Raw genomic sequence first — 144,179 nt, 5'->3', positions numbered from 1 at the left:
AATGACATGTTTTACAAGCCCTGTTTCCAGTTATGAATAGCTTTGCAAAACTCTGAAAGTTTCATGCCAGGTGCCTTTCTTGGACTAAATTTTTGCATTTTCTTTTGGTAGTTTCTGAAAGATATATTAATGCACTTTTAAGGAGTATACATTGTTTCATACACATTTTAACAAATTCTCGCTTATCACCTCAAGGCACAGATGGTTTCCCAACAAAATAGTCCCCTATACTTCAGCAGAGGGATTTTGCTGGTGTTAGAGATTTTGCTGTGCCTTTTGCTAATTTAAAAGAAAAAAGAATGGGGGGGGGGGTATGGGGAGGGAATAATCACATTTGGCCAGGTTGTAAATCTTCAGGGAAGAGAGACTCAGCATAGTTCTCTTAAAACACCATATGCACAGAGCAGTCTCCAGCCTGGCTCAACAGGGGCCGAGCTGGATTTTCTCCCCGCCCGCTCCCCACAGCACCAAGCAAGAAGAGCAGAGGCTCAGGATGTCACCACTCCCAGGATCCCGCTGCTTCTGGTACTAGCACAACGTGAACAGGCTGCAGAAAATATGGGCAGAGAGAATCACATCTGGGAGAGAACGAAGCAGGGAGAAACACTGAGTGGGAGAAGCTGGAAGCTGATAAACTGTAGATAAGGGACCGGTGCTGGGGTTGGGACATGGGAGCAATGCCTGAGGACTCAGGCATGGTGCTCATGACAGAGAAGCAGAGAGGCAGTGGCTGAAAGAGCCACCATGCTATGGTGAAGTCACTGAAGGTGACTGAAGACAGGGACAGAAGCACCAAGTGCAGGGCTTGGTGCTGATGTAAAGAGCACAGGAGAAATAATGGGATGGGACTGGCACAGGGAAGCACTGGGAGAAACCCAAGAAGGTCCCACACTCAGAGACAGGGAGTACAATGAGAACACTTTTCTGCAGGGACTGAAATGGAACCAGAGGTGCTGCCCTCAACAAAACATATTGTATTGCTAAAAGTTTCCAATCTTTATCAAACAGTTCACACACATAGGCATTTGTATGTTTTTCTGTTTTTTCTATTACAATAACAGGAAACACATAAAAACTGTCAGGACACTTAAGTATTGATTACTAAAAAGTTACAATACTTTGACACAAACATACCAAAAAGTGGACACCTAGGAAAAAAAGCCCAATCACCTAAGAACTACTGCAATGCCGTGTGCAGAGGTCACATCACTGTTACACAGACAGCACCAACATTGACATTTCTTCACTTCCAAACAAATAACAACGGACTCTTTTTTTTTTTTAATTAATCTAGGTGTTTTGTTCAATACCAAGACTTCAGTAGGCTTCACTTCCACCCATCTCTGGTGGCCACTTCTACACAGTAGCCTATGCTGCATCCACTGCTGGGCAGAACAACCGGTCAGACAAGGGGACAGGGCACTGAGGATCAGTCTTCACACAACTTCTTTATCCACAGTTTTACGGGCTTAACACAACATGCAATCTTAAATCAGCTCAGCCAACAAAAGCGGAAGGCTAAACAAGCAACGGTTTGGCTTGAAGTCTTATTTGGGCCTATCTTAAACAGATTAGGAACAGGTTAAATTTAAGATCTCTGCTAGACCACTCTACACTGTCTTTTTGTTTAAAAGTGAAAATACACATGTAGGCAATCCACAAGCAAGACTTTGCTTTGCCAGCATACTTCAGTAAAGGCGGCCAGATGCTGTAGTACTTTCAACCACAAAAATGGAAGTCAGCTCCTAAACTTTAGCTGCAAACAAGATGTGGACAACATAAGGAGGTGCAAAAACAGTTATTAGTGTCCTGACCAAAATAAATAAATAAATAAATATAGTTCCCAGGAGATTACTGCCAAAAGAGAAGCCTTGTTAAGACTCTGAACTCTGCAAAATGAACTAAAGTATTCATTATAATAATTCCATATATAGTGTGGTCAACAAAAAGGAGAGCTTCCTTTTTTTAAAGAACTGCATTACCTTTGTTTTTTATTGGGTTTGCCTGAAAATTAATTTGTTTTGAAAGTCATGGCTCTACAAATTTTTGTAAATCTGAAAGTCAGAATTCACAGCATGAACATATGAAGAAGTCTTTAAAGGACTGGAGTCTTCCTGTGTTTCCCTGATATAGTCTACACACCAGAGAGACAGCAAAAATCTCACCAAAACCAGGAATGTTTAATAAGAAATAAAAGCTTTCCTGTCATTGCAAAATGTTTTCACCACAAAAAGCAATAAATTTTTAATTATAATGTTGAACATCTCTTCAACATGGGGATGTTTGCCTCGGAGTGAACCATTTTCACAGGTGCACTGCTGATATGGTGACCCCATCCACTCAAGCACCAGGAAAACATCACCAAAAGGAGGTTCATCTTACAGCAGTTCAGCACATTTGCACCAGGGGCTGTCATGACTATGATTTTATCAGCCTAAGTAGAGCAGTTAGTAGAGTTCAAAATGCAGAGATGGTCTTTGCACACACATACAAATGGTTTCATTTGATTCATTTGGATACAGAAGCAACTGCTTTACCCTACCTTCCACTAACATGACACTTATGAATATGTTCTACATAACAAGACTGGATGAAACACATCTGGTTTCTGCAACCTTTCCAAAGGACTTTTTAAGCCCAGAGCCAAAAGAAAGCAATATACTGAAATAGGAAGGACAGTTTCATACAAGGTCCACAGGCACTGAGGGCAGGCACGGCAATGATGGGGACACACACATGAGAGCACAAACCACATTTTACCCACTGCCAGGCCACCAAGCCCCCTGGAAATCCACCCCACAGAGGAATGGGAAAGGATGCGATGAGAATGATGAGTCCAGATGGTATTAGACCTTGGTTGTCCCTCTTGGACAACCACCAGCCTTAGCACTGATAAGGCCATTGGCAAATTGTGTGTGGGAATTACTCCAAGTGGGAGCATGATCCCCATGTGGATACCCAGGGAAGAAAGATGGTTTAGTGGTGTCTATAAATGATGCAGACCCCACTATTATTGGTTAAAGCTGAGCTGAGTTCTCTGAATTACACACCAACTTTTTCACATACCTTCTTCCAGGTGGACACTTGTTTTTTGGCCTGGTTACCTTTTAAAGCTTATTACTGATTTTTCCACTCTGTTGCATAAAAAAGCCCTGAAAACACTGTTACAAACCATAGCTGAGCATCTGCAAGTTATAAAACATTTAAAAGCTTTACATTTAACCTATCTATTGGCAATAAAACATACTCTAACACAAATGCACTATTTGAGACAGACGTTTGAAATATGAATGAATGTTTGAATATTCAGTTTTAAATACTCATGATAAAAGAAGCTGCAGAGACATGCCATTGATCTAATACTTGTTTGCACATTCCTTAGGGCTATGCATGAAGCATAATGGGATTTCTATGTTCCTAAACAACAAAAGGTGTAAAAATGCCTTTTCAATTGCAAACTTTGTTCATTTATTCCTGTGGCAAAAGAATGCAAATCTTAAGTCATTTTTTTGTGCACTGACATCAAGTCTTTCTCACACAAAAAGTTCCTTAAAGAAACAAGAAGAAAGTTCAGAATAAAGTCAAGCTTCCTCCCCAACACGTCCCTTCAAACAGAAAAAAGAGATAGAGAGAAGGAAATTTAACTGTACCTGCCAGCTAAATGCAAAAGCTATTTGAATGAGTGAGATTATTAGGCATGTGTGTCATTAAAAGAATGGGTTTGCAAAGTCAAAACAAAGTATTTCAGTATGGTTCAGCCTTCAGTGTATCTACTGCCTGCATTTCTGCCCCAGCTCTGCAGTTAAGAGACAGAACCTGCTCACAGACAGAAATGGCACAACAATTCTACATTCAGGCATATGGTAGCTGGTGGCTTATAAACACGAACAAGAAGTTATTCTATACAAAGTAACTTTCCGTGTTAATCTCTCTAATTTTGCTTTTTTCAATCTTTTATTTGTAGAATGGAAGGGGAGCTTTGCTTTTTTTACTATGAAATTGCAGATATTTAAAATAAATACTAAAGCAGGAACTGAAAGAATGGGGTGGTGGGATGCATTTTCAAGGAGAGTAGGGAAACAGTGTTAATGTCAGAATCAATCCTTGAGCTATGAATAACTTAACTTCAAAGCTGATGCTACTGTCTGACTGAGCACCCTATGTCTTCAAGGAAGATAAAGCCACATATGTAGTCAAACCAATGTTTAATTCAGATTACACAGAACAATACAGAAACTTGACTGGAGCCAATTAAGCTAAGCTTTCACTGACTGATAAAAATGCCATTTCGCATCCTTTCTGTGCACAGCAAGGAGCAGTTTGAGAGTGTTACAATTCTGAGCCCACATTTGTTGACCTAAGACATTTCGTTACTTAATATATCAATTCCAAGATTTCAATTATGACATTTGATATTCTCTTTTCAAAATTGGAAGAATCTTTACTTCTATCAGTGACAAGCCCCCATAACCCTGTAGTGACTACACAGAAGCACAGAGAATATTTTCAAATGAAAAATGCAATTTCTGTAGGAGATCACTAAAAGAACGATGTTTGGGAAATGCAAGGTATTTTTCTCAGGTGCTGTCCATACATTGAAATGCATTTTTCCCATCATTCTCACTACCGTAATTCAAGAAATATGGGCCAATCCAGATCCTGGTTCTTGCCCATGGCCAGACTGCAATCACACCCACCAGCTGATCTGTGGTGCCCCATGGGAGACACCATCTGGCCCAGGGCCCCACCACACATGAAGAGCAAGGACAGTTGTCTCCCAACTCACAACCCTGTGGAGTAATGCACAAGAAGCGGCACTTAATAGCTGAGCTGCCCAGAAACGAAACATTTTAGGTTGACTTAGAAACACGTAATGAAACATTTCCAAGGCTTCAAAATGAAGTACTGTGACTTGGCTGAGTCATGGCTTTCAGAATAACAGTTGCTGGCACTGTTGGCAGTGAACGCATAAGTATGGAAAACCAAGAACTGACAGTTAACGTAACTTAAACCTTTTTGGAACTGATTCCATGATAGCCAAAAAGTTTATAGGTAATGCATGGGTGTCTATAAACAACTACAAGTTTTCCCAGCTGTGCATCAAGATAGGCTGGTCACAAAGCAGTCAGATGGAAATGACAGCCTCTGAAACTCAGAAACAAGCACCATCATCCCTGCAGAAAGAAGCCAGAAGATGACACTGTGGATTATGTTCAGCTGCAAGTCTTCCACAAAGCCCTATATTTCTAAAGGACTGGGCCCTGAGTTTCTTCTCATTTCCTTAAAGATCTTGCTTCCCTGTGCCTCAAACCCCTACCTGTAAAACAAAAGCAACTTTATCCCTCTTCTGTACATTATCCAGCTGCCTACACAACTGCAAGCTCTTTGGGATAAAAGAACTGCAGATAAGGCCTCGCACTCAGCTTGTGATCTTTAGGAGTAACAAATAAAATAAAAATTGGTTATGTAGGAAGCAGTGAAAGACTGTGAGCAGCTCTTGGAAGGGAGCAGAAGCATGAAAACAGCTACATTACCTTAAGTCTAAACTTCGCTGTTGGTATCAGACAAATGGCATGCGAGCAATGTTAACTGCCAGCAGTAAGCTTCACCAGTATGCAGCCAGAAGTGGAAGAAGAGAACAATTGAGCTACTTTCCAAGAAATTCTGTGATTTTTCCAGCTAACCATGCAGCTGTAAAACTGAAGAGTTCAGGCTGGTTTATGTAATAAAAGAAAGCCAATATCGTAGGCAGTCAACACATTTCAAAACACAGTGGTGTACTTCCTTTGTTATTTCTTCTCCTTCCTTCACCCTCATCTCCATTTTATTAAAATTTAAAACCCACACGCTTGACATCATTTCCAGGGACAAGGTCTGTCCTGGCCACTGCTCACTCCTCTGCCAAACACAGTGCCCGGCCATGCAGATAGATGCCACAGTCCCCACTCTTTGGCACACAAGCCAGGAGAGAGAGATTAACAAAGAACAGAGTTTCTTAAAAGCTCTTCCTAATGGACAGTGTCTGACTCTATATAGAGGGATAAAAGGAGACTGATAAACTCTGTTGTTGTCAAGAAAGGGAAGAGCGCTTAAGAAGCCTTTCAAATCAGCAATTTCCCCTCTCATCAGTATCCTCTTGACTGCTAAGCTCTCCCTTTTGTCTCTTACCTTGAATGGTGATCAGCAATGCATGATCGGCCAAGGGGCATCAGCTGTAAGTCTAACAACACGAGCCAGGTGAAACCACTGCGGAAAGGAAAGATCTCCTGAAGACCTATTTGCTTCCTGGGGGAGAAAAAAGAAAAGCCAAAGCATGACAGCTTCATTCGCCCGGCCTCTTTTGGTAAAGGGTATAACATAGGATTTGCTGTCCCCCATATTAGGTTTACAGACCATCCCACCTCTGAAACTAATCAGGATTGAATGTGCAGGTGCCAGGAACCCAACTACCAAACAAGCTTCCACCCTACCATCCTTAATGAGCGTTTTGCTTTTGTCCTCAAGGATGAGGGTCAGTAGTCCTTCCATTCTCCACATGCTTCCTGTTCTGTCCTCAAACAGCTCCACTGCAACCAAGAAGTTTCTTCCTTGCAAAGTGTGTTGTGTCTTCTGGTCGCATAAATTTTGTGCTTCAGCTGACAGGCACGTGCCCAACAGCACCCTGAGCACAGAGCACACACTGAGTTAAAGATCATCTTCATAGCCAAAAGGGGGCCAGTTTTATTATTTTAAAAACCTTGGTTTCTCATAGGAATATTTCACCTGTGCTACTTTAACATTGCTGTTTAACCTGGCTGTGTGATGAAGGGCTTTCCAAAGTTGTTGCTAGCCACGCAGACACTCAAAAATCACTTCTTCACTAATGCGACTCTGTCCAAATACAGAGCAAGTAAGAGTCATGGCTGAGAGTTTTTGAGAAATTTGCAGTATTCTGGTGCATAAGCACCCATCTTACAACAATCAGAAGCCAACACAGAGCACCACTCTTCACAATACCCAACCAATGTATTTTTCGACTATATAACAATGTTCATGCAAGACCGTTTAGACATACAGCTATCTCCAGTCTAGTCTTACACCGCTGAGCAAACCCTCTCTTCAGCCAAAAGAGCCACTTCACCCACAGAGATGGCCTTTAACATGAGGTTTTGTTAATAAAAATAAAATCTCCCTGTGCTGCAGCAGTTATAGCCAAGGCAGTTTCCTTTCCTCCAGCAGGGTTTTGTCTTATTTTGAGGAAGCTGAAGCAACAGAGAAAGGTGGAAGTGAGAAGTGTCAATGTGCTTTTCTGGGCCTTGGTAGGTCTATAACACTAATGGCCTAAAAATGTTAGCAGAATGACAGTACAGACTGTAAAATGTCAGTAGAATAGAGTTCTGACCACAGAACTTTGGGGAGAAAAATAAATGATTTGGAGGCTACTAGAATGTGTACCCAGAGACATGTGAAGTGATCTGCAGAAGCGCTGGGTACTTTGGGAGGCAAATGAGATCAGCAAGGGCTCTGCTCTGATCGAACTGAGGGTATAAACTGGTACAACTCTGCAGGCATACACATTGTCTAAATTGGACATCCCTATGAGTTAGTACCATCTCCACTCCCGAATTTCTCCATGGAGTCTGTGTCACCCTCTCAGCTCAGTGTTGTCAGGAAGATTTATATTTGCAAAGTGTTTACAAGCCAGAAGCATTTAAAAAGAAAAAAATAAGTAACTCTGCAGCCCAGGGTTTGCGTGACACTGCATAGCAAGGCACAAGATCACATGTGGAGCAAGAACTGAGAAGCACTGTATGCATACACAGTCTGTGTGTACCAATCCTTCATATCAGATAAAGAAATCTGGCACACAAGCCTTGTTCAGACACACAACAGGACTTACCAACAGTTGCACAGGCAACATTCAGTAGTTCACCTGCTGTAACCCTAACACTTGATTAATGCTGGGGACTCTCTGATACTACCCCAAGAAGGTAGACAAGTGCTCTGAGAGCTGCCAAGCCATGGAGCTTCCTCAGTTCAAAAAGCTGAAGGCCTTCCCTGAATGTTCAACTATGTAGAAGAGCCCTATTTTCCTCAGAGTTTTATACCAGGAGCTAATTCTGATCACTAGTGCATTACCATGTTATTAATATTTCTTCAAGGGCCAGACTTCCTTCTCTCACATGTCCTGGAAGTAACTAACCTAGCTACTGTCTATACCAAACTTCAGAGAGAGGCCCCATCTCAAGAGCATCTTCCAGAAGATGCAGATCGTGCCCTTTGGTCCAAAGCTCAGCAAAGCAAATATGCACAGTAATTTCAGTTCCTACTTTCACTTCAGACATTTAAGATTTTATGTACTCAAAAGCCAAATTGCTCCTCCATGGAAGGTTCTACATATCTCTATTGGTACAAGATATTTTCACAAAGGTTGTTTTTCTGATTTACACAGATGTTAACCACAATCACTTATCATCTATACCTTCTCAAAGCCCATAGTGCCATAGGCTACATGTGGAGCACCACTGTGCTGAGCAACACACAATCAGAGACGAAAGATCCGTCCCTCTTGCTCTGGCTCCTCTACCCAGTAGCATGGTGGGTTACAACAAAGGTGCTCATTTCTTTAGGTGTTGAGTCAAAGAGGTATAATAATCCTGCATCTCCCCAGCTCCCACTGTCTTCAGTGGTTGTTTGCAGTTCTCAGATCAGAAAAAGTATGATCTTGTTCTTTAAAGTCTGTGGTCAGGTACACCACACCTGAAGGCCAGCAGTTCAAGACTTAGACCCTTCACTCTCCTCTAGAAAACACTGAATTTTCAAAGATACTTGGCTGGAGGACAGGAACTACAGGAACACTTTCTTGTTTAGAAAACTGGAGAGGAGCACACAGAGTTTAAGTAAAACAAAGCAGAAATTAATACAGTCTGTTACTTTTTGTGTGTGGTCATTTTTCTAAAGAAAAATGTTATTGGGACAATTCTCTGAACAAAGACCTAACAAAGACATCACATATTATGCCATTTGCACAAATAATTACAGATCATATAGATATTAGTCCTTACTTCTCAAGGCATCACAAGGGAGTCTTCACTTTTTGAGCACATGCAATTCTCATTAACATTAATGAGAGCTACTCACATGCACAGGATGGACAGTAGATCTCTTGAGAATATCTGCATTCATTTTACCTTGTCTGGGGAAACAATGGAAATGTAACAAAGGCAGATTCTAAATCAAAGAGGATTCAACCACCAAAGTGCCATGCCTGACTCCCAGCATTTTTTATTTCTTACTGTTCCTCCAGTCCCTCACGAAACATCGCTGTGGTGCCACTCATCCTGCTCCCGAACAGCACACCTCCATCTTCCCATACCCTCAGGCTGGTTCTGCTCCAGGTTACCCTGGGAAAATTCACATTTCCTCCACATTTGGATTGAATCACTTACTGGGGGGTCCTGTTCCTTAAATTCAAATTAACAGAGCAGATCCAGTTTTTCAGGTTGTAGTTTTTACTCTGGACCTTTCAAAATTTTGTACCCACTACCAAATTCAGCACAGCAGCTAGCTATTTTTGTCAGTAGTTTCTGTTAGGGTTATGTCAATCAACATAATCCTTCCTCTGCAGTGTTAGTGCCTTCAGAACTGACATATGCAAAGGAGAGCAGAAGTGCTAATGCTTTTCCACACAAGTGTGGCAGCTGTATCACACTGAGACAATAGTAGCTGTTATCTTAACCCCTCCTTTTCCATCTTTGCAGCCCTGTCACAACTGTAGAGCACTGATCAAGCTGCTGTTCTCGGCTACACCTTTCAAGGAAAAGGCATTTCCATGTGCTACACAAGCCTCATTCGTGTTTATAATTAATCAGAAGCTCCAAGAAGATGGTGTCACCAGAGCAGAGGAGTGGCCATCAGGGCTTTGAGCTCTATACACAGTTCCCCTCTTGAAAAGAAAAACCTTTTTCATTGGTCTCTCAACTTCCAAAGCCACAACTGCACTACTTCCCAACTTACTAGGAGAGCACTGAGAAGGTCTCTGTGAAGGGCATTTAAAAAGCAAAGTGCTTGTTATCCTTGTGTGCCTACACTGTGCCTTTTTTCTCATCCCTTATAATGCCTCTCCAGTCCCTTGCTTTTATTTCACACCCAAATCACTGTGGTTCCAGCTCACATCAGTGAGGGCAATGGAAAGCACTCTTCCCTCCCAGCAAGCATGTCCAGCAGCAAGCTTTAGACAGCTTAACCAAAACAACAGAATTAATAATGTGAAGTGAGACTCTTCAGAGTTACTGAGGATGGCTTTAAATAGTAGCATAAGTTGTAGCCTGAATCTCACAAGCTGTTATAAAATTATCACACTTAATTTTTCACTTTTCTTAGTAGGCTCTGAGCTCAGGAAATAGGAACAGCACTGACTTCTGTGCCCGCATCTTCCTACCCAAGCTGGATCCCTCTCTACAAATGCCTCCTGTGATGTGCAGCACTGTTTTTTGCCCTAAAAAGTCCTTCACTTACATAAACTGCTAATCCAAATATATCGCTTTCCATGGCCAGCAACGGTTGATAAATTGTGTTTCCTTTATTTGTACCATTCCATAGTCATTATGAGACTTGGTAAAGAACTTTCTCCAGAGCAAATTTAAGTTAGATCTAAGTTGCTTCAAAGTGCTGATTCAGCTTGCTGGCAGTTTATCTCCCAGAGGAAAAAAGCGATTGTGCAACCTGAGAAAATATTACAGGAGGACACAAGAGAAGAAGAGAAGCAATGTTTACAAAATCTACTCAGTTTCTCTTTTACTGTTTATCACAACAGCAGAGCTTACCCTTTTAAAAACAAACAAACAAACCCCTCACAATACCACAAATTAAAATATATTATTCCAGGAAAAAAAAAAAAAGCAGCTTCCAAGATCACAATGCCATATTAAATTCTTTCCCAAGCTCAATAAACTATGACTTATAAAACTTGTAAAATCTTTAGTAGACTCTTGACAGCTCCACATGTGTCTGTGGCAAGAAGAATGGAACCTTTTGCTAAACATCTGCTAAATCTTGCATCTTGGCTTTAATGACTCTACCCGATAGCAACACACTGTCTAATGCTTGCTGACTGCGGTCTGGGATTGTGATGGAATCTATCTTTCTGCATGAAAACACCATGCTGCCTTGCCATGGTGCTTTATCATCCACTATATTTGCAGCAGCCATCTCCAGTAATATTGTACAGTGGCACATCTCATAGGGCAGTTGCACCTCGGTGGCACATTTTTCATCACAGGCTGAAATAATACAGCTGCCAGCTACATTTTCAAAGAGGATGCATGCACGGCATCTCCATTTATACACTCTGCTTGGTAAGTTTGGAGTGTAGCGGCTTTGTTTGTGAGCAGTCAGGGTACAAATCTAGAGGACAGCTTAAGAACAGCTAATAAGTGCAGTCAAAGAAATTTCTGAGAACAGAGAAGTTAGATAAAGTAAATTTGCTCATTTGTGCAATATATCTGAGATTACTCTATGGACTATATTTAACAATATTCTCTATTCTACAGAATGGTGGCTTCTGTTTTTCCAGGACAGATCAATATGTTAAGTAGTCCTACCTATATATACAACCAAGTATTCTGAAAAAACAATGGCTTCACTTTTCTAAGTTCACACTGTCCTGTCATAACTTAACACACAGAAGATACTCAAATAGGGACGGTATTCTTCCATCTTTCAGGAGGCTCTCACATTTGCTTAGGAAGCATTTTGCAATGGACAGTGCTAGAAACAAGGCACTTGGATAGTGGCAGCTTGGCAACCTGGTCTAGCACAGCAATCAAACATTTCCTATTTGATCCTTTTTGAGAGATCTTTAAAATAAATCTCTTTGACACAATTGGCATTTTCCTTATTTGCAGTCATCCCATGACTCTTGATAAACTTCTGATTCAAAAGAACTTGTGTCTTATATTAATACTAGTTGGAATAAGTTGGTAAACCAGCTCAAAACATGGAGTTTACAAACAGTTCACTTGCTTATGCTGAGAGCAGCTTTTCAGCTTCAAGGAGAAGCTAATGATCTTACATTATTCTGGAGAGATGCAAGGGAAAACAAAGCAACAACAACACTGATGTTTTCATAGTCTACTGAGTTTAGTTTCAAAGCACAAGTCCTAATAGTGCAAGGAATAGATTTGCTGAAAGAGAGTTTTGCCCATCTACACCCTTCAGACATGCTGGTCTGTGATTTGTGTGGATTTCCCAGGCTTTAATCCTCTAGCTCAGTGCTGCTTCCTACTTTGAGATACTAACTAACCCAAATTTTCTTTTTTTTTTTTTTTTTGTTTTACTTTTAGACATTAATAAAACCAAATATTTGTTTAAGTCAGTTAAGTCCCAAGAAGGTTTCCACTTCTTGTGAGCACAACAGAGCCAGAACATCTTAAAACCTTTCGAAAAATATTTTTCCTCCTGACAGCCCTTCTGACACCATTTATTATAAATGGGCATTCACCCCCATTGCACCCCTGCACAGCCATATCATTCTGTAGATACTGAGCTCATGGATTTGACTGATTTTTGACAATCATTTATCTCCCCATATTGTAAAGCCCTTTATTTTCCAAGGCAGTTTCTAACACTGAAAAAAAAAAGTAGTTTACTTCAGAGTACGGCAATGCTCAAGATATTCTTTCTGCCTTATTCTTCAGCATGTGGTGCACTATAAGACATGAAACTCAGGAGCATTTCTCTCTACGTATCACAAATACTTTCCCTTAACAGGATGGATTTTCTGAAACTGGTAAGTCATGTTTACACCCTTCTCAAGGAGACCCTTCAGAAAAACGTGCACTATACTACCATGTTTATTCCACACACCTCCCTCCTCTCAGATGGCAACAGAATAGAAAGACAAAAAGCAGGTCTGCATTCTTATAAGACAGAACAAAAATCTCTTACATCTAAAAAAGAAAATGCTATAGCAATCTGGAAACTCCAGTGCACCAGAAGATGAAAGATAAATGGCATTATGCGAATGTTACACATGTTGTTGTTATTATCTCCAAGAGGAGGACCCCATTGTGCTAAATACTACACATGCTCGAAGTAACAGGCAGTTCCTGCCCCAGAGGCCTCATAATCTAAGATAAAAGCAGTATTGTTGTCCCCTTTTTACAAAGGGGAAGTGGGACACCAGAAGAGTCACTGATTTGAACAAGTTACTCAATGAAATGGCAGATCTGGGAACTGAACCCATGTTCAAGCCTTACTCCCATGATTTAATTCACACAACATTGCTCAGAATCACTTTCAGGTAAGCAGCAACATTTTAACTACAAATTGGTACCCATGGTTATTTCTACTTATTTAATGAAAAAGCAAAATGCTTGATCTACTGTTAATTTCCCCATTAATTTTAGATTCCTGTAAGGGAGTCATTTTTTAATTATATGTCCAAAAGACTCCACACAGCCACAAATAAATCTTTGTATTTACTTCATAGTGAATTCCTTTGACGTACAGAATCCGTTTAGAAGTAGAACACTTGAGCTTTACCTTTGTATTTAATTTTGTAGGCCAGTACAATGGATTAATTTGAAAAAAAAAAAATAGGTTGTTTCTAAACATTGGACATGATTGTAAGACACTGCAAGAGATTCTAACTGAAGAGGCACAGAAAGAGAAGGCTCAGAAATATCATACACTAAAAAACTATGCAAAACAGCAATCTGAAGATGTTTGATAGGCAGAGGAAGGGAAGTTGCTGCAGGAGGTACAGAGGCCAAGGATAAAGAAGTTGGAAAGAAGACCCAAAGGGCAGTCAACAGCAACTTCAGGAGGAAGAGTAGAGCAGGACAGGGCTGGTCTGAGCTGTGCAGGGCATGGGAAACAAGAACACAAGTATTTGGAGAGTTTTGTTGGTAATTTACATTCCATAAGCCCCAGTTTAATCGTGTATTACTATGTAATTCTTGCCAAGTGAGGAAAGAATCCCTCTCCAAAAGAGCCCAAATGAAAGTCTAACTTGTGAAGAATAATGAACTACGATGGGTCTCAGGACAGCCCCAGTGAAGGAACACAAAGGCTTCTGTTCCTGTGTTTCTATTTGAAAAGTTACATAAGGCAGAAGAGTTCTGAAGCATTTGAGTACTGAGTACAAGCACAAATGCTGGTGATGCACATAGAACTGCACTGGGACTACAAACCACTTGATGCACCAAGAAATGAGAGTGCCCAAAAAAGGAGGCTTTGCTAGAGAGAAAGATGAGCCAAAAGTACTGGCCTACTAAAAGCAAATTGTTTACACATTCAAATTCAGAAAGCACTGACATCTCTCTTTAAATAAGCACTTAAAAAAAATCACATGCGAACACAAGCAGCAGCAGTATTATGCTTCACAGGTGGTCACAACTTCTAAATTATTACAGCCATTCGGAACAGAATAGCAGCAACTATTATGTTATCCAGGAGCACAACATTAAGAAATGAGTTGTTCAAAACTTCCTGAAAAATCAAGGCAGTGTAAGTTTGGTACCTAAAAAAACCAAACAAAACCCTATACCTAAACAAACCTAGGATATCCCAGCCAGTAGCTTCAAACGCCTGCTTCATTTCACAGTATAAAACAAGTTGTGAAATCACACACTTGAGCTACCTAAAGATTCGTCCTTTTAATATCTGAACCCAAATCAATATTTCGTGAGTCTTGAACACATTTTGTTCTCTTGACGAAACAGAGAAAAAAAGCATTCCAAGACTTCAGAGTGAGGAGAGATACAAATTCTTCAGAGGTACACAGAATGATATTAGAATTCCTAAACTTAAAAATTATGTGAGAGCAAATTCACTAATGTAGAGCAGCTGAGGAGATGCACACTGTGAAACTGCAGCCTTGAGAAGAGTTAACCCTGGGCCTAATAGAAAAACTGAGGTGGAAGAAGATATTTGCACAGCAAGAAGTCGAGACAGGCAGCTGCACCCTGGGGAATCGTGAAGTTTGTGCAGGACAAAGAAAATGAGAACTCATAATGAAGTTCAGACACTTTGGGACGGGGGAGAGTGATACAGTCTCGCCAAACTGGATGGCTCTACTAGGCTGGAAAACGGCCTTTCTCGCAATCCAAGTGTTGCCTGAATTGCAGCTAGTTCTTCCAATAATTTTAAAGAAAATACTTGCAGATTGAATTCTACTCTTGTCCAATGGGCTTTACATAGCTTCATAAGACAGCAATCAAATTTGATTTGTTCTCAATATGTGATCAGAGATTTGGTGTTGGCCATGTTTTGAGAGAACTAGTCATAAAGAGTCAGAAGTATAGGAGGAGGGTTCTCCCAGCAGACAGGACTGTTACTGAATTAACCTGGAGGTCACCAGAGTGACCAGAGCAAAAAGCTAACCATGTTTGAGAAAACGCTGGATTCAACTCTTTAGAGATCTGATTCTTGTTCATCCCTTGGGAGCAGAGACTGGGAAGTGCCTCCCACTGCAGCTCTTGGGATTGAGTGGAGTAAGAGCCAAATAAAACACCAGAAACTGAGGTTACACTGAGCATTTTGAAAGCACATGCAAGCCGACTGCTCTTTTCACCAGTGCCATTAAGCCATTCTCCTGGCCCAGTTGTGATCACTGAGTTTTGTGATCACCGAGCTCTGTTTACTTCTGTAGACTTCCCTGTCTTGAAACAGCACATATATTTCCTCATTTTTAGGAAGAAAAAAATAGATAGGAATACATAATGGTGTTAGACACTGTATTTGGCAAATTGAGAAGAGTAAAACTATGTTGGTTTACTGAAGTTGTACAGGAAAATATTCCTGTTTGACATTTCAACTTAGTCAGTTCTGAGCTTTCTGGCTTTCCAGCAAGAAAACTTGAAATAAATCTTTTCAAACACTACCTCAAGAAAGATGTAGAGTTGCTGGGGACAGGCCTCTTTTAAAATTAAAAAAATAAAAAAAACTAATATAGGTTTCTTTTCTCCTCAAGAATAGAACATTTTCTTGTTAATTGCTTCAAAGACTAGTAAATATTTTTCTGAGAAATTGCAAGTAATTCTACAGAGCATACCTGGAAACGTCACTCTTCCTATGCAAACTTCTATCCAGTATCAGTATCCCCATATAGTGATGTTAATCCTCCACTGAATGAAAGTACACATGAAAATTAACAAATTTCTGCCAGTACATTCCCTTCCTCCAGGGAATGCTACACCAACTCAAAGTCTCCCTTCATTGCTATGTTATTTCAGTAATCTGGATAGCAGCATGTAATTCTTTCAACATTACTAAGTTTGAGAGGAAGATCACTCATCTCTCTCAATCTTCTCCTTGGCAGTTTATCATCTAATGTTTGGAAGAAAAAAATAAAAGAAGAGAGAAACATTGTATTCTCTCAGGAAGTCAGATCTGGGACACTACACAAGAAAAAAATAATTGGTCCCATTATTATAATTGTCTCTAGCTTTACACTTAAGGGAGAAATATGTCTGAATAGCTGGTTACATCAGCAATGCAGATAGAGAAGAAATTCCCACAGTGTGAGTAAGTCTTCACACACTTAGAGAACGTGACCACACACAATACACATTACAGTGGAGAAGAACAAAGCAACCTCAGGAAGTGTCCCTGATTGTTTTCGGCTGATTAAGGACATATGCCAACAAGCCTCTGGTTGTTCAGGGAAGCTTTGCAACTTGGGGAGATCAAATTTACATAATGCAATTACAGATATCGAAAGGTTTAAGTCTATATAGAACTTGCCTTTGGAACAATGTAAGGTGCAAGTTTAAGACAATTTCGTTGTTTTGGACCAGTTCAACCAAGGGACAGCTTTATCTTTCAAGTTAAAAGAGCAGGGGAGAGATTAAAAGTCAGCTTAGCTAACGTAAATATTCAATTTACATTAACGTCAGCCATTTGTTTCAAAATCAAACACACAGACTTCAAGCAGTAACAGCAGTTTTAGAAAAGAGCATTTAACTGGCACAAATATCAGGCCTTTGAAAAAAGATACTGTGTGTTACTTTTTTCAAAAGTCACTGCACAAAGATGCAAAGCTTTTGGGGTAAAATAAACCTCCAAAAGCTGCCCTGAAGTCAGCAGGGATTTGCCAGGTAGTTGGTCTTCTCAGCAGAGCAGCCAGAAGTGCCCGTACCAGGTGTTGAGCAGGACCTGCCATTGCCAGCCCCAAAGGGTCACACAGCGAGGTGAAGCCTGCACCTCTCTGGGCTTCACTGGTGCTGGTATCACCCCAGAATTCATCAACAGGAGAAGCTGGAACTCTGAGTTAATCAGCTGCCAGCATCACCTCGGTGTTGGGCCAGGAGTGCCAAGGGAGGCTTTGAGAACAGCTCACCTACACAAGGATTGCTCACTTCTCCCTCCCCAAGTCAGCCAGCCTAATAAAAAGGTATTACGTTTCCCTGCAAATCATTCAGACTTTTGTAGAGAAGCATTAAAAAAAGCCAAAGTGGTTTGTTTGTTTGTTTTTAAAAGGTAAACATAATACTTGGTGAAAAAATGTAAGGCTTCCTGTAAATTAAATTGAACCTTTTTACATAATAGATCGCTCACAGCTATTTGTAAGGAAGTGACAAGGCTGCTGCAGATCTTAAGATATTGTTGCGAGGTTCACAGATGCACTTATGTAAATATTTTCTGACAACTCCGCTGCTACCGAAAACATTTCTGAAGTCATCAAAAAGAATTTAAAATATTTTCCACTCTAGTCATTAACTCTTTATTTGCAAAAAGGTGTCACCAGAATTGTTAAGCAAAATTATGTCTTCTACAAAAGGCACAAGCCCAGACAGCAATGCTTTTAAACATGCCACCAAAATCTGAGCTCCAGCACTGCTGTCAGAGGGCAGGCCACTATCAGCTTGTTGTCCCAAGCCAGCAAGAAGCAGGTTTTCACTCCACAGCCCATATACACAAGAAGCACTCCAGCACCGTAAACTGGTCAGAACAGCTAAGCCAGGACAGGCTTCCCAGTCACTGGGCTGCCAGATACAACACTACATCAATTTAGCCCGTGCCATTCGCACTGTGTGGTGAGACAGCAAGAGTCAGCCCCTGGTCATGCTCAGCTTTAACAACCTGAACAAAAAAAAAAGCAACAAGAAGACAGAACACTTTACTCCAAGCCATTATCTATTTCTTGGCATTACAAGGCAGAAATACTGCATGGCCTGGCAGGGGTCTATTAGTCTATGTATTTTATGTACCATCACATATGCATTACCATTTAGCTGCAGTTTCTTTTGGAGCTTAATTTACTTGCCAGGTATTTCAATCGCATAGTTGGGTTTTTTTTGTTGTTGTTTTTGTTTTGTTTGTTTGTTTGTTTGTTTTTTACTGTTACGCCAATACAAAAAGATACCTATTAAGTGAGGACTATACAAATTGGAGACAATTAAAAAACAGCCCATTAATGGTTTGTTGCCTCTCTAGCAATCCTCCAGGAATCATTACAAGGCACACCCAATCCCATTCGATTATTTATTTGAGTCTCAGATTTGAGACAAAAACTTTTGTGAAGACATGTCTACAGACAGCTTTCCCCACTGGGTACTTATCCAAGACACTTCAAGCACCCAAGACATAAGATATTACTGCTAAGGTCAGCAAAAATTCACACTACTAAAAGGGAGCTCTGCTGTAGCTCTGTTTCAGATGATGCAATAACTTTTCACTTGATATCAGTTGCCCACGTTTTGCCAAAATAGCACACATTTTGGGGAGTAAGGGCAAAGGACAGGACAAACCTTCATGGCTAAGGAATATCAGGTAATAGCAGATTACCAGGAGACCACATCTGAGGTACAAAACTGCTTGACAGCTCCTCAACCATGTAATTCATTTGTCTTCTCAGAGCTACACAGGGCAGATCTCACAGCAGAGCAGATCTCTAGGGCAATCCACTTTCAGAGTTCAATATTACATAGCACTAGGGATGTTTAAAGAAGTCTAAAAGACTGGGCATATTTACAGCACCATCTCCTGACCAAAGTACCCAAATAAAAATCGTACATTACAGAATAAAAAAGACAATTAAATCAGTATACCTTTTTTTGGTCTGTGCTCACCTATCAACCCCTCACAGAGACTTCTGCAAGTGCTTGTTGTTCTAATGGAATTAAATAATGCCTTTTTAGTTTATTCCTTTTAATGATTTGATTTCCCTGTATGGGTGACAAGTATTTATACCATTCGCTGCACCAGCAGATCAGACAGGTCACACAGCCCTGGGGAGATGAGACAGAGTCTTCCTTCCAGAGGAAGAACCACATTTAAAGTCAGAGAATGGTCCATGTTGGAGCACTCTCACTTCTTTGTGTATAAAAAGGACCACAGGCAGTTTAACCCCACAAACATCCCCACAGGCTTTTCCTCTGTGGCCTGAACATGCACATATAAGTTTTAGTGCTCTGGCAATTGTTTTCTGTAAAGGTCTTCGTGCCATAGAGCTTCAGTAGCAAACACTGTGGTGGACATAACTCCAGTTCTTTCCCCGCACAGCTGGAATAAAATATTGATGCTACTGAAGTCCAGAACAAAACTGCCACTGACTTGAGTGATGCCTGAATTTCACCCTGGTTTTAAAGGGATCTCATTTTTGGCTGGCAAGATTTCAACCTTTTGTAATTCCCAGAAGCTCAACCACAAATCCCTCTTCTCCACCCACACAGCTGCTCTGAAACTCCCAGAGCCCCTCTAAGACAGCAGCCGAGCAGGGCTCCTTGGGAAGACACGGAGCTTTGCCTGCAGATCCCTGCCTCCCCAGACCATCTCCCAGCTCCAGGAAGCCAAACTGTAAAAATCTTCAGATTAAGAACAGGCACCCCACATGAGCTTACCCCTTCCCCCCAAGCTCTGCGTATCACTGCCCACAGCATCTCGCTCCTTCCCGCTTTTCCCACACCACATTCGAGGGAACACAAACCTAGCACAGGCAGGACTACCAAGCTAAGTAAGAATAATTTAGAGTGTGGGGCACAGCAAAAGACTCCAGGAGGTAAAGGACCCAACGCTGGGCTCAGGAATCTGCAACAGTCAATGTCACAGCATTGGGATCTAACTCAGAACCAGACCTCCCCCCAACATTTGTTTTTGAAGAAAGCAGACAAGAAGAAAAATAAAACAAAATAGCAGTGACAGAAAGAAGATAAATCAAGTATTATCCAGTCAAAAATTAAGAACCCTGCTCTTTGGTGTCTCCAAGTGTCTTCCAGAGACAAAACTTCTCCCAGCCATCTGGCCATGAAACACAGAGACAAGACAGAAACAGCCTAACAGAGGGGTAGATGTCAGAGTGTGACAAAGCAGCATTTAACAGGACAGGACAAATAAAAGGATGAATGCAGCCTCCTGAGAAGAAAGCATCACCGCAATTGGAAAGGAGAAAGGAATGGAAAAAGTCAAGGAAGATTTTCAGACTAGGAGCTTACAAATACCAATAGCCACCAACCATCCACAGACATAGGCATGTTGATTTTAGGTTCCTTTGGCAAAATCTGGTAGCCCCAGCAGAATGAGCAGCTGGCATATCAGGGGCACGTGGGCAAAGCATCATCAGTAGGATCAACTGACCCTGAGAAAGTGGTATCACGTTCAGTTTAGCATGGTTGAAGCATCGCACTGGTTACAGCAGCAGTCAGTTTCTTCAAGTGCCAAGCACAGGGTTAGCTGCCAGGTCATGGAGGAGTTAAACCCTCATTCTGCAAAGACTCACCATGCAGTTGCTGCTCAGCCACCCCACTGGCTATGGAAATACGCCCACCCACGCCAGTCTTCAAGGAATGGGGGCTCTATGCAGCTCAGTCTGGTAGAAAAATCAAAATTCCTGGGGCTTTTTTATTTCTGACCAAGCTCATTACTTTTTACTCATGGTACAGTAAAGCCTAGAGAGGTTTCAATCAGAAACTGGAGCCATTATGCATTAAATACTGATGCACTCATCCAGGAAAAGACAGCTCTTGACCTGAGCATTTACCTACCTTATGTAAGACACAGTCACAAAGTGAGTCATCAAAAAAAAACCCACACAAAACAAAACAACAACAACCACACAAACCAAACCACTTTCTCAAAGTCCAGATGTCCCTTATGAAGAACAAGAGGAGATGGGGTTAAAATACACAGGCAGCACTAGCTGAAATACACAAGAGCCAACTCTTCACTATTTCGTCCTGATCAGAGGAGCCCTCCCAGGTCAACCCAGCATTAAGCAATATATTCCAGTTGGGCACTGGTAGGATTTCTTCACCCTGTAAGTGTCCAGGACAACACTGTGCCAGCCCTGGGCTTTAACCCCTCATTCCACCTGTATTAACATCAAGGGCTGTTTGTAGGCAAGTCCTTGCTGTCTCCTATGTATGGGTCAGAATGAAAAGTGACTTTTCTGCCCTTGATTAATATTCTGTCCCTTGTTGGATTCCACGAGGAATCCCACCTGAAAGTATTGATGTCCGGTCAGGATCAGTCAGCTTGGATCTGACCGCACACTATTACTAATCAAGTGAAAGATCCCCCACAAAAGTTCTTTTAATAGCTTCTACTTCACATGTGTTACGCATCCTAAGGCCTCCATCACAGCACAGCATTCAGCAGGGAGCTGCCACCACACTCAACCCACAACAGGACAGCAAAAGTCATTCTGTTTGAGGCAGAAAAAAAAAAATATGAATTACAAAGCACTTCCAAAGACAGACCATGCAGCAGCTCCCAAGGGTGAGACGGGGCATCAGAGTCCTTTATGGGTCACAACTACCTGTCTGCAGGAGCAAGAGTGACAGCCCCCAGACCCCTTCCTCAGCACCATCATAACCAGCTCCCCATGGCACTATACCCCAATGTTGCTGCAGCAGCAGAGAATGCTGTCGTCTCAGGAAAAACCTGCCACAAAGCATAAACCAACATGCAGCCCCACAAACCCTGGGCTCTGGCTTCTGAACCTGGCCCTGTCACCTCCCTTTATACAGAGGATGGCCCCATGGTCCCCACCACAGAGCAGCCCCCTCTTGGTTCACCGAAGTGTCTCCTACCTTCCCTGTTTGGCAGGATCTCAAGGCAGCTGTGCCACCACTGAGGAGGCAATTAGGCCCTTCCTGAACCCTTTGCAGGTTGCTGCCATTGATGTGCCCCACAAATGCATTCTGCTTCACTTGCCAAAAACATACAGGAGCTATGAAAGAGGAAGATGTCCTTCAATAGTTCCTAAAATGACTGAAACCTAAAGCTGAAGCATAAATTAGGGCAGAGATGGGCTGCTAAGCAAAGGTCCTTTGTCCCTGTTACATTAGAAGAGAAAAAAATAATTGTTGGCTTTCCATCGGCCAGCAGGAACAACTGCTGCAGTGCCTTGCCAAAAGGATTAGCACCTCTCTGTACTTCTTTATGGACAGCTCTGATCAACTGTTCTCCAAGTCAGTGTGTGTTTATTATGGCATGTATCAAAAGAGCACCATTGTTTAGAGTGTGCTCCTTATTTCACATCAGAAATGGAAAATGATAGGAACACAAAGGCTCAAAGTTTGGAAGATGAAAAGGAAAACACAATAAAGACAGTCATCTTTGAGCTTACGAGACTCTGACACGTCACAACTGTAAGCACTGGATCATCTCCCTGGTATACCTTGTGAACCACACTTGACAAAATCCGCAGTGCATGGCATTGAGCTCTGTCACGTTACTTCCCTTACAGGTGACCTGGGAGGGGTTTTAAAAAAATTGATTTCTGTTTACTTTACAACAGAAAAAGTCTAAATAATCCTTCCCTCCCTCAAAATCTAGTTCTGTTCTCACTCTGCCTTCAATCTACTTTATTCCTCAGTAGTAGCAGGAACATCAAATACAGCCCCATCCCTTTATATTGGCTGGTCTCACACACATTGTGATGTTTCACAGCTGAAGAAAGTGCTAGGAACATCAAGCCAAAATTGTATCCAAGCATTTAAGAGAGCCCAGTATTGACACCTGACTGACACGCTAAGAGCCCAGCTCTGATGCCTCCTGCCCAGCCACCTCCAGTAACAACTTGCACAGGTTCTTGCAGCTGCTCACCCTCCGCACACTGCAATGTCTCACCACACTGACCTGCAGGCAAAGCAGCTGCTGTTGCACAGAGCTTTGCAGAAACCCATACATTCAGCTTTTCAACAGCATGAACTACCTCAGGTAGAGTTCTGGACACTAAACAGACAAACCTGCCATTTCTCATTGGGAGGGGCAGAGGTCCCTGCATATGACAACCCCACAGTTCGCAGCATGTGTCTGAGGATGTTGCTTGATTCAAAGGTGTCTCTCAGTGCTTTACCTGCCCTCATGGCTGCTCTGAGCCCACAGCAGTGCCCTTCTTAGACAGTGGACACCAGCACCAGGCAGCACTGCAGCAGAAACCAGTGCAGTAATCCCCTATTCTGAACAAATAACCACTGGCTGGTAGTCCTTTCCAAGCATTAAAAACATGCAAAGACCTCAGCCATTTACAGACAGACCTTTGCATCCATACACAAGAGCAGAGAGGCCAGTGGAGTTTACTGGGTTGGTAGGAATGCACAAATCCTGGGTCTGTTTTCCCCATGACTAGCATCTCTACTCCTCTCATTTCTTCTGGAGATGAAGAAGTTGTGGTTGCCCCTGTTAATGGCACGCCTTCGGGCCACGTGCGACCTGGATCCAAGCTGCCCACATTCAGGTCCATGCCCTGCTCCCCATCCTGCCACCATGCCCAGATGTTCCCTCCTGCAGCTGCCAGTCCCTGACCAACTCCCAGAGGTGCTTTAGTAATCAGGCACAGCCAGCTCTCCCCAGCTGTGTTCACAGGGGCAGCTGCTGTCTCTCATTATGGGTTTACCCTTGGTCTTATCAGCAATAAATGGGGAATGCAGAGGTACAGATGCACTGGTCCCTCATGCACCACGAAGCAGAGGGTAGGGAGCTGCAATGGAGAAGGGCCCCGTTGCTGCTGGGTCACCAGCCCACAGCTGCCCAGGAAGCACAGCAGGACTCCCCCGGGTGACTGGCTGAAGGAGTTCTGAGGGCCAGAACAAAGCCCAGAGCACTAACTATCTAACTGGTAATTACTTTCTGGTGAAGACTCAAAAATGGGTCATTAAAACCATATTAAACTGTTTTCATTAATACAAAAACCTGATTTACATTTTTTTTCCCACAGAGCCATTATGTTCCAAACACACTGCACGGATGATTTGTTTAATCACAACCACATGGAACAGCAATTTTAAGGGCCTGTGACAATCACTTTTTTAAACCAGGAAACCTGGTTTGCAATAATTGTCATGTTTTCTGTTAGCCACCCTTCTCACTGCTGTCATAAACCGGCTCCTTTCTAAACACACTGCCTTCCTAGTTGCACATAAAAGCAGCGCAATCCACTGATACAATTAATAACACTGAGTATTTAGGTCAACGTCAGTTCTATTAATTTTATCTCTTAAAGACTCACATTTTCTAAACAAGTCTAGCCCTTTGGGGTGTTAAACTGTAATTTGCAGTCTGGTTGTGAGTCCCTATCACATAATAGATCAATTAGGTTGAACACTCTAGTATATTAATCTTATTCACACATAGTAAAGGCAAATATGGCTAATTACTGTATTACAATATCGCCTACTTTTCCCAAATATGTATTAAGGAAAAGAGGAGTTTATTACATTGAAATATCAAATAAAATTATCTTGATATTACACTGACAGTGAAGATGAATGCCTGTATTAATCCATCTTATTTTTCATAAATCAATAACCATTGGAAGATCTGTTTATCATTACTAATGTGTTGGATCTGCAGAAGAGGCTTTCTCTTTCATATCAGGAGCTCAGCATTTCCACTTCAAGCACAGCCCCTCTATCACAACATTCTATGAAACATAATAGAGTGATTTCTTTTGCCATATCTACCAGCTTTATATTAACACTTTCAGGTTATGAATTAATGGGTATGATTCCAACAACTCAAGAGAAAAGCAGGTGGTGATCCAAACCTATTTTCTGCGCCTCTCCCTGTAAGCTCGCATGGCCAGAGGGCTTGTGTAGATGGTGAAATTAATTGAATTCAGTTTTTAAATCTACTAAGTTAGTCAAAGATTGGCACAGCATCTAACTGGTCAGTGGAAAAAAGGAAAAGTCATGGTCAGCATTAAGTTTACCCCAGGCAAACTGAGGTGAGCCTGAGCAGGGTTTATCCTTGTCTGCATTAACTAATTAGCAGGTACCACCTAATTCATCCATGGGCTTGTAATAAAATGAGCCAAAACAGTACTGTAAGAAATCACCCAGTCTGCCTCAAGGCAGTGTGAAAAATTAGTTTAGATGTGACTAAATATCCAGGCAGAGACCTAATTCTACTGCCTGTTCTGTCACCAATGTGATTTGTGACCAGGTCACTTCCCTTTCCCCGCTGTGATTATTTCCCCCACCCCTGTCTCATCGTTCCCACTCAGGATCCCAGAATGCAGGAATCTCCTCCTCCCACCCATGTGGCACCCACTACAACAGGGCTCAACAGAGGCTGGTGCTCTAGGCATTACTGTAGTCCGATGTTACATGCTATTTGTAGCAGACAGAGCACAGAGGATGACTGTGCTTAGTGCATCCTTAATGTTTTGCAAGTTTGAATCTTCCAGCAAGAGCTTGCAAGCTGTGAATTTGTTAAAATGGAAACCAGGCCAATAAAAATAAAGACAAAAATCTAAATGCTCAGCTGCTGCTGCAACAGAAGCCTTGTATGAAACACCTGACAAGAGATTAATTTTCCCATATAACAGACAGTAAACTCAGCAAAATATGTTACTTTAAAAAGGTGTTATTTCCTCTACACTGCTGCAGCATATGGAACAGCTTGGATTGCAGTATCATTCCACAGAACACCACCGAAAACAGGTTCTTCAGCTTTTCTAAGAACATGTAAGCATTTATGCCAAGCACCTACACATCCCAGAAGGTGGTCACCCTGAGGCAGCCTTTACACCACACAAAACATGTTGGCATGTGGTTATTTATATGGTTCCACATACATGCACACTCCCCTATACTGGAAAGAGCCAGAGCCACGGACAGTGCAGGAGCCAAAATGTTGATTTCCTGTCTTTGGCTGACATAATTGGTTTACTATTTGCTATTGGAAACCGCCTTGCTTGGACGTGTTTCCCAGACTTCTTGCATCTCTCCTCTGCAGGCTTCAGGAAGATAGGCTATTCTCAGTTGATCCACAAAATCAAATGTTCCATAATTGACTCTGCTGAGAGCTTATGCAGCTGCATGCATTATAAATTATTATTATTTCTGCCTTGAAAAGCATTATTACAAATTCTGAGGCTACACTTTGTCTTTTCCATGGCTCGATCCATTCCCAGCCAGAGCTCCTTCAAACACATAGCAGTTCCATAAGCAAATATCGTTTCTTGATTGGGTCATCAAAGGTCAGGAATACTTTAGGGTTCTCCTCCTCAACCCATGGGCCTCTAACTTCAAATTCTCTCTAGATTTTTTGTTTTTGAACTGCCACGTCTAAGGAATCCATAGCCAGAGAAATCCAGATGTTTGTTACAAAAGATCCAGAATGCAAATAATGTAGAAAACAAATTTCCTATTTGCTTACAGCAGAATCATATGATCTCTGCACTCAATTTACAAGAAGTCAATTCAGTTAAATCTGTTCCTGTTGTCTAGAAGAGTGATTTCAGAAAGATAAATCAGTCTCTGTGTTCTATAAAACCTGTGCAAAGGACCACTTTTCTCGCCTTGATTCGACCAAACTGTACAAATCAATAGTTTAATTGTATCATACGGAGCCAACACTTGGATTATCACACTGACGGAAGCATGACCAGCAAGATGATTATTGTCTTCATCATGCCAGATGTTCCCAAGGACACAGACTCACCCCATTCAAAACACCAAGACTGGATGCCTGGAGACAGAAAATGTTCTCCAGGAGAACCTCCCAGACATGAAAGTGATGTATTTCCTGCTTCCCAGAGACACTTCGACCTGGCAATAACACCCAAGAGTGTACAGTCAGTGCTCAACAAGGACAAAGAGCTGGAAGAAATGCCTGAAGGAGGGGGAGATGACTTATTTCCACAACTGTTCAGGGTGAAAGGAGTAATCAGCTCTGCCAGAATCATCATTTCAGGCAAGAATGCATGCTCTCTTCAAAGGACAATGACATTTGGGGAGCACCAAAGGCACTCTAGACCTACAGCCACTGGAATATGCTTTGTTCATGCCACAATCGAAGCACTTTGAGGCTTGCAAGCTTTTACATAGGTTATATTCATCTGTATATACTTCATCTGTTTTCCTCTGAAATTTGGCACCTTTTGCCTGACACAAGCAGCCCATTTTACAGTAATGAGTTAAGTGAGCCTTGAACTCTGTGACCAGCCAGGTCTGAGCACATCCAAACAGCCCCTGGTCCAGAACAACTCCAAGCAGAGGTTTACAAGCTTGGTACATCTGTTGGAAATTAACTGGGTTTTGGAACTGCAAAATACAAGGTCTTTAAAAATTATTTTTGTGTGCTTTAACAATTAAATCACTTTGATGAAAAATGTTACTAAGTTGCATGTGGCCTGCAAATGTATTTCCCGGTCTTTCCTACTACAATGTAATTTTTTCAGGGAATACAAGGATTAAATAGGAAAGACACAGGCATATGAATTGTTGCTACTGGACATTCAAATGAGCAGTTTTCAAGATCTGCCTTTGTTCTGCACAAGTTCTGCACTGCATATTACTTTTAAGTATGCAACTAACCATCAACACAGCAGGACATAAATTTTAAAGACTCCAAAGGGGCAAAGCATGTCAATAATCTGGGAATCAGAAGAAGACTCATGCAAAATACACAGGAGATCATGCTGGGGGCAGGGTGGTCAAGTATTCTATAGAAGAAAAATTAATACTCAAAAAGAAGAGATAAACTAACATCATGGTTTGCAACACACTGTAAGGGTTAATGCTCTCTCCCTCCATTAAGCACAACAAGAGTGTTCTTTTCCTAATGAGTTAACCTCTTATTATTCAAGTTTAATGGAGACATATATTTGTTTAACCCTATAGCCTCAGGAGTTAGAATTTCCTGATGTTAATTATGTGGTGCATATGCAGAGTCTTTGCAAGCAATGTGAGGTGGCAATTCCTGCCAAACCTTGAGACCAGGAATCACCAGCAAGCCTTGGTCTGCTTGACAGAAGAAATACACCTGAAGGTTGTAATTCGCCACGGTTCCTGAAGTCCAAATCCTTCCCTCACTGCAGGGCAGTGGATAACAACCTCAGCACACATCTTACTTCCTAGAGCTAAGTCAGACTTGTGCAAATTGAACAGGTGTGATGATACCAGGAGAGCACTTCACAAAGAGCAGGGCAACACTGCCTTTCTTTTGTCAGGAAAGGGAGATGATACAGACAGATCACACACCAGCACAGAAATTCCACCTGGGACTGCCTATTTTAACTCAAGAGCATAAGGAAGTGACTGTGCATGCACAGCACTCTCTGCTCTGCTAAAGCAACCCTACCTGGGTGGTGGTGGTGTTTGGTGGTGGGTTTTGTTGTTGTTTTGTTTTTCCTTTCAAGAGAGATTTGTTTTGTACCAAGCCTCTCAGGAAGAGCAGGACCCACACCGTAACAAGATCTCCAGCACCACTACAGAGTGTTGCTTTGAGCAAGAAGTCAATCCAGGGCATTGGGAACTATTAACTATGTGACAGAAAAATCAGAGGGTACTTGTGGCCTGTATCAGCTCTGGCTCTGGAGAGATCCTCTCTACACAGTCCAGTTACTTCGTCTAATGGTACTGAACAGGAACAAGAGATGCAACGGCTTAGGGATGAAGACCATTACCCACCTCTCCTCCAATAACCTGCTGGATAAAACGGGACATATGCCTTCACCTCTCCCATTCTTCATGTCATCTGCTTCTGGTTAGTACAGGCACCCAACCCTACACACAGAGCTGGTTTTGCAAAGCAGACAGGCAAAGTGCAGAGTTTCACATCCACCCATTTCTACCCTTGCAGGTAAACCCTGCCTGACCCTCTGTGGGCCTAAAGACACAGATCTTGTTCTTCTAAGGACCTGCAAAACAGGAGAAGGCTCAGCAGAGCAAGGTGCTGCAGGTCTGTTTCCAAGGAACCTGTCCTACAGCATGGCTACTGCCATCATACAGCCCACTCACCACTTCATAATAAGACATCCTGAAATGACAGTAAATGTGTTACTATTAAAATGGGAAATCAAGTATAATTGCCTCCAGTACACAAGAACACATGAACTCTGACCTCCTCTGGATCAGGGAAGAAGCTGTACTTAACTCTCCGGAAACCAAACTACACCCTGAGGTTGTGTCCGCCTTTGCCTGCCATTTTAGGTTGCAGACAGGATCACACAGGAAAGCCAGCCAGAATACACTTAGCACTCAAACTTATTTCCCTTCCAATAGATAGAAGGTATACGCACAAGCCCCATCTAATCAAATTATGGAGATGTTACTGGGCCTGGAAAGGTGGGACCCCTCCAGAGTCCCACAAGCAGAGCAGAGCTGCAGGTCCAGTGGCCACCTTCCTGGGATGACCACAAGAAGACACTGTACTTCCACTTACAGATCAGCCAAGCCTACCGCCACCCTACTATTTCCATCTTGCTTTTGGCAACAAATAAATATATCAACAAGTAACAGCAAGAAGACTATTTACACTTCTGTAAGGCCCTTCCTCCAAGCAATTTGTTAATGGCACAATAGTCTTCTTGAGAGTCCGTTTTGTAGACAGGACACACCACCACGTCCAGCAGCAGAACGTCTCCTCCAAAGGCCTGGAACAACCCACCAGCAAGGGGAGGTCAATGCTGAACACCCATGGCCCACCCAGTAGGCTGCACTTCAGGGAAAAAATGCCAACAGCACAGGCTGTGTCCCCAGTCACCTTCAGGGCAGTAGTTTTCTTCAAAGCCCTCTTCTTGCAAAAGAAGCAGGTTCCTTTTTGTTGTGCAACACTGTGAAAAGACAAGATTTTTGGGCTGGTGGGCAGAGTTGAACACCAGGGGAAAGTGGTTATTTCTAAATAACCATACAGCCATGCATGTCTTGTGAACCATGGTTAATTTAATACCCACACATGCTCATTAGAGCTATTTGCGCACCCACTGCAATCAGCTTGTTTACACACTTATCAATGACAACTTTCAGATTATTACTTTAATTAGGAAAACCCCTTCATTCATTGGGATTGTATTACCAAAACACTTCCACTTCCATTGAGGGAAAACTATCACTTATGGAAGACGACAAGCTAGTCAGTACAGCTGCCAGTTGTGATGTGGAGCTCACGCTTTGAGGAGAAAGATGAAAAACCAGCATCAGATGACTCTACCACAAACAGCAGAAGACAAGACTACAATGAACCTGGTATTTCCCAGGTCCCCTACAGCAGCGTGTTGCAGAAATGTTAGAACTCAGCTCCTGTCACCGTGTGTGGATCTGGGGTCTCCTCAGGCAGGGCCAGGCAGGGGACAGGTGCTGAGCAGGAGCTGCCCATCTGGTGACCTGCTGGTAAATGGAAGTTGAATGTAAATCGACATGATTTTACCACAGTAGTCAAATAATTCCTTACAGATCTTATTAGACATCAAGTTCACAACAAAACTGCCTGCAAGTGAAAATTATCATCTGATTATCTTCATTTTCAGCTGGAGCAGGACTCAGCTGCAAATGAACAGCTGATTAACTCCACCAGCATTTCATAAGATCCTCAGGTAGTATCTCTTAGTGGCATGATATGTGACATTATTTCCCAGGAGGGGATTTTAACATTGTTACCATTTTATAGAGCTAAAAAGGCTGTGTTAATAAAATGCATAATTGAAATTCACCCACCTTTTCATAGTAAGAAGCTGTAAAAACTTTTGCACTGTCTGTCCTAAATTTGTTTTGTATCCTACAGCCATAGCTGTTTCCCTAAACAAGTTTTAAACTGACACAAATCAGTATTTCTTTAGCAGCTATTTCTGTAAAGGCAGTCAAGTTAATCGAGGTTATGGCATCTGACTACATAGTATCCTACAGATCACTTTTATACATTTGCCAAATACTTTCCAAAATGAAGCATGGAATAAGTAACAGATAAAGAACATAAACCTCTGAAAAACACTAAAAAAAAATTGTCTATTTTTCCAGCTCACCAATTCTTCTGTGTTTTTTTTTTTTTTTCCATGTATGGTTCCAATTTTCCAGTATTAATCTCAAAATCCACTTTTCCCCCCCTTCTTTTTGAAAATTAAAACCTCGGTCAGTGACTCAGAGGAGATTCTCTCACACTCTCAGCAGACTGCAATAACAAGTTGTTGAAAGAAGGAATCTCGTACAAACTGGCGTGAACGAAGGCGCCCAGCTCTCCGAGCAGGCGCTGCACAGTCTGCGTACGAGCAGGAACGCTCCAGCCACCAGTGTCTCTTCAGCCTGGTTTTCCTCTGCATTTTCCAAGGTTTGTTCTACATTCTCAAGGACAAAAGCCAAAAATCACTCCATTTCCCCCCTACCTCCCCTTTCATCTCAAGTCTCTATTCACCTTTAATGCTGACACACAAGTCAAAAAGTCAAACTACCAGGGCAAATTGGACATGTTACTGCCCCGAACAACTACAAAACCTCCCCTGATTTTAGCAAGCCCCTGTTTTTCTCCACACAGAGTCACTGCACCAAAGAATTCACATCCTGAGGGAACGAGCCAGAGCCCTTAGAGCATCAACTTCTGGAGCAAATGACTGTGTATTAATAAGAATCACATCTTCTCTGTACAACCAACCCCTTTCAAAATCTATTTCCAGGTTACTAATAGGCCACCATGGAGTAATTTGTAAATAGATGTCTACAGTAATAATTCAGGAGAAGAGGAAGTACTGAAGAAGCCCACCAGAGATAACGGGTCTGTAACAAGGCCCAGAAGAGATGCAGTGCTGCCTTTCAGAGCCACGTCTGTCTTCAGGAACTGTCTTAGACCTACAAGCTCTAGCCCATGATCCACACATATTCAAATAAAGTTATTTTCATTTCAAGGCATTTTGTCTCCAGTCACCCATTCCTGGGATCAGGGCTTTGCCCTGTACATACAATTACACAGATATCCCCAGGTTGAAGAGCTTTGAGCAGGGGCAGGAAACCTGTGAAGCCTTCTGCCCTCGGCAAGGCAAGGACTTTGCATCCAGCTCTCCCACTGCCAAGCTGCTGTTCCTATAGGAAAAGGCAAGAACTTTGTGAAATGATGGCATGCACTTGCTGATGTTTTATGCCTACAGAGTTCTCAGAAGATGCAGAACTTAAGCACCTTCTGAAAACTGCCCAATTCTTTGTCTGCCAAGTAGGAGATGAGAGTTGCCATGACCAAGTTACTGGAGTCTTCTGACAGAACTTCTTCGCAAAGTTCACTAATGTAGAGAAAACAGACCAGGAGCTGTTTTCTGTAGCTTGGAAAGGGTGAGGAAATACCAATCTGAAGACCCTGATGAGGGGGAAGGAAAAAAAAACCACACAAATACACAAAAACAAACACACCATACAACAACACCCCACACAAAAAGACCCACACCACCTTCCATAACAGCAGCACCTGAAACAACCTCCACTTGTCCAGCCTGCTTCTCCCAGTGCCAACAAGAGCTCTGCTCTAGACAGTTACCTCAAGTGGAAACCACAGCACATGCACTGCAACTGAAGCCACTGGAACTCCCAGACAGAAATAGAAAGCTATGGGCCAAATTGTGTCACCTTATTCAATGTTCCTCCCTCCACCTCAAGTAAGCACGATCCTGGCCACTATAACAGCCCATTTGCTGCCGAGCAGATTCTTGGTCCTTGACACCAGATACCAGGGATTCACAAGCCATGTTTAGACAGAGAGATCAGTCTCTAGGCAGGATCACACAAGGGCAGACCAAGCGAAGCAGCCCAGCACTGATGACATCGGTAACGAAGGTACACCGGGAGGAGTGACCCAGCAGGAGACTAAACCAGCGCTGTCACAGCCCTGGCACCAACACCAAGTGCAGCAGGAAGACTGAGACCCAGTGAGCTGCCCCAGCATGAAGAAGACTCTGGACACTTGCAGTGCCCCAGATGTCAGAGCGGAGCAGTGCCGGGGGTAGCAGGGGTGCTGCGATCCCGGGCCAGGGCCCGATAACAATGCAGGGCACAGACAGAGCCAGGGCTGGTCATTAAAGCTTGAATAGGCAGAAAGGAAAAGGAATCTCCTAATCATTTCCTTTAGCCATCTCAGCCCCCCTCCCATCCTTTCCCCCCTCCTGGCCTTTTGAAGATGCTTGCTAATAAGTGTTAACGAGTTTCCTGACAAAGGAGAAGGGGGAGGGGGAAGACACTGGTGAGGAAGAAAAGGGACCAGACAGAGGTCTGTGAATGCCATGGCAGATTCTGGATGCAAGGGATCTTTAAGACAGAACTCTCACCCTTGGCAGGCCCATTTCAAGAGCTAACCTCTCTGAGCTTTATGTTTTTTGTACTGTTATTGACTGATTTATTTTTTTTTTTTTGCACACTACATACATCTCCTTTCCTTTCTTCCAGTCCACCTGAGACATGCCTGCAGCTCACACGCACCAGCTCACCACTCTGCTGGGGCTGCCACCTTCTTCAATTCCACCATTTGTTTTCTCTCCCTCTATTTCGGACCTCTCTGATGTGAGCCAGGACACAGCTGTGCACACTGAGCCAACCTGGGCTGCTCTGTTTACCCTGTCCTTTCTGCCAGCCACACCAGGAGCACAGCTCTCCCACAGTCCAGGCAAAAGACTCACAGAATACTCTGCATTAGCCAACCACCTCTACAGCAGCTCCTTCTTCCACCTTGGAGAATCTACCACCTTCACCAAGTTCTCCCCTTGCAATATTCAATGCCTGTATTCCCATTTCTTACAGTATTAATCCTTTGTCTGGAGGAGATACACCTCCCTCTAGACACAGGGTGCTGCTATTCCTCTGCCCCTCTGAGAATCATTCAGTTGATCAGTATTTCATATCACCTTTGCACTGGACCAGAAGCTACAACAGGTTGCAAGAAAGCACAGAGCCAAGCCCAGCATCTTGCCCCACGAAAGAATTTATCTCAGCCAGGTTCTGACTTGGCTCTATCACCCAAGCTGTCTAACCTGCCTTCTCAGCAGGGAACTGCAGCACCAAAACAGATGCCACAGACGCCGAGGATCACAACCATTTCACTCTCACCTTAAAGAGTGGAGCCTTTCATTGCAAAGCAGCATCTCAGCCCCTTTTAAAAGCACCACCAGGATTCCAAATAAAAGTGCAAGGCATAGTTTGCCTCACCCAAGCCTGTAAGAACAGCCTGAGGCACAAGTTCTTGTAACCACAGCCCCCAGGCAGCAAAGCCACCTCTCTAGTGGGCTATTCTGTCTTTTATACAGCCCCATCAAGAAAGCAACCAGCTCATTTCTCCCAGCTGGCCCACCTACTCTCCTACAAATCACTACCTGCTGCACGGTCCTGCTTGTGACACACGGCTGATTAACTCCTTCCCTGCCAGACACTAGAGGTTTGGACCAGCTTGTGACTGTCCCTATCTGCATTTTCCTCTTCCCAGTGCCTCTAAGATTATAAAGGTGTCTCCCTGAAACTAGCATATATGGGGCCCTGTCTACAGAAGGAGGTCATCTGGATGTTCACTTCATTTGGCAGATCATTGCCCTTGTTTATATTCCTAAATGCAAATCTGAGCTACTAAATGTGAGAAAGGGTTCAGCTTGAAATCTCAGCCCTGAGGAATCTCCCCCACCTGCAACTGTGCACATTGACTACAGACCTCTCCCCATCTCTTGTGCCAGCAGAGAGAAGGTGAAGCCAGATTCACCCCCTGCTGTAACACCATTTGGAGATATTCACGCCAGTTGAATCCAACCTCAATGGAGTTAGAGAGTAAATGACTTTGACCCACAATTTTGTTTCCCACAAAATACAACCAAGACCATCAACGTATGGATATTTCTTAAGGAAGTGATTTTCTGAGAACAATAGTGAACTTGAAGAGATTGACAATGCCTCTCCAGCAGTTTGGCTAGTAGAATGAGGTTATCAAGTTGTCCCGGGTGGGGAAGAAGTTAACTCTAATCAATTTTTGAATTGCCAGAAAACTATTAATTTAGTATCTAATCAGATCATTGTGTTTTTACTCATTCATGCTCAGTTCATCAAGAAAAGAAGTTCATTAATCTGAAGAACTAGGCATAAAATGTATATATTGACTACTCTGCTTTATTGCCAAAGCCTACTGTATTGTACTTCAGTTTTATGTGTATTATAATAAAAAGCATCTGTGAATTCTCATATATTAAAACAGTTGTGCATCCGTGTGGTTTGAGTTAATGCTTTATAAAACATAGTCTCCACATGATGCCATCTGAAAATAGAATCTGCCTATGATAAAATTTTAACTCTTGAGATGTGGTATAACAGCATTTTTTGATAAAAAGGAATTAATTATTGGAAAAGGGACTTTAGCCATGTGCTCAGGAAATATTAAAAACAAACAAACAAGAAACACCTTCTTGGGAGGCAAAGATCAATTCATTGCCATACAAAACAATCTCACCTCTACCCAGGAGAAGAAAGACTTTAGACGCTAGAGCACGCGGAAAAAATTGTGAGTCCCAGACAGGTTGAAAGGCTAGAGTGAATTCATCAATAATTACTCCTTGCATCTTACCCAAGTAGGGAAAAAATATTTCAGTCCAGGTACAGGTTAACATTATTGTACAGTTGCATGGGAATACTACACACTGGGAAACTGGAAACTTGCTATTGGCAAACGGCAGAATTAATCTCTGTATTCTTCGTATATAATGAAGTCTGCAGTTACGGGAGGATTGTGAAACAAACATTTGTTCCCATTTAACTGAATTTATTTGTCAACAGTAAATATCAGCAGCAGAGATAAGTATAATATCCAGTGTGTATTTTTCGGGACACCATCAGAGAGCAAGACCTCCTATAAACAATGAAAACAAGATGAAGGTAAATGAAGCTCTAAATATTTGTGCAATGTAACATCCACACTACTTAGGTGCTGAAGAATAGTGCTCATGTCAAATGGTGGGTATGATTTTAACCATTTGTATTTCATACTTTTTAGACTAGCTCTGTGTACATCGAGGATGTGCTAATGCAAGAAGCGGTATGTGTACAATGTCATATAAATAGAAGTGATACACCATCTTCATTTGCCTCACTGGTAACAGGTGCCACCATCTCTAGCCTGCACCAAAGGTCAGATGCAGCTTTCTTAGAAATACTGAGCTGTATTATGCTAACAAATGCAAATGTGTTTTCTGCTAAGGGAAAATCAAAGTCACAATATGGCCTATTGTTAGAACAAATTACCCAGTCCATTAATTACAGAAAAAAATACCCCCCACTATATACACATACTAAGTAACCTGTTGTTTCAATATGGCCAAAATGAATGATGATGTAAAAACAGCGGTGTAACTTTCCTGGATCTCCAGAAGTGTAACCAGGATGCTTTTGGCCCATTTGTCTAAGGAGAGCAGCACTCTTAGGTGACTGATTTTTAGTGACAATTCCTAAGTAGTTGTCATATTCTGAAGTTACTCACCCTGCCCTCCAGGGACAAGAGGCCAGCTTGAATTAATATATGTATTCAAGCAGTGGGAGCCCGACTCTGTTGTCCTCCTGCCCTGGGGTACAGAACCAGTCCAGTGTCAAATCACCTTCTTGATGAGTTTGTTTGGTTGTAGCACCTAGACATTGTAGTCATGGATGTCCTTGAGTCAGGTCTCTGTTTCTCGACTCTCTTTGTGTGTAAAACAAAAAAATCCTGCAACAAAGGACCAGAACCTGGAGCTTCCCTTTCCCATGAGTGACACTTGGGCTTCTGAGTCCACATTGGATCACACTCTGAGGCTCCAGAAGTATTTAGAAGTACCACATTAATGAACTTCTTAGCAATCCAGCCATCACACAGTTATAGAAACTGCAGTTCCTGGTGACGTTGTGTCAAAGCTTCACTTTGTTTCAAGTGAGTCAAAATGACACTTAGCCATACAAAACACAGTCACCTTCAGAACATTTCTGAGTAGTCCCAAAATAAATAGCTCAGGCCATGCATCCTTTGTTTCCAATAGGTAGAATTCATTATTCCACCCAAAAAGCTGCTAAAAGGAACCCGAAGTTTTGTATGGAAAGAGCAGTACAGAAAGTGGATTACAACCATTAGAAGAATGAGGACCTAATGAAAAATAAGTGTGTGGTTCCCCCTGTGACAAGATTTGAGATCTCCAGCAAAACCTGGAAATGCTTCTGCTTACCTCTGCTGCATAATATGTCCCCCGAAACATGTTCCTCTTTTGACCAAATGGGAAGTTTTTACTCCTAAACAAATTTAGGGCTGTATCTAATGACACAGCCAAGCAAGCTCAGTACTCCACCTTCCACAGGGCACTTAGAGCAGCAGACAAACATATTAGCAATATGTCTGCAGGAAGAGGCACAGACAGAAGCTGCCCCTCAGACAAGATTACTAGCTGAGACTCAGCACCGTGCTACATTAACTCTTCCTGACCAAGGCTGTCCTAGTTTAACCAGCTCAGAGTAAACCACAGGACATGGGCCTTTCTCCACATTCTCCTGAGCCAGTACCTAATGGAGACTGCAGTCCATATGAGATCTGCATTCACAGGACCTGAGCTTCCTATGCGGCTACAGGGAAGCGATTACCTCCACCTGATGATTCCCAGCTAGGCTCACACTAGAAAGTCACATGATGAAAACAAGCCACAGAATATATCCGATGGTTCTGATGGTGTTGCCCTTTGCAGCCTTTCTGGTTGAATCCTGCTCTTATGGTTTGCTGCTCAGAATCAGGATACAAATGACTTCTGGGTGTGTATTTCAACCATCCAATTGCTATCACTATGTGGGGGGATTCACTGTTCACAGAGCATTGTGATGCAGTGAGTTTGGAGACCTGCATCACAGCACACTGCATCATACCTGAGCAGTGCAGATAAGCTCCATCAAATACCTGGTTTTGTCTTGGTTAATACCTCTATTCAGCAAAGCAGGGGGCATCAGGAGGATTTAAGCATATACATAAAACTAAGAATACATCTAAGAGCTTTACTGAATACGTCTCTTGCAGCCTTGTGATAATAATGTATGTATCTTTGCAGAAACAAAATGTTAATGAGTATTCGTCAGAATCCTTTTTGCTTCACATTAAAAATACTCTTTGTGCAAGTGTTCCCAGGAGAACAAGGAAGAGAAGATGGAGATTTCACAGCTCTCTGAAGGCTTTTATACCGCATTCATCGTATTTTGTCCAACTCAATAGCAGCTTCTGCTGCAACCACAAGTATACGTCACCATCACCACCACCCCCTAAAAAGGCAGATATGGATTCACACTAAAAATTACTGTGATGAAGACAAACTTGGCTTAATATCATCATGTAAAAGAAGGACAGAAAAGACTGAGTGGAGGCTGTAAAAGAAAAGCAGTGTATGATCGGAAGTATAGGCACAGAAAAGGAGCAGAAAGCCAAACTGGTTTAAATAAGCTCAATGACAATGTCAGACAGAGATTGCTTTTGGAAGAGGGCTGCCTGAAAGAGTCTAGAAGTGGGAACAATAACTGATCCTTGATGTTTTGATCACTGCAGTGTCCAGGGGCTGGTGCACCTTCTTGGTGAAGACATAGAATTGCATCAAAGTCACTGCTCTTGCAAGCAGACAATCTGCATGTCCCAAATTTTGACTAACCACCTGATTCGAAAGCAGTGAGACTCCAGATCTGTGACATGATGACTGAAGTTGAAAACACTGAAGCCAAAGAAAGCCTACATCTGGACTTCAGGCTCGTGCTCACATTTTAACAAGTTTCAATGCAAATCTGAGGCCATTTGGTGTCCTTGACTCCACTGAGTCAAGTTTTACTAGATAGTCAGTAGTGTGACACCATCCCTCGGCACGCAGCCACATCCTGGGGCTTTTCAGCTCTTCTCAGACATTTGGGTCCCATAAAAAGTGACGTTTGTTAGCTCTGGCTGTCGAGGCTCCCTGGGGAATGCCCTCCACCACCCTTCCCACATTGGGCACCCTGCCCTTTCCAGCTCCCACAGCCACCTTTCACCACACAGAAAGTCAACAGGCCTTGAATTTCAGGCTTTGGGCTTGAATTAATGGCCACAACTTCCTACTAATTCTTCTACGTCACTTGGGGAAATGCACCACCAGAACAATCACTTCCCCAAATATTCCAAGGGCTTTGCAGCATCTCCTGACGGGCACTAAAAACGGGAATGTTTGAAAGGCAAACTGTGCCCTCGGAAAGAGTGGCCGCTTTGCTGTGATAATGCCGTGCAGGCAGCATTTCTCCACACAGCCTTTCATGTAGTCCCCGTGGTGAAGCAGGACACAGATTCCCATTATTAGCATCTGTCCAAAGTACAAAATACAAATTATTGCCTGATAATAATTATTAACTAGGAGAATACTTTGTACTCTAAGATTTTTGTTTACAATCTTGCATTGCAAAAAGATTTTGAATAATCTCCCAGCCAAAGGAGCAGAGACACAGGTACTAATGTGGCACCAAAAAATTCTCGTTTGAACCAGGCACAGTTCAGATCCTAAGGGCTGTCACCGTGTCACAGTGCAAGCAAAGCCACCAGCCCACGTTGTACATATCTGCTTTTCAAACACAAGGAGTCCTGGCAGTTTGAGTGCAGCCACCACAGAAAGGATTTAGCAGCACTCGTGTTTGCTGTTCCCATCACTCCCCGAAGTGGGGGCTCAGACTTCCAAGGCCTGTCTCCTAACAGCGGGATCACTGTGCCCTCTCAAGCCCTCCCCACCCCTCCCTCGATGCCCTAAACTGACTGATGGAATTAGATTTGTGGAGTGAACTCAGCTGCTTTTGATCTCTATTCAAGGTACCATCAAGGGATCTTAATAGGTAGTATCTTAGCAAACGCTTTAAGGCCTGAAACCGTCATTAAAGAAACTCCTGATTCTCACACTTGTCTGAAAGAATAGAGGAGCAAGCTGGCTTCAAATACCAGTTGACAGATGGGAAGACATATGGACTATAGGATTGCTGATCTAAAGAGTCAGAGCCATGGTCAGGCTGAGGAAACATACATCTTTATTTTGATGTTGACCTCAAAGGGAAGAGGTCTGAGTCAACAAAAAGGGGAAAGGGCAGAAAATATCACAAGTCTGAGGCCAGGATTGCTTTGAACTTGAGGACACATACACTAAACGGTACCAAGTTGACAAAAAGGCTTCCTGACACTCCGTGTCTACAAATTTAACAGTCTGACCCATATAGCCGCTTGATGCATTTTCAGTAACGAGCCGAGTGAGGATCAGTAACGCTGATGCAATCTCCTGTGGCACCAAAGAAGTTTGTCATTTCTTCCAGCGCCAGCTATTCACAGAGCCCCAGCACAAAGCGAGGGAGGCACATGGGAGCACTTTGGGTTAAAGCCCCTGTGATCCTTCTGCCAGTCTTTGGAGGGGCTACAAAGTACAGGTTCACCCCGTGACACACACCGGTGGATACTTGCAGGCTGTTTCTTCTTGAGTCCTGTATTTGTTTCTGTACTGGCTCTGTATGGAAAAACGTAGGAACCCATCCCAACTCATTAACATTGCACATAGCATTTTCTATAAAACTACCCCTGGGACACGTAACTGTATTCCTTTCCAGCACTGAAAAAGTGCTCAGGATAAAGTTTAGACATTTGGAGCCTTCTGCTGAATTTAAATGGCTGTGCAAGGAATCCATGAAACAAATGAAGGCATAGATATCCTATTGTTTCCACAGAAAAAAGCAGGGCCTTTTAGTTCACTGTCTTTCTTCATGTCGTCTTTTTATCACAAGTGTGCACTGATGAAACTACTTTAATGCAGTCTGTTCCAAGAGATTAAATTGAATGTCTGTGTAGAGTTTCAGGGCTCAGCAGCATAGCATGGCAGCTTCGTTTCACATCTCCGGGACACTGGGCAGGCATAAAAATAATTGCAGACTCAGAAACGATCAAGGAATGTATCCCGTCTGCAACAGATGCTGTATTAAAAGGAAAGACAAAAGCCAAAGTGCATAATGAATTTAAAAAGATTTCTTTATCAAACATGTCATTTGTTTGAAGGACTGAATTGCTGGCATCAGATGTGGCAGATCAGCTTGTTACCAAAGTGAAACATGAGGACAGCTACGCAACGGCAATTGATGAGTCAATTGAAATCACTGATGTTGCTCAAATGCGCATCTTCATTTAATATGTCGATGGTCAGAAGTTAACCAAAGACCTGCTGTTTTTGTCACCACAGAAGCAAACCAAAGGCTACAAAATATGGTGCGCTAGCACTGAACCACACAAGCCCTAATGCACTTAATGGGAGCTGACGCTCCAACTACAGTTGTCTGTGAAAAATAATTTCTGACATACCCCCAACAACTAAACTCAGGCTCAGGAGCATCAGTGCCTTGTCCATCAAACTATTCTCTGAGCTGCTTAAAAAGCACAGTATTAAAATGGCATTAGATTACCCAGAAACACAGTCGTCTGTCTAAGGCTGACACCTATTCCTTGTGCTGATTATTTCAGCTTTCTCTTTAAGGGGATGTTGTCGAAGGGAACAGTTTGCTAAGTACTCAGGTAGAAATACAAATAATGCTTGGTAAAAATATTTTCAGAACACTTCATCCCTCCGAAACTAAAACAAATCAAAGGGGAAAAAAACAAACAACTTTCTTCCATCCTTCCTAACAATTTCTAGGTTACCTGTGCAGAAATTCTTCGTCTTGGTACAATAAGCCTAAATAAGCTGGTTGAAAAGTCTTTACAAGGTTGAATTTTCATACTTTAGAAACCCAGAGTGAGAAACCATCAAGGGTGACTTTATACAAGCCAATTTTCAACAGAAGCACCCAGCTGGATTTTTCACTCGAGGAAACAGCAAACTGACCAAGAGAGTGTAAAATCTCTCAGGGTCTTTGGGACATATTTTGAAGGTTTTACTGCAGAGAGGCAATTCTCCTCTGAGCTTGGTAAATAAGCCCCTGGCTAAACTTGCTGGGAATGCACAGGCAGATTTAACTAGGCAGGAGAGGCTTTCCAAGCGGTTTGCTCTACAGGCTGCGCTGCTACAGCTTTTCTCTGCCCTGAGATTTCCACCTCCCCTGCTGACAGAGGCAGAGTGGGGTGGGAGATGAGCAGCCTGGGGGTCCCATTGGCAGGGGAAGTCTCTCAGTGTCTAATGAGACAGAGAGAAGGCCCCATGCCCCAGCCCACGACCAGCGTGCAGCCTCCATCCAGCTGCAGCACGCAGCCTAGTAAACGCTCTGGGATTTGTTAAAAACGAGGCTTTTCTAATACGCTGAAGATGACAGACCAAGTTGTCATATGTTAAAATGGTGCGTACATTCCTTCCTCCAAGTAACCAATAATGGGACAAAAATCCCTGCCAACTCCAGTCTCTCCCTCCTGCCAAGGATTGTTTGAGCTCGGCTCATCCCGAGTGCCCCCATTGGGATCCAGATATAGATTAACACAGTTTTGAAATGCACAAGGGCCACAATCATGCAAGGCTTGATCCAACCCAGACTGGAGTCCGGGGAAAGGTCTGCATTGACGTAAGCGGATAGAGAGCAGCACCATCTCGCCTGCTGCTGAGAAACTAACCCAAGCTGTGGCCTCTGAGAATGGAGGGGAGTGTGGGGGAGCAGGAGGGCAACAACAGCTCCCTGAGGGTCCCTCTGGTCCCGAGCCCGGTGAGCACAAAGCTGACTACAAGAAGGCAGCCTGCTCCTTCCCACTCGTAGCTTAGGTCTGTGGCCACATCCCACAGACCCGGCAGGGGACCAGTGCCCAAACCAGCGATGCCCAAACACCACACCCAGCTGATAACCATGCACAGCTTTATCGTGGGAGCCAAAACTTGTGTAGCATGGAGAGTACCTCACCCTGAGCACCACACGCTGCTTCCCACAGGGTAAATCCCATGCACGCCTCCAGAGACTCACACACTTTTGTGGGGCTCTGCCTGAACAGCGTGCAAATGCAAAAGGCTCAGCTGGGTGTATTGACACACAGCGACAAGGAGCAGCTCCTCGCTGCTGCACCAGCCTGGCCTCTTTTCACTCCCCTACTCCTCCTTCGCCAACCCACATCTCTTTTGTTCCTCCTTTCCTCATTCCCATGTTTTTGTGCTGCCTTCCCAGGCATCCCCTGCTTTACTCAACAGCCTGTCCTTCCACACTCATCTCAAAGTTTACTTCTCTGCCACCATTTCTTTGGGATTTGCTGCAGTCACAGGAGCAAGAATCAAAATGAGGAAATACCAGCCTTGGGGCCCTTTCCCTTTTACAGTCTCTGGTACTGGTACAGCGCTAGTAGGAGACTGTACCAAGCCGAGGGGGACAGCATTCATGCATGCGCTAGCCCCCAGCTTGGGGCCTTCTACTCTATCACAGCAATAAAAAAACTGCCCATTCAAGTCCTTTGTCTTAAAAGATTTCCATCCTGGCTACAGCAGGCGCAGATTTATTGGTGGGAGCAACTGCAGGAGGAATAGTAAACAGCAGGCGCGTGCGTGCCTATGTGCCAGCACACGGTGCCTCTACCAAGCGCGGCAGAAACTCGTGACAGTCGAGATTAAATATGTGACTAATATAAAATGGGTTTCCTGGTGCATTAAAAAAATAATAATAAAAATAAAATAATTTGGCATCTTCTTTCGTGACACACGCGGTGCAGACAGAGCATTGTGGGGATGCACTGATGGGGGAGAACCGAGGGCGAGAGAGACAGCTGACTACACTGGATCTGCAGAATCAGACACCTGCCTTATTATGAACAGGGATGCACAGCGTGGCCTCTGCTCACGCAAGATAATTGCACAACCCACATCCACTGCTGCCCACTACCACCGTATTCTAAAGGCGCTGCCTCACACCCACCACGAGAGCCCGGCCAAGGGGCAGACCCCAGGCTTCCCACCCCAAACTTCCTCCTGCAGCCTCCCAGCCCTTCCATGGCGGCACACAGAACGCTTCAACACTTGTTGACACTTCAAAATAATACGTTAATAATGATAAAATCAGCAGCCACATCTTTCGTTGACTTCTGTAGGAATTTTGCTGGAGAAAGGGTGGTAGGACATGACTTCCAGCACGCTGAGTGACATCTTATACTTTCCAAACCATCCTTATATTTTTCATAACAACTAGCAAGCAAGTTGCTGACAGAAGCAGGATGGTTCCCTGTTTGTTAGGCAAGAATACTTTGCAATTCAGTAGAATACCAAATTTGGTAGAATGCCTTCCACTTTGGTAGAAGATATTACAAACAACTGTGCATTTTAACACGTTTTCGCATTACACATCATTCATTCTGGGGAAGGGGTGGTGATCATTTTCTGCAGACAGCTGGTAATACTTCCAAGAATGAAAATGTTCATCCAAAGATAATGAAAACCAGATATTTAGTAACATTTTCATTTTGCATGTTTAAATATTTATAACTATGTTCATAAAACCACACATTTGCTCTTCTAATGCTATAGTGATTGTGTTTATGAAACGCAGTATTTCTCCAATGCCCCTTCCTTGCGTCAGCTTCTCTGCCGGGCGCGATTTACTCGTGCTGCGGCACTGCCGGCTTGATTTTATATAAAAGACTGTCCGAGATTAAGAACAGAAAATTAGTGAGAAGAAGAAAACATATTTTCAGGACATTAATGTTTCACTGATGCATATGTGATTTTGAACTTTGTAGGGGGCATTTATGCTGGTTTAATTCTTTCATGGCAATTTATTGTCAATCTGGAAGGAAACTATTTCTTAATCTACAGTAAAACAATGAAATCTAGAAATATAAGTGTGATAAAACTCAGGTGCTGATCTAAATTATCGTTCTCTCTAGAACATTTTTTTCCCCCAGCTTGGATGAAAATTAAATTACAACAAATAATTTTGCTTTAATACTGCTCAAGTTTGTGTTATAAATTTCTAAAAAGCTGATTAAGTGGCCACAGCCTGCAATTGGGAGTATTAGATTTAGCAGGCCCAGATGTCCTCTGATTACAGACATCACCATACAGCTTATGCGGTCTGTTCTGGCATATTAAAGCCTGCCCGCAAGGCCAGGCTTGCAGAGCTCAGCCCTACAGCTCGGGACCCAGCGCAGGTCTCGCTGAAATCACTCACAGGATTCCATGGGCCCAGGGCGTCCTTCATCAAATCATAATTTTTAAAATTCCCTGTGCAAACTTGTAATTTCAAAAAAAAAAAAAGAACTAATGGCTACACAGGTTTTGCTTGTTTTAATTTTCTTTTTATGTTTTTAAACACCTCCAACCTGAGATTTTTGAAAAGGAACTCTTCTGAAATCAAGTCCTCAGCAACATTAAATGGGCACCAACAGAATGGTTTTATTTTAATCTGGGCCCAGTGTCCTCCCAAAGGTACAGGGAGTATCTTCAAGGCGCAGTTTCAACTCCTTTGGTCCCCTGCCTGCCTTCGCCATCTGCAGCAGCAAAGAACGAAAAGGAAACAGAAAGGAGCAGATTGCAATGCCACGCTGGTATCTCATTTTAAAAACTAAAATAGTATATGCAAAGTCATTAAAGTGAATCACTCTACTTACTGCATTATTTTAAAATACTTCTGCAGGCCAAGATTAAAAATTAAATATATATTTTACTGCTGCGGTGTTGCCAGTTCTTACAATATTATCAATAGCTTCATTTTAAAAAACATAAGTCAAGCTCCAGAATCAGGCAATTGCATGAAAACACGAGCTCCACTTTAATACACAGGGATACGCTCCTTTGGCCTTAAAAAAAAAAAAAAAAAGAGAGAAAAAATAAAATTACAAAATCTGGCCAGTGAGGTCCATAGGAGAAAAATGAAAAAAAGAATACAAATATTTCCACTTTGTTTTTCTTTCTGAATCTTGTCAAATTAAGCAAGTCCATTTCAGGGGTGCCCAGCACATGATTTTTAAATATTTGTGATTTATAGTTTCAGGAAGTTCCTGCGGCATCTTCTTTCTAGTGAAAATAAATCTTACAGGAAAATGAGTTTTCTGGGGAACATCTGACTCTCTCAGCACCAGGAGCCCTTCGACCAGCGAGCGATCAGAGTGCGGGCCTTGCAAACCCTGCATGCATCACAGGAACTTCAATCACATCATCTACTGCACAAAGATTTTTCTCTTAAATACAGTATTTGAATCCAAATTCGAATTTTTCCTATAGTTAAGACTGAGTTCCTCTCACCAATCTCAACACAAGTTTTGCTTTTTACTTAAGGTTATGAATAATTACTGAGAAGCTTAAGTCCATGGATTTATCAGGGTGCTAACGGCAAACAAAAGAAATGTTTATTTTCAGTAAGAACACGGTGAAGTGATGGAAACCCTAAATTCAACTGCATTCTACTAACACGGGAAAAAAAGGAAAAAAGCTAACAGAAAGAACAGCATCATCATCTTGCAGTAAAAGAATTATGCTATGCAAACTACAGAAAGTGGCAAAAACACTTAAAAAAACCCATTGCACTGGAATAATATCTTAGTGAAAGTGAGGAGAAATTTAAAGAAGAAATAAATAAGTAGGTAATTGTATTTAAAGCAAACACTGTATTCACTGCCTCTCCAGCCTTTCTGGCTGTAGCCTTGTTTTCCAAAGTGCTTATTCTCTGTGGCACACAAATGTAGCAAGCCCACGGCTAGGAGCAACCAAAATCCTGACGTTTTCTACCCTGCTGTGACCCTGCCAGCTAAAGGCCACGTCCCAGCCTGGGAATGAAACACAACAACTCATTTCTGCTCCAAACCCCCTCTCCACCCCGCACTTGCCTGGGCACAGCCCCCTGCACAGCCTGCAGAGCAAAATACCGGGTTCTTTACCCCCCCATCCATATCAAACCTTACCAACATTCCACTTCTTCCTGCCCACAGACCAGTTTCTGCCCAAACATCCGAGATGCTGGAAGCCAGATAGGGTACAGCCCCTCCGAAAGCTTCGGGATCTCTACCCGGCCCCTTGTTCCGCCGTGACAAGTCCCCAAAAAAACTCAGTCTAAGAGCCATTTTGTATCTCTGGGACTATCAAAGCCCCAAACCGGGATTATGCGACACTCTGAAAAAGGACGAAACCATGGGAATAGCCCTATTCTGCACATATCCTTTACACTGCTCGGCCATTAAGCCTCTCCCAGCTTCCCCGGGCGCTTCCCAGCCGGCAGCACCGCCGGTGACTTTTCCCCTCTCTGAGTTTCCCGGCTGTCCCAGGACAGGGGACCATGCCCAGCACAGGAATGAATCCACAGCCCGAAGGCTGGGTCTCCCTCGGAAGGAACTTCACATATCACACATTCAACCATTTCAAAGTCAAGCTCTGGCAATTTCAAAGCTGCCACTATTGAACGAGTTGCCAAAACAAAAACCTTTTTTTTTTTTTTCCCCAGCCCTTTTTATTGAAGTTTCTTTTCACAAAAACAGATTAAATGGAGAAACATTACCAATGTGTTAGCTAAAAGAAAACCTACACAGCACACAGCCTGCTTTACTGAGAATAAAAATTAGCATCTTAATATTAAAATATATCTGTGACTCCTCAGACAACTGCCTCCTCTGGTTTCTGCAGAGAGTTTTTCCAAGGCTACTACAGAACAGATGTCTATAAAGCCATCCTAAACCGTTTCCTATCTACTCTGCAGGGCAGGTCCTTGCTTTGCCATTCTCACTCACCAGTGGAAGCTCTTACACAAGCATTTTTACTGCCTTGCAAGACATAGATCGTATTTTAATCCATATAAATGGCATAGCAAGGTTAACCAAATGGATGTGCAGGTTAATCAGTACAATACAAATAATTTCCTTCTGCATACTCTACAATAAAATCCGATTTCTGCAAAGAAGGTAAAGCTTTCTCTAGTTTTGCCTCTCCAAAACAAGAGTGCACCTCTGCAGAGGTATTTTCCATGTAGTTTGGTCGTATTAACAGTATAAATAACAGGAACGGTTTATCAAACAGTCATGAAAGTTAGGCTCAGCTCAGCTAAAAGAGATGGTGTTAGTGTGTGGTGCTTTTAATGTGGGAACATTATATTAAAAAAAAAAAATAAGGTAAACACCATACTACACCCTATCCACTGCTTTGGAGCTTTACAGAGTTACTATAGGAACTTAATTCCTGGAGCTGTAACACCAAGACACTTGAACAGAACCTGATCCAATGCCTTCAGGTCTCTGCCTTCACACTGTGTGCAACCCCTCGCTGCTAATGGCATGCACAAAGCTTGGAAAAAAATATATTATTTTGATAGGATTACACCAGACACAGAGACAGATATGCAAAAACAATGACACCAAAGGCATCGAGATATTCATGGCTCATAAAGCATGGTAGAGAAGGAATGGCTTTAGCTCATCACCTGTCTCTGCTTAGCACAATGAATCAACATTACCCCTTTCAGAAAACCATCCCAAGTTCTGTTTATTTGGGGACAAATCCACCTAATCCTGCTCATACAAGCAAGCACAGCAACTTCAAGGGAGCTACTAGTCTGGGAGAGGATGTCAGAATACGGCCCCTTTTTGTGAACAGTCCTGGGACTCTTCTGGGGTGCGACACAAGATCCATTATTAATGACATACTAAAAGCTGAGCTAACATGGCACCTGCTCTGCCAGCACTGTCCCGCCCTGGACGGCTCTGTCGCGCTTTCATCCGAGCTGTGAGCACAGGGAATGCCCACGAGTCCCTGCTGCCAGGCCCTGGCATTGAAAATCATGACTTGTCTCACCCCAACTCACAAAACCAGCCTCAGAAATCTGGGAAAAAGGCACAATCTTTCCTGCTCGAGGAATCTCCGCATCTCCCTGCAATGGACGACAACAAGGAACAGAGCCTTTCTGCTTCTTGTTACCGAAAACCCCTTCTTATTTGTCCATGAGACCTGAGGACTCAGCAGCAGGGTGAGATAGCTCCTCCCTGGCCTTTGCTTCTGAGGTTTGGGGTCAGCAGCAGCCAACGGGGCAGGGGCACAGCACGGACGGCAGCACCCACCAACACCACGTGCCCTGTTTGGGGGGACACAGCCCTCCTGCCCCACCTCACAGTGCTGGTGCTGACCCCTCTGCTTAGCAAGCATTTCACAGCAAACAGGTCCCCAGCCCTTTTTGCATCCATCATGCATCCCATACCATACACACACCCCTGACTTGCCCCTGCCCACGCATGCCCCATTTTGAGGCAGAGAAGGGACTGCAGAGTGGCACCTCAGTGGGGTGCAGACAACAGTTTGCTCCCCCCTTCCCTATACTGGGTGCTAGCCCTGGCTGGATAGGGAGACCTTAGGGTAGGGGACCAGCTGGCTACACAGGGGAAGTCAAATGATCCAGGATGCTGCTTTCAAGTCCTTGGTATAAACATATCTGGGGCCATGCTGTAAGCTCAAGGAAGAAACTCTAGGGACAGACGGATGGCTGGTACACCTGCAGGGCCCGAAGGCCTCGGGAACCAGCCAGAGCCGCTTCAGGACTGGGAAGGGGCCCCGCATCCAGTCCCTGGGGGTGCTGTTCCTCCAGGGCCCAGAGCTGCTGCATCCTCCCAGCCACACTCAGACAGGGCTCCCCAAGCTGAACAACCCCGTCCACAGCAGAGCCCCCCCACTTTGGGACGGTGTTTTGGGAACCGACAGCAGCAGACATCCCCGCGGCACCCGTTCCGGGGCGCTCCACCGCGCAGCCCTGCGCCCCCACAGTGCCCTGTGGACCCCGCTCCTCCCCGGTTCCGAGCAAAGCAGTAACGAAACCGAGCCTACCGGCATGTTTCCAAGCCCGGCGCAGTCCAGAACGACACAGACATGACCCGGGTGGGTGTCCAAGGAAAACCTGACGGCCCCTGGTGGCTCTGCTCCTCCTCACCCGCTGCAGTGCGGGGCGGCCCCTCTCATCCCCCGTGAAGGGCCCGGGCCAGCAGTGCTCCGCGTCCAGCCCCCGGGGTCGGCTCTGTGCACAGTGAGAGAAAGACTTCACAGCATAAAAGAAGGAGAGATCCATATCTTACAGGGGGTACCTCGAAGTTAATTTTAAGGGGCCGGACTGGGCAGGGAGGAGCAGGAAACCTGCCTGCACTGGGCTCAGGTTATTTTTTTTTTCCACACACAGCTCCAGAGGCCACCATCCATCTTCCACCCATCTTTTCCTGCCAATAACCTTTTTCTTATTTTTTTTCTTTTTTTTGAGGGAGAGGAGGGTAACAGGGTTGAGTTCTTTAAAGTAATTTTTAAAGCACACAAGGTTTCGCGGGCTGCTTGCCCAAGCAGACCCTGCAGCAAGTTGGAAGGGACAGCCTACACCATCCTCCCGCGGTGACCCACGTCAAGTTCAAGATGGGACCGTCTAGGGTCTCTCTCGGTAAGTGGAGGTGCAGAGCCCGTGATGCAGGTCCCTGCCTCCCCCCAGAGCTGGGTTTAAACTGCGGTAAAGTCCCTGCGCTCCGGGAGAGGACGAGGCCGAGGAGCCGTACGCCCGGGCTGGCCACGCTGGAGGGAGTATCGGTCGCCCTCTGCCAGGACCGGAGGCTGTCTGCATCCCCGCCGGAGCTCCGGCCGGCCCGCCGGGACCACCAGCGTCTCCCGGCAGCCACAGCCACAGCGGTTTGCCGAGGAGAGGGTTTCCTCTGGCTCCCGGAGGCTCCTGGGTGGTGCCGGAGGAGAAGTTTCTCGGTTGAGATGTCTCTGCTCGACCCGTTTACTTTCCTGAGGACAGGGAGGCTTTTCTGCATCCTAGTCAGAAGAAAGAGAGAAAAAAACAAATGATAACGGAGAAAATCCGGCACACCGCGGATTCACCCCGGGGTCCCCCCGGCAAGCAGGCTGCCGGTGGGGCCGGTCCTTCACGGCTAGCGCGGCCCCCGCACCCCGCGACGTATACGGGGTCGGCGGGCGCTGCGCCGGCACGGGACTCACCGTCGGGGATCCCTCGTCGAGGCGGCCCCGCTGCCTTCGGCGCTCTTCTCCCTCGGCCGCGCCGCTCCCCGGGCTCCGTGCGCTCGGGAACGTGGCGGGCAAGCGAAGCCGTTGGGCGGCGGAGGGCGGGGACAAAGGGACAGGAGAAAAAGCAGCGGCGAGGAGGAGGCTTTACCCGGCACCGCCAGCCCGAAAACAACGGCCCGGCCGCGGCGGCAGCGCCGAACCGGGGCCCGCGGCGGCACTCGCGGCGGCACCCGCGGCTGCCCCCGTCCCCCGGAGAGGTCAGACCCGGCTCTTTCCAAAACAATAAACTTTTAATGCTAAAGCAGTTATAACCAAAAGCTGTACAGAGTTGGATTTTTTTGTTGTTTGTATTTTTTTTTTGTTAGAAAACAATTTTTTCTCCCCCATAAATATTGTTCAATTCCCGGCACTTCGTATCAATAATTAAATTACGAACGATAAATATGGCATCATGGATATGTATTTACAAAAAAAGTTATTACAAAAAGGCAACTGTTATACTAAACGTCACAATCTGGGTAGAATAAACACCACATCCTCATCCTGAAAAATACTGACCGACCCCATCAGACGAGAATACATTCACAAGTGTAATGCTTGGAGAGAGAGAAGGAGAAAGAGGAGAAGAGCAGAGAAAGAAGCAGCAGGAGAGCTAGAGAGGAAAGTTCAAGACATAACAGGACTTTGGCACGGTTTAAGACTGTAAGTTTAAACAATCACCGCTAAGGCGAAGGAGAATTTTCATCCTCATGTCAACATCCCACCGAAAGAAGGAAAACCAGAACAAATTAAAAATAATTAAAAAAAGTCGGGAGTCGGAGGAAGAGGAAGAGGGACTCGGGCAGGGAGGAAAAAAAAAAAAATATCAAAGAAACAACTGCAACTGCAAAAAAAAATGACAACAACAACGACAAAAAAGAAATCCAATCCTGAGAAAAGGACATGGCTAGTCCAGCGTCTGGGCTTGCAAAAAATAGTAATAATTATAATATAATAATAAAAGACCCCCCCACTCCAGATCCTGGCAGTTAACTAGGTGTAGCCCTATGCGGTTGTTGGTGTGAAAACTCCATTTCCGTGGGAGAAAGCTGCTGTTGGCTTGGTTTGTCCTTTTTTTTTTCCCTTGTTCCCCACACATTTGGTCCAGTCTCTGGCCGGGCACCAGCTGCCTTTACACATACCACTCATTAAAATTGGGGGGCAGTCCAGGGTTGTGGCCGGGGTTACTCTGAAGGGCGGCCGGCGGCGTTTTAGTGGAGTCCTTACTGCCAGCAGAGCCCACCGCAGGGGGGGTAGAGGACTCGTACCCCGAACTGGCTGCAGGGGAAGAGTCTGATCCCTGGGATTCGTGCACCTAAAACCAAGAGACAGAGATGGGAGCGAGCCTGGGGTCCTCGCCACCCCGCTGAGCTGAGTTGGGATGCTCCCCCGTGCAGCAGGGACACTGGAGTCCAGTGGCTCGGCCTCTGCCCAGCCACTCTGAGCACCAGTAGCAAACGCCTGCCTCAGCTCCTGGCCACTTTGCTGCAGCATCCCGCCACGTGGGGCTAAAGCCACAGGCCAGGTTGCATTTGCACGGCCCTCCAGCACTGACCAACACTTTGGGAACCGGGCAGCGGTTGCACCAGTGGGAGCACAAAAAGAAACTACGCCATTTCCTCGGGTTGTGCTCCAGCCACGGCTTAAACACCGGGGACAGCTTGGGCCATGCCAGGACCGTGGAGCTCTGTGGCAGGCACTGCTCAGCTCTGCCCTGCCCTGGGGAAGCGAGCCCTGAGCACACCAGTGACTGAGCATCCCTGCTCAGGAAGGAAAGGGCTGGGGCGCAGGGGTGATTACCTTCATGTGTTTCCTAAGTGAGCTGGGGTGTGTGTAGGATTTGTCGCACACCTTGCAGATGTAGGGCTTGTCCGAGGTGTGGACGTGCATGTGTTTCTTCCTGTCACTGCTGTTTGCGAAGCGCCTGTCGCAGCCCTCAAACTCGCACTTGAAGGGCTTCTCACCTGTGAAATTTAGAGAGGGTGAAGGAGGGCCTTTCCCTTCTCCATCCCCACCTGCTTCCTTCCAGGACAGCCTCTGCCCCTCTCACCCCACCTTGGGGATGCACAAGCATCCCAAAAAATGAAGAAGGGGAAGATGAACAGCCGGGTTTGTTACATGTTGGAAAAATTCGGGTCAGCCTTTGTTACTTTTAATTCGTCTCCCGCCAGACCCACACCGTGCTCCAGCGGGAACGGCGGCTGGAGCGAGCCTGGGGAGGGAGAAGACCCGAGATAAATTCAATGGATCAGACAGTTTTACAAGACATATTCAAGGATACAAGACAAAATGCGTTTGCTTTCTGCCTTCCCTGTCTATTCCCTCCACCAGTGCAGGAGCTGAAGGGAAGACGGGGCTGCAAATAAAAATACTTTGACAAAAGTATCGCTGATTTAATTAGGAGACATGCCAATCAGGCCTAAAAATAAAATAAAAAGGAGCGGAAATCACCGAAAATGAGATTTCATTAGCATTTCAGTGGTTCGCTCCGCAGAGGCGCGCAGCGGGCCAAGAGCCGCGGCAGCGCCGCGCACCCGCCCGCGCATCCCCGCAGAGACCCGCGGGAGTCCTGTGTCTCGGGGTGAGGGGGCGCGGGTCTTACCTGTGTGCGTTCGCTTGTGAATCTTGAGGTTCTCGGAGCGGGCAAAGATCTTGCCGCAGCCCGGGAAGGGGCAGGGGAAGGGCTTCTCCCCCGTGTGCACCCGAATGTGGTTCACCAGTTTGTATTTCGCCTTGAAGGACTTGCCTTCCCGCGGACATTCGTCCCAGTAGCAGATATGGTTGTTCTGCTCCGGACCCCCGACGTGCTCCATGGTGACATGGGTCACCAGTTCGTGCATGGTGCTGAAAGTCCTGTCGCAGCTCTTCTTGGGCCGGCTGAGCTGGCTCTCGTCGAGCCACTTGCAGGACAATTCTTGCTTGATGGGCTGGCGCATGTACCGAAAGAAAGCCCCGGGGCCGTGGTGGTGATGGTGGTGGTGATGGGCCGCCACGTTCATGCCCATATTCATGTTCATGTGGTTGTAGTTGTGGAACTGGGCGCCGGCGTAAGGGTCCGTGCGGGGGCTGGAGACGGCCCGGTAGGGATCCGGCCGCCCGAAGAGGTCCCCGCGCAGCCCCAGGTGCATCTGCCCGTTGTCCACATGCCCGTTGGGGGACGTGTGGGTCGGGCTCTGCTCGTGGAGCCCCGGGAAGAGCAGGTAGCCCGGGGTGTCCGGTATGCCGCCGGGGCCGTGCAAGCCGCCGGGCGAGCCGCCGAAAAGCCCGTGTTGCGCCGTACCGGAGGCGGCGTCCGCAATGCCGGAGCCTCGGTTGCGAAAGAGAAAGTCGCGGGTGGAGTTGAAGGCGGCGGCCCCGCCGTAGGAGGGCACCTGGCCGGCGTGGTGGTGGTGATGGTGGTGGTGGCCCAGGGCGCTGGCGTAGCCCGGTGCCTGCGGCGTGAACGCCGAGCTCTGCCCGGCGGCGAGGTCGTGCGGGGCCGCGTTCAGCTTGAAGGCGGCGGCGGCGTGCGAGGAGTCCCCGAAGGGGCCCAGCCCCATGCCAGCGGCGGCGGCGTCGCGGCCCGGCATCTCGTGGTGGCGGGGTGCCGCGAAGCCGCCCACTCCGAGCGCCGGGAACTGCGGCCCTCCGTCCAGCAGCATCGTCATGGGCGCGGGGCCGTCGGCGCGGCGGCAGCCTGGCTCCCCCCCCTCCTCCCGCCCGCCCCCAAAAAAGTACAAAACCACCACAAAACGCAACCCCCCGCCCCCCCGCTGCGGGCAGGCGCGGCCCCCGGCCGCGGGCGGGCAGCGAGGCGAACACCCCCCGTCCGACACAAAAACAACAAAAAAAAAAACAGCCCCAAAAAAGCCACCCGCCCCCAGAGGCGCCCGCCCCCCGCGCCGGGCCGGGCAGGGCGGCGCAGCAGGGCGAGGCGCAGCGCGGCCGCGCTCCCGCTCGGCGCCGTCGGGGCACTGACGGGGCGCCCGCCCGCGCCTCGCACATAAACCAACTCCGGGGCCAGGCCGCGCCGCGCCAATGGGGAGCCGCCGGCCGCCGTGTCACCTGACCCGCCGCCCGCCGTCCCATTGGCGGCGACGAGCTTGATTGGCACGCGCCCCGCGCCGCCGGGGACGCTGATTGGGCGCGGGCACCTCGCAGGTAAAAGTGTGTGTAGGGGTGGGGGTGACAGGGACACATACGGGACGGGACGGGGGGAGCGGCCGGGAGTTTCCCGGACTGGGTGCCGCCGGGGCCCCAGCGAGCCGAGGGGCACGCAGCACCCTCAGGGGCTCGCACGGTGCGTGTCCCTGTGTCCCGTTGCGTGGCCGTGCGCGGCGCCCCCGCTTCCATCACCATCCTCGCCGTGTCCCGCTGTGCCGTGACCCCCCCCCACGCCGCTCAGGACGCCCTGGGCGACGCGGGTGGAAGCGTAAAGCCCCTGTAAAGCCGCCGCGCTGCTGCAAAAATAAAAACCCGTTAAAACCCAAATCGGCGCCTTTGAAGTGGATTTTCTATTAATTTTAATTTTTAATTTAATTTTTATTTTTACTGACTAAACAGGAGGGCAGAATGCTCCCGAGTCGAGCGAGGAGATTCCGTTCCTACCCGCCGCCCTGCGCAGTTTGCTCGGGCCGGGGCGAACTTCGCCGACCCGAGTTCAGCCGCCTCTTTCCTCTCTCGCTCCCCGCGGGGAGGGCGGTGGGGGCAGCGCCAGGCGGCGGGGGGGTCGCATCCCGCTCTGCGGGCAGGGGCTCCGTCCCCTCCCTCCCCGCCGGCCCGCAGAGCACGGCTAAGCAGCGCTAGGCACGGAGGCTCCTGCGCCGTATTTTTCGTACACTCGTTTGTCTTTTTTCCCCCCTCTTCGTCTATTTCTTTCTTTTCTTTTTTTTTTCTTTTAAATTTTATTTTGCAAAGGCAACATTCAGCCTTGGAATAATTATCAGTTGCAGACAGAGCTATAAATCCACTTATTTTCTGTTCTGGAAAGCATTTGCAAAGAACTATGGGGAGCAAGAGTGGAAATAAAAGACAGAAAGAAAGATGGCTGTAATTCTAATATCCTGAGATTTGCTGAGCCCCCAAGTCTGGCTATTGGGCAGGTCTCAGGCTCGCCGCCGGCTCTCTGCAGGAAACGTAAAATCTGATCAAGTTCAGAGACGCATTGAGAGCCCGCTTCAAGCAGCGCTTTATAACCGCGGCCCTTTCACATCGTTCCCCCCAGCCAGCCCCGAGAAAGACTTCGCATTCTTTATTTTAGGTTTTGCAGGGAGGGAAGGAAAAAAAAAAAAGAAAGAAAGAAAAAAAAGAAAAGGGAAAAAAAAGCCACCACCGATATAAAATCTCCCCGAGAGGTAGCACCGGTGCCCGTCAAACACTCAAATTTCCCAGGCCACGGTCGCCAAGAACAGTTCCAAAGTTAGAAGGTGAGTCCCTCGCTGCCGTTAGTGCACGATCGCAAACAGAACGACACTAGGCGGGAGCTGGGGGGGGGCCCACGGGGGACCCACCCAGGGGGTCGGGGACGCTTTCTCTGTGCCCCCGCGCTACGCCCCGCGGCTCTTGCGCGGGACGAGGGGTCCAACAGGATTGTAATCCTCTCTGCGGTGCGGCCGGGAGCGAGGAAGCTGGGGCTAGACTGAGGACACCCGGGCACCGACCTGCGGGCCCCGGGGCCGCGCTCCCCACCTACGCTGGTTCGTGACGGCTCTACCTGCCTGTCTCCGGAGGGCCGCGGCGGGGTAATTAATTACCTCCCGCACGCGTTGGGTTTTATCGGCAACAACCCCCTCCCTAAAAAAAAAAAAAAAAAAAAAAAAAAAAGAGGCATAATTCAATTAGCCCGTCAGCTGAGCGCCGGGGAGGGCAGCGCCTCTGAAGTCGCCGACCTGGAGCGACCGAGGGCGACTGACCCCTGCTTGTGCAGGAGGCCTCACGTGTAGCCGGGCGCATTGTCTGTCCTTAATGGGATGCGCCGGGGCCGGGCCGGTAGCGGCGGCGGCGGGAGCCGGCAGCGAGTGGGCGCCTCGCCACGCTGCCCGCCCAGGTGCCCAACGCTGCGGCTGCCCCGGCCGAGGGGGCGTGAAAGGGGCTTGAGAAACCCTCCAGCCAGAGGAGATAGAGCTAGTGTGGCTGTACGGGCAGAGAAGCTCGTAAAAATAAATAAACAAATAAATAAATAGGGTTTTTTTGGTCTGGAAAAATCCTTGCGCGGCGGCGGTAGTGCAGGGCTTTGGGAAAAGCATCCCGGGGAGCTAAGGGGGGGTAAAAAGAAGCGATCGTAGCTTTGGACGAAGCCTCATCATTTCGGGGAGGGTTTGGCGGTTTTGCAGCAAGCGGCGCCCGTAGCCTTGCCATGCCGCAGTGTACTTGCGGATCGGGCTACATCAATTAACCTATAAATCTTTTTTATACGTTTCCCGTTTCTACTCTGCCAACTTTGCCTGGCTGTGTGCGCCCAGCAATATCCGCACGGGTGTACAGGTACTGTTTACACCCGATCGTTTCCTGACTGGAATTTGCAAGTTCGGGGACCAAAAATGGCATAGAATGCGTTCATTTTTTTTAAAGGGCATTGTTAGCATGGCCTATGAATTTTTCCCCACCCCGTGCTTTCGTAATTAAAAAAAAATAACATATTTTGTACGTATTTTACCACTTCAGTAAATTCCATTTTATTCAGCGCTATTTCTGGCCAATCCGCATTTATTTTCCAGAGGCGGGGGAGCATCGCATTTCTCTCCTTTAAAAATCTATTTCAGTTGCAAACGTGCAAACAACAGCAACTGGAAAAGCAGTCTCGCAGACTCCCCTTCTCCCGTCGTGCTCCCAACGCGAAGGCGGAGAAAGACCCCCCTGCTTTATGTCAAGAACAAATATTCGTGAAATTCTCCTCTACCACTTTTTTTTTTTTTTTTCCCCTTTGGGATTATTTGGGAATTTAACAGTCACGAAAATGCAAAATCCCTGGAAAGACGTGCGGGCTCCTCCGCGCCCGGAGCCTCGCTGGTGCCCGGCTCCCCTGCGTGTCCCGCACGGCGACGGACCCGAACTTCCCCCCGGTGCTGCCTCGAGCCCTGGCCCGGGGGCCCTCTGGACTTAACGCAGCCCCGTCCGGGCGCCCCGGCACGGTGCGGGGAGCCTTGCAAAGGGGAAGACCGCAAGGTCTGGGCCCTACAGCACAGGGGGAAAAAATGGTCCCCAGTGAGTGCCCACTCGTTACAGTAGATTTCGCAGCGGGGAGGGGGCAGGTGAACTTTCGGCAACGGGTCTGGGAGCGAAGTTCGGCGGCTCCCTTGGTTTCCCCGTCCCTTCCACTGAGAGTGTGAGGAAAAAGCAAAATAAACCCGGATAAAGAGCAAGAAAAATTCCCCCGGGACCAATCTGCGAGCCGGGCGGCGAGGAGACTATTTCGTCCGCCCTAAATACCTTTTAAACCGCGCTGTATCGTGGATAAATGAATATCTCTAACAAGCGTAAAGACAAGTAGTTTTTCTCCTGCCATAAACATATTGCATCTCCAGTGTAATTAAATGCAAACCAGGAGCGAACGAGACATTTCCATTGTAGCTGTCACTCAGCGGAAGGGGAATGACATGTACATTTGAACTTCAGAGATACGGGCTGGAGTAAACAGGTCTGAACTTCGGCAAGGGGAGGGGGCGAGGAATATCAAAGGCCACTCGGAGGCAAACAGAAAGACCTGAGTGGCGAGGAAATGTTATGTGCCAGCGGACTCCGTCCTGCAGTCCGAGAAACCGGGCTGGCACTGGCATCCTCGTCCACGGGCCGAGGTTTGTCGAGTATTTGGTGGTGATGGGGAGGTTTCCCAAAAAATTAAAATCGCCGTTCAGCTCCGTGGAAAACACGCGCCGGGCTCGGAAGCGAGTGGGGAAAGCACGAGGACGAGTTAGAGCTGGTGCAGAATTAATGGCTCCGGTCGTGGCTCAGGCAAACCCAGGGAAAGGGGACGGCAGGGGGTCGCAGACCCGTGGGATGCCCACGCACCGGAGTGATCCTGGAGAAAGGGGGGAAAAAACCCTGCAAAGCCGTTAGTACGAGGCGTGGTGCAGACCCGGGAGCAGGCGGAGGAGGAAATGGGACCCTCGGTACCCCGATCTGATCGAGAGCATCCTCGGCCTCCGGCCGCCCCCTTGAAATCTCCCCGCGCCTCCGGGGAGCGGAGGGGGTGGGGGGAAGTGGCGAATATCTCAATCAGCGAGGAGGTGACCTGTGACCCGGAGGGTGGCTCTATTGTCCCGCTCTCGCGGGGGACACAGACTTTAGTCAGCCTTTCTGCGTGACTGAGCCCTGAGGGGCAACCACAAACCCCAGGCTCCGGGGAGGCATCCCGGTCGCGGGAGTCGCTAGTCCGGCATAAGATGCCGGGGCAGAGCTGGCCTTTCTCTGGCGTGCCGGGGCCGCTGCCCCCGCGCCCTGGCTGTTTCCGAGCCCGCACCCGGGGTTCCCGGCCCCCTCCTGCCCCGGGCCTTTCTCCGGGAACCGGGCAGGAGGGGGCAAAGCCTCTCCGCCCGACGGCGAGCCAAGGTGTGCCGTGAGGCCTCGCTGGGTGCCCCCGGATGTGCTCACGCCAGGGTTTGACCTGCAGTGAGCACGGCGATGCTTTGATGAGTCGATAGGAATAACAGGAGGCGAAGGGAAGGAAGGGTCGTGCACGAATACCCACGGGAGCAACCCCCGCGCCGATTCTTCAGCTCCCTCGCGAATCCTGCCTGCCCCAATGAACAGGGTTGAGAGCGGGGCTACCGAAGCCGCCTCCGTCCGTGCGCGCCCGGTGGCGGCTGCCAGCTGGACCTGGAGCGGAGCCGGGCACGAGGCGGCGCTGCGGAGCGGCCCGGCCCGGCCCGGACGGCTGTCAGGACTCCGGGCGGCTCCGGGCACCCCCCGGGGCTGCCCCGCGCCTCTGCCCGGGCACGGCGAGGAGCCTCTCACCCTGCTACGCAGCCCCGGGAGCACCGCAGAGGACGGAGCAGCCGCGGGACATGCGTGTCTGCCTCCACATCAACCCCGGTCCAGCCCGTCCCCGGGCCCCCGACGCTGCTAGCAGGCTCGCCCGTCTCTCCCCACCGAACCGCCCCGGGGCCTCGCAGCAGGTGTAAAGCCCGGTAACAAGCCCATTTCCTGAGTACAAATATTCCCGTTTGAACCGGCACACCCAGGGGTCAGAGACAGCGGTCTCTAGCTGCCGGGTGCCAAGCGGAGGGACCTGCCAGGCTGCAGAAGGGCGGCCCCAAACCCATCCTGGGATCTCCCCCCAAAGCCTGCAGTAGGTCCCTGAGACGGCTACAGGGACACCTGCGCTCATGATACTGCGAGCTTCGGTGTGTGCCGGGGCTCCGGCGCTCTCCCCTCCGCCGAGAGCCCGGGGAAGGGAATGCTGAGTTTCCTCTCGCTTCCAGCGCTTCCTCCCCAGCAATGGGCACAGCCGCGGCCCGGACACGAAGGGTCGGCAGAGGGAGACCCCGTTTCCCGCGGCCCCGGGCTGGGAGCCGCGACTGGCCGGAACTCCCCGGAGCGAAACTGTCTAGTGCCGCCTTCGCGGCGGACTGTGGGGCGGCTCGGTGGAGCAGAGGGCCCTCGGGGGTGGGCCGCAGGTGGGCTGCGGCCGAAGGGTGCCCGGTCTCTTCAGCCTCAGCCCGTGGGGACGGGCCGTGCGCCCAGCATCGGCTCCGGCAGCACCATCCCAGCGCACCTACGGGTACACTGCCTCGCGCACCGAGGGTGCTTCCCGTCGACCAGCATCTCCTAGAGACAGGGATAAGATTTCGCTAGCCTCGACGTCATGTTGGAACAACGTGTTGAACGATTCAAAATCTTTAAAATCTTAAAACGGCAGTGACACCGTTTCCACCGATCAGCTTTCTGTCAATCCTCCCTCCGGCCACATCACCCACCGACTGTCCCCTCAGCCACCGCCACTTTCCCTAAAATACCGGGGAGAGAACCAAGCTCCCCTTCATCCCTCCGGCCCGGGTACCCGTACCCTCCCGACCCCTTTGCGATGATCTGCCCATTCGTTTTTCCTCTTGCTCTTTTCATTCCCGGGAAAACCGGTATCACCGAACAACTGCGGGGTAGAACCCTTTCCCGCTCCCTTCGCCAACAAGGGGAACGAACTGCTCCAGCGGTGCCTCCAGCCCAGAACCCCGACGGGGTCCGGCCACCTCGGCGGGCCGTGGAAAGGCGCAGGCTGGGCGGCCACGGCTGCCTGGAGGAACCGGGCTCAGTTCTCCGGCACTTCTGTGGGTTAAAAGCCCCTCAACGGGAGCCATTTTCGCCAGTAAAATCTCGCCCAAAGCCTTGGGGCCAAAGCGGGGTAAACAACAGCAGTGGGGCGTGGGGGGGGAGATAGTGCCCAAATGCCACCTCCCCGCCCCGGGCCACGTTTGCACCAAGGCGGTTCACCCTCTGCCTGCCACCGCGGATCTTCGGGGAGAGCCAGCATCCCTCTTGCTACCGAAATCCACAGATTTCGGGCCGATAGACATCCGCCCGCCGATCTGACCACCTCGTCCCTATTTTTCCTGTTGAATACCCCTAGACAGGGCGTTTCCTCCGCCGCCCCGCGCAGGCCCCGCGCTGCGGGACGCGGGCGCGCAGGGAGCGCACCCCAACCGCAAGGGGTAGCGGCGGAGCCCCCCCGGCACAATTAACCCCCCCTGTAAAAGGTGTGCTTGCCACAGGGTGAAGGAGTCGGTGCCTTTTAAACGACTTTTATTCCCCTGCCCGGAGGATCGGTTCTGTAACGAGAACCTTATTGGGCAGGGGAGGGGGCGATCTCCATAGAAAAGATGCCTCAAGTGATCAATCCCGGAGCGGGTAGTGCCAGAGGGGAGGGAGGGCTTGTGATAACCTGGGCTTCGATGGGGACTGCACGGAAAAAAAATAATAATCAAAAAAAAAGAGAGAGAAAACAAAACAAATCCAAAAAGCGTCTAAGCAAACAGAAAGCCCCATCGCAGCCCCTCATTTGCGGCTCCCAGCTGAAAGCAGCTATTTTGCTCTCGTTGCGTTTAAATTCCCTCGGCAGGGCTGCGAGCCCGCGGGGTCGACGGGTGAGGGGTGCGGACAGGGCTGGCCGCGGGACTTCACGTCCTCTCAAGTTTTCAAAGCCAGAAAACAACCATTTCCCACTACCTTCGCCGGTTCCCAATAGCTTTCAAGACGTTCACGTTTATTTTAAAAACTATTCTGAGAGCTGTAGTAAATTGCGTTTGCTTGTAGCTACAAAGGAGAAAGTTAAGCATTTGTCTCTGCTGTTGTATAGGCAGCCAGTTGTTTTAATTAAAGGGTGGGGATCCGTGATATATACACCAGATAAAAGCAAATGCACAGAATAAACTAATTAAAACATTGTGTTTGGAACACATTTTATTTCTTTTTTTGATCTTAGTTGTGTTTTAAAGAAATGTCAGCGCACTATAAAGCAACCTTATTTCCCTTATAGTGTGCGGCGCTTTTCAAAGGCTAGTGTGATATATTTTAGAAAAGAAATCCCGCTGTGAAAGCTTGCGTGTCTTCTCTTTACCAAACTAAGCTCTTGTCAATCATGCCAAGGCATATCCAATCACCAAGTCCCTTTTTGGAAAGCAGCTCATCCCGCTGTGCTTTTATATATCACACCGCAGCATGTTTAGATGCATTTTTACTATCACTTCAGGAGCGGTGACTGATGAGAGCGCAGTTACAGTACCGGCTTCCCCAAACGCCGGAGTTGCTAACAATTTGCCTGACTATTGTGTGCGTGTCTTTCTCTCCCTCCTCCCCCTTTCCTGTCTCACGTTGCCTCTATTTGTCATGGACACTAAGATGCAGGAGAATATCGGGCGGGGGAGGTATTAGCTTTCGACGTGCCCATCACCTGCCGGGGACACGGTGACAGGAGGCTCCCAGCCCCAGGGAGGGCAAAGCCCCGGCGGCTTGGGGCTCCCCCCGATGGCACTGGGAAAAAAAATGGGGGCATCCCACCTCGCACTGAACCCCCCCGCCCCGTGTGTCAGGACTGCGGGGAGCAGCTGTGCAAAGCCAGCGGGTCTGCCCGTCCCGTCGCTCCCGAGCCCCGCGGGGGTCCCGCGGCCCGTCGGGGGTCCGGCTCCGGGCGGAGAAGCCCTTTCTGGGGAGGAGCGGAGGGAAAGCCGCGGAGCACGGCGAGGTGTGTGCCAGGGCATGAGGCACCGGCGGGTCAGGCGCGGGTGGCGGTCACCCGGGCTCGTCGCCCTCCCCCGCAGCCGGCCACGCCGACACGGATCTCGACAATACCGCCTGTGTTTTCTCTCTCTTTTTAACGCGAAACCCTGAAATCGTTGCACGGGCGCCGCGTTTATCTCTTGATCCCGACGGCAAGTGAGAAAAAATAAATAGACAGGGTTTTTTTCTTTTTGCTAAATTTCTGGAATCTAATTGAAGACAAGTGGCAAATGGTTTTTATTAAAATCCCCCTCCCTTTCTTCCGTCTCCAACTCCGAGTGTTTTCAGACAAACTGTGCAAACCTCTGGCAATGTGCACGTACAAGAAACATTCAATATTTCACCGTTCAGTAATATATTAATATCGCCTGGTTTTGTCTCTCTTCCCAGGCGCAAATTTCGGGGACACAGCTGTGCACATAACACATACACCACACCCCCCTCGCGGCGGGTCCTTTGATGTGACCGTGTCAGAGACCTCAGAAAGGGGAACCGCGAGGGACGGGCAACAGCGATGCCCCTTCGCCTTCCAAGGCGACCTGGGCACAAAGGCTCACGGTGCTCAACCTATTCACAGAGATTCTCGCCCACCAATCTCTTTGCTACATCATTTTATCTCAAAAGATATCTCACCCCTCGTTTGCAAGAAAGGGCTGTAAGTTTTCCCCAGACGCTGGGGTCTCCTCACAGTCCTCGGGCGCATCTGTCCGGACCGGGAGACACGAAACGGTCTTGCCGTTTGCCTTAAAAACCGGATAGATATGGACATAATTTTCTATTCTATTTCCCGTTTAACGCACCGGTGGCGGCGGCTGCTGTATCGCAGCCCACCCTAAACCGATGAAAACTAAAGGTGCTAATGAAGTCGGGGCTTACTGGTGCAGGAAAAAAACAAACAAACAAACAACATATTTATACATGTGTATATAAATATATTATACCCTTAAAATCCCTGGCACTTCGGATGCCGGGAGCCACCCGTGCCCTGCAGGAAGAGGCGCTCCAGCACCCGCGCTGCTGCTCCGCGCCCACGGAAAGCCCTTGCGCGCATCCTCCCACCCCCGCACGACTGGAGAGTTCCCCCCAATCCCAGCACCCCCGGCAGGGCATTTGGTACATGTGCCAGCAGTGTTCGAACCCCCTACCCCTCTCAGCTCCCACCCCATCACCAAGGGGTCTGCAGCTTGCAGCCTCACCCCAGTCCTGTTGTGTTCCTCCCTCCCATGTGAGCAGTAATTAGCTGTTTTATTTGAACGCCCCTGTGAGCTTTCTTCCACATCAGGCAGAGTAAAGATTTTACAGGTCCAGCACTTGTCCTGCATTTTCCCCTTTCCCCTCAAAACCATGTCCCTTCGACCCTCCTCAAAAGCGATACTTTGAGCAGGGTCTCATCCTGTTTGGCCACAGCATCAGGTCACACAAGGGGACCATCCACAGCCCCCCACATGTGCCAGAGCTGCATTCCTGGGGTGCTCCTGCTGGGGCTGTTCCTCCCTCCCCAAAAGGGACTTTCTGGTCCTTCACCCAGGCTCGTGGGAGGAAGATTTGGAACCAGTCCAGGGGTTGGGGTAGGGACCATCCTGAGAGAATGTGGCTGGAGGGGCAGAGACCTCCCAGCTGGAGGTCAGTCTTTGGGGACAGGAGGCCACTTGGATAGACACATGTCCCAGGGTGTTCTCACCCATTTATGACATTGAAGACCCTGACACTGGAGAACAGAACTCTGATGTGGCACTTGGCAGGCTGGGGCTGAGGGGCAGCACCCCATGCCGAGGCCAAGCCCCTCTTGTATGTTGTTGTGAGCCACAGACCTGTCTGGATCCTGGCCCCATTACCACATGCCTTGACTCAGAAATATCGTCACTATTGCCACTCCCAGGAGCTCTGTACAGGTACAACGTAGGGGCTTTGCCTGGGGCACCCCAGGGGAGCAGCCCCCATAGCTTTGTTGAAAGAAGGAGAAGTGGCCCTGTGGCAAAACCACCTGCTGGGATTGCAACAAAATAGGTACAGCTGCAGGTGCCAAGAAAGCCTCGGCATCACCTGCATGCACCTGCCAAAACAGGAATCACTACCAGGTTTCTGATACAGAAGAGACTAACTTTAAATATTTTTCAAATATTGGGGTTTCAGAACAGCACTGCTGCTTCATCTCTTTCCCCCCCCACTTCTTTGCATTTCTTGAACATTTACAGGGCACAGAGATACATTTACAGAGGTTTTCTCCTCTAGAAAATGAATTTAGTAATAAAAGAAAAAGGACAGAATGGTAGAAATAAGCATGCAAAACTAATCGAAAATCTGGGGATAAAATTCAAGATAACTTCCAGTCCCAAAGATCCAAGCGGTACACACAACTCAATGCTAAAATAAGCCACCTCAAACGCATGGACAAAAAAATCCAGCTCCCCAATCTGAAGTAGCAAACATTATTTCATCGGCCTTCTCCCAGGCTGCCAGGAAGGCCTGTGCCAGGCACCCCTCACCACTGCCATGACCTCCTCCCCACAGTACTCGAAGCGAGAGGTGGTCAAACACAAGGCTGAACAGCACGAAATTTCACTTCCCAACACTAACTATGCTATTGATCTCTCTAAATGGTAGGATTTGGACCTTAAGGTCTTTAGTTCATTTTTTCAGTGGGAAAGGCTTTTCCAGCTTTCCCTTAGTGCCACTCTGGGGAAGGGAAGCAGCTCCTGAGTGTGGCTGGCAGGAGCACACCCTTTGCATCTTGGAGCAGCATCAACCACTACCTGAGTTACCTGCAGGTTTGTACCAACCCCACTCACAGAGAAACACCCAAGCTGCCCTAGCATGGAAACATCCAGGAGAGACACAGCAAAGTCCAAAATCAGTGCTTGAATACCTTTGAAAAAGCCTCCACTTCAGATACTTCAGGGTAATCTTGATGCAAATCTAGCAAAACTAGTGAGTTGGAGTCACGCTGAAGGTGCAGCCATCCCATTGCTCTCCCAAGCGGTGGCATTCAGGAAACATTGCATTTTCCTATCACACACACCCACACACTACAAAAACCTACCCATGAGAGACAAGTCCAGGTCTAACTTGTTCAAGTCAGTGGTGCTCCTCACCTGCTGACAGCTAAATCAGCACCAAGGTGCTGTGCAGGTGTGAAATGCTGAGGGATTAGCAGCATGGGGCTGATTTGGTTGCCGTAGACCGAGTCCAGGGTCAGAGCCTTGGCAGAGGTAGATCTCCCGACCACACACTGCCACTGAGCTGAGATGGTTTGTGCCCATCAGCTTTAATGAGTAATCAGCTGGAGGACAGCAGGCAAAATTGTAGCCCGGTATTTGGAGACATGGGAAGATATTTCTAGCCTTACACTGTAAATGATATCAATTTTTCATTTTCAACATGTGCACGTTAGATTGATTCATTCTTAAGTGTAGATTTTTGTTGCTGGAAATTATTTTACACTTTTAATATGAAGACAGGAAACTACAAGCTCCCAAATCTGTCTGTCTGGAAGAGTGTGTCAAGGAACAACATATGGCTACTTCAGCTTTCTTCTCCATGGGGTGCAAAATTATTTGGGGTCCTCAAATCCTTGCTAGGAAGATAATAATGTGTAAACAAAGTGCATGGCCTGAGCTCTTCAGCAGTTCCTAACTCTTGCTGATATTGATAGCAACTAGATGCATAAATACCTTTGGAAACAGGGTCTTGGGGCCCAGAACATGAGGCTGTGTGTGCTCTCAGCCCCACCAAACTGGATGAGTTTTTTGGAGGTGCAGATGTTGGCACCATTTAGCTGATATTTTACAGATGCTGCTGGAAAGTTCTGATATACTTCTTCATAAATTCAGTATAATTTTGTATTTGTTACTGAACTCAAGACAGTAGACAGAAAAATTATTTAGGTTGGAAAGTTTTCAGGGTATGAAAGTAGATGATAGCCAGATCAGCTGTGATATCACTATGATAATTTATCATTATAATAACTTCCACCTTGAGAATTAGGAGCTGCATAAAATAACAGCAGAAAATTTATGTTTAGAATATAAACTCAGCATCAAGTTCTTGCTGTAGCTGCTGCAAAACTGCACCCAAATCTCACCACAGGAATATTACTATTGTTTTTAATGGATTACATTTTATTAGATTTTGAAGAGTGTTCACATCATAAAATGCATGCAGGAAGTACTGTGTATGTAAAACACAGCCACATTAATTATGAAAGCTAGTAAATGAATCATACATTACTGCAAATATATTATGCATTGCTTACATCGCTTTTCCGTGGCATGTTTTCACGACAGAAAGAGAAACTAGAAAGGAAGGCTGGAAAAGAAAAAATAATAACATTAGCAGAGGAGGCAAGAAGAAAGAGGAAAAGTACAGAGGGAAGCTGTTATACTGGCATGACCTTATTTTTACGTGAAGCCAAACTAATCGCCCTTGTGATATTTGAGTACCTGGGCACTGCAAACCCGGGAGTCAAAAAGAACTCACAGCGTGATTTTTCTGACACTTATGTATGATTTTGATAACTGATTCATATGGCCTATCTCACAGAGCTTCACTAGAGCTCACAGATTTCTCTGCTTTTCACAACATTACTTTTCGTGCCTATTTGCAGACTTTAGCAAAGAGTTGGTGGTGTACTGTATGTGGAGAGCGAACTGGCTTTTTAAGATCATAACTTATTTCCTGCCAAATTTGCTTTAAGAAACCACTTCAGTTCTATGCACGAGACTTCATGTTGCTTTGATTTATTATCCAGGATATAAACGGAGAGCTGTCTGGTTACAGTGGAATTCAGAGCAAAATTAAATTTTTCTCCTATAGGGTGAACATAGCCATTTCATGCAGCCAATAAACATTATCTTCTCTGTAAAACTCTTGCTGTATATTTCTATATCAGGCAGGGAGGAGAGGAATACCATGAGTTTGTGAAGATAATACTAATTCGGTTCAACTTGCAGCCGAATCGCGATGCGACGTAAGGCTGCTGATCCATTTTATTGTAAAAACTGCAGAACAGGCTCCTTCAGTAGAGGAAAACACAAACCCTCTGGTACCCGCAAGCTCGATCTCTCTCCCCTCGCTTGGGTTTGTGCTGACGTGGAGCTGATGCAGGGAAGGCAGAGCTAATGCTGGCAGGCTGGGCTTTTCTTCTGGCAGCTTTCTCTCCTAAGCAAGAGTATTTTCCAAGTTGGTTATCCCATTGCTTGCATTCCCCCTGAACCTGCCAGGCTGTTTTGATGTCTGCTGGTGGACTGGGGTCAGGGCTGTGCATCCAGAACCGCATCTCTGCTCCCGGGCACAGCGCTGTTGGCTTTCCTCCTCCTGTGGCTTTCGGAGGGGGCCCTCTCTCTCGTCAGCATCACACTGCTGCTGGCACATGACTGGTCTCATTTGTCTTCAAGGCTCCAGTGCAAACTGCAAGAGAAAACAGAATATGCACTCGGTATTGCGTTAAAACCTTGCCAGGTTCTGCCCAGGCAGTGGGAATCCAATCTGGTAGTCCATTCCCTAAAATAACCTTCATGGAATTTTAAGAAGGGTTTTATTTTAGGTTCAATTCGGCACACATATGTTTAACTGAAAGAGCTGCTCCACCCTGTCCCTGCTCAGCACTTGCCCCCATGCCACGCCACTGTAAAATACTGCAGGGACAGAGAGAGTTTTATTAAACCTTACCCAAGACTTTCATCTTTTTTGTATATTGAAAGGACCTTTCCATTAAACAACTCATGTTAATGAACCCTATGGAGATGTCCACTGACTTTTACTAGAGAAAAATCTTTGAAAGAAGGTAACTTGAAACAAGGAGTGTGGGTGAGCTAAGCCCAAGGAGGAGGAATGTTCAGAGTAGACAAAAAGGCAGGTGCTTGCTGTTGGCAACTTTTCTGATAACTACAGCAAACAGCACTGTTCAATAACCTGTTTCGCATAGCCAAGGGACTAAGATTGTTCTTGCACCTCATAATCACAAATAGCTCAGAGAAGTATTAAAGCTTTGATGTCAGGTCTTATTGACCTCCAAGTCTGAACAACCAAGAAAGCCAGTTATGTACTCATTTCAGTGTTAGACCTCACATCACATCTCTGAGATGAAATAATGGAAAAAGGTTGGTTGGAAGTGACTCCTGGAGGTCTTGAGTCCAACCCCCCACCCAAAAGCAGGGCTAATGTTAACACCAAATTATAATGAGCCTTACAGTATGCAATCTGGAAAAGCCATGAAGGAATTACGTCTCAATCCCTCTTCCCAAGAGACTTTGGTGAGATCTTTTGCATCAAATTCTACCTTCGGCTCACTTTTGGCTGGACAAATTATTCTAGGGAAGTCTCTGGGACTGTTCTGAGCACAGAACTGGATTTTGCGAAGACTATAAGGATTTTGCTGCTCCAAGTACAATTCACCATCCATTCTTAAAACCTCAAACACTGATGTGCCTGTCCTGGAGAAGGACGTGGGCCACCGTGTTTAAATGGTTTGGACTGGGAAAGGGCCAGAGCCTACTGAAAACTGTCTCCATTGATCCCGGTGAGTTTTGGACCAGATCCTGAAGGAGAAGGATAGGGCCAAAACTCGTGGTGTGTTTTGTACTCGGAAGTGCTCCCTCCTTGTGCCAGGCTGTCACACAGCCTCTGGCAGTGGTAGAACACAGCCTGAGTCCCCGCACAGCCTGCCCTGGCAACAGAAATAAAAGAAGAATAAAGAGCAAATAAAAGAAGAGAAGAATAAAGAGTAAATAAAAATCGAGGGACATTGCAAACAGATCAGGGAAATGAAAACTTTGGGGATGTGTCATTTCCATTTGACGAACCCCTTCCTCCTTGTCCATATTCAGCTCTTGCTCCCAAATCTTTCAGTGTCACCCATGCCAGAGAATGGCTGCAATGCCAACACTTCAAATTTAGGGACTTAGGATCAGGGTGGGAAGCTCAGTGGAGTGACTCTGGAGCCTGTGGGACTTTGCAGAGCATTTATTTCCCTTGGGATGCAAATCTGTCCTGCTTACCCTGGTCAGCTGGAGAAATCCACCTGATGGGGGATCAGTTTGGTGCCCTTTAACACCATGTGGCTCACGTTGAGTTATTCACATCGTAAGGAAAAATGCTGGGGTGTTGGTGGCAGGCAGAGACCAGGCGACGGCTGGCACATTGAGCACTGGAGAGGTGGGCACGTGGGCTGGCGTCAGGCTCCATCCCTCCTCGCCCCAGGAGGCTCCGGCACAGAACCAGAGCTCTGCTCCCTTCTGCCTTATATTTCCACCACCTTAGAGCCAGTAAGAATAATAAAGCCTTTGGACGATTTCCGCTAGCTCCAGGCAATCTGGAACCTTTGCCAAAGAATTACATAGAGGCAGTATTAAAAAACAGGGTTGTCTCCAAAGTCTTTTAAATACAGAGGTTGCAATCGGCATCGTTCCTGGCAGGCAGGCAGGGAGACCGACCTGCCCATCAGGGCCCCATTTTGCGACTTACAGAGCCTGTCAGGAAAGATCGATAGTTGGCATGGTAACAAGCTCATTTCCCAAGAATAGAGCTCCTTTTTATTAAATTTGGCTGCCTATTGATCAGTTCCTGATCCACGTATCAAAACATGACAAGCACTTAATGAATCGCAGATTTTTATTGAAGCAAATAAAAAAATGCTACTATCACGAGGCCGCTGGGGGCTGCTGCCTGCTTCCGAAGGCACTGCGGCCAGAGCCGGGCACAGCGCAGGGGCAGGGGTGGAAAACAAACACAAACATAACCTACTCCTATGGCTACTTCAAGACCTGTTTTCCCCTGCCATGAATGTCTCTTAGATCAGCATCCCCAGTAAGCAGGTTTTTTTCTGCATGGGATTTTGTCCCTCCTCCCCACTCACTCTCCATGGCTCTCCGCTCTCCTAACACACAGTGAAGCTGTGCCGTCCCTCCCCACAGCTCCGAGCCCTCCAAAGCCAGCAGTTTCCCAGAGGTTGCTCTTTGGACATTCAAACTTTTCCCTCCCCCGTGGGCTCCCCAGTTCCCAACACATCTGCAACCCACGTCATGCTGCAATGAAGTGATAGATATGGTCAGTCCATGCAGATTTGCTGATATCATCTTTAAAGTTTGTGTTAAATTTATTAACCTTGGTCTTCCCAAGCAAAGCTGTTTGCTTTGCATCTTTGAGCACGTGGCCACAGCCAGGCAGCAGCTTGGCCAGTTCTTGCAGCAGCCTGACATCCCTCCCTTTGCCATCCTGGGGGTCCCTACTCCTCATATTTGCCATCCTGCAGGGTGGGTAGCTCTGGTGTGGCACAGTACAAAACCCCCAGCCTTTCCACAGATGCAGTACAGCCCATCAGGAAGATGCTATGCCTATTCAAATTGCTTTAACATGCATTTACATGAGAGATAATAACAGCTCCAAAGGCTTCTTCCAGCCTATTAAATAATACTCTCTTAAAATAGTGTCTGAATTCATGCTGAAATGACAGACTATAATAATCCAGTCATATCTATTCAGTATATACAGCGGACTGTAGATGCTTAGAAAAATTGCAATATGTATTTATTTACATGATATGGTATATGATAGACGATTTTTTCAGGTCATCTCCTGTGTCTGGTCTGATACAGAGAAGTTGCTGCAAGAGGTCTCCCTATCTCCCACTGTCAGATATTTTAAGAGGAGAGAAAATAACCTGACCACACACAGAGATGTGTTAAATCTTCCAAAAAACTAATGATTCTGCAAACTATTATAAAAATTTCAGACACACGCTAAATACCCCAGCCATGCCCCTACACACCCTGGGGGCAGCTGCTGCATCATAACCAATTGATTCATGGTGAAGGCCACCATTTCAAGTAGCTTCAGTTAAGGAAGTTCTTAAAAAAAAAAAGCTAAAACTTTTAACAAATCAATGTACAGATTTCAAAAGGGCTCAGGTTTTATGGTCAGGAAACATGTAAGACTTTGCTTGGCACCTGGGGAGCCTGAACCCCTCTTCCACTGTCTCCACAAAGTGCAGGACCCCAATGCAATGAACCACAAGGTAGGTGATGGTGTTCCACTGAGGGTGAAGTGGCTTTATTCCTAAACCCTCCATCACTGTGTGCCACATGGTACCAACCCACAGCGACACATGGCAATCCCTGACATGGGTATTTGTGCATCTTCATAGTGTCTATTCCCTCTCCAACCATGACAGTTCTGCTCTGTACCACCAAAGCTGGACAAAGTCAAGTCCTCCTTGAATCACTGAGCTGAACACAGAGCAACTCCTGAGGTATCTTAAAACCTTCAGCAGATTAAGCATCATGCAGCGGTATCACCATACACACTATGCAGCCAACAATACTCAATTTGTTTTACAGGTGGGAAGTAGAGGCCAAATGGTTTATCTGCTGATCCTTCACCATGGATAGGACTCAAAATCACAGATGCTCAATAATGTGCTTGGCGTACTTTGCATGACCATACCTACATATACACTGCAGGGTGCACTGCTATTGCTCACGTTCCTACAGGACCATCACCATACATCTTCTGGGCTTGCTGATGTTGCTTGAGCACCAGTCTGAAAGGTCACAAGAAGACAGGACAGGAAGCAGCAGTTGGGCTTTTGAGAGAAAGTGATGCCTAGAGAGCAGAGCTGAGCAGCCCTCACAGTAGCTGGGGATGACAGAGTGCCCCAGGTCTGCAAAGTCGCTGACATTCTCCTCTTAGACTCAGAGCGAAGGATGAACTTTGTCATCACATTACTCATGTTTTTCCAGATGCTCAAAGAAGAGGAAGAAATCAGGTTAAATCAGTAAGTAAGTGGACAAGAGCGATTCTCTTTGTCATCAGCTCCCTCCAAGGGCAATTTTGGAGGAGAAAGAAGAAAGCTGCCTTGTCTTTTTGAAAGCTTAGGAAATCCTGCCAACCTTTCCACAGAAAGAGCTTCACTTTCCCATTTAACCTCTATTTCAGACTGTGCTCCTTGCCTCGTATATTCCTCTCCTGAGAACATTCAACCCAGACAAATCTACCTAAACAGCCCAAACACCTGAACATAGCAAAACCCAAACACTGCCAGATGTATCTGGAGATACATCATGCCCATCATGTCATTCAGCTGCTCCTGAAGTCTGACTCTAAAACTCCAGATTGCACTTAGGCATCTGGTTGTGGAGCAGTGGCCATGGTTTGCCTTGAGACTGAAGAGTTGAGCTCAAGGTAGAGCCTGGGAGCAGGATGAGACCTACAAACTGGAAGTGTTTTTTCTCAACACAATCCCCAGCTACCTGGTGCCAGTCCCTGACAGCCACGGAGCCAAAATTCAGCCAAAACAGCTCAGCAATCCCCAGGTGGAGAGCTGTGGCAAAAACCTAAGCATTTCCTCTTTTCCCCAAGATGATAAAAATTAAGTCAGTAAGGGTGGTACTTTCTGCTTACAAATTAACCTCCAATTATTCAAGCAGCCAATAAAAATTCCTAAGGAAAGCAAGCAGTGGTGTATGTTTGTGGGAATCGGCCATTTGCCACTTTGGACTGTTTTTTGCCAGAACAGTGGGATTTCAACAGAGCCCTGTACTTAATGTCGGCGGGGGGCACAGTGATGCCCACCAGGTCGCCGCTGCTGTGAGGGGCTGGGAAAACCCCACAAACCCACAAACCCACCGCAGAGCACCCTCATTCCCCTCTAAACTTTCTAGGGCAGGTAAATGCAGCAACAGGAGAGCAGAGCCAATGTTCTTAACAGCCTGATCACACACTAGGGTTTAATTTAAGTTAGAAATAACATCGCTCTTTCTCATCTAGATCATATTAGGATTTTGAAAGGGCAGTCACGCAACTTCCCCCCGGCAGTTGTGGCAGAACCGCGCTCGGAAATGAATGGAGCTCGTGGAAGCATTCAGGACCGAACAATCGGATTTATAATTAGGCCTAAAAAGGGAAGAACGCTGAATAAAAGCAGCACAGCCAGTTTTAGAAGAAAAGGAAGTTCTGGATGGAATTCATTGGGGTAGAGCACTGAAGTGGAAATGGAAAGTGTTCAAAGATAAATGAGTTTAGGCCTAAGAGTTTGCTTGACATCTAGAAAATGTACTAGGAACACAGTGTCAAGAAAAGCTAACGTGAATAACAAAGAAACACAAGAAGTGAGAGAAGATAGGAAAGAGCCATAAAACTTTGGGACAACAAAGAGTAGCAATTATACAGGGAAATGTAATGAAGTGTAAAAAATCATAATGAAAGCAAAGATAGAGAATGAAAGGATGATTGCATATTTGCTTAATGCACATCAGAGAAGTGTCAAAGACATGGGGAACAAGAGGTCACTAAATGAGAAAATAAAGCCTCAGAGAAAAGACACTGAATTTATTGCTTTAAATACAGATTTATTTGCCTGGGATTTACCACTTGAGGGTCAATGACAGATGCAAGCAACAAAAACGTTTTCCTAAAGGAGAGGAAAAATTTCTGAAGGAAATGGAGCTTTCTTTTTCTTAGACAACTGATCCAGCAATGCAGCCTAACCCACCACCAAAACACTGGGATCTAATGGGGGTCTCAGAAACAGAGGGAAAACTCAGTCTAACTGGCCCCCAAGTACAAGGGGATTAACTTTTGCTTATTGACATCATCCTTTACTGGCATCAGGAGTTCTGTCTCAGAGTAGTTCACCTTTGCAGGTCATCTGCATCAGAGAGGGGGATCCCCTGTAAACCCTGATGGGAATAGCCTCCTTTTCCTGATTTTTTTGACAGGATGGTGCCCAAAACACCTGCCACATCCCACTTACCACTTCCCAGTATGCATCATGGGAGCTGCATACAGTAGATTAATGCCATGGCCCACAAGACTTTCTTACCAGGTCCAGATCACCAGGACAAAGTGTGATCAAAACCATCCCAGGTTCTCCCACACAGTGTCCTATAGGCTTTGCTACCTTCAGCACCTCTGTGTTTATCAAAAGGCCAACTCAAGGTTTCCCAGATCTGGGGAAAATTGAGCTTTGCTACTGAATGAAATACAGACCAAACTCTGCTACTTGATGTCCTGGTTTCAGTTGGGATAGAGTTAATTTATTTTCTAGTAACTGGTGTAGTGCTGTGTTTTGGATTTAGTATGAGAAGAATGTTAATGATACACCGATGCTGGTTAGTCAAGAACTTTTCAGCTTCCCATGGTCTGCCAGGTACACAATAAGCTATGAGGGAGCAAAGCCAGGCCAGCTGACCCAAGCTGGCCAAAGGGGGATTCCTGACCATATGACATCATGCTCAGTATATAAACTGGAGTGGGCTGGGTGGCAAATACTGCTGCTTGGGAATGAATGGGCTATTGGGTTGTGAGTGGTGAGAAATTGCATTGTGCATCACTTGTTTTGTATATTCTATTATGACTGTTACTGTTTTTTCTTCCTTTGCTGTCCTATTCAACCATTCTTATCTCAATGCATGAGTTTTTCCTTTTCCTATTCTCTCCCTCATCCTACTTGGCGGAGTAATGAGTGAGTGTCTGCATGGTCCTAGTTGCTGGTTGTTGCTAAACTACAACACCTGAGAACATACCCCTTCCCCAGCACAAGGCACAGCCATGGCTCTGCATTTATAAAAATCTGTGACCATTTTTTGAATCCAGCAGAAGAAAAAAGCTCCTTCTGTGGAATGGTGTCACCAACCATCCTCTCCCACACCCTGGGGATCTGCAGGGCTTCAAATACCTTTTCTGCCCTGAAACAGTAAATGGCCATGGGCTGGGGATTTTGCTTTGCTGGGGCAGCTAGGAGAGGACAGCACTGAGGCAAGGTGCCAGCACCCTGCCAGCAACAGGGCAGTTCCTAAAACCACTGCACGGGGCAGGAATCAGAAGCTAATGGAGAACACAGCTCAGACCACTCCATCGCAAGTATTAAACAGAAGCAGTGGATGGGACATGAGGAATGAGTCCTCACCTTATCTATATGTCCCAGCAGTGGAAGCCCATGTGAGGACTGGATCACCCCAGCTGAGAGGTCAGGGTCCATATGGAAACATGGCGTGTTGCTGGGCTGGCCCCTCCAGGGCTTGGTGCCTACAGGAGCGGTGCTGAGAAGCATCTGACAGCCTGCAGCAGCCTGGGACATCCATGGAAAAAGGGGTGGAATAAGGCTGCCAAGTGCATTTTTCCCTCAAAAACTCCATAAACAGCAAAATGACATCCTGTGAGCAGGATCCCACTGATGCAGTTAGCAATCAAGCGCTATCTAGACAATTAGTTGTTTAATTTAGGACTAATTTTGTCCTACCAGTTTAAATTAACCCCCCCAATAGGATAATTTCCTCACAACCATAATTCTGTTACAAGCTTTTCACTAATCCAGTCGCAACTTCTATAATATTATTTGGCTGCTGATTGAGACTACAGCAACCACAGGGGTTCGTGTGCATTGTCTCATTTCTGATAAAAAAATGTAAAATTAGTCCAATTAAAAATTCTTTTAGTACTGTCTAATATGTGAAACTCCCCTAAGTCAGGACAGAAACATCATCATTCCAGCCACGCAGCCTGTCTGCGGGTGACAGCAGAAGCTACATGCTAATGTCAGCCATACGTAAGTGTCTGTCTGTCTGTCTAGATGTCTGTCGCAATAATATATTTAAAGAGAATTGCCAGGATGGAAGTATTCATGCTTGAAAATATTTGTCTACGACTTTGGGGAATTTTCTCTGGAGTATTTTGGATTGGCTTCAAGTTTGCTTCAGCCCCTTGAAGTCTTATTCAAAGCAACCTGGGCCGTGATGCAAATATTCAGCACATGGCAATTCCCTACAAATCTCATATTCATAGCAAGAAATGGAAGAAAGAGAAACCCAGTGGTGGAAAGGTCTTGTGGCAGTAATAACACACACAGCATTGTCAGATGGGGAAGCTTCAGCACAGAGATGCGCTAATTTGGAGGGGAAAAAGTAATAGAAAGCAGTGGGGATTATAAAGCGAACTGAAGTGCTAAAAATTGCACTTTTTTTCAAGTCAACGTAATCGATCCTGACAGAATTTTTTCAGGCACACTGAAGTATAGAAGGGAGGTGACAGAAATCCCTTGACATAAACACAACAAAGGAGTCAAAAGAGAAAATAAAAATTAGTCTAAGCTGTATAATAGAAATAACAAAGCCAACAGGATCGGTTCCCCCCTTCTCGGCAAGTGAAAGCCCCAAGATATGGAAGGGCAGCTTCAGCCTTCGGGGAAGAGGGTTTCCCTCCTCACTCCTGAATTTGGGCCAAACGTGGCAAATGTTTCTGAAGAAAAATAAACAGAAAAAGAGTGTATTTTAACAAAATAGAAATATTTTGCATGGACATTTCAGAGACAAATGCTCCTACTTCCCATTTTAAGGCTGGATTTGCATTTTAAAATAACATCACCCCAGGTGAGAAACAGAAGAAGTTTAGATGAACCCGGGGATGAACCACAATGCTTTGTTTCTCCTTCTTGTCTTTGCCACACACCCTTTGAGCATGTCATGCTGGGCTCAAAGGTGGTCTCTAGGTTAAAAAACAAAACCAAACAACAACAACAACAACAAAACACCACGAATTTTTGAGCTATTCCCACACAATGCTGCTGGGAGGAGGATGGGGGCTGTGCCTTTGCCCCCGCTCTGTACACAGCACAACAGCGCCCTGGCACCTCCATCCACAGCAGGGGCACGTGAAGTCTTGGTCACTGCCTTATTGAAAGAAGACAGCATCTGCATCCTGCCATTTCCAGCGCACTCAGTTCCTATTTAAGCTCTCATTAAGAAGCATACCTGCAGTGGCTGGATGCCAGCATAGTACAGCGACAAGGAGATTCTAATCCTTCCCTGGCTTCAGCATATAGGCAGGAGACAGAACTGAGCAATGCCAGAATTTCTATTCTGTGCAATAATTTAACATTTTGAAATGCACTTTCTATCCAACTCAGGGACAAGTCAAGATCCAGAAATTACCCCAAAATAAACATGAACAAGAAAATATCTCTTGGGGATACCCAACTGTTTCCACACAGAGCACTGAGAGCTGGTAAAACACAAGCCCAAGGGGATTCCCACTCATTTTCATTTTCCATATTTTCCTGTTCATGCTCTCTGGGTAATTAATCTGTTTCTGCTAAACAGACTGTCCCTGACAAATCTGCCTTTTTTTCAGTAAAACCCAATTCTGCCAGAAAACGTGGAAGGTGAGCATGACAGAAAAATCAATATTCCCGGCCTGAGCTGAGCACAGGGCAGTTGTCATACCTGAGGATGGCTGTACAGACCGAGAATAAGTGGTAGTGCCCTTTTGTGCCCCCTTATGCTGAGCTGATAAACTTGGGAATTACAGCTTTTCCACCTCAACAACACGTTTTTCTGGTGTCTTTGGTTCTACCCAGTTTCTACCCCAGGTTAAACACCTCAAGGCTTCCTTGCTCAGAAATGAATGTTGAGCAACTTCTGCCTTCAGAGAGGGTCAGGAAGGGTTACCTTCACACAGTGCCGTCGCTCCTCTTGCCTGCTACCCAAGTGATCTGAGCAGATCTCTCATTTTGTCACTACAGCTCTTCCTTTTGTGTCCTCAGCTAAAAGGAATTAACTTCTACTAGGCAGTCGATGAGGCCTATGTTGGTAATTATGGATTCTGAGGCTCCATGCTACCATTTCCACACATCTCAGCCAAGAAGGATAAGAAGTGTCCAAGAAGTGCTGAATTTCTTGCCATGCAGGGAGGCAATCAAGTCCGTGGAAAGGAGTACAACGGAGATTGGTGGAGATCAGCAACAGGAGCAGCATGTGAGCCAGGCACCTAGGACCTGTATACAGGGGTATGTACGTAGCAGGCAACTATACCAGTCTGATTTTTTGGTTGAGTGATGCCTCTGGGTGCTAGAACCTGGGAGAATTTAATCCCAACTCAAACCAAGAGCAGCCACACCGAGCTGCATGGGGCTGTGCAGCTTTGCTGGCTCAGGACCTGGGTGTCGAGAAGAGGCAGTGGAGCTGGAAATGCAAGGTCAGGGCAGTTCAGCCCCATATTCAGAGGGACTCCAATCTTAGTCCTTGTTGAAATTAGTCTTTGCTTGGATACATATAAATAAATCCAGGACACTGCTTGCGTAACAGTAACATTTTGCAGTATCTGGCATTTGCCGCTAGTTGAAGGCTAAGCAAACCATGCTTCAGTGGAGCATAAAATTGCTTTTCCTTTGGAACAAGCAGGGCATTGTAGTAATAGGCAAAACTGTACATTGTGTTAACGGCTGTATTTTCACATTATTGATTTACATTGTGTAATGCCATGCAAGACCTGCTTTCAATGATATGTGCATCTGTCGTATCACAATAACTGCAAAAGGCTGGGTGCTGCTAGGAAAATGAAGCGCTGGGGATCCCCGGGCATATTCACATCCATGTGCCCATCATGCGGAGGTGATGATTAGGGGGATGTTGTGGTAATGAGCAGGTCCCAAGTGTGCACTATGTAAATCGAGGCTGCTCGGGTCAGCTTCCACCTACTGTGCACATCCAACTTTTTCAGCCTGCTTGCTCTTCTGACAAGGAGAACGTATGGAAATGGCTTCCCCTTGGCAGCTCCCCTCAGCTATACGTGTTTCAAGGCATCCGAGATGGATGGGCTGCAATTGTTTTTCCCTCTCCTTTCCAACTCTGTGCAGCTCTGGCATGGCGCTCTCTGCAAGGATCACCAGCTGCTGGGTGAAAGCAAGCAGAGCAGTAAGAGAGAGAAACATTCAAGATGAGTGAGGGTTTGCTGCAGGAAATGTCATCACTAAATACACCTTTAAATAAGAGGGTAAATACTCCACAGATACAGTGTTTCGAATCTAAGAGAATTCACCTCAATTATGCACTAATAAAGTGTTGATATCAATGTGAAACATTTTTTAACATCACTGTCTAGTTAATGCAAAATTTGGTTTTATATCATCTAGCCTGGTGGTAAATTTGGTAAGCTTTCATTTATCTATAATATGTTATTTCATTGCTTACACTGGCTCCAGGTGCTATGTGTCATATCAAGGAATATTAAAATAATATTTTTCTTCCTTTTTATTTGGTTATTTCTAAATAGACTAAATTGTCTCTTTGCTTAAAGAGGAAGGACAGTATCAGATCCCACTTGCCAGACCAAGAATTCAGCAATCAGGCTCCAATTCCTTCCTCAGCTACAGACTTTCTGGCCTCAGGCAAGTCACTTGGTCTCTTGTGCATCATCCCCTCCAACTGCAAAAGGACCAGGCTCTTTTCTGGAGGACACTGAGAGCAGCAGCCTGGTAATATCTGAAGAGGGCTCAGCCACCCAGAGCTTGCAGAGAGCCATGGGACACCAAGACAGATAGACTGCCCTAAGGCCAAACATCACCTAAATATTTGTCTAGAATGTGCCAGATCTAATAATCAAAGGTGTCTGTTGTTTTGTTTGTTTGTTTGTTTTGTCAGCAGGTAACGACAATTTGGAATATTTAAATATTCCAAAGAATATGGTCTAAGAATCCCTTTGCCAGCACCTTATGGGGGAGATACAATTCCAGAAAATTACTTCCAACCCCAGCTACTTACTACAATGCACAATCGTTTTTTAAAGCTCAGACCAATGTGCTGCCTATCTCCTGCCTGTCTCTGCTTCAGTGCACTCATATCCCCCATGTGCTTGTCACATTACTGAAATGGAAAACCAGGGTTAAATGGCAGCTCTCCTTCTCAGTTCACCTTTAACTGGAAATTAGGGGGTTTTATTCCTTTCTTCCAGAGTTCTTTTTTTACTCTCTCCCAGTCTTAATCTCTTAGTTTCAACTGAAAAAGTGCGGGACATTTTACCAAATTCTTATCTCACATGGCCCTAGATAAAAATCAAAGATGCAACATAATCACTGCTGCCATGGTCCGAAAGAAACAATTTAAGCTAAGGAAAGTTTTCACTCTTGATGTTTTCTTTACTAATTGCTCTAGTGCATTTGCATTGATTTGAGTCTGCTCTATTCTCCAGACCTAAAAGTCATTAATGATCAAGACTTCAACATTGTATGTTGTTTTAAATGCTAGTTGTGTAATCAACAGCCAACAGAAGCAATGCAACTCTGAACTTGGGTCTCAGAAGGTAAAAGTCTTTTGAGTTTGTCTTTAAATACTGAGATAAATCCCGTTAGCTTTCTCCACACCATCAAAGCATTTGGGTAGCATAAAGCAACTGAATACATAAAAATGTATCTAAACACCTTGTAAATCCCTACACAGAGCTCTTGCCGACACTACTTTTAACCCTAGGAAAACATTTCACCAATTACTGATCAAATACAATACAGCTAAATTTCACCACCAGCGCATCATTTTGATAATGGGTATGGAAATTATCCATTCAATAGCTATTCAGAAATAACTTAGAAAGATTGGTTTTCAGATACTTCTGAGAATCCTAGAATAATCCCCTATAATCACCGTGGTGAGAATCCACCAACATTTTTCCCTTTGAAAAAGGCTGTTTGGGGCAAGAGCGTTGGTGGTCTCTGCCCATCCTCCGACGGATGCATTCAAACAATATATCTGAAATCACTAGCACTTTGCTGGCAGAGGACTGAGGGGTTTCATATTCTTACATGACTCAGTCAAGAAAGTCTGCCAGCAAGGGACAGACTTTAGCTCTCCCCGACCAGCCTGGTTTCTCAGGTGTGCCTCAGCAACTTGTCAATATAGATTTTCTCCCTTTCTCACAAGGCAAACTTGCATCATTTTCTACGCAGACTCTGGAAGAAAACAAAACAAAACAAAAGTACCTAAGATAAGGAATAACTACACTTTGCACTTCCCTGTTGCTCTGTGCCAGTTGCTAAATGAAACCCAGGAGTATTTTAAAATGTTTCGATTTTATGATTTTTCTTGGTATGAGGCTGAAATGATTAATTCTTTCTTCTTTGGGGGAAGATACTATTTTCTGATTTACTTTATTGCTTTAATAATGTAAGATTTGGCCTTTCTTGCCTCACTAGAAGAGACAAAGCCAGGGGGCTGTTGGATGAGAAATGCTTCCCTTCTCCAAAGAGGTAATTTGTCGCTGGACATAAGCATAACAACAAGAAACCCCAGATAATTCTGAAGCTTTCCTTTCCACTCCAGTAACTCAGCTTTTGCTCCCTTACAAATTTTATACTGCCCAGGTACCACAGAGTCTTCTAGACAAGGAGAACAACATTCCTCTATATTTGCATATAAAGCCCCCCAGGAGCCCTGTACCCTTGTGCTCCCCTTGCTACCCCACAGCAGAGCAGAGGTGTCCCAGCTCCCATGTCACCCTGACCATGGTGGCTGTCCCAAAAGGGAGACACAACCAGCCAGTCTAAAGCAAAGGGCAACTACTGGCCAGTAGCACCTTTCCCATCATCCCAGGGCCCGACTGCTTATTTCTATGGGTAATCATGCAAGGGGTTAATTGGGGGCTTAAAAATCTCCCCTGGGAAGCCCAATCAAAGACAGCAGCCCTGGCTTTCATCCAGCAGGTGAGAACTGCAAACACCCACATGGGTTATCTGCATCACTAGTCTCTGCAGCATTTTGCCACCATTCCAGAGCAAAGAGAAATGAGTCACCCACTGAGGCACCAGCCCAGGGGAAGGTTGCGGCACCACCAGCACCCATGTGCTCCCAGTCCATGCTAAAATGGCTAAGTCATCCTTTTCTATCCCAAAACTGCAGGTTTTTTACCCTAAAGGGCAGCGTGCAAGATACTAGTCTGAGAAAACCTTTCCAATAGCTGCACATGGGTTAGTTTTCACCCACAAGCAAGTTCACAGAAAGTGAAGAGAGCAGCCACAGAATTACGGGCACGAATCTGTACCACAACAGCAGAAACCTGTAGAAATCTGGACCAGCCAGCCTGAAATCTCCACAAACAGAGCAAAGTCAAAATGCCATTACCTGGTTCATAAACAAAATCATTTCCTGATGGCTTGAGGAGTGAATCACACACCAAACCCACCCACAAGTAACAGGGTGAATCCCTAACGATTCAGGGAGACCCTGACAGTAGCCCAGGACTGTCACACAGTGTCATGGGACAAGTGACAGTCCTGGGCTAAGCCAAGTCTGCCCACACATCAGTCAAAGCCAAGAAAAGGGCTAACTTGGGAGTATATGCTCTTTGCTATAACGAGTTGTGGCAGCTCTGTGGTAATTGGATGAGGAATGTAGTCGGGGTGGAGAGGACAGACAGTCAGGCCAAGCTGAGACAGGTAGCAGCAGTGGGAATCGAAGGAAGGGCCACGTCCTCCTCTCAACCTGCTGGGCTGAGCCTTCAGTTGCAAGAGAAGCTGGACATGAAGAACATACAAATCCTTCAGACCTCAGGGCTTTCCTTTCACAGGATGAAGCGTGGACTTCAGCAACAGCACCTGGAAATCCTGGGCAGCATTTGTAAGCTGTGCTCCTGCCCAGGGTATAGAGCATGGGGCAACCTGAGAGACTCACCAGCCCCAATATAGAATCATTTTGGTTGGAAAAGACCCTCAAGATCATCGAGTCCAACCATTAAACTAACTCTGGCACTAAACCATGTCCCTTACAACTTCATCTACATATCTTCTAAACCCCTCCAGGGATGGTGACTCCACCACTTCCCTGGGCAGCCTGTTTCAGAGCTTCACAACCCTTTCCATGAAGAAATTTTTCCTAATGTCCAGTTTAGGAAAAAAAGGGCTACATGTGGGTAACTCTTAGAGCAGGCTGAGCAGCATTCGGGGCAGCCCTGCTGAAGGTTTTTTTTGTATCTGCTTTACCTTCAATACAACATTATTGATGTTTCCAGTCTGGTATTTAACAACTCTCATTCATTCTCACTTTTCCCTTCCCTTCCACTTCATTCTCTTTGTTGCTCTGTAATAGGGGAGGCAACAGGGCACATATTTCTGCAGAACAAAGCATTATCATCCTAATTATAGTTTCCTGGTGTTTTCTTCACTTTTACCATTTTATTAAAAACAATTAGCTGAGAGGAACCATCTTTTTTAATCTCTACCCTATTGTTCTCATCTCTCTCTGAATCCAAGGAGGTCTTTTTCAGAGGCTATTTTATTCATAATTACATATATTGCAACAACTGCTCAAAAAGTGAGCCCAGAAATGATTCTGACAATCCTTTCCTAGCAGGCTTGGTTCTGTTGCCTCTGAAGCATGTAATGTTAACAATTTAATAAAATGTAGGTGAAAACAAGGACTTATTTCCAATAATCTGTGTAAATGGTGGATGCGGCCATTCCGTGAGCATTAGTCTAATGGGTTGAGGAGGACCTGGAGTCACAGCAAAATCAGGAGCCAAAGACTTTTGGTTTGCTGCCAGACTCGGCTCCCCCAACTCTTCTGAATCTGGCTGGAGGCAGGTGTGACTGTGAGGAGAACACAGCAAGGGATGGGGACTTTACAAGACAAAGATCCCAGCTCCACCCATCTGCACTCAAAATCTATAGGACTTTGTTACTGGTGTAAACTGCGGGAAGGTTGGCCCCATGGTCTAGTTTGGCCCTGATGCTCCAAGCCTGATATAAGCACACACCACTCTAGCTTGAAAGATGCCTGCTGAATTTTTTTACATATGTACAATTCTTATTCCAAAGCTTCCCCCTCAGTTCTGTTTACCCTGATTTTTTAATTTAAACTAGCAGCACTGCAATTTTTCATTTGAAAGAGGTTTTAAAATATTGTTTTATTTTTTACACTGGGGAAAACTTTCAAATGTATCATAGTCAGTCAATTGGCTCTTCACATTTTTTCAAGCTTCCCCTCCATCACCTTTGTTAATTACTCGCCATTTGAACAAGGGTCTTCTCCTGCCTTGATCCTGCCATGAAATCATGATGCTATATTTGTCTTTCTAACATCAAAGTCACTTCCATGGTCACCAACTGTGATGTCATAAACACATTTTTAATGGCTTGTTTACAGCAGGGAACAGAAGGAGAATGGAGATTATGGGTAGAAGGAAACTCTTATCGATACACAACAGTTTTAAGCACAACTGTGAGGCTGAAGCATGCAAAAAACTTGAGGCAAAAAAAATTCCTTGCTGAAACAGTTTCTCTTCTGAAGTGCATCCCAGCACAAAAATCCCTCTTTGAGTTACTAGCAAACAAGCAATCCCAACAGATTACTATTGTGTCAATCAGCCCAGACTTGTGCGAGGTGCTTGGAAGGCAGTAAATCCCTGTCCTAATCCGTCCAGCTCACTGTGTAAATGAACACACACAATACATCCTCAGTGACTCTTGCCTGGGCAGGACACAGTGGGATCTGAGCATCATTGGCCTATATAGTTTTACATGTCTTGGGTCACAAGAAGAATCAGAATTCCCTCAAGAGACACTTCAGTGTCCTTTCTTTCTGCAGTGATGGCTGTAGGACCCCGTAGCTGGTCCTCCCTCTATATGGGGGTTACTTCATGCAGTCAACCATTCATGAGAGAGTTTTTCTTCTGGCGAAGAAAGACAAATGCCAGGACCAGCTTGAGCTTGGGCCACAGCAATAGCAAGGTCTGTCAGGCTGTGTGACCCCACAGCCTAGCCTAGCTCCTCAACAAGCCCAAAGCAACGTGAACTCCTGGCCGGCTCTCTGCTTTGGTAGCAAGGTTGGGACATAGACAGCTGAAACAGCAGGGCTGTCCATGTTCTTCAGTTAAAGTACACAGAAATACCCTACATGTCCAGCATTCCTCTCTCACATGGCACAGCACAGAGATGGTCTAACAGGAGTTCACCAACACATCTGGTCTCTTTCGGTGCCACTTCTATATGTCTTGCCTTTCTTGGTTACCTGTAGCTCAAAGTCAGCATCAACTGTTGATTTCCAGTGTCTCCTCAAGCCAACCCTACTTAGGTGCTGCCCATTCTCAATAGATTGAGTGGAGTCAGACACACTCCATATTGGAGGTCGGATGAGGCAGGGCCTGGTGCAGCACCTCTTGTCCCACCCCAGGGCAGATATAAGCTGCTTCAGCCCTAGCCAGTCACAGCTCAGGAGAGGGTGGGGAAACCAAGTCATTCATCATTTCTTTTAGAAGTAATGTGGATATTTCCTGCGGCCTCCAGAGGTCAATTTTTTGTTCAGGCATTGGGCAAGCATCATCTTTTCAGGTGACAGGATACTGACATGGAACTCAGCACTGCTATTCCATCCTGGAGGTCATTTGAGAGAGCCCCAGTTGATGATTTTATGATAGCCATGGAAGATCCCTGGGAGATAGAGATTGCTGTGGTCAACCAAAGAAATCAACACCGAGCACAGCTCTTCAATGTAGGGAAACACAAAACTTTGCTACTACCTTCTTGGGGAATGTCAGGAATGATCAGAGAAGGGCTGACACACTCCTGGGTCAGTAAAGGAGCTGCAGCAGTGTCTGTTTGGCAAGGGTTTTCCAAAACTGGGGTCCTGCTCAGCTGCAGAGTGTCCCTGTGTGCCAGGACCAGGACTGGCCCAATGGTTCCCCCTGAGTAAGTTGGGCTCTGCATAACCTGCCGGCTCCCTCTGCACTCAGCCTCTTTCAAGCCAAATCCTCAAGTAAAACTCAATCTCAGAGCCTACAGGAGGAAGGATTGGGGATACTTGAAGACAGGGAGCCATCCCTGGCTCTTGTCTGTCTTAAAGACATCACAATTCATCCCTGTACGTATACTCCAAGGAGATTATCTCCCTCCCCTATCCAAAGAACACACAAGAGAGGGGAAAAAATCCTCACTGAACGATGAAATTCCTAAATCCTGATCCCAAGAGAAGAATTAATGTAGTTCTTTTCCCAGTACAACACTGGGAGCTCCCCAGTAGATCCTGTTGTACATTGACCATCAGCAAGGGCACTTCTTTCAGCGAGCTCTTTTCCAGAGCCAGCGCGGTCCCTGGCACATGGGAGCTGGGATTTCACATCACCGAGGTACAGAACAAGCAAACCACCATTTTGCTGCAGTCCCACAGCAGGAATAAAATGGTGGCAGAGATGAAAACTGCCAGATCAAACACAATCCAGTTGTCTGTCACCACCTGCAGCTCTTCTCCGCCTTACATGTAACGCTGAATTCTTAATCAGGTTAATATTTGATTTCTGGGTGCTTAAACAAACAAAAAAGACACTACAAAAATATAACAACAAAAAAAAAATAATACTATAACAAATTATTAACGTTACAGCCACAAAGTAAAGAGATGCAAACTATCGATGTTAGAATTCACATTTCTCTCAGAAAATGGCAAGTCCTCAGCTCTGGTGTTTATTCACATAGGTGACTGTCTCACCCGAAGTCACCAAGAACAGCTAACTGTACACATGTTTAACATACAAAGGGCTCAATCTCATTTCTAGTGTCTTTTGAGAAATGTTACAGTGGCTGAGAATGGCAAAAGCGTTCACTTAATTGCTCTTAAACAGCCTCCTCCCCTCTTCCTCATGCTACATCAAATTGCTGCTTAAACAGCAATGGTTGGAAAGTCATTCCTGGAGGATGGCAGGGAAGCAGGCAGGCGCAGGCTTTCGGGGGGACAGTTAATACAGATCAGATAGGAGGGAGTTCGCTTTCTTTTCTTCGTGATTTGCACATTTCTTCTGCTCACACACATAGTAAACTTAGCCTAAAGATGACCCTGAGTGCTAGAACAAGTCCCAGGTCCTTGGGACTGGGACAGACACAGATTTCTCATGAGAGACCAGCAACAAAATGGAATTAATTTCTGTCCATGGAGAATCCTGCTCTGTATTCAGCTTTGAGTTTAAATAACAATTTCGATCTACCATGGATTATTACAAACAACTTAGTTTTCTAACCAGAAAAAAGCAGTGTAACAGCTAACAGCAGTTCTTCTTAACTATATAGATTACCTTTAAAATTAAAGCATATATGGTCTCTTTAGAGCTCAGAGCACACTTAAGATTCCTTATTTAATTACTTCAAATCCACTGACTGGAACAAAATATTTATTGACTTACAGTTTTTAACCAGTTTGGTTTGTATAGGCTGTAGATCTGCTGCATTCTGCTCTCCTAACACATATTTCAGTAGTGGAACACACTTCTGCTAGGTTCTGTTTAACAATTACATTTTACCTTCATTTCTAAATACCTGAATAATCAAATGTTGCAAAATGAATTGCTGAAGTGATTTTTTTTAAAGGTTTTTGACTTATTTGTAAGACATCTGTTGGTAATAGTTTATGTCATATACATTTTTACATCTCTTAGTTGAACCATTACAAAATAACAAATCCACGGACTGCAGAAACAGCTCAAGACTGATTGAATGGACAGGAAAAAAAGAAATAAAAAAGGCACCATGCTTTACTGAAAATCCTTGACTGACCAGATGAAGCATCCATCACGCAAGGAGTCACTGTACTTAGTCCAGTAGTTTATTTCAGACTATCAGGTACTATGGATCACCAGCATGTAAATCTTACATCTTTTCAGCTTCCCATCTAGTAAAAAGCATTATATAAAATGCTCAGAAAAAGCATCAGACCTGATCTTTTTTGTATTTTAATCAAGAGCAGCCCTTTGCTGTGTTCAGTAAAGTCAAAACCAGATTTTAGAGAAGCTCTTTGGATGTCCCAGAAACAGGCACAGAAAAATCTCCCCCCTTCCCCAATACCCCTACATGTGCCCAGCCCCGACACCAGCAGAAAGCGCAAAGAAAGGGAGATTCCGTCACCAGCATTGCCACTTTTAGGGTAAAGACGATTTTCCTTAAACACAAGCTTCAAGACAGGGGGAAAAGTTCAAGATGGATCATTTCACAGCATTATCTCTGCTGGAGAAGGTACAATGTGAGCTGACGGGGACTTTTCACAGGCGAGAATTAGGAGCAGTGCTTTTTCATTGCTTGATCTCGCAGACTACAAAAGCCCAGTCTTGCAAAGGGCAGGCATTGCCACTGTATAATAGTCCAAGTTTAGCCTAAAACATAAATGGAGCCTATACAGTGTTAAATAGGGAAGATGGTTCTGATGTATTGTGTTCCTGCATTTCACTTTTTTCAAAATACAGCAGAAATTCCAAATAGAACAGCAGATCTGAGCAGCTCGTGCCCATGTATAAAAATGGCTTGTAGGTATTTGCCACAGTTTTCAACAGTGGAGTAAAACCTGGCTCTAAAGTGAATTTGAACAAAACAATTTAAAGACACTAATAGAATTTTGTGTTTAATATTAATCAATCCTAAGGGAAAAAAAACATCAGTAGAGGTGACCATCAACAGGATGGGCCATATGTGGCTGTACCTTCACCAGCAGCAGAGCCTCTCAGAGGGGTTTAAGAGGAGATCTGAGTCCAGCTAAAGAGCCAGCAGGGTTTCCCTCAAACTGGGCCTGACATAGCAACTTGCCAGCCATATTCATCCAGATACTCACACTAGAAGACCTCTCATTTCCTTCTATATGCTGCTGGCTTTGGCTCTCCCTAATTTTTGCATCATTTCCGTAACGTCCCTAAATGAATCTGTTGGACTTTTAACATTAACTCGGGCTTGCCGACCCAGCTTTCTTTAAGGATTTCAGGGAGAAGAGAAATCAGACAAAAGGAAGTTCTGGCACCAAGAAGCTCTTTTGCAGAAAATATCACACAGTTGGGTTATTGGCCCAAACCCCTTACCTCTTGCCCCAAAGACCCTCACAGTACTTTGGGAGTGAGGGCTGACAGAGGTGAAAAGGAAGGCAGGAGGCACAGCAGCCATCTAGGAGCAGGAAAAGTTGTCCATGACCCATCCAGCAGACAGCAGGTCTTACTTCCATTTTGTTGTTTACCTTAACACAATATACCCACATGCATCTACCTGCAAAGTGCTGAGGGAAGGACACGCTTTGAGGAGAGGTTTGCAGAGGAAACAGAGGTAGAGAGAGACAGAAGGCGTCCCAGGGGGAGGTTTTCAGTCATTAGCATCACCCACAGGTGAAAACTATTGTTCATCCTGAGTTTCGGTTTCCAAATGCTATGAAGACATGGAGAAGAAGATGCTATTGTATTAAAATACTTTACAATAACATGTTGGACCATCAGGTTATTAAATAGGACATTTGGTGTAACAAAAACAGGCCAAAGTTTCAGTGGAGTGTTATGCTGTAAGAAATAAGTAAGAAGGGATGATGAAAATTCTCCCATATATTGAGCAGCACCAGCAAATTCCCATTACTGGGCAGATGGGCATTTACACTGCACCCTGGGAGAGCGACTGGATGGGCAAAACTCAGTGGCCGAAAAAAAAAAACACCAAAAAAAAACCAACAAAAAACCAACCAAACAATTTTAAAAACTCCCAAAGCAACAACAAAAAAACCCAAACCCAAACCAAATAAAAAACAACAAACACTAAACAAAAAAAAAAACCCAAACCAAATCAAAACCACCAAAACCAGCCTCTGATTTCAAAGGCAGAAGGGTTAACCCCTAAGTTATTAAATTAATAGGAACCATGAAGGAAAATACCAAATGTCTCTGCTTTGGCTCACTGTGTTTTTTCTGAGAAGGCTGCAAAAGGGAATTTGTTGGGAGGAACAGTTTATGCTGCTCCTGGAGGTGGCCATCTGGGATGCTGAGATTAGTATTTTAGATTTCTATTATCTGAAACTCCACTGGCAGACTCCGTAAAAAGGAGTTTATAAATTCTGTAGTGGGGTTTAAGTAAAACTATTTTATCTAGGGACTAAGAAATATGTGTAATTACCGTAGGTGGATAATGCTTTTCATTGCCATTCACCAAAATTAGTTTACCAGATATTATTCCTAAGAGGTATAATTAAAATCAACATAAAATCCAGAACACAGTGAAAATAAAACATTAGGAGATAATGTCTTTAAAATTACTAGACCAAAGAGTCCTCTGCACTGCAGTACAAGCATAATCACTCTCCAGCTAGTAGTGTTTGTTTTCCCTGTACAGAGATGCTTTGAACTCCCAGGCTTCTCAGGCAAGCTGTTACTTTGCAGCCCAATGTAAGAAGCAGTTATTTAATAACACTCTGAATTAAACTCTTTCTCTAAAAAGCAAATGAGAGAACTTCATGGAATCCAGGGTCTCGATACCACATTTGGTCTCTGCATTATTTCCTAAATTCCCATCAAAAGCAGACTGGAAACCTCAGCACTTTTTTTGGCAGGTTCAGATCTGGACCCATGTACCTGTCATTAATTCCTGCCCTGGGAAAAATGTCCAGGGATGTAAATGGGACTCGTGCCAGGGGAAAAAAACAAATGTTAAATCCCACACTGAGTAGCAGGAGGGGCATTTTAGAGCCAGGTACTTGCACCAGATGTTTAATCCTGTTTTCTGCTCATACAGAAGGCTTAACCTGATGCTAGATGCCACCTCTCATTACGAATGTCTGGCCATCCTTGTTAATGAAAGACTTTGTTTTCTTTTTGCAAATGTTATTAAGCAAAGAACAAACTGATTGTCTAAATTGATTAAGCAGATTCATTCCAGTGAAAAATTTATTATTTGCCTAGTTCATTTCATCAAATCAATTCAGAGGAAAAATGCTTCATGAATTAAACTAATCACAAATATATATTTTAAAAGCCGGCTGTTACTGGCAGGATACAGTTAGTGCAGTCAATCACTAGGACAATAACTGAATTTTAAAGCAGCATCTCACATTTCTTCTCAGAGCCTTCTTTGCCTTTTCCTTCAGAAAACTGCTGTTTGGGGGCTAAACTCTGCGTCTGTTTAGTTCTATACATTCTCATTAAACTTCTGCGGGTGCTCAGAAGTCATTCTTGGGGAAAAAAGCCCATAATATTCAACTGGCATTTCCTATAAAATAGCAATCATACATTAATTAGAAAGCTAACTCTGATAGATTAATAAGAATTTCTGAGTGCTTCAGTACAAGCTCTTGCAAAACACATATTTTAAAAAATAAAATGTCATTAATTTATTAGACTCAACACACACATTCATTAGGCTCACTCACATCACAGTCAGAGGAGGTTTACTGTGTAATCTTTTGCAGGACACAAATGGAAAAGTCAGCCTGGAATGCTAATATCCAATTCAGTTAAAAAGAAAGATCAACCATCACATTTATATTTCTCCAGCTAATTATAGACAGGGTTTGGGCTTTTTTTGAATGGATATGTGCGCACAGACACACACTTATTTTATAGATTTTTTTTCCTACAAAGATAACTTTGCAACCATCATTCAAGAAAAATCTTTTGTTATCATCCACATCTTTGTAAATACATTTGCCACAGTTGGCTCACTAAAAGCACTAGGGTCTCACTTAACAGTTGATCTAGTAAAAAGAATTCTCCAACTTTTTCTTCGTTATACGATTTGAGCCCATTGCTGCCAGGATCCCCTCTCCGTGCGGCCATAACTCCTGTACCATTAGCAAGGGTTAACCAAACACATTATGAGCATGTGGTGCATCGTACAGGCTGGAGATACCTCTACCACATTTCCATCCTAGTCTCAGGTTAACAATTCGGAATAACATTGCTCTGCCAAGCACTCACATTCAGTACCACAGCCCTTTGATGATGCCGGTTTCAAGTAACTCTAAATTTCCCTGTCTTGCGCTGAACTTCCCGAGAGCAATTTGGCTGGTGTCCATGGTTCAACACACAGGAACATGTACATGAAAAAACACTTTATAATGGCAGCTGACTGGTCTCCTCTTCCTTTTTCAGTAGTTTTCCCTAAAAGCAAGGGGGAATTTTGCCTCTGCCCATTGTGCTGCTGAGGGCTGAATTTGTGGGGTGGATACTCGGTGGCACAGCTGATGCCTTGGCACCCACGCTTGCCATTGGATAGGCCTGGGGATCTTAAACAAGAAAAGATCTTACAACAGCCCAGTGTGAGAGCAAAAGCTATAAACACTGTAGCATGAGCAATAATTTAAAAGCACATGGCACAGACAATAACAGCAAAGCTCAAAAAGCTCACCGCTAACACAGTGAAAGAAACCTCATACACAGAACAGCATTACAAAAAGAATTTAGTGCTTTGAAAGACGCAGTAATGACAGCTCTGAAGACTTCATCCCTCCCCTTACCCTTGGAGGGGGGGCCCTCCATCCCCATCCATGGCAGTATCACATCAGGGGTGTGCTGGGTGGGAGGGAAAGGCTCCCCCCTAGCCATGGCTTCACCTGGAGCCCCTAGACCACCTCCCTGTCCCCCTTCACTGGGCATTAACCACAGCCCCTCCACCGAGCAGAGCTGCAAAACAGCAGAGATGGGCTGGAGATGCTGAGATGCAGCTGAAGCCCATCAGGGTTCACCATGGGGCTCCCTGCCAGGTGGTGGGGACCACTGGGGAGGTGCCCACCCCAGCAGCACCCTCCAGCACCCCACAAGCTGCCTGCACTGAGTGATACAGGACCCTGCCACCACTGCCCATTGCCGAGCATCCCATCGAGGCATTCGTGAGCCTGTTCTTTGGATAGGCAAATGTTTTGATTAGGGATTTTGAAAAGACAGTAAGCAATGACAGTTGAGTTTAAAAACAAAAACAAAACAAAACAAAAACAAAAAACACAAACAAACAAACAAAAAAACCCACAACAAAAAACCACTCCGAATAACAGAGATTTCTTTCAAAACCCTTGTCTGCTACATCATGCTAAACACCCACAGTACATATTTATGCTGTCACTTGTAAGTGTTTTCCCCATCTTGTACTGAACTGGAGTCTATAATATCTGTTAAATGGTTTCTTGCATTGCATCCCCGTGGGCTCAAAGGATCCAGAGAAAATCAGACCTGGGTCCATTTCTTTTTCCTTCTGTTTTGTTTTTTTTTTTGTTTGCTTTTTGTTTTCTCTGTTTCACGCTTTTAAAGTTGTTCCCACAATGTCGCATGGCTTGGTTTGTGTCTCTGGTTTATGGGTTCAAAGTTAGCAAAGCAGAGGGACATGGACAGTGACAGAGAAGCAGCTCAGAAGAAAGCGCTTCATCTCCTTTGGAAACCAAACTGAAATATCCCATGGCAAGAGACCAGCCATGGCCTAAAGACCCTAATACTTAATGAGCTGTTCATTTTTTAAAATAAACTGGAGGAGGTGACAAAGTCAGAGGCAAATGCCACTTCATAGAGCAAATACTGAAGCAGATGGAGACAAGTACCAGCAACACACCCACCCTGGGCTGCCTGGGACCCTGTCTGAGCAGTGTCCCACAACACATCAGGTCCATCAGACCTGCTCCAAGAAGGGTAATGCGACGGGAGGTTTCAGTCATGGGTTGGAGCTCACCATTCCCATCACAAGAACGGCTGCTGCCAGGAGATGCTGAAGGCTGTAACAGGTACTTGATGCAATTCCCTGCCCTCCATCACTTCAAATTCAAATCTTGGCTCACTGGAAGAAAAGCCGATTTATTTGGGAATGTGCAAGTAGCTACCTAACCAGTTGCCCAGTGACATCCATGCTTGACTGCTTAACTTCTCTGAGCAAAAGGATCTTTATTAGGTCTTTTCATTTTAAAACCTGTGTATCTGCCATTCTGATTCTTTTTAGTATCCCAGGGAATAGAAAACACTTTTCAGATCACATTTGACTGTTGAGCCAGCCTCCACTTCCTTATGGCATCAAGGTCCAGGGTGCTTTTTGGGAAGGTGGGAAGGCTGGAGCCCCTGGCAAGCAGCACCCAGGGGAGAGTGGAGATGCTGAGATGCTGAGATGCCAGGTAAGAGCTCTGCCAGCTCCCACTGTGCCAGCTGACAAAACCTGCTGCCATCTGAGGAGCAACACAAATTGGAACTGACAGAGAAATGTGACAAATTCATTATTAATGGCACAACAATTTTTTTTTTAATACATAGAAGGCTGTACTAGATTAATAAAAACAGGCTTTTATACTCTTATCCGACAGCTGCGATGGTGTGCGATCTCCAGAAAAAGCGAGCGTTACCGATGCCATCTCTGGCTCCGGCTGGCATCGGGATGCTGTGGCGGATTCAGCAGGGACAGGATTTCTCTCCAGGACATTGCAATTCCTGCACGCTCCAGAAGGTCAGGTGGGCTGACTCTGTGGCAGGGGGAAGCACTCACACAAAAGGTCAGCGTGCCGTGGAAACCCGCACACAGCTCCTCCTCAGGGGGCTGCAAACCTCTGGGTGTTCACTAGCATCTGCCTTGTTTTATCTCAGCCTACAGTGGGTTTTAAGGGAGCTTGTGGTTTTGTTTTTTTATTTAAATAAAGAGCAACCTGGGGGATGTATCAGGGACAGAGGGACTTGCTCACTCCAGCTGACCCATTCGCAAATCAAAGCTACAGCAGCGCACAAGTGGATTTCTGTCTCTCTCTCTCCACCTACCTGTACATGCAAACACACATCCACACACACGCAAACTCTCAAGCAGTCTATATGTCAGTGTATATATATGTATACCTACATTTATATACATATATATTTACTTTTATTTTTACTCCAGGTATTTTTAATCCAGGTGTACAAACAAGACCCATCAACATGTAATATAAATACCTCATTTAACATCTCATTAGCATTTATACCCTCTACCTCTGCTATTTTTTTTTCTTGTTCTCTTCAGAGGAAAGAAAAAACATTGTCAGGGTAAAATATTTCAAGCAAGTGTTGAAAAAGATGAATAATTAGGCAAAATGCTTATTCTTGCCTTATTCTTGCCCCCTTTAAATCTAAATGTTGTTGCAGTGCATAGGCTACTTACAAATGACCCTACACAGTTTCAGAGGAAATATGTGGCCACAGAGAAATACCACTTGACTTTCCAGATTTTCCCATTAGAAAAGACACTGGTTTATTTCTTTAGAAATGACTGTTCTTATAACTGGTTGCTTGCTTTCAGTCTCCTTATCATTTTGTGAAACTCTACTGCACATAACAGATGCAGGTGACGTTACCCCTTGCTGCCTTCCTTGCAGCCAGTACTAAAGGTTTTGGCATCGCCTGGCTCACACACAGCATCCCCACACAGTATCCCCACACAGCATCCCCACACAGCATCCCCACACAGCATCCCCACACAGCATCCCCATACAGCATCCCCACACAGCATCCCCACACAGCATCCCCACACAGCATCCCCACACAGCATCCCCACACAGCATCCCCACACAGCATCCCCACACAGCATCCCCACACAGCATCCCCACACAGCATCCCCACACAGCATCCCCACACAGCATCTCCACACAGCATCCCCACACAGCATCTCCACACAGCATCCCCACACAGCATCCCCATACAGCATCCCCACACAGCATCCCCACACAGCATCCCCATACAGCATCTCCACACAGCATCCCCACACAGCATCCCCACACAACATCCCAGAAGTCCTGGGGCTTGGAGGACGAGACAGGTTTCTGCCAACCTTGCTACAGACACAAGGCTGCAGCCTGGAGCTCCCCAGGACAAAACCAGGGCAGGGAATGTGACTCTTAGAAAAACAAATGTGACACCAGGTTGCAGCAAACATGGTCCAGCCATGAAAATGCTGCCATGCAAACTGGACCCTGCATCCCCCGTCTTTAAGAGGGAGAACCCACCTGTGCACTGGGATAACCGTGGGGTATGCTTGGTCGAGCATGGCAGCTCCCAAGAGCAACCAGAGGCTTCCCAGGGGGATGAGGAGCAATAAAGCATGTGGCATGCTGTCACCACGGGGGAAAAGGGACAACGATGCCTCCCGTGAGAATTGCAGTTTGCAGGATTAGAGGAGGAGCAGCCAGCAAAGCCGCTGCAGGGCCAGCTCCAGGGATGCCAGGGTGAAGTTTAGGGTGGGAATGAGCCACCGATGCACACTGTCACCTGCTTCCCTGCCAGGACTCCAGAATGGAAAGGAGTGCTCCTCTCCTAGGGAGTCCACAGGCAAGCCCCCTACACATCTCATGGGTCAGGAAAGGCCAGTTCTCAGAGCCTGCTCTGCCCCACCAGCTCCTGCCATACAATAAACAGCAAATTCCACATATTCTAAGTAAAAGCTCCCACAGGAAACTACTTCCCTGAAAGTCTTAAGTTGAACTTCACACAAAACAAGACACACTTCAGATGGATGGTCCCGGGAGCAAGGGGTACCTACATGCCCATGGAGGTGTGAGTCCTTTCCCGTGGCTCCTGCCACATGGGTGCCGGCACATTTGTAAAGCCCCAGTGTGGCCCAAAACAGTCTGGAAGGCTGCAGTGCATCTCCAGTTTGCTTCAACGCCACCCTCTCCATGGGTTCTCCAAGCTAACTATGGGGCATGGTGTGCTGGCCACTGGGACTGTCCCCTCCAGATCATGGCAATCATGTACCCAGCGAGAGGGGACCTATAAACATGTCGCATGAGTGGGTGTCAGTCACATCACATGGTGAGGGGGCCAGGACAGAGAAGCCTCTTTGGTCCTCAGCAGCTGAATTAAAAGCCGAAGGGCGATGGCAGCAGGGCAGCGGCGTTGGGATCCTTTGAGTCGGTGGCAGTCAGCTATTAGCACACAAAAGCGATGCTGAGCAGGCAAGCGGGACAAAAGGGGTGTGAGGCAGCCAGACAAGAGAGACAGAGGGTGGAGCGAGACAAGAATGGGAGAGGAGCTTTGCAGACAAGAAGGAGGGGAGTGAGACACGCAGGCACACAAAAATCAGAGAAAGGGAAAGACAAGGGGATAACAAGGCGGGAAGAGACCACATGGGGAAGGGTGTTCCTCACCTGGCCCGCGGCCTCTCTCCTCGCCCTGTGCTGCTCCTCTCACTCTCTGCTTGCCCCATGCAAGGACACTAGAGCAGAGGACCATGCCTTTGGGTTCATCCTCCAAATCTGATAGGATTTTTCCACTCACCCAGGTTTTGCATTGCTACCAGTGAGGCTGTGATCAGCAGGTTTTCAAAACGATCTGGAGTAACTGGGTGTGTTTCTCACCAACAGCCATATTACCCATTCCTATTCCCAAATACGTGCCTTGAATGATGCCACAGCTACTAGCATCTGCCTGCCAAACCAAGAGCTGGTCCTAGTTGATGCCAGCTTATGGTCAGATATGGATCAGCTGGGGCAAACAAGCAAGAATTACTACTCTTGAGCCCAGGGAAAATAAGATACTGCTGGCTCGCTCAGCCTCACCTCCCCTGAGCCCCCAGGCTACTAAAGGAGTCTAAAAATCCCTCTCACTCGGTATATTTTTCCTTTACAAGCACCCCATCAAATGGAGGAGTCTGGGGGGAGATGCTCCCCTCCCTCCTGCAGCCAAGTGGCCCCAGTAGCCTTGCCAATATTTTAGGAACAGAGTGGCAGAAGAACAACAAAACTCAGAAGGGAAAGGCCCACATCAGAGGATGCCGTGGAGCTAAAACACACATCAGCTTTATTTTCCCAATAATGGTCCTATAAATGATCGAGTAAATGACAGAACAAATGGAAAACTCTCGTCTTTCTCGAGGATATTTGAAAAGCTCTCGTGTTTCTAGTGTTTCATAAAACAAGAAAGTCAGAAATGCAAACCACATTTTTAAACTATGAACTTTCAGGGAATTCAATAAAAACGCATTTTTCTAACTGAAAACATTTCTTTATCTTCAGGAATGAAAAATAACACCAGTAGCTAAAGTGTCTCAGGCTTGCAGCACTCTCAGCTTAGTCTTTGAGCTCTGGTACCCTTTACACAACACAGCAGCCAGCACTCGCCCCACTTCCCTTTTTATTCCATCTGCCTGCCTGATTCCAAACTACTTTCAATACAATCTTTTTTTAAAAATTATTTTAAAATTAATTTTCAAGACTATCATCTTTTTATTAGCACTTTTCTAACACTATTTCTTTCTTTTTCCAGAACACCAGCCCTCTGGCATCCCATCTCTAAAATAAGTGTCACTACTTTTCTTTCTAAGGCCACTGTTGCACATTTGGCCACATATCCCCTGGTTACCAGCACCACCATGAGAGCTGATGTCACAGAAAGTCCCATTTCTCCTCTGTATATGCTGGTTGCTGCAGCCCACGATATCTCAAGCTGCATCATCCAAACAAGATGCAGCACCCGGCTGGTCCTTCTTGGGTCACAGTTCTCCAAAGCAAAGAAAATATCTGAGATGACCAAAAACCTGGATGAAAGTGACCAAAAGTGAGTTCTGACTTCTCCAGCTCCCCTTGTTCAAGTCTTTCCATGCCAGTGAGAAAACGGCTCATGTAAAAATAAGAGAGAGAGAGAGAGAGAGAGAGAGAAGGGAAGGCAAAAAAAAAAAGTACAGGAACTTCTTGGACTGATCAGGAATTACTTACATGCACGTTCATAGCCTAAAACAGGGATCACTTAACAGTTAAACCTTGATTTCAGCTATAGCCTAGCCGGAATAAGGATTCCATTTCCAAACACTAACTTGCACATGGCTATTTATTTCATAAAGCTGGGGCCATCGTCATCTCTGGCTTTCCAACAGGACTAAAGCAGACAGTTTGTGGGTTCAGGCATTAAAATGTCCACAACACCTTTAAAATGTTTTTTAAAGAACCCAGATATAGTTGTCAGGTTTCAAATGTGCAAAGTGTTAACCTCCCCACAAAAGCAACTTGAAAGATTTTTGATCAGCACCAGTATTGAGAGTAATTCAGTTCATATGCGTTGAGATAGCTGTGGGAGACAAAATATTTTAGAAAACCGTTGCCCAGTATCTTTTAAAATTTTAATTTTCTTCTCCTACAGAATTATGAGGTCTAATCCAAGGATAAGCTGCACAATGTCAGGCAGAAACCAGCAGCAGGAAAAGAGGGAGAAAGCAAAGACCCCCACTCATACACCCACATGCACATGTGCTGGTGCAACATGTTTCAGGTGAGGGGGAGCTCCTCTCTTCAGCAGAGATTACTGTCTGCATAGGCTCTGTAGTTTGTATTTTAATTTTTTTACCCTTGCCTTTTGACTTCCAACACTAAGCATTATGGGAATGCTACCATTAGGTAATTTGGTAGCTAAGATAAGTGATGCAATTTGAAATAGGAGAGAAGACTAGGATCAATTGGATGTAAGAGTTGATCAGGTGAAGGGAAGACGGGTTAGGTTTTGGGAAAGCAATAGGGATATGGTTAATGTTGCCTCTGGGCTAATTCCAACATCTTTTTCCTCCTTTGCATTCGATCCTGTGCAGCTCAGGATAACCTGAAACACACCAACTGGATTCTCCCCATGCAGAGCTAAGGTGCATGATTTCAGATGCAAAAACTTCTTCCTTGCCCAGACCATGCCAGGGGAGCCAATTCCCAAGTGGCATGGGAACATCTCCACATTCAAATCTTTCCCAAACTCTGTCAGGATACTCCGAGTCTTTGTGATCTAACCAAACGCATGTCATGCTTCCTCAAGTTAATAACAGATGTCACAGGAAAGAGAGCTCTTGAGGTCAGGGTTTTCTTGTTTGGTTGGTTGGGTTTTTTTTTTTACTGTTGTCTTATCTCTCCCTGTTTGGAAGGGGTGGAGGAGTCTGGGAGCAGCCCCCAGAGCCACTTGCCCGGTCACCTCTCACCCACCTCCTTGGGCAGCAGCCCTGCAGCCCCGTGTCTGCGAGAGCTCTGTGCATCTTACACAAGTGCCCCCTGAATAAGAAAAAATAAATAGAAGAAGCAAACATATGACTCTCCTTAGCACAAAACCTCCCCACCTCCTCCTCGCCCTTTTTTTTTTTGTTGTATTATTATTATTTTTTTCCTCCTTCTCTGGCGACATAAAAAGAGGCTGCGTCTGCCCCTGTTGAATGTAAATGCCTTTGAAGTGGAACTAATCATTTCAAGGATAGTTTGCGTTGTCCTAACAACGCAGCTGAATTGCGAAGCCCCGCTTTTTGTTGAAGATATGTTTTCTTTCTTTCAGCCCAACCTGAGGATGATATACTGCTTTCACGCTCTGTCCTCCCGCATCGTAAATCTCCGCTGCCGCCTTCCCCGGCGCGAACTCCCACTCCACGCCAGCGGGGGACCGGCTGCGACCCCCCCCCGGGCCGGGCTGGACCGGGCCGAGCCCCAGCCGCGGCGCCGCCGGGCAGCGCAGTCATGGAGTGGGGGGGGCCGCGCTGCTGGGCGGCCCCTGAGTCCGTAAAAGGGATGCAGATCCTCAGAAACAGGCCCTGCACCCCAATCCGTGCCCACCCCGGGCACCCCTCCATCCATCTCCCCTGGGGCATCCTTCATGATCCCCACCAGGCATCCCGCAGCCCTCTCCGAGCATCCCTCCCCGGGCGCTGCGGGCACCCCCCGGCTGCCGCCTGACCTGGCCCCGTAGCTCCCGTTAATGCCATTAGTGACAGAGGTCGGGTTTCAATCGGGGCTCGGTGACACTGCGGGGCTGCAGCGGGTGCCTGGGAAATTCAGGTCAAGCGGTGCAGACTGCGGTTTCATGGTCAAGGCTACCGGGAGGCAACCTCGGAAATGCTCCACTGGATGGACAGACAGACAGACGGATGCACACAGCCAGCAGCCGGTCAGGGAGCAGACAGTGGACCCCCCCAGGGCTTCTGTCCAGCAGCACAGCTTTTCTGACCCCTCCTCCCCATAGCTCTTCTGGGCTTGGATGTTTTCCCCACCAGGTCCCATTCCTGGCCAGGATCTCTGCGGTGGGGCAAGTTCTGGGTTAACTCCCCCACAGTGGGCATTTGCCATCTGACAACTTGGGGGTTTTTTAAGAACACAGAAACATATTTTATTTACTGCCTCCTATAAATTATTTACTAGCCAGGCTGAGGTAATTCCATTAAAGCCGCATGGTTTGCTTATACCAAATAGTTATCTGGGGACCGCTTTTTTTTTGGTTTTTTTTTTTTTTTGCCATCGTAAAGCCACACAGTTGCCAGAGACCAGGCAAAGAGGGGGTCAGGAGGAACTGACTGCTGGAAAAATGGGCCTCAGGAAGCAGCACAGGAACAGAAAGGGAAGAAACAGCTTTGCCCCCTCTGTTTATGAGGCCCTGCAAGTACAGAAACAGCTGCCCTCTGGGTGGGAGCCAGCAGTGGGGCTGGGAACAGCCCTGGCTCATCCCTCCTTGCCCCTGAACTGAACTAAAGATGGAGCAGCAACACTCTCCACCATGCTGGCCTTGGGACAGCCCCGCTGAGATGTCACCCTGGGAAGCCTTGCCCCCACCGCTCCCCCTCCCAAAGCCACAGTGGGACATCACAAAGCACTACAGCCCCCAGTGCTGGGGTGTATGGGCAGGTGAATGGGCTTGGAGACAGCCCTGAGCAATTCCCCCACTTCAGTGTCCCCCAAGAACACAGCTCTGCCTGCTCCAGCCCCATCTGCTCACATGGACACCCAAACCCCCAGGCTCAGCACCTCTGGCCACTGGTCCTGATAGCTCAGCAGTTGGGGACAGGATGGTACCCACAGTCCCCATGCTCATCCCTCCCTCACAGCGAAGCAGCCCACCACAGCCCCTCACAAGTGAGGCTCAGAGAACTTAAGCACCCAAACAAGTATGGTCCCTAGGAGGGAAAGAAAAGCGATGCAAAAGAGTGAGATAAAGGAAAATTTCAGGTGACTATCAAGAAAATGTTTACCCTCAAAAAGTGCTATACTAGCGATCATTCCCAGTCTATTAGAATCTTCCCTTAGAAGAAATTCCCAGTTTCCTGTTTTAAAGTGTAAGGTATGAGGATTAAAGAGGCCACTTCTCCCTACCTAAAGTATTTTCCCCCACCCTGTGCAAGGGTGTTTGCTAGAAAAGAAGCAGAGGACTTGGTCCTGCAGCTCTAAAAATACAAGTCTGAGAAAAGCAAGGTGTAAAGAAGTTGGAAAGCAAACTGCTGACTCCAAACACGCAGCGCTGCCTCTGGCTGAGAGGCAAGATCTATGGACCACTGAAGTTTTTATATTTATTTAAACAAATAACTCAGTTGTGCACAGGTATCTTTATTGCAGCTGAAGTTCTCCGCATTTCCTGTCTGTTACTTTCTAGTCCATGAATCCTGTCATTCCCCTCAAGCTAACACAGGGTCTGTAAGGAAAGGAGCAGAAATTGCAGTTGGCTCTGTCACCACCAGAGAGATGTAATAATGTTTTTAATAAGTGAATTAAATATTTTAAATTGCTTTAATTCCTTCAAGAAAACACTTCACTTTCACATGGATTCGGTCACACTTTGTTGCCATAGTCTTGGCTCAAGAACATTAATAAATTCTTGATATTGCATTTTATGTATAAAGTATGGAAAAGCTGTCTTGGTGTATATTAAACCAAGGTGTTGCTGATTAAACATGGATACACCAATTTCTGGGAGGCCAGAACTTGAATGCTGAAGATCCAGCCCAGCTGTAGGAGATGCCTGCCAGCCCTCCCCATGCTGTCCCCCCTCCCTGACAGCAGAAAGGGATCCCTGCTACAGGGATTGGGGTTTTTGTGATTTCTCTGAGCTTTACAGTAGCCTCAGAGCAGCTGAGCAGCAGATGCTTCACCATTTCACCTTGGTAGGCAGATACGCCCCAGCCATAAGTGCTGCCTGGCTGCATGTCTCGTCTCACAGGACTTTTCAATGCTTTTAAAAGTCAGATTTAATAGCAGTATTTATAGAGCAGACAGTGAGCAGGCAGTCTTTCCGTGTCAGCTCCTCCAGGTCCTCTCAGACATGAGCTGCCACACTGGAGGCTGAGATTTTCCCTCTAAGAGGGCAGCCTGTGGAAGCACATCTCGTCTTTGCCCATCTGCAGCAGTTGCTGCCTGATGTTCATGAGAGACCCAGGGATGCTGGGGGGGTTTATGTCTAGGGAATGTGACTTCACGTCTCCAGAATCCAAAGGTAAGCTTAGAAATTACACAGCTCTTTCTGAAGAATGCATTTTATCCTTTTAAAAGCTTCTGTTTTTTTGATCCTGCAAATCACATTTTTGACCCTAAAAGCAGGAATTCTTATATAAGGTCCGGAACTTTATGGTGACTCTCAACAAACCTCAAAGACTGGGAATATCATAACTCATTTCTCAAGTATCATCACAAGAAACCAGGTTTCTCTCTTTTATTGAATATATTTGTGACATTTGCCACTGCTGGTGACAGACACAAAGAATACACTCAGGATTTGTGATAGTGCAAACCAGAAATATTTGCATTGATCTAGGGGTTAGACACAAAGCTCCACGATATCAGCAGTTCCAGCTGACTTCGGTGGCCTCCACTGAGCAGTTAGAACCATTCACAACTGCAAGCAGGCTGGCAGGATTTGCACAAATGTTCACATCCTCAGAGGGACGTGATTGAGACCCAGGTTGTGAACAGACACAGAGTTTGAGCCAAGGGACATATAATCAGGTGCGATACTGTGCGCACCTCTGGCTCCAGGGCTGTTGGACCTGCTTGCAACAGATCACATCCTAAGCTTCCTAAAATAATATACTTAAACACAAGTTACCTCTGTTTTCATTTAAAAGAAACCTTTTTTTTCACGCCTTAATTAAGTACTTTGATTTCTGTAGCCACATCACCTTGGTAACTATGAAAATTGCTTATGAGAACTGATAAGCCCACTACTCTTTAATAAATGCCCTGCTCAGTTACAGAACAAGTGCTTTATGATACCAAACAAAAATGTTCAGGAGTTGCCAAAATATTTGAATATTTCATTTAGCATGTTCCCTCTACGTCTTGAAAACACCCAAAAAGCAGCCACTTGTACAATACAAAACACCGATGTAAAATATGCATACATTTGGCAACATGTGCTTTTGTTTTTCCTTTTTTCAAATCAACTTTTCCAAAACTATCCTGCAGGGAGCTGGAAATTCCCACCCAGCCTTGGTCAGCTCGTAGTTTACTGAGTTAAGACAGAAAAGAGGCAGCAACAAAAAAAACCCACCCCAAAATGCAAAAGCCTCCACTTGAAGCGTCCTGGGATAAATTTTAGAGGTTTGTAAGACAAAAGAGTGCAAACAGCATGTAGCATGAGAAAGGCTTAACGCTCAAAGAAACACCCTTGAAAATTAATATGTCTGTTGGAGCTGCAAAAGCTCCTTTAGTTGCAGCCTGCCTGCATTAACACTTTTGGACAGCCTTGCGCCTCTGAGACTCAACAAAGCAAATATTCCAGATACATTTTCTTTATGATGCTCCAGACTGTCAGTCTTTACACCACATCAAGAGTAGATTCTCTTTAAAAAAAAATACGATGTGAATCTCAATAAGCAAATTAAGAAAGAAAAATAAATCTGAAAACAAAATAACAAGCAAAACCCCAAACCTTAACAAAGAAATTTGGTTATTTCCACTTTAAATATGGCTAGATTCTGATCAGTGATAGCGATCCAGGACACAAGTCTTCCAGGCATGTGATACAGTGAAATGTCACTGCAGCAGACTACGAAGACATTGCTTGTGGGGTTTTTTTATGCTGAGAAAGACTTAACTAAATCTCAGCTCTTAAAGAGTGACGCTCATTCTCCGATTAGAAGAGCTGCTGAATCAAAGTCAAAACATTTTAAGTGCAGTGGAAGGAGAGTCCCAGCCGATCACAAACACAATCCACTCTCCTGGATAGCAGGTACTGAGCGATAACACACACGCAGCGATGCAGCTGGGCGCTGCCTGCTCCTGCGGGCAGCCTCTCCTCTCCCTGCCTGTACTTTTGGCTCCCCCACCCCTGCTCTCTCCTGACAAAGCAGTTTGTAGCACCAAGCTCCAGTGAGACACTTGAAATTTCACTGGTATTTATATATACATATATATTTCTCCTCATTCAAACAGTCCCAGCTTGAGATAGCTCTGTGTATTACTACGCCTGTCAGGGAAATGAGGAGAATAATACAGGCTAAAAGGCCAGGCTGCTCCTGGTTGAGTTTGTGGCAGGGAGCACAAAGGGGCTGGCAGGGGGTGAAGGGCACATGGCCCAGCATTTCCACTCATCTACCTACCTACGTGTCTAATTGCTGGTGAAAAAGGCTGCAGCAAGGCGGCTCCAGGCTGGCTGAAATGGGGGAGCTTTGAAGTCCCCTTCATTGGTTTCACCCCGCACCTCTAACAACATGGGTGTACACATCCTCGGGGCATGTTCTGCCTGTACCGCACCACTGCAGCAACTACAGAATCACAGAACAGTTTGGGTTGGAAGGGACCTTCAAAGCTCATCAAGTCCAACCCCTGCCATGAGCAGGGACATCTTCACCAGATCAGGTTGCTCAGAGCCCAGTTCAGAGCTGGGTGTGCAGCCCAGTAGCCAGAGACATTTTCATGAAAAATGCTGCACTCAGGTACCACTGAGCTGAGATGCTGTGGTCCCACCATCAGAGACCCAACATCTGCAGCCCTCCTCTTCCCTCCTGAGTCATGGGGAGGGTTCAGGATCAGTCTCTTAACTGTTAGAATTACAGCCCATGTGTTTCAAGCACTTTTGTACCTGAGAAATTAGTGCCTGAGTTAACTGATTAGGTCACCCCGAACCATACCAGAGTGTCATCTGCACAGGATTGCCTTCACGTCCTCCACGTCCTCATTTCTTTAATTCTCTATCACAATCGTACACTAAAGAATTTTCCAATTAAAATAATTTACATAAGCAAATGTGGCTTAGTGTAAACAATTAGCACGATGTTATTGCATGAACATGTGTAATTAATCCATAGATTCTCCTAAAGAAAGATGCTGGTACCTTCCTTAGTTTCCTATTTGTGCTGTTGAGATGCGAGCGGCAGTGGGGCTGGAGCACATGTACACTCCATCCTGACAGCACACACGCACACACCCTGCCCTTCATTCTGCATAGGTAGCCAGTGTTTTATGCTCTAGGATTCACTTCCCAGAACAGTAGGCTGACAGAAAAAAAAAATCACATCACTGACTAACCTTTAACACTGTCAGTCTATTTGTTCTTCTTCCAAATTGAAAATTACAAGCCAAATTGTATTAAAGTACCCTTCACAAATATTTTTCAAAAGGTGAAACGAAGATCAAAGCAATATACAAAACAGCTTCCTAATTTTGCTTTGTTTTATTTGTTTTATTCAAGCATCAGAGGGGCATTGGGAGGCAGATTGTGATGATTTTTAATGATTCTGTCATTCCAGTGCTATCCCAAATCTTTCTTTGCGTTTTATTTTTAAATGTTTTCTATTATGGGGCAACAAAGAGCTATTCATTCCGCCTAGCATAAACCTTAGTTTTGATTAAGCACTTCTGGTAACCATTTAGGGTGCTAAAATCTATCATTGCATTTAATTATCCTTGTTTTTTTATAGTCTTCTTTATTGCTCATTAAATTACTAAAGATGCTCTGCAGTTTGTTCTTAAGGAAGGATCCAGCAAGCAACATATGCTGGTGAAAGGTTGCTCAGGTTTCCGCAGCATCTGAAGCTGTCAGCATAAATTCACTGATTTTGTTTTATCAAAGGATAAGCAGCTCTTGTAAAACCCTGGCACATTGGTCACCAAAGTAATAGTCACATAAAAGAGGCCTTTTAGGTAGTAGGTTTGGTGAGCAGCGTTATTCCAGGGTTCAAAACAGCTGGAGAAACATTTCTCTTATGCAAAGCTGAGCAAATTATTTTGGCTATGAACACGGACGTGAACGCATTTGTTTTTCCTGGGTCAAGCTATCTTGGTACCTTTTGCAAGTAATGGTACAAGATATGCAACACACCTGGGTGTGTGACCAGAGGCTCTCCCACCCTTCACAGCTGAGCCGCCACCGAGGCAGCCAGAAGACCTGTGCTGGTTGGAGACCTTGAAGATGCCCAAGCACTGGAAATACTGGCCACTGTCCCTGCACAAGTATCCTGTGCTTGTCCCTGCTGTCAACTGTAGCCCCAGCGGCCTTTAGTTTGACCAAAATGCATAGTTCTTACCCTATATCACAGACATAAGTGGTGACCTTTTGGACAAAAAACGCCCTGAAAAAAAGCTCACAGTTAATTTTTATTGCTGTAACTCATTTATAACTTACTTCCCTCATCAACTCCTGATGCTCACTGCTCATTACTTCCTCCTGGCTTCCTCGCACTGAGAGTCTGCTGCCCTCAGCGATGCTGTGGGTGGATGGGTATGGGGCCAAGGAGCAGTTGCTTCTCCTACACGTGCTGCTTCCTCACCCTAGGATGCCACAGCAAGGATGGCTGTGTTAGAACTGTGCATCATTCAGGGAAAGCTCGCAGCCAAACAAGGGGGATTTTTCAGTCTCACAGTAATAACAGACTGAGCAAAGCCACAAAACCCCAATAAAGTTCTTCACAGACAACATCCATCACGCACATGCTCTGCCCCAACGGGCAGTCTCTGCACCCATGGGATGTCCCGCCTCAGCCCAAAAGACACGTGCAGCACAGAAGACTGAAAAAACTGGGATTTCCCTCTGAAAATCACACACTCTCACCCCTTTCACCTCCCTTCCCTCTTAGAATTAATTCGATAGTTTAAACTCACGTTCCCTACCGAGAAACACAAAATCTTCCCCGTGCTGCACGAAGGCTGACACCAGCAGCATTTAGCATCCTCCCAGCCTCTTCCAGCTTCCCCAAAATCCAGGCTTCTCTCCTGCCCCATCCAATGTCGGGGCATTAACATTTTGGCAGCACAGTGTTGTCTGGGTCATCAAGCTTTGCTTTGCAAGTTTGTGAGCCTCAAAACCAATGTGTGCTCCTTTTCTGACTTTTTTTTCATTCCTTCACCTAGTCTGTCAAGTTAGGGGTAAACTGACGATCATAACGTATGCAGTTATATTAATTCAGTAATAAGATTACAAGCCGATGCTGGGACAGAGCAGTGGTTTTATCTCTGTTTGGTTATTTTATGTAAAATTGAAGCCACATTGGTATTTAAACATTATATTACACTGTGTTTTTATAATCTCAAATGAAAGCTGTTCAGTTAATTCTCTGAGCTTCATTATGTTCTAAAATTCCCTTTAAACTGTTCTTATTCTGAACTATATTTACTTAACTCTGAAACCATGAGCAGCCCATGTGAATACAGCAGGGATTTCCCCTGTTCACAAATTTATGCACTCTACCTTTTATCAGCTTAGCAAATAACATGGCTCAAAGGTTTTACAGGTTCCCACTTTCTCAGCTGTTACCTTTTTGCATGAGTTTGCCTTAGTTTTCTATTTAAGCCACCTTCTAGGCATATCCCAAGTCTCAGCAGCTGGCACTTGAAGCTGCCATGGGGCAGGATCTGCTGCAGTTTTAGGAGCACCAAGATTCTGGAGCTCTGTGTGCCACCAGTGCACAGAACAGGAGGCTCTCAGGACAGTGGGTATGTGAGATGCCAGGGGTGGTGCTGGCAACATCTTCCCCATGGGCTCTTTTAAATTTAGTTTTTCAGATGCTGGACCAAATACGGCCAAACCCTGCCATCCTCACCCGGGGAAAACGCCTTCCCTTTTCTTGTGTCTCTGAAATCAGCCATGCACAAATAAATATTTTCCCATCTCTGCCATCAAAACATTTTGACTGAGCAATGAGAACATCATCTGAACTGTGACGTCCATCACCTCAGTGTTCCACCATGTGCCCTCCCACAGGGCAGAGATGTTGCTATCAGGGCTACACAGGAGGTAGAGATGATGTGACCAGGGCTGCAGAGAAGGCCACCCTGAACAGCCCAGCTGAAGTGGGTCCAGAGGGACCAAGTCCCACTGGCTCCAATGCACCCCGTGGCAGTGGGACAGGTGCCAGCACAGGGATGCTCAGCTCGTGCTGCGGTGCCCTCCGTTACCGCTGAGCACACCTCCTGTGCCAGTGAAACATCAGAAAGTAGCAAACCCAAGCTGGGAACAGAAGAAAGTGAGGAGACAGGAAAACGTCAGTAATTGCCATGCAAGGTTGATCCACGTTTGGCCTGTGACTGCAAAACCAAACCAAAGACTGCTCTGAACGGCCCTGCTCCACTCCTCTCCCTTTGGACCTTGTGTCTTCAGAGTTTGAGCCCTCCTTCAGGGCCTGAAAGGCACAACAAAATGATTAGCCATGCTCCATAAAGCTGCTCCATCTGACCTCCCACAGTTCTTCCCAGCACCTGGAGGACACCGAAAGCTGGGCTGGCAAGATCCCAGCACAGATGGTCCCCACCAACTGCAGTGGTGAATGTCGACATGGCAAAGGGTCCAAGATGACACCTTCAAAGGTGGAAGTACCAGGCAGCCAGAACTCCATTCCTTTAATCAAGGCACCAGCAACGAATCACAAAACTTCGGTAAGAGAGTTTAGGGGCAGTACTGAGCGACCCCCCAGTCACACCCCCACCAGATATCTCTGTGGCTCTAGAAGGTGAGCCAACAACTCTTGCATGATGTTCTGGCATTGCCACCACGGCAAGCAGCACTGGGAAGCAAAGTCACATCACTTGAGGGAAAGAGGGGCGGAGGCACAAGAAAGAGAATATTAATAGGCAATTACTGTCAGGAGAGCACATGTCGGAGAAGTGATTGGTGCTCTCTTCTCTAGAAAGCTTCCCTTTCCATCTCCATTCTTAGCCATCCTTTGGGAAAACCAGGCAGTGAAGCACAAACCTCCCAAGTGCTGCTCAACCACCAGCAACAGAGGCAGGAACCCACATTCCCTGGGGACTGTCCCCTTCGCCAGCTACATCTCAGCTCCCCGTGCCCCAAACCATCCCCCTGAGAGGCTGCTCTCCACAGGTTGGGGCTCCCTGAGATCGCAACAGGAAGGGAACAGCTGCCAGCAGAGACACCAGGGGTGTTGGTCTGGAGCTGGTGCTCCAAGACAAGGTGTGGAGATCAGACCAGGGATGGGCTGGCAGGGGTGGTAGAGCTGCATGGTGACACTGGTGTGCCACAGCCATGCATGAGCTGAAACAGCACAGCTGCTGTTCTATCTATGTCTTAAACAGCTCCTTCTCCCTTACAATTGCTGTGCTGCGTTGCCACGCTTGGATGGGCAGGAGTAGAATGCTGAGGCTCTATTTAGCCAAACACAGCCTTCGGAGGATGGCTCCTGCAGGTGGGAGGGAGCGTTTTGCAGTGATGCAGTCAGGGTCTTAGCAGGGATTGAGGCATTTTAACAGCTCTTGGGAACTCCTGACTGAGATACAGTGTAATTGCCGTGGTGCCTTCCTGATGCAAGCAACCACTCATTCAGATGGCATCCCCAGGAAGAGCTTCTGCATCCTTGCCCATGCTGAATTTTGCAGTTGGGAGTTCCTGCCGTTGTGCCGGAGACACAGTGTGATCATGAGGGGATACAATCCCAATGCACTGATGCATGGTAATGTTCAGCAGATGTAGGCAGCACCAGCAAACTGCTTGTCCTGTCTGATCTCAGCCCCATCAGTTGTCTTGACCCACCCAAACACCTTCATGGGCTAGCAGGGCTTCTGATCTCCTTTATCCTCACCTGTCTGATCCACCCTCCTGGCCAGTCCAGGTTTCTGATCTCCCAGTTACTAATCCAATCTCCCCCCCGGGCTGCTTCAGGACTCTGATCTTCCCTTTTCATCTGTGCCAGGCCCAGATGATTTCTCCTGGCTTCCTTAAGCCTCTGAGCTCCCCTCCTCAGCTGTTTCCATTTGCACCTTTGCCGTCCTCCAGCCACCAACAAAGCCCCAACTGCAAAACAGCTTCAGCCAGTCCCTGCACAGACTAGAACCAGGATGAGGATTGCAGGCAGGGTCTTCTTCAGATGCTGGCCATGGATGAAGAGAGGGTGGGCACTGCTGGGAGATGGGGCTCAGGGGCCAGACAGACCCCCAGCCTGCACAGGACCTCACTGTCTGGTGACCCCACAGGGTCCCAGGGGCTGTCGCACAGGGAGGATGCCCCAGCAAACACACACACTTGTGTTATATTCAGTGTGTAAGGTTGTTTGGGTCCCTGAAATCTCCCTGTTGACTCCCACAGGCACCACACATCCACACTTCGGACTCCATAACTTATCCACATGGATGCTGAACCCCATAACGCACTGGAGTGCTTGCAGCTGATGGCAGAGAGGGGACAGGCTCCCCACTCTTCCTCAGAGAGAAGCTGAACCAGAGCCCTCCACTTGGCTGGCCACTACAAAGAGAAAACGAAGAAGATTTGCAAAAGATGATCAGTATTTTCAAGATTTTTCACTCTCCCCAAGGGCTCCTCTCCCTTCTGCAATAGAAATGGTGGGGTCTCTCATGCCCACAGGACTCTGGGAACGAGGCACTGAGCAAAACCCCAGCAGGTTCACAGCAAAACTCTAAGCATTGGTGTCATGCAAAGGAAATGGGCTTCTGGTGTGTAGCATATCCTTCTGCACCAGCACCAATCACTGTCATGGCCATAAACTGTGCTCCATCATGGCCCAGGAGAAGATGGGTGGAAGGATAAAGAGCTTTGCAGAGAGGCTCTCTTTCCTTTCAGTAACATGGACCGAAAGGGAGGAAATTTCCAGGTTGGATTGTGGCACAAAGCGTCATGTACACCTCTGATTATGAGAGAAAAGGATTTGGTGCTCCAGACAAGCAAAGAGTAAATGCCAGTATTTTTTTCCCCTAATGGCATTGCTGGCACTTTCCCTGCCCTAAATAAAAGTATTTTAAAATTGTTTCACTTGGGCAGGAAAAAAATCCAAACATCAAGGGAGGCAAGAGAAATTCGAGAGGGGGAAACAGGGGAAGCAGCATCACCGCTGTTGGAGCCACATGAGCTGCTCCTGGGAGCTGGAAAAGACTTTCGTCACACCACTGCCTTCTGCACCACAGACAGACAAACCGCACTGCTCCACGGCCGATCAGTGAACGAAGAGTAATCTCCCTTCTCAAGAATGTTTGCCTGCTAATCGCAATGCATTATCAGCTAAAGCAGTTTCATAATGAAGCAATAAGACCAAATGAAGTTGATGTTATCATAGGATAATTGGCCATGTCAGGCAGCCAGATGCCTCAAGGCAAAAGCAAAAGCTGTTTAACATACCAGGAAGGTCAATCAGCAGATAATGTCCATTTCCTCTGAATTTATTGCCACTATATTGGCCATTTCATTGAAAGAGCTTTCAACAATCTCATCCCTGGTGGTACGTATATATACTCGTACTCATATTAAAAATGCCCCAGGGTTCTAACAGCATCTAAGAATTTATCCAGCTTTTAAAAATGAAAGGTTAGACAGTCTGACTAGGGGCTCAGAGAAGCCAAGCTCTGAGCAAGCAGTAATTATTACAGGGGGGATCAACAAATCAGGCTCTGAAAGTCTCATCTCGATGAAAACTTCAGGTAACCAGTGTAATACTGCAGTTCCAGCCATCAAAACAAATGCAAGTTGTGCACTGATATCTGCTGCCAGATGGTCACAGCAAGAGAGAAGTTCCTGCCCTAATCCAGTGCCTGCACACGAGGCTGCTGCACACCGAGCTGTGGGGAGCGGGGAAAGTGGTTGGCGTCACCCTTGCCCCATCCTGACACCCAGCAGACATTCAATGCCTCTGGAGACAGTGGCTCCCAGCCCAGCGAGGTGAGCCCATCACCACTTGCAGTGAGGACATGGGGATGCAGGACTCATTGGGCTGAGGTCTGGGCTGCACCACCTGCAGAATGGCTCTTGCTAAAAACATATTTCTTATGCACATGCATCACCCCACAGCACTTCCCTCCTCCAGGCTTTAAATTGGTGGTTGCCACTACCTGAGAAGCCACTGGGTAAACCCCTCCCATTTCCTGGTCTCCTCCAGTGGGTGGGCAGAGCCAGGGCTGCACTTTGCAGAGAAATTTGCTTGGAAACAGGTACACATGAGAAAAAGAGACAGCACAGCCAAAAACCAGGCTTTGTGTAGTCAAACGAGACATCCGATCAGATTAAACAGCTCTAACCATTCAGACAAGAGCCATGTTCCCTCCAACCCAGATAAAAGAGAGGCTGTTTCACTGAATGCCTGGCTGGCACTTTACAGCAAAGAAAATAAGAGCAATAATATCTTTCCAGAAGAAGCACAAAGCAGGACACCCTCCCCAGCCAGCTCTATGAAAGGAAGAAACTGAGGCAAGGAGAATTGACTTGCACAAACAGTAGGGAAGATAAGAGCATGTCCCAGCCTGCTGCAAGGCTGTTCCTCAACATTGATATCATTAAGCACAGTCATGTCCCTCCATAGTACTTATTAATAAGAGCTGGTCATCCCCCTTCTCATCTGAAAATAAAGTGGTATCTTTTGGAGAGGTTCATATCCTGGAATGCAGAGGGAAATTCGCGTGTTCCTAGAGGCTTTTGCAGTAACCAGTGGAGAAGACATAGGTAAACCTCTCCACGCCAAGACAGATAAAAGAAAAGTTGCATAAGGCTAAGAACAGTCTATAATCAGATGGATGATCCTAGCAGGTGGAGAATACTATGGTCCAGAAAAGTAGATGGCCCACCAAGGGTCCCAGGGAACTGAGCAAAGGACCCAGAGCCAAACACTCCCTCTTTCAGCTGCAGTGCCAAGCACAGGAGAAGGCACCATGGCTCCATGTCTTTCCCATGCAAGAGCTGCAAGCACCCTACTCAAAGCCCTGGTAGCAGTAGCTCCTGTTGGCCTCTTGTAGAAATTCTGACCCTGCTGAGGAATCCTGCACAATCTCTCTCTGATAAAACAGACATCTGCTACCATGAGGCTGGACAGCCAGTGCCCAAAGGCCGGCTCCAGGCAGCCCCCAAGGGGCTGTGCAAGGCAGAAAGAGGATTTCTCACAGCAGAGACCAGCAAAAAGGCTGCTCCAACCCAGGAGGCTGATGGACCCCTGTGCCTTTTCCATCCATACACATTTTTTCCTTCCTGACATCTTGAGTGATCCAGAAACTCTTCTAAAGCAGCATAGGGGCTCTAATTCAGCATGGAAGTTTGATCTTCTCATTGTATTAGGGATTTATACACCGAGTTAGTAATGCCCCATTAATGCAGGCTGCTTTTTCCTTGGCAGGCTCTGTAAGCTGCTCACAGCAGACAAGGTCATAACATGTCTCCTTATCATTGCTGTATGTTCTGTATCCCAGGTCCAGCTTTTATTGCATGTCATCCAGCAGGGAGACTGAATGCACCTGCCAACCTCTTGCCTTCTCAAAGGATTCCCATTCCTAAGTATCGTGGCAGAAGCACAGCCCCTGGGTTGCCTTTGAAGACATTGCTGCATGTCTGGGTTTACACTTCTGGTCAGGCAAGGTCCTTGGTGCAAACCATACTCTAAATATCACTTGCAGGTTCCATCCTGGCTCACAGGGCCTCACTGCCTCCATCCTCCACCACACTACACACTGCACATCCTCAATAGAGCTCCAGCCCAGCAAAAGCATGAAGATCCTCCTTGTAAGAGGTGCTCAACCTCCCAGGGCTGGGAGTTGCATTGAGGTGCCCCAATAAAAACAACTAATCAAACCTGTTCACTTGTATATAGCCCTTGTTTTGGGGTCTGTGGTGGCTGGTTGGCCCTGCTTAAGTCCACCTTCCCAGTGGTGGCACAAATGCATGAACATGCAGCATTTCAAACCAGACACGGTTCCTGTGCCATTTCCAGCCACTGCCAGTCAAACCAGATGGAAATCAATAAGGATGGGCTGGCTCTCCTCTCCTCATTAGTCATTTCTAGTCTGACACAATACACATCAGACAAGCAAATAACTTAATGCAAGCAGCCAGCCAGAAACACAAACACTGCATGTTCCTACTCAGCCTAAGCAAACGTATTAATATATCCAATAAATTAGCCCAAGAGAAGGAAAAGGGCAGAGAAGAGAGAACACCTGCTCTCAACTATACCTCCAAATCTATCCAGAGGCTCCCCTCCAAGCCTATCTTTGCCCATTGAAGGCCACACAACGTGCACCAAGGAGGGGACAACACAAGAACTACAAGCTCAGCCACCCACCTCAGAGGGCAGTTTCCTATGTAAAGTCCTGCTGGCAGCTGGACATTGTTTTTCAGCTTGGCTTCAGGAGTTGCCATCATTTCACAGGAGCAGAGCCCTCTGCTCCTCTTAAATTAGTCACCTCTGGGTCACCCTGCTCGGTTTCACCCTGTGACAGTGTCTGTCTGAAGGGCAGATGTCACATGTGGGAAATTTTCCAGATTTCCAGGAGAGGGAAGGTGACTTTTTTATTTTTTTTTCTTCAGGAAAGCAATCAAGTTTAATGGGGAAAAATAAGTCTAAATGTTTGGTCCAGAAGCAGTTTCTCACCAACACACTCCAAGTACAGAAAATAATGACAAAGGCAGGGAGCAACCATTCTGTCACAGCTGCATTACCGGCTCCCAGCCGGCCTCCTGTGTTAACTACATACATTCACTTTATGAAATCACCACTGCAAGCTATAAATGATGCATGAAAATTAAATGAGAGAACTCCAACCAAGGCATGAATCCCTGGCCACATGGCTGTGTTGGGCTCTGGGAGGGCAGCAGAGGGGCAGACAAAACAGAAGCAGAGGGAGAGCCCCACACATTTGGGAAACCAAAACAACATCCCAGCACTCTGCTTTTGAAAGCCAAATCTGCGTTTGAGCATCTGTTTGAAAGGTATAAACACCCTAGAACAGGGGAAAATCAGGCTTTATCCAAAGCACAAGGTATGTTAAAGGATACTCCCTCAAAGTTGAGATTAATTTTAAGAAAAAGCATTTTCCATGTCTATGAGCTCATTTACACGTATCAAAACCCTGGCGCAGCCGTGCAGCAGCAAGTGGGGATGGCACGCAGGACCCAGGAGATGGCACACAGGACACAAAGGACGGCAGACAGGACCAAGCCTGGCTCATACTGTTCCCCAGACACCGCCTAGTTAAGACTTAAAGACTGTACATGGGCTTAGCCTCTGCCCCATCATTCCCGCCCCTTCTTCTTGACAGCCGTAGGCATTTCTACTACAGTGCTGCACATAAAAGCATGAACGAGGGACAGACATTTCTAGAGGAGGACTGTCATCCTAACCGATTCACAGCTGCCCAGCTATTAGAAATAACCTGGACTTTCAGGGCAACTCTTCCAAAACTAGGGGTTGCACCTGGAATCTTACCCACAAAAGCCTGGGATTCCTTCCACAAGTGCAGCTCCAAATGAAGCCAACAGTCTGTTCCCCCATAACATCTGCAAAACCAAATTGCTCTAATTGCTCTAGATGCAACAGCCAAACCTTAGACCCTAATCTGGCTGCCTAATACTCTTGCTTGGTTGAAAACAACTCTTGTGAAAGCAACCAGCTGGGACAGAGCTTATCAGACAGCAGCACAGAGCAGGACAGGTCTCACCCCACAGCCCAAGCCCAGGGGACCCTGCGGGGATCCCTGCGCAGGAGGCAGGGGCTGTTGCTAACCCCTGCTGACCTCCAAAACTCCTCTCCCTGTGGCCATAATGAACTCTCCAAACTCCCTGCCTGGGCACCTGCTTTTAAAGGGTAAAGGGTAATGTTTGACTCATTTCCTAAAACGTACACATCTCTCTGTTCAGGCTGGCATGGAATGGCCGCTGCAGGGCTGGTCCCACCAACTCCTCTTCCCCTCCTGCACTCGTCTGGCCCAAGGATGCAGGAGGGAAAACTCCATTTCTCCCCCCACGTACAAGCTGTGTCTGGAAGAAGCAGGCACAGCACTCAGCTGGATCCCTAGAAAAATGTCATAACACAAACAACAAATACCCATCATCATAATTTAAGATTCCTGCTAACTGCATAACATGGGGCACGGCCAAGCATTCACGGCCAAAGTTGTGGTGCCTGGAGTTACACATCCAAATAAAGAGCCGGACTGTCAGGGCGCTGCCCATGTGGCCGCCCATCAATAACGGGAGCTGCAAATTAACAGAAGACAAAACACCAGGAGAAAATGTGCGCACATCCAAACAGCGAGGCCGCTTGTTCAAATGCCAAAATACTGACGTAGGTACCAGCTTTAAAAATTCCTTAACCTTTTTGTTGTAAACGTTAAATAAACCAACTGCATCCAAAATAGCTGGCACGCAAGAAGACAGCGACATGTATCTACTACAAAGAGGGGTGAATTGTTAGAAAACCCCTCCAGGTGGATATTAGGGTTCTTACAATCAGTGATACTTTCTACAGAAAACATATTCTTATGAGCAAAGTATTTAGGAACTATCAAATATACTTTTTTTTAACCTCCAAAATATTCAGTGTTCTTTAAGCATTCCAGGTAATATGCAGGTGAATTATCTGGAAAAGAATCAGTTGCCAAGATATCCAACAAAGTTTGATTTTGGTACTCTTTTTTTTTTCTGTGAGAACCAGAATAAACTCTTAGCAAACTCTAACTCACAGAAAAGGAATCCTATAGATGAAACAGATAGCTTTCTGACTGCTTTTTTAATAATCCATAAAATGTGCTGAGCAGAAAAAAAGCAACCCAGAATCACAAACCAGAGTCTCATCTTGGGAAGTATATTAAAACCAGACAGACAGATACATGCCAGCTTCATTCTTGTGTCCCTTCAGAAATGATTTTGACTTCCTTAAGCTTTCAGAGTGTGCTTTTGCCTCCACCTCAGTCTCCAACCAGCACATGCGGTCACCTCGGTCACACCACAAGCCCTATTCCAGTGCATTTGTTCTCAGCTGACACGACACATCCCCACATTCAGAAAACACAGCCTCCCTTGAAAAAAAATGTTCTTCTCTCATTGAACACAATGCAGCTTAAAGAAGAGAAGTGCCATAGTTTACTGGATCATTGGGAGGTGCTTGGCCTCCTCTCCTGAGCTGTCCCAAGGTTTGCTGTCCCAAGTGCCACTGCCCCAATTCCCGCCAGCCTGGCTGCCTGGGGTGCTGTCAGGGCAGTCGAGGGTTTCTGGAAGCTGACTTGGAATTTGCTGTGTATGATTTCTGAATACCACTTTCCTATAAGAAATTCAATCTGATATTTATTATTTTCACTATTATTAATATTTCTATTATTATTTGATAATAATGACAATAACAATAACAACCATTTGAGTCACCTCTGCTTATCACTGTCCCTTTGGTCATTGCAAAATCTTAGATCTTAGGATAAGGGATTTAACAGTGACCCAGCAACACTCACTGCTGAAATGCGCACTGTCCCAGGGCTTGTCCTCCATTCCCAGCACCCATGGAGAGAGCAGGGCCACCCGATATGTTTCTGAAATAAGCTTTGAAAGACATTCAGGAAAGTGGTGTTGTACAGAGACCTGGAACTGTACAAATCTGTCAATAAGTACTAGAACTTTCCTCCTGGCTACAAACACAAGCACTTTGCTTGGGTGCTGGGCTCCCTGTAGGGCTAAAGAACAGTGCCTTGCTGTTTTGGGCTGCACTCATGTTTCTAAATTAATGGCCCTTGCAAAGCACCTTCCATACACCTCTGCTTCTCTCCTTTGACAGCAGAAATAGATCCCCTGCAAAACTGGGAGGTGCAGCCTCAGGAGATCTGCGGTATCTGCAGGACCTAAGAGCCCACTCAGCACACCCACCCCTCTGCGGGTACCCCTGCCCAAACTCCCTCGTGTGTGTGTGTCCGCAGCCGATCCCTCGGGAGGGTGGGCAGGCACTCACAGCCCAAGGGTGTTTTTACCACCCCCCCGTCGCTGCCACCGGGCTCTCAGCCCCGGCAGGAGCCCGCGGCCGGGCCCAGCGCCGCGCCGTTCATTAGCAGACGCCCCCGCCACCTTAATATGCAAAGCGGCGAGTCCGGTAATCGCTACAAATCGGTTCTTTCCATAATTGCCCTCCCGGGGCAAAAATAGCGGCGGGGGCCACACGTCGTGGGGAGAGGGGAGGAGAAGGAGCGAACGGGACGCGCTCCCCGAAAACTGCGTTTGGAGGAAAGGAAAAGCGGCCGGAAGCCGCGGCCGCCGGCGCCCGACCCGACGGGGAGTCCCGCGACCCCAGGAACACAGCGGGGCTGGAGGTGGCGCGGGTGCCGATGGGCTTTACCGAGCGCCGCCCGCGGGTGCTGCCCGCAGGTCTGGCAGCGCCCGGGACGGAGGGGTGGGAAGAGGCATTTCCCACTGCGAACATCCCCCAGGGGGCCGGGCCGAGCCGTGCCGTGCCGGTAGACTGGAGGGAGCATGTTGGACCCCCTCAGCTTTTGGACTCCTGTACGTGGCTGCCCACACATAAAAAGCAGCTTCCCTCAATACCAGTTCTAGGCTTAACTGTCCCTGGAGTGGGGTAGTAGGCACTCGGGACAGCCGGTTCCTGCTGTGCAGGAGCAGAGGGACAGTAAAGCCATCACAGCCCTGCTAGGAGCTTCATCCCTGAATGAACAACACAGCAAAGAAGTTGCACAGAGCTGCATGTGACAATGCCAGCACCAAAGGACGAGCAAGGATGGCTTTAGGGGCTGTGTGCCACTCACGGATTCAAGTCCTTTTTGATCCAGCAGACCCAGGGTTTTTTACCTTTCACAGACACGGTCGGAGCCCAGCTGTCCATGGGGCCTTTTATCTCACACTATAATAGGACAGAGGTAGGGCTCTCAGGTCAGCTCTGGCTGAAGATGTTGCCTTCCAAGTGATCCTTTTTAATGTGGTAGCAACCCATTTCAGTGCTGTTTGGTTGGGTTTCGTGGGGCCGGCTTGTTTGGTTTGGTTTTGTTTTTCTTCAAAGGTAGATTTTGCCAAGAAAACGTTAGCAAGCAGGATTTGTACCTACGGGCTTAAACTGGGGGCATTTAAAAAAGAAATAAATCAAAGTGTAAATATGCTATCACACAGACCTAGGGCCTGATCCTGTGGAGATTTACTCCTGAGAATAATCCTTACTGAGGCAACTGCAGCAGTGCCTTTGAACTCAGCCAGACCACCTGGGAGAGCAGGGAGCATCTCATAAATACCCAATGACAGAAGACTCACACCCTAGGCTGCCTTGGCTGAGGTGTAAAGAAATTTGGAGAAGGTATTACCTCCGTGGAGTTCTCCTGACTTCTGGGAGTGATGGTGACTTCTGGTGTTATCTCAGTCTGCCATCAGAGACATCAGAGAGGTTCTCAGCCCTGGGTCCTTCTGTGCAGACAGATCCTACACCTGCAGCTCAAGAGCCGCCAGATTTGCATTCTGTTTTCCATAGCCTTGATGTTTTTCTGGTGCTTTCATTCCACAGTTTCTCTCTTCATAAAGAAAATTGTTTGGTAGATACAAAAAAGGCTTCCTTACAGCTTTTCAGTGAGAACAGAATGATCGTCCCTCATGATCCCCCAGAGAGTCCCTTCCTAACTGAGATCCTTAGCTAGACGGGTGACTCTCAGGCAGAACAAGGCAGTGCTGGGCATCCCCATGACACACCATTGCTTCTGCTATTGCTTACAAATGCAAAAATAGATTCAAGGCTCTCTGATTCTCCTTTTTGTGATTCCCACAAGACACATTCAGATTTACTAGAGAGAGGAAACAGAGATCATGTTGTCCAGAAGAAAGTTTCATAGATTTAGTTTCATAGATTAATAATTCCAGGTGATCCACCAAGACTTGTCCTCAGCACAGTGAAAAACAAAGAGAAGCGGGACTCTGGTGAGAAAGGAGTTTGTTGCAGGGGTTGGCAGAAACTCCCAATAGCAATGACCTGCAACCTTTGACATCTCCTGCAAAGCTGAGCCTTTGCCCACCTGCAGATTAAGGAAGAGATGAAGGTGTCTCAGCTTCGGTTCCTCTGCTCTGGAGCCTACAATGGGACAGGGCTGCTGGGAGGCCTCTGTGTTGCTGTAGCCCTGTCTGTGATTCATCATCAAAATTCTGGTAGACAAACTCTTGAGAGAACATGAAGAACATCTGATCAGGATGCTTATTATCTGGAATTGTCGGGTCAGCTGCTAGGTGTTCAATCAATTACGTGAGTCAGTCTCTGCTGGTCCGGAGGATGTTTTTCCTTCCGCACAGAAAGTCAAGGAGAGCCAGATAACACAACACCTTTATGGACTCGAAAGTCCCAGCTGCTGAAGACAGTCAATGGTACAACATTGTGGAAAATAAATGAAGTGCTCCAGAAAACAAGTGTCCATGTCTTCCTGCTTCCCACAACCAGTTTGCATCGTAGAATTCATTGATAAAAAGTTGTTGTCAACCTGGAAAAAAAAAAGTCTTTGTTCTAAAGCTTGCGTTTTTTCTTTCATATTTTGGACAAAACACACCCCGCTGCCCGTGCTGAGGCTCCGCGCTGGATTATCCTGCCCTTGCTGCCCAGATGGGAGCAGGGAGAGCTCTGCACGGGGACCCAGCGCAGGGTGTGTGCTGGGGAGCTGTGGGCAGAGAGCAGCAGAGCAACCGTGCCCTGCATCCAAAGAACAAATATTCTGACCTAGAACAGGACCCCTGGGTGTAGCCTTTATGTTTCTTTGATATTAATTTTTCTTGATCTCGGCATTTCCTTCTTCTTCAGCTTTGAGTTTGATGATGCACACATACTAACTTCAACTTTGGCTTCCAGGTAGAATTACAAATATATCTCCTTGCAAAATTATCCAGTCTGGAAACAAGTTCTAGTTTAACAGGAAAGGATTTCTATTTATTTTTCTTCTCCCTGGTCCCAGTGATGATAATTCTGAATTTGTTCCAGAGTAAGTTACTTGCAGTCAGGCCTGTTGTCCTTCGGTACAGATTTGCTCTCCACAAAAAACCATTTCCACATTGTTCAAAGTGTGGGTTCATCACCTTCACTATTAGCAGTGCAGGCAGGAGCAAGCTCCGCTGTGCACACCAGTGTGTGGCAAGAGAAGAACAAAATAAAAAAGAAACACTATTCTCACCTTACTCTGAAAGCTTCATTGTTAACCAATAATTAGCAATCAGAGGCTTAGAAAAATAATTGAAAGGTGGAAGAAATGTATCCTGGGAAAGGAGCACCGTGGGGTTGGGGGCTGCTGCTTTGCTTGGGGTGGTGGGGCAGTTTAGGGAACCGCATTTCTGCCATGAGCAGCAGAGCTCAGCTTCAAACCCTGGCTCTTCTCCTGCCAGCAATATAGTGGCCGGGCATTTTGTGCTCTCTCATGTGACCTTTCAAGATCTCTGAAATCAATGCAGCACAAAGCCCGTGGTTTGCTACAGCAGGGTGCATGCTGACATCTCCAGTCAGGCTTTGCTAGCGGGTCTGTTTTGGAGTCTCGGACAGAGCTCAGGGTTGGCCAAGAGCGATGAGTCCTTATATATCACGTCCAGCTTGTACTCCAGGTCGATCTTAACTTATTTACAACTTGGATTGCTTTCTCTCTGAACTACAGCTACAGGAAGGATGGCGATAATTTCTGTCCACAGGCCATATGATTTGGCAAGATCAAAATCTCCTACTTTGTTTTTCAAGAGTCCAGTGGTTTCACATCAAACCTGTTGAACCTTTTTCTCGAAAGAAGCCATATTTTTTTCCTTGCTTGATCTGAGACCAGAAAGTGAAGGAGGACATGCAGTACCATCCAAAACAAAGCATCACAGTGGAGCAGGGAGATGTTTAGCACAGCAAGTTCACAAACATTGCTGCACAATGTCTTCATGCAGGCAGAAACTGGAACTATTTCTGGGCTAAGAAAAAGGTGAAATATAATGTAAGGCTGGTTCACCCTTGCCCATGAAATGCTTTCATACCAGCAGTGTTTTTATACGCACAACGTTGGCAAGAGCCAGGGCAAAAACTTACTTCTCCATTAGGCAGAGCAAGGACCTGGTGCATACAACTTTTGCTGATATGATCTAATTTTACACTTCAAATTTTTGTCAGGACACAACATGAGGCCAGTAGACAACAGGAAGTCCCAGAGTTGTTTCCTGCAAGTATAGCACATCAGAGCAAATCCAGCAAGATTCTTGGATCTAGCAGCCAAGAAGAGTTTAACCTACTGCACAAAACTAGTGCACAGCAAAGCACACAGCTGCCTTCAGTCCTTGCACCCATGGCCCACCCTGCACACCCACCCCTCTCTATGTGGGAAGTCCTGCACAAACAACTCAGCCCCAGAGATGAAGACGGTTGTACACTGGAAAAAAACTGCTCCTCTGCACGGGAAGGCAACTGAGCAGTGGAGGGGCCATGCAAAATTATTTGTAAAGTTTACTCTGTCCCTAAGAACCCCATCCCTTTTAAGACTCTTGGAGCCAAAGCTGATGAAGTCTCCTGGGTCAAGCCTACATCTCTGCTGTACTACATACCAGACTGAAAAGTCAGAAGGTCTAGTACAAGCCTTACAACCCCCTGCTAAAGAAGGCAGGGATGCAGTGATACTTTTTACTACTCAAGGCACTTAGAAATGCCCAGTTACTGCATACATTTGTAAGGAGAGGAAATTAAATCCAGATTCCACCTTCAGGTTAGGAACTCTTAAACCACCAGTCCTTTCTGGCACTCACAGTGTCTCTAGGAATGCTGCACTGCCCCAGCAATGGGGAAAATACCAACATTTGCTAAGGGACCTGTTCTTTGTACCTTATCTCCTTGGGAGGCTGAACTTCCCATTTGGTTCTTTGTACCCTTTCCCATTTACACGAAACAACTCAAAGCCATTCGAGAAACAAAAGTGAGACCACTGTGTGATTTACATGACCAAATGCAATCAAATGAAGGTGAATTTCAACTCTAGAGTGTAATTTTGATTTAGAGGACATCAGCCATCTCAGAGGAATTAAAAAAAGTAGCAGCCTGCTTTTAAATATCCCAAGAGAAGAAGTGGAACAAACCTCATCAAGTAAATAATACGCTTAGCCTCAGTTTTAATTTAAACCATATTTTAGTGTCCCAGCATAGCAGGAATTCCGTAACATCATTCCAACTCGCATCATTGCTACAAATACTTCTGTTCACATTTGACATGCAGCTATACGGCACTTGTGTTAACGACTTCTGTACTAGGAAACGGCTGAAAGAAAAAAAAAGTGTGATCTTCACAAAGCTGTTTATTTTGATTATTGCTTCTAATTCAGTTAAAATTCAATATCTATATTTGAAATGGCTATTGCAGTCATCAAAATTATAGTTTAACCAGCAAACCAATAACCATAGCACAACTATTCACTGAGAACGAATGACAAGAAATGACTGCTCAAATCGACAAGCCTAACACAGCATAAAAAGTCATGGAAACAGGTTACATAGATGTACAAAGAAAAATAAGATCACTAAAATATCCAAAACAGAGAAAGAAAAATATTTTGTAAGATTAACAAGTATTTCAAGGCAGAAAGCTTAGCTTTATCCTCATTTGGATAAATAAGAGCAATGCACCAGTTTGCAGTGTAACCATGAACACAGGTCCGGGAGGAAATCAGCATCTTTGGCCAGACTCCCAAGTGGAAAGTGGAGCTCCAGAAACACCCTTCAGTGTCTTGTTGGCTGCATGGGAGTGTAGATCAGAACATCAGTGTGCATAAGGTGAATTCATGAATGGGGACAGGCCCATCACAGGTACTGGCAGCTAATAAGCCCTGTTAAAGCAATTTAAATGTCAAAGAGATTGCCCCCACTCACCAAGCAGCACAGACACACAACAGGGGTTTGGTGCCAGAGGAGCAGAAAGTACGTGCCAAAAATGGACTGGGAGCAAGCATGTGTCACTTCAACTTGATGATATTTCTCCAAAACTCCTCTCCAGCTGGCTTAGAGATAAATCTCAAGTCACTGGATCAAATTAACTGCACCAGAGAAGAAACACCTTCTGGAAGTATCTGTGTTGTTTCGAAAGTCTAGATCATATCAGTGTCCAGCATTGCCTAGCTCTGAATACACAAAGGCACTTAGGGAAGTGATGCCCAATGAAAAAATCACTGAAAATTACGAGTAGAGGATAAAGGAAAAAAGATAAACCATTCAATACTCAACTGTCAGGTCGCTAAAGAACAATGCAGGCAGAGATAAAAGAGAAAGGGTTGAAAGCTTTCAAAGTGAAGAGGCAGAACGCATTATTTGTGTTTAGTTAACTAGATAAAAAGCACACTGGACATACGTATATGATTTTCAGCTGGGGAGACCTGACAGACCAGTAAGTCTCAGAAAAAAAGGAAGAGCAGATGAGTCACCCCCAGGAGCAGCACCCACCAGCACAGGGTGCAGCACTGGAGCAACTTGGGTGGGACAAAGGTGTGTGGGGTGGCCGTGGCTGTGTGGATGGTTGGATCAAAAAGCTGGGGACACTGGTCTCTGAAGAATTGTGTTCTTGTTTGGGGGTTTTAAATGCTTGTCACCAGTGGAAACATAGGAGACCACGGCAATGCTGGCAGCCCACTGAAGCACTTTATCTGGAAACAGTGCGGCAAACACAAGGAAGATATTTCGCTTCACTTGGGAGCATCTCTCCGTCCTTCACAAAGACACGTCTTCTCTGGCAATCCAGCTCCAAGTAAAAAGCCATGGTCCTTCTGTTAGATGCAAAACTATGAGGGGGCTGCAGCATGAGGGATGTAAGAGGACATCACCAGCCAGAACTGCTCCCTGATTTCCTGCAAGATCTAGGTGGAGGTAATTGGAATGCAAGTTTTGTACAATTTGCTTATATTTTATATACTTACATATATGATAGAATTATACACATATATATTGCTTTCATGCTTATTCTTATCCCATTTTCTTTGTTTGTTTGTTTTAAAGAGATTTATGGATTTGTCCTCACAGCAGCGTAAGTCCCTGGATATGTTGAGTTTTCTGTGGCTCAGACAGGCTTTTTAAACTTCTGCGAGATAATTGGCACAGGAGTTTACTTGGCTAAATCAGAGACAGATTTTCAAAGGCTGAAATGGCAGCGAAGCACCAAACTCCCATCGGCGTTCAGAGACTCGCCTCTCCTTAATCACTGCAGTACTTTGGAAAGCAGAAAGCTCTGTCACAGCTGCACTGTGGTCTCCTCTGTACTCTGGGCAATAAAGGATATTACATTTACATCCAGTCTTTAAAAACAAAACAAAACAAACAAACAAACAAAAAGTTTCAATTTGGGCTGAGGAACGTGGTTAGTTTACTGTCTGACTTACAGAACCTCTCCGATCATGACCAGGAATGGCAGCAGCAGCCAAGGGCTCATTTCTGTTGCCACAGAGCCACATGTAAAAGCCACAGGGCAGCCTTGTTTGGAGCTAAAACTCTACCCCATTTTCCTTTATATTTAAGTTTTGCAAAACATCAGCCCATCTGTTCCTCACCTGAACTTCTAATCCTGTTTGGAACTGACTCCATGACAACCAGATTCAACGGGAGAAATACAGCACCTTGATTCCAGTGTGATAAGGGGCTTTTCTGCCCAGTTTGGCTGATAGTTAGGTGATACCAAGGTGCTATCTTGGAGGAGGCCGGCAACAATCTCTGAGAGAGGCAGAGATTCAGGTTCCCAAAGGCTCTCCCAGCCACACACAAAAGGGTCAACTTTGGTGTCTTTTGGACGTGCGCAGTTGCCTACAGCAGTGGATGCTCAGCTCAGTGCTGTGCCAAAACCCACCTGTTTAACTTGCAGTCTGCAGGCTCTCAGCTAGCAGAAGTCATGGGCAAGGCATACAGAAGTCATTGCATTTCTCAAAGATCCTCGCTTTGCTCTCCTGCCAGTTCCACTGTGTTTGTGAACCACAGCTGCCCAGCAGGCAAACCAGGGAGCTCTGCCGAAGGTGGGAGCTGCAGACAACCCCCAAGGGTGGCTGGGCACAGAAATGGCTCTAAGTGATAGTGTCTTGGGAGTGGGACTAGGAAATCACAGACTGATCTGCTCAGTTGCCACACTACAAAACCAGCAATGATTTACTGCTGCTCCACCCCACCAGACGTAAAGTCATTTCACTTCCCTCCTCAGAAGCTCACCCTCTCCATTTCATGGTACCCAGAGTGTCCCTCTGGCCCCACATCAGCAGGGACAGAAAATATTTTGCTTTCAAGAACTAGTGAAAAATCCCCTCAAAAAAACCCCAAAACAAAACCAAACAAAACCAACAAAACAAAATAAACAAACAAAACCCCACAACATTAACCAAAGGAAATAGAGAGCTGTTTCTTGAGAACACTGGAGGGAGTGGATGGGTCTCCCCTTAGCCAGGACCTGGGGGCCCCCAATCAGCATGTGCAAACTGAAGGCCAGGGAGAGCCCCTTTCCAGAGAGTTCTGCCAGCCCCACAGTTCATGTCAGGATCCCGTTTCAGCCTCTCCAGCGTTCCTCACCAGCTTTCTTTTCCTCTCTTCCTCCCTGCTGCCTTAACCACCACTTCCCCTCTATGTTTGGACTTCAGTAAAACAAGAATTTTCAGTTGAATCATAAATTCATCAGATACGTGGTTTTGGTCACCCTGAAACTATTAGCTAGTCTGGGTCAGATTTGTCAAATAGTTTTGGCTGGAAACTATGCGTTCAAGAACGGGAGGGGGGATAAAGTTGCTTCACGGTTGAGGCAAGCAACTCACAGATGGAGGCCACGCACTCATCCTCCTCTCTCAGGGCTTTTTGGGAGCTTTAGAAAGTAGAGCAGGTCTTTCGGGAGGCCAGGAAGCCAAGAGCAGGATTTCCAGAGAGCCTGGGATCAGGTAAAGGGCAGATCTATGCATATCCCACACCTTAGGTGAGGCTGCTTAGCAAGCAAACCTTCATGTTGGAAGAACTCCAGATGCTACCAAAAGCTTTAGGAGCCATGCAGAGAATGAAAGGAGCAGGACTGTGCAGGGGTGAGGAGGGCAGGAGTCTGGGAGATGGAACCGCACACCCCCATCCCTGATCCATGGAGTGGTTTATTACTGACACGAGAGGTGACAGGAGCCCGCGAAGAGGGCACTTCCTCAGGACACCCTTTTCAGATCACTGTCAACAGAAAACTCAAAGCTACCAAGAGCTAAAGAAAGAAAAACATAAAATTGCCTGGCTCATAAGCGCATGAAGCTGCGTGAGAAAAGTGGGATTGGTTACATCAGTAGCCTCTCATTTTAAACTAGATTTCCCAATTCCAAAAAGATTAATAAGATAAGTGATTGGTGTCATGAACCAGCCCAGAAAGTATCTGATGTCCCACATCCCTAGAAAAAGCCTCTAAGTTTGTATTGCCAGAACAGTTGTCAAGAAGCAAAATCACATGCAAAGAAATAAAAGCCAACACCAAAACTGATGCTTTATCTCCATCTGCCTCCAGTCTCCCCCATTTTCCCATGCACCAGAGAGCACAGGAATTGTCCACACCACACACCTTGCAGCATGGTTTCTGTGATCCCCTAAGCTATGCTGCCTCGAGGATCCGCAATGCACCTCATACTGCTGCTGAAGCTAGAAATAACAGCAACTTATCTGAGTGCTTCCCAGGAGAACAACCTTTAGGATAACGTAACAGGTATGAGCAGCCAGCACAAGAGTATTGCACTTGCCCCTACCTAGCAGCCATGCCAAAACCTCATTGATTTTCACTACTGATGCAAGGGTGGATCACAAAACCATCCAGGCTTTCCCATCCTATGTGGGCACCCAACATGTCCGGGAGTCTGCAGGAAACAGGGAATACCCTGTAGATATTGTGTTTGTGCCTTCCAAGGCGCAGCAAAGCCACTCCCCAGCCCATCCTGGTGTCCTCGAGCCCCCATGATTTCCACAGAAAGAGGACTTCCCACGGCAGGTAGATTCAGCTCTGGGGTGATGTATCCCCAACACATCCCACCCTGTGGTGGGGGGATCCACATCTGTTTGGCAGCCTTGCAACCCTCATTAGATGTGGCTGCAACACAAGGGACTCCGGTGCTCTCCCTGGAAGCCAGTGCTGTGGGCTTACCTGCAAAGGGTCTCGCTTTATTCTCTAAAAGAAAAGAGAAAGGTTAAAACAACCTCTACGATAAGGAGCAGTAGCATTGTCTTGACCCCAGTATTTCTGACACGAGAGGAAGATATTCAGGATATGGCCAATGCTGGTTTTGTTTTGTAAGACCTTGATCTGCTCCTTTTCTGCTGACAACATCGATGGGAGAGTTTCATACCACGTATCTGGGCTGTAGGAGTCTGGAAAGTTACTGACTTGAAGAGAAAAAATGCTGAAATCCACAGAAAAGTGAAGGGAAGACGCAGGGAGAAGAGGCACATTTTGCTAATTTATTTTTTTTTTACATTGCAACAGCTGTGCTTACATGAAAAGGGTCATTAACTGAAGATGCACAGGGTACCAGCATGTCTGCTGAGGCTTTATACAATTTAGGAGATCACTGCAGAGTACAATGCGGGATCATTTAAAATTCACAAACAAATCCTATAAAATACCTTTGTAGGTATTTTAATGGTCCAAAACAAGTACTGTGTACTACTCGATAGGTGCAATTTTTCCTTTTTACTAAATTCCATACGTAAAAATCAATCTGTTCTTTTTAAAAACAGAGACTTTTTTTTTACTACGCTATTTTAAAAGAATAAAGACAGCTCCCACTGAGATGTCTGTTTAAAAGTTCAGTACATTCTGCTGCCTTATTTTATCTAGCAATGATGAACTAAAAGAACACTGAAAATTCAATCATGATGGCAATAATATTTGAAAAGGCTATAAAAAAAGAATGATTAAGGTGGTAAGAAACATCTTTTGCTGAAATTCTGAACTCTGTATTTCTGTTTCATTACATGAAAAATAATACAGGCCCTATGCAGAAAATGTGTTTGGTGTACCACTTTGATGGGGAAAAAAACCCAGTCTTTTAAAAGCATGGTGAAATGAAAGGTGATTTTAAAAAAAAACACACAGGTATTTACATAGAGCCATTTACTCAGCATTCGGAATCGTGCCATTCCCTCTCTATAGTTTAGCCATCTCTAGGATAGTTTGCATAAGTATGCATTTATTTACTAATCTTCAAAGAGTCCCCATTTTTTCTAGCTTTCCACTGTAGTCATTAGAGGTCACAACCCTGTAGGAAATATGGGCTGCCATGGTAACACAAAATGTCTGCTACAGGCTTAGTGTAATTCCTCCCTAATAGAAAAACAACAGCAGCAAATCCTGCCTTTGATAAATGGGCTTATATGTTGTAAGAAGCCACTACCTAGAAAGGTGTCTATCACTTCAAAACGGCTCTAAATAAAATAAACGTTATTTTTTTTTCTTAAAAAAAAAAAAGGAAAACACACACATTCAACATGATTAAAGAAAAAAAAGCTACTAATGTACACAAAGCGGAACGTGGAATTAATCCGGTGACCAATCTGCAATGTCTCGTTAAATACAGTGGGCGAAGTTTGTAAGGCACCCGCCAAAGAAAGCCCAGCTCTACTCAACAACAAGTGTCTGCTAAGCACTTCTAACAGCATTCCTGGCAAACCTCGCTCATAACCAGCAAAAAGGCTGCATTTCCATACGTTTGAAAAAGCAAAATTCAGAGGGAGACCGTCACCCCTCTGAGTGCAGCAAGGTAACCTGGACTTCCCCACTTGGAAATTCCTGGGGAAACAAAAAAAGCATCTGGTTCCAATAGTTAACTGGTGTTTGAGAGGGGGTGAAAGAAAGAAAAAGAGGGTCTGTTTGATGTGGTGGTCCATGGGCATGACTGGCATTGCAGTGAAATCCTGCCTTGCCAAGAGGCCGGGTCCCGATGTGGCCGGCTGTCTGGTTCACCTGGGTGGGTATTTCAGGAGGGCTCTGTCCACCCCTCACGCTTGCACTCAACATCAGCTTATACTTCTGAGTCCTGTCTGTGGCTCCCAAAGGCTGCTATCTCCTCTCCTGCCTCCCTCCTGCAAAGCGCACACATGAAGGACTGGTTTTCTTTCCTGCATTAACCAGGATTTTCCCCAGAACGTGGCTTTCATACCGATTTCTATACTGTCTCAGTCTTTTTCAAATATTTGGCAACTGCTGATGGGGTACCCTGCCATCCTGTACCGCCATCGGGGTGCTGCTCAGAGGGGATACACCGTCAGCGGGGCTGCAGCAATGCAGAGCCTCCCCACAGCCAAACCCTGTTTCTCGTTCTCTTTTGTTTACATTCCTCCAGCCAGTTTTCAATCCAGAGAGCAGCAGTCACATCTCCACCAATTCGAGTTAATTTATCAATTAAGCTATTGCATTACATCTACTCCTTTCACACCATTTGCTTTTTTTATTTTTAGAGGGCTTAATTTTGCCTGATAAAATATTTTTTCCTCTAAACACTTGCAATTTGTTGTTTCTTTGTATTTACAGTTAGTACGCCCATCTTTTTGATAGGTGCCCTACACCAAGACAGGAAATTTGAAATTCTTGAGGTCTGCAGCACTTTGCAGCAACAGGGAGGCTGCCAAATCCCATCTGCCTGGGATGCCCCTCTGGAGGAGCCTCTCCACAAGGGAACAAGAGGCTTCTAATCCTGCTCTCCAAGGTTTCACACCACCACTCCAGAGAGGGAAGTCAGGCCAAAAGAGTCACCATAACCAAGTCAAGACGTGAACCCCCATGATTTCCCACCATGGGGTCCCCCGAGAGCCCACGGCCAAGGACTCACTGCCTGCGACAGACTCTTTTCTCACAGAAACGCCGTCAACCCCAACAGCAAATTTCTAGGGTGGTTGGAAAATAGCCCCTCACCTACTGCGAGCCTGATAATGAGGAACAGCATTTTGGGCAAGGATCTAATCCACAGCAGAAAGCCAAGCTCCATTTATCGAGCCTGCTGCTATCCCACAGCAGCCTTTCGTAGTGTTTTACCAGTTCCACACACAAAGCAGAAATGACAAAAAATCTCTCTGCCTGCACCCTTTCCGATTCCTTCAGTTGAGGCAGTGGTGATTTTTATCTTCTTTCTCCTTCACCACCACTTTGAATTTTAAGTGTCAGAAGATATTTCAGATTTTCCCCCTCTTTCCTGCCTGCCCAGTTTGGGTTATGAGATACTCTGTGCTTTCAGCTTGTGTCAAAGAAAAGCCATTGAAAGTACAATTAATACCTCTGGGTGTTAATTCATCTTCCTTTGCATTAATCCAAAAAAGCAGCTTGGTGTGGAAAGTTCTGCTTTGCCTATAATATTGTCCCCAGATATTGCTGTGAACACCCCAATGCTGACAGTTAAGAAACAGGTCCTTTTCACACCCATCTCCGTATTGTCTGGGGATCAAAATGAGTGCTCACTCAAAAGCACCTCGATGAGTCACTACTGTAGCTGAAAAGTGACACATTCTCAGGTATGGGGCGACTATTCCATATCAGTTGAAGTGAGTGAACTGGTTACATCCACAACAGGAACCGAGGAATGTCACCAAACACAGTTCTCCACACAGTGTCCCCATGTCCCTGTGTTGACTCCCATGAGCTGTCTCCAGCTGCTTTCTGCTTCTCCCCAGGATGCAACTCCTTGGTATCTGCTCATACCATCCCCAGACACAAGTGGCATCTGCACCATGACACCAAGCCTCATGTTAGAGAACTGTGCTCCCAGTACTGCCTTTGGGTCAAATATTTACTAGCCTTATCTTACCAAGAGAAACCGCTTACAGTCACTAGGTGTAGCAGGAACAAACCCACAACACTATTTTGCTCTAGTGAGACCTTTACAGGGCCACACTGGCTACCATCAGCAACCTCCTCAGCCACTCCAGAAACTCACAACAACGACTAGCACCACCAAAAGTCCCTTGCTGAGCCCGTGAAACAGCTGGACCACATGTGCTAGAGCTCACCACAGCCCTTTTCCTGCCGGGACAGAGCCCAGCAGGCTGGAAGGGGCTCTTGTCCCCACTGGTCCTTGCACAGGCGGTGGCCCCAGCACCATGATGGGCAGAGGAGCAGCACACTGTTGCTCAGACCTCCTTCCTGCCCTAGCACTGAGGTGTTTTCACTAGAAACCTCAATATTTTTTCCTACAGACTGGTGCCACCAAGCAGCAGTGTGGGAGGCTTTCTCCTCTGCCCCATCAAACAAGAGAGCAGAAGGCATTTGCCACGTTGCATCTCATCTCCTACCACTGCCAAGGTCTCCCCTGGGAGGAAAAGTAGAACATTTCGGCACTCTGCACCATTTTTTTATGTATTGTCCTCTGAAAGAGGAAGATCTGGAGCAAATTCACTAGCATAATTCATTCCACACCACTAATGAAAATAAATGCACTTCTGTGCCACCTCATCTTGCAGCCAACAGGGAGCTCCTTGCATCTCCATCCGGCTCCCAGCATCTCCATCCAGCTCTCAGCTGACTCCTACATCCACACGCAGCAGCCGGCAGCCGGGGACACCACATGGGTTGGAGACAACCCCAGGGGACCTGAGCTCTGCAAACCAATGAATGAAGTACCCTCCTCTATTGACAAAGTTTGATTATACCCACAGCTGATGTAATATCGATAACATATGAGGAAACACAAGAGAATCCAAATCGCTTCCACAAACTCCTCCTGTCCCAGCAAGCTGCCACGTGGCATCGTGTGGCTTCCACCAGCGCCACCGTCCCACCGCAAGACTCCAATGCAGTGCAAATTAGCAAGGCAGGCAACCGCTGTAAAGAGGAAGGCTGCTGCCTCTCAAAATGTACTCAGGTAATTCATTTTGACAAGTGTAGCTTGGTTTTAATCATCAATAATTTTTCTGAGCAAAACATCTTTGGGTAAGTGGGCTGTAGTTTACTTTGTAGAAGTAATGAAGTTGGAGTAATAGGAGGGCTTGCTGTAGTGTTCTGCTATTAATCAGTGCTAATAAATGTGGAAAAATCACTGTTTTGTGTATGTAAGTTATGGAATTTGTAGATAAGCAAAGTGTAAATGAGCGAGGTTTGGTGTAGACGAGGTACTTCCACTTTGTGTCGAGAAGAGATAATAGCAAAGTACCCGACCTGCTTTACTGTCTTTTCCAGTACTATATTCGTTAGTTGGGTTGTTTGAGCTCAGCATTTACAACAAAGAGCTCGGCTGCTCCCTGGAGAGTGGGCAATCTGGTTTGTAGTCACTGAGGAAACTGGGAGGAAGCTGCTGCATTTTGGGCAACCAGAAGGAAACACTATGTAGCCAAACTGTGGTTAAAGTCCAGACAAGCCACCTTCATTAGATCATCATGACCACGATTTGTTTCCATGCATACAGCACCAATAGTGTTTGTTATCAACCGATCTTCAACCCAAGGTACAGGCAAAGCCTTCTGCTGGGCACAGGCCACTCATGGTGCAAAATAAACACACAATAGCTTTGACATATCCACAACCCTCCAGAAATCAAATGACCACGGTGAAGCAGATGGTGAGACACATGCAGAATAACTCCTTGATGTGACACATACTACGAGTTTCACTCCTGCACACCGCAGTAACCATCCCATAGCTGCAGGAACAGGAGAGGTGGTGTCTGTCCCTGTCCCACCACGACAGCACCCCCTGAGCTCCTCCTGCACACCCACAAATGCCATGATTGGTGTGAAAGAGTGGTCCCTTCACTCGTGCACTGGTCAATATGAAGCAGTTCCTTTGCCAGGCACTGACATCCTATTCCTCCCATGATCTTACAAAGCTCCAGGACTCACCAGCATCTCAAGGGGCAAACCTACTCACCAACTTAGCTACAGCAATACCAGAGCAGCAGTTCTTACAGTTTCCACACAGGAAGTGATGAACACCAGTTCACCCCGGTCCTGTTTTAGCAGCACCATCCATAGACGCAGCCATGGAGGGAGTGGTAACGCTGGTGTTGAGCCAAGAGAGAATTTCTGCACCATTTGTAATGAAAAGAACATGTGACTTGGTTTCCCCAGCAGCTGTTGACTTCAAAGAGGTAGCTTTGCTCCCAAGTTTTCTTTAAGGCACTCAGGGCAGGGAGCAAAGGGGTTTGGGTGGCCAACATAAAACAAGAGGAACAGCATTTGGGGCAACTAAGATCTCAAAAGGTCTGTCAGTGAAGCTTTGGCACAAGTGATGCTGCCAAGGGGCCATGAACATCATTAAAATGAGCACAACCACTGTTTTTACTTAGATGTTTTAAAATTAAAGCGACCTTTTCTGCCAACAGTAAGGACATTTTGCTGTATTTTTATCTACCATTTTGAAGGCGTCTGCACCAAGTCATTTCTTTAAATTTCTATCTTTGTTAATGCAAAATGTTATTTCAGCCACATCAAAATATCTGGAGAATGTCAGCTGACATTTCTGCTTGCAAGTGCGTTTGGGGAGCATTTATACATTTATTTGCCTGGAAGAAATATAGTTTTAACTGACTCTCAAGTCACTCAGTTTTCACAAGATATTATCAAAACACAGGATAGGAATCTCAGCACAAAGCTCAGAAGGAAACCAGAGCAGATTTATACTATAGGAACTGATCTCGTCTATCAAATCAGACCTGTGTGTAACAGCCCGACTCATCACTGTGCCATTCGTATTTCTTTGCATCGCTTTACTCTTTGGGGAGCAGGGAAAAAGGGCCACTTTTTCAAAGAACAATACGAGAGCCCAGCCACAAAAGGCTCCTCCCAATGTAAGTAAGTTATTTCGCCTGGGAAAGCCCTTTTTTTCCAGCAAAGCAGGTTGGAGAGGAGAGGCGGACTCTTCCTCGGGAGAGAAAAGGCCGTCTTGTGCATGGGCTGCTCCCCATTGTGCTGGTGTGTAGGTTTACATGGTCACCATCACGGGGCGAGAGCCTCTGGTTAGGGCAGAGCCCCCCCAGGCCCATTGGGCTAGGGATACCCAATGGTGGGGAAATGGAGGCAAGGGGGAGCATCTACAAGGGAGCAGCCGCTTCGCCACACAGCCCTTCATAATTTCTGACACAAAAGGGGAAAATACAGTGTTGCATCGAGCTCTTTTTCAACCAAAAGACGTGTTTGGTTTGTTGTTGTTTTTCTTTTTTTTTTTTTTTAATAATAATCTTCCAGCCCATTCAATCACATTTTACTTCTTGGGGAGGAAAAAGTAAATGTGAAATTGCCTTTTCTTGCTCTGAGGACTAGCCATCACATTTACCAGTTTCGCTATGAGATGGCAGAGGGCATTTTCTTGCTCTGAAATCCAAGCAGTTTTGCTATGACTACCACCTCCCAGTGCCCCCACCAAAAAAAGGTGGGGGGGTAAATCACCTGTAAAAAATTAGGTAACAGAGTGTGAAAGGTCTCTGCCATTCAGGAAATACTTCCCGCTGGATTTAATTACAGATTGCAACTAAACACCCACCCCACACACCCCCTCTCTTTTTTTTTGGGGGGGGGAACTTCAGACTTACAATAACACGACATTTATTGAACGTACTAGCCTTGCAGCAGTAGTACCAGTAAAAAGCCCAGCGAACCGCGTTGTTTACAATCAACTTTCAAAATATACTTTGTCCACTAGATTAACGAGAGTTTTATGGAGAAAGTGTGTTGTGTCCGCCTGCATTAGGAAGCAGTGATTGCGGAAAGCAGAGCCTGCGCGGCTGCAGGGAGCGGTGCCGGAGAGCTGCTCAGGTCCCATCGCCGCGCTGGCAGCAGCGCTCCCCATCCTCTCCCCAGCCACATACTGGGGACAATCTGCATTTTACAGCCCCCGCAAACTCCCTCCCTGCTCAGCAGTTTGCACAGATATTGGCTTCAGCGAGTCCTTCTCACATTTGGTCTAAATTGGGTATTTTTTTTTCCCCCTTCAGTATCGCAGCTAAGATGAGCGGTCCTGATACAAGAGTATTAAATGTCAAACGAGCAAAAAACAACGTGCAAAGCCAACGCAACTCTGCATTTAATTTAGGCAGTGTCAAAGCAAGGAGCAGAAAGGAATGATGTTTTTTTCTTCTTTGCACATTTTTATAAAACCACCAAATGCAGCTTGCATTTGAGGCTTCTGTCCTAACTAGCTTCATAGAACTCATTTCTTCCCTTATTCCCTATCAATATTAGGTTAATCAGTGGTAAGCAAAACAATATACCATATCTACCTAACATTTGAGTCTCTAATCCTACGTGGCAATATTAAAACTGTTCCTCTTTTGGGCATTTAATTTGCCTGCTTTGGAATGAGACATTAGGATTTTATTTCTAAATGCATTGATTAGATTGTGTTTCTGCTTCTGCAGCCAGAAATACAGACGATTTCCTCTATGCGTAGGTAATGAAGCATCCAGCGCCCTGGAATTCATTTAAAAATTTGTATTCCATCCCAATTATCCCCAGTCGTTGTGCATAATAAAACAATTTGTTATAGATCAAATACTGTACATACGAATACCCTGAACTGGTACTGAGTGTGTCGCTTAAACTCACAAAAGGGAAGAAAACTCAGAGTCCAGGCAAAAATCTGCTCCCTGGAAGGTGTTATTCTGTCGCTGCTATGGGGTAATTTAGAGGATCTGCCAATATTTAGGAATCTCTGGCTTGACTTTTTTTAGTTTTTATGAGCTGAAGAACAGAAGCAGGGTCACTGCAGAGATTAAGTTTCCTTTCTGCACTGACGTTAGGGAGGGAGACGGAGAGAGAGACAGGGCAAGAAAGTGCTCTGCTGTACCCTGAAAATTAAAATACAGCTGGATTACTACTCTAATGATGCGCTTTGCCAGCTCTTACAGGCTTCACAGCTTCTCAACACACACCCACGGGCACAGAAAACTTGTGCCCTCAGCATTCAACCAAACAGGGAGCTGGAAATGGTTTGCTTGGCTTTTCGCTTCTTGGTTTGCTTTTTAACACAACAAAAAAACTGCTCCCGTTCATGCAGAGCGCACTGGAAATCAGCAGCAAATTCATCTGCTAGTGCGTCCATCTGGAGTGAAGGGGGATTCAGTGAAATGGCAAAACCAGCAGAGTAGCACGAAGGCAGATTTTTTTCCCCTCCTTCGTGCTACAAGCAACAGAAATTCGGGTGACAACTCCATCCACAGCGCAGCATCCGAAGGAGGAGGACTTGTCCTCCCGTCCCTTATAAAGCACACACACACACAGGATAAGGAAAAATAAAATCAGAGGCATTTCTAATAGCCAATGTTAAAACTTTTTTTTCCATAGGTTATAATTGCAAATCAAGGGGGGGGAAATCTGATTTCAAATTCTACCTGCACATTTTATACGTTTACACTTTCGATTAATCCAAGTTACATTGGAGCAAAAGAGGTAATGTTTACCTCCTTGCCCCTGAAATGAAGAAAGAAAACCTTATTTTGCAAGTATAGCATGATACAGAATGTTTCCTATTTATCTTTCTTTTTGCTGCCTCCCTCTGATTCCTTAAAAAAAAAAGAATTCAGATTGCAATTCTATTCCAGAGTAAAACACTATTCATCGCAAAAAGGGAATTTAAGGTGATAAATTAAGGTGATAAATCAGCTTTCTGTGAATAGTGATTGAAGAGGTTCATGTTCATATTTGAACGGATTTTCTTTATCTACACATTTTTGTTAACCGGTTTAATAAATTATGACGGACCTTTAAAACCCAATCAGAGCTGTACTGATTTATGATCAGCCAAACAGCACAGCAGAAGGCAAAGGAACAATATTTTACTGCTTTCAATAGGAGGATTATTTTTATTATTATTATTGATTGTATCAAAAGAATAGCTGAAGTCTAGGTTTTTTTAGTGGTTATTTTTCGAAGTAAATTGCAGAAACAGAAGGAAACTGTTTAAATCCGGAAACTATTTTGAACAAGTTATCTGAAAAAGATAAATTAGCATGGTGTAGTAATACAGACTCCAAGCGTGAAGTAATTTAAAACTGCTACAAAACTGGAAGATGAAAATTGGATATCCAACAAATGTCGTCTTCAGCTAAATTACTCTGACTACTTTATGGTATTTTAAGTGTCTCTTCTTCTTTGCACACTTTCTCATAAAGCACTCACAACCAAAACAGCAACAATTTCTCATTTCTTGCAAGGCAGCTGGTGGGATCAAAATGTAGTTTCTTAAACCATCAAATAAACAAGGTTCGTGCCCTGCAGATTCGAAGGTGCTGTTAGTAAATGGTGGGCAGATAAGGCAACTGTATCCTTTTGTGAGATTCCAAATGGATAGTATTTTATTTTTTTAATATCAAGTCAATTATATTTTAAAAGTAAATTCCACAATTTTGTATGAATAGTTTTATTTAGGTACCTGCTGCATTTAACATTATTGCTGAAATTTTAAACAGATACATTGATTTTTTTAAAAAATTTAGATCCATAGAAAATAGAAACTAATTAGCCACATGTATCAAAATTATTAATGTAATCTCAGCTATTCAGTTGCCTTGCATTATGTAATATACGACCCAATAAATTAGGTAACATAACAAAACTAAAAATAAGGCTTAGGTCTCAGTACAAATTAAACTATAAAACATTATATTCAGTACTTGAAAACATCTCATCTTTCATTTCTGAATTATAATTTAAAAACCAATAAGGGTGGCTTCATAAAATAAGGAAAACAAACTTGTTCTGATTTGGTGTGAAAAACAATTGAAGCTGACAATTTTACGAAAGGACTTTGTACAAGCAGAGCTACAAAGGCACAAATAAAAACTTGCGATTACAAAATAGCTATAATCATCCAACTGGCATTTTACATGCTAGATACTTGTAAAAAAAATATAATAAAAGATTATAAACATGCACTGTGCACCATAAAACCGAGAAGGAAAAAACTCCCAGACTGAAGAACACAATTGCTTTGCGCCCTTCCTACACTGCAGCCATTCACACCGAGTAGGCTTTTAACCAAATCTGTCTATAGGATGGGGCTGGAAAATGGGTGAAATATATGTTTGTTCTGCTCTTTCATCCCTTTCCCGCAGCGGTGGGAGAAGAGAAACTTCGACGTCATGTTAGTCACAGGGCGGATTTCTTTCCAATGCCTGTGCCTTGTCCCGAGCACGACGCTGGGCTGAGAGATGCATGAATGAGGCTGTTTGTAATTAAAGCTGCTTTCCCGAATGGAGAGAGGGGGCTAACGCTGTCCCTACCTGTGCCATTTCATCCCAGCTATGGAGAAATCCTATTACACCCAGAAAGGGGGTAAATGCAGCCAAAAGGAAAATTCAATCTGTCTTTAAAAGTGGTGGCAGAGGCAATAGCGAATGCTGCAGAAAAGGCAGACAGTGCTGTGAGATTAATATCATTAAATTAAACTGCTGCTTATTCTCTAAAGCGTCACTCCTGAATTAAGAAAGTCCACAGAACCAACCTCAACATTTCAAAAACTCTCAAAATCTTACAAAAATTTAACTGATGAAGGTTAACAAACAAAAGACCAAAACAAATCCCCAAAGCAGCCTCCCCAGCTGAACCAAAGTGTCACACCAGCCCAGTGAAAATACTGGAGATTTGCACGAACTTTGAGGAGATTGTTGTTGTTGTTGTTTAATAACTACGCTAAGTGAGAAAGCAACAGTATAAACCATCGCAATTTCTATACGTAAACTACCAAAACCAGCACCACTATTTTTTTTTTCTTTTTAATACCTTGGTGCCCCCTTTTGGTCTACTCAGTTCAAGGCATTTTTCCCCATTTAAAAATTTAATTGTAAAAATACAGTAACTTTTCACTGCTGAAGTCTTAATCAAGATTCACACAGCTGCTCCACATATAGTGACAGTCCACTGTCCCTGCTACCGATTTAACCCCTGTGAACACGCACAAGTAACAAATAAGGTCAAAAGAAGGGGCTGATTTCCATCAGGAGTATTGCCCCAGCACAAAATCCTGCTTTATACAGTTATCTTGATAGATGGGAGGAAAAAAAAATTAAAAAGAAGAAAGACAAATATTTGTAAAACCCATTCATTACCTTTGCTACAGTACGTGCAATGGGGGAAGGCTGAGGCTGGCGTGCGGATGATAACTTTGCCCTGCTATATTTGTGCATGCGACATTGAGGAGAGAAAAGCTCCCAAGTGAGCAGGAGCCTTTGCTCAGGTCCAGGTTCTCAGTGGACCATGTGCTGCTCACATTAGCATCACACCCAAACCTCACCAAGCATGCTTTAAGAAAAAGAAAGCAAAGTTTGATATATATTAATTAGACAAAGAAAGAAAAAAATCTCATCCTGACGACTTTCACATTGCGGCACTAGTAATTATGCCACAGAAACAAGATCTTTCCACGTTCAACATCACTGTGTGAAGACGAGCTTATTTCCAGCAGGGATATTGAGTCCTGCCATCTGAAGGGCCAATCAAGTGTGAAGTACAGTATAGTTTTAGACTCAATTGAAAGGAAAAAGCTTGACTACTAGTTCATAGCATGACAACTTTCATGGATTAGCTCAGACCCTATTCTACTCTGTGAAAGGGTATCACAGCATGAAGACAGTTTTCAATGCACTAAACTTTAATAGCTGAGTGGGGGAGCCAAAGCTTCCTTTTGGTCTCTATAGAAACAGTATAGCCAAAATTTGAGGCAAAATTAAGATTCTTGGGTTTCAGTCCTGTATTTACCCTCCAAGATCTCTATTCACAAAAAGTCTTCAGACTTTATATATGTGTACATACATAACTATATAGATAATTTCACATATGCTTGTGCGTGCCATTTTTCCAGTGTTAGGTGAAGTGAGTTAAACCTGATTAACTAATTCCCCAGAGCCTCGCCACTGCTCCCCAGTGTCCCCAAAGCCCTGGGAGGAAGCAGTGGATGCAGAGAGGCACCTGAGGAGGCATCACCAGCGCTCACAGGCATTTTTCCTCCCATCCCAGCTGCAAAGCTGTGCACCCTACACGTCCCTTTCCCTGAAAGCCTTCATGGCATTAGCATCCTCTAGAAAACCAGAGATGTTGTTTAGGCAGCAGCTCCTAGAGCAAGGCACCAAGTATCTCCTTAGGGAATGCTGTGTTTTGCTGTTGACGGAAACTTAACCTGCAAGGAGCAGTGGCAGAGGAGCAACAGCATTCGACCCAGCAGAAGTTCTCCATTTGTTTCTTAAGAAAAGCATGCTCGTGAGGAAATTAAACATTGAGAACAAGGGGAAAAACACAATCCCACAACAAACTCTTTCCCCAGTCCTCTTCTCCAGCCCGTGTGGAGAGTGTGGGTGGGTTCCTGCAGGTGTTGTGCCCACAGGACCAGCCTGTGTCACGCTGAACATACACCTTGCTTGTGGGCGCCAAGAAAACAGTGCCAACTTCTATGCAGCGTTAACCTCATTTCTTGTTTCACACTTGACCGTGCATTCACTAACTACAGTCCCCAGTAGACATTATCCCTATACGCTGACACGCACGCAAACACATTTTCTCTTCCCACCTCCCACATGTCCTCTCTTTTTAGTCCTTCCATCCCTGCTGTGGGGTACCAGGGCCGGGCATCCCCCAGGATGCAGCCGGGAGGGATGTTACCTGCAGGTACCCACGCTGCGCTTTCCACCCGCTCTATTCAGGTTTGACACCTGCGTCTGGGCAGCGGCGAGGGCGATCTGTCTCCCTCGGCAAACTTGGCTGGGCCACAGATGCCTTCCCCCTCCTCTCCTCCCCGCACCGCTGGGATGTATGGGTGCCTCCTATGGAGAGTCTACATTTCACTATAATGCTCCTACCCTCCCTTTGTGGAGCACTAATCCTGAGCCACCAGAGCCAGAAACTTGCCTTGCATGGCCAAAGAAGAGATTCCCACCCCCTCCCCTTTTTTGGGTTTGAAGTTAATCCAGCTCTGGGCAGGGTCTCCCCGCAGCGTCCCCGCCATCAGAGCCATGAATCCCTGTACAGGCAGTGGGTTTTGATGGGAATCTGCTGCATGGGCAGGGCAACTTGAGGGGTGCTGACACCCTGGACCAGCTCTCCTTGACCATGCAAGGAACCAGGATCAGCCCAAATCCATCAGGGAGCTACTGTGGGAGCACATGCTTCGCTGCAAGGGTTGTATGTGGAGGGGTTGCACTGCCAGGGCTGCCCTGTTCATCTCTCCTGAGGCTCCCTGGCATGCTGTCCCCGTGCTCATGGATCAAGGGGGTCACAGAGAACCTGACATCACCCTCCAGGTCTTTGCCCAGCAGCATCCCAGCAAGATTCAAGCCTCCCCAAAAGGATAAGAAAAGCCCAACTTCACCCATCATCTCAGAGACAAGCATTGTCCAGACCCTTTCCTGAATATTCTCCGCTGTGCACATTTGCTAAAGAAGTTCTGCAAAGGAAAATTTTGAATAAAAAGTGTTCCTACTCACAAGGAAATAGAGATTCCGTGTTACCTCATTGACCCAGCATGGTTCACAAAGCTGCTCAACACCCTTTTTTCTCCATCCCAGAGTCACAATGTCCTGGACCAGCAGCTCCACCAACCGTTTAGCACACTTTCCAGGGAGATACAAAGAGCTGCTTGGTGCAAAACACCCTCCTCCTTCAGGAGCCTTTGTCCAGCTGTTCCCAGGTGAAAAG

The 144,179-nt window shown here is 45.9% G+C and overlaps 1 protein-coding gene and 2 long non-coding RNA genes across 3 annotated transcripts; all 3 read right to left on the bottom strand.

The window, feature by feature from the left end:
- Positions 1-40,158: 40,158 nt before the first annotated feature.
- LOC139828854 (uncharacterized) lies at positions 40,159-51,284 on the bottom strand. Its single transcript, XR_011740902.1, has 3 exons — positions 51,020-51,284; positions 49,871-50,836; positions 40,159-41,102 (listed from the first exon to the last, which is right to left on the bottom strand). It is a non-coding gene; the product is annotated as an uncharacterized lncRNA (long non-coding RNA).
- Positions 51,285-51,488: 204 nt separating this feature from the next.
- On the bottom strand, positions 51,489-54,781 carry ZIC3 (Zic family member 3). The gene is made up of 3 exons (XM_065846685.2): positions 53,688-54,781; positions 52,886-53,049; positions 51,489-52,400 (listed from the first exon to the last, which is right to left on the bottom strand). The coding sequence occupies exons 1-3, from the start codon at positions 54,730-54,732 to the stop codon at positions 52,218-52,220; spliced, it is 1,392 nt and encodes a 463-aa protein (XP_065702757.1). The 5' UTR covers positions 54,733-54,781; the 3' UTR covers positions 51,489-52,217.
- Positions 54,782-67,368: 12,587 nt separating this feature from the next.
- LOC139828898 (uncharacterized) lies at positions 67,369-141,750 on the bottom strand. Its single transcript, XR_011740956.1, has 2 exons — positions 141,602-141,750; positions 67,369-68,677 (listed from the first exon to the last, which is right to left on the bottom strand). It is a non-coding gene; the product is annotated as an uncharacterized lncRNA (long non-coding RNA).
- Positions 141,751-144,179: the final 2,429 nt, after the last annotated feature.

Source organism: Patagioenas fasciata, chromosome 11 (genome assembly GCF_037038585.1).
Source record: "Patagioenas fasciata isolate bPatFas1 chromosome 11, bPatFas1.hap1, whole genome shotgun sequence".
NCBI lineage: Eukaryota > Metazoa > Chordata > Aves > Columbiformes > Columbidae > Patagioenas > Patagioenas fasciata.
Note: the sequence above shows the minus strand (reverse complement) of the source record. Positions and strands in the feature narration are given on the sequence as shown.

Excerpts from the sequence above, each read along its gene's own strand:
- ZIC3 (XM_065846685.2), bottom strand. The coding sequence starts at position 54,732 with ATGACGATGCTGCTGGACGGAGGGCCGCAGTTCCCGGCGCTCGGAGTG. Across the intron at positions 53,050-53,687 it reads TCACAAGCGAACGCACACAG|GTGAGAAGCCCTTCAAGTGC; the intron begins GTAAGACCCGCG and ends TAAATTTCACAG. Across the intron at positions 52,401-52,885 it reads CACTTAGGAAACACATGAAG|GTGCACGAATCCCAGGGATC; the intron begins GTAATCACCCCT and ends TCTTGGTTTTAG.